This window comes from Manacus candei, unplaced genomic scaffold (genome assembly GCF_025592945.1).
Source record: "Manacus candei isolate 608988 ecotype Guabito, Panama unplaced genomic scaffold, ASM2559294v1 h1tg000014l, whole genome shotgun sequence".
NCBI classification, from domain to species: Eukaryota; Metazoa; Chordata; class Aves; order Passeriformes; family Pipridae; genus Manacus; species Manacus candei.
In genome coordinates this window covers 541889-686067 of record NW_026138062.1, presented here as the reverse complement: position 1 = coordinate 686067, position 144179 = coordinate 541889, and positions in this window count along the sequence as shown.

The following is a 144179-nucleotide window of genomic DNA, read 5'->3' as shown; positions in this document are numbered from 1 at the left end:
GAAATTAAAATAATAATTCCTGATTAAGTTAAAATTTTCATACTTGAATATACCTGTGCTTTACTTTCAATCAAAATTGATCCTGAGTTGGGATTTTTTTGCCTTTTTTTCCCTACTAAAAATGCCACCCTCATAGAATCATTTCCAATATTATCATTTCTTATTACAAGATGTTGAAATACAGTCTTGAAATTGTTTGCGCAGATAATCTTTAAGTAATTATTTTTCTTTCCTGTTCATATTTGCCTTCCTTTTAGAAAGTAATGGTAGCAATTAGGAATAAAGATATTAAAACTAATAAAATTAAAGTGTTTTTGATGTTGCCCAGACTTGGCCTCCTCCAGATTTTTGTCAGTCTATGTGAGATTTATCTTACTGACTTTAAGTTATTCTATCTACTATCCCTCTGGCTGCTGAGGGAATTTAACCTTTATGTAACTAACATTAGCTGAGATTTCTTTCTTCTTTCATCTCTTTGTGTCTCCTAAGGAAGTTTGGGTGGCATGATGCCCCTGACTCACATTTTTAGAAGGTTCACTGTTAGAAATTCACAGTTGAGGGATACATCTTTCCCTTCTTCTGGTTTTTGAGCTCCACTTATGTGAATTGCCTCCTTTATTCCTGAATAGCCACTCAAGGCGAAGAATACAGAGCTCTTCAGTCACCATGTTCTTCGGCCCTAGTCGTGACCTGAATCCATTACTTCCTCACCAACAGCACAAAACAAGACAGAGAAATGAAGTTATTAACAATTGTCTTAAGACCAGCAGAATATCTTCACATTCTTCAGATTTATCCCTGGTTGTATCAGAGCTGAGTCATTTATCTTTTTTGTCATCTAGTACTGGTGGGTCCCTTTCAGCATTATCTCCTCAGTTTTAATGTTGATATCTCTGAGGATTTGTGTTTTGAATTTCCAGAACTATATATGTTTCTAATAAGTCAAAGAGGCACTCTAGCTCTTCTCTCCTTAAATATTTTGTTCTAAGCTAACATTCTGTAAACTGTTAAAATCCATTTGAATCTATTCTTATTGAAGAAAATTTTAATTCATTTTCAGATTAAAGATTTCACAGACTTGTAATACTTCATAAGAAAAATGTTGTCCAAGTAGGAACCTCTAAACAACTGAGAGGCTTTTCTGTAATCTGTTCTCCTAACTTTACATCTGGATTTCCCTGGCATAAAAATTATCTCTTCTTGGAAGTTTGCCTGGTTGGAATTTGAGGATGAAGTAATTTTCTTGAGTACCTCACACCTGGAAATCCAGCTTCCTCTACTCTGTATATGCTGCTGAATAACTGGAATTCACAGGCACTTCAGCTGAACTCTGTCACTCATACAAAATCTCTGTTTTTTTCTCAGGCCTCCTGTGAGTGTGCCATACAGTGAATCCCATGTCTTCAGAAGGTTATGGCCACACCATGCAAAGCATCTGCAAAATCCTGGTAAGGATGGCCTCCTGTAGGCTTAGGCAGGAGAAAAACCCCAGGGAAAGGCTTTGACTGGCAGCTGAACAGACTCCTGCCTCAGGCGCTCTTTGACACTGAGCAGGGGCATGTGTGATTTGAAAACTTGTATATTTCTTTCAACAATATGACTAGCTACCTAAAATTTTTCTCTCAGACAACCACAAGTGCATTTGCACTGCCACAAGCAAGTATCATATTATATCTTAAAAACTTTTTGGGGTGTTTCTTTCACCCCAACACAGTTAATTCTGTTATTAGGGGTCTTACCACAGCTTTGTTCAAGCTTTTGCTCATTGCCTTGCCTTGCCTTGCTTGCCTTGCCTTGCCTTGCCTTCCCTTCCCTGCCCTTTCCTTCCCATGGGTTTTCCCTAATGCTTTTTTCCAGGCTTATATTTACTTCTAATATAATTTGCCCTGGACCCGGGTTTGTTTCCTGGTCAGGGAACTCCTCTGGGCAGATGGAGCTCGTCAGCCCTGTAAGGCCATCCATCTAAGAGAAGGTCACTCTAAACAAACCTGTGTCCTGAGGACCTCGCTGCCACTGTCTGAGCTCGCTTGGCCCAGGCAGATGAACCTCAGGATTAAAGGGTGGACTCAGTTCAGCACACACTGTGTCTTGCCTAAAAAATCCACTGCGCAGGCTCGAAGGGTAAAGACCTTTCCCAAATCTTTGTTTGCAAAGACTGTCCCCCCCCAATTTGCCCTGGAACACATATAATGTAACATGATATGATAAAATAATAATAAAAGTGAATATTCTAATGTATACCTAACAATATTTTTTAAAAACCATAGTATATCTGCATACCTGTTGGAGACTGCTGCTAACATGTTGTATTCTCCCACAAAAGTCTGACCTTCATGTGGAGGCTGAAGCCTTTTCTGGGCAACAGTTGTCTCTCCTGGGCAGCACATAGCCCAAGGGGTCTGGCATTTCTAAGAACTCTCAAAGGGAAATTACTTACTATTACTAACAAAGGATCTGGCTGGGGCTTCCAGAATCTGTTTCTTATGGAAGAAGAGAAGATGCATTTCTGTGAGAATCCTGTGCAATACTGTCTTCTCAAAATACTGCTTATGAGAAGCTGGAAGCCTGTGTCAAGGTAATGATCATATATTGCCCTATTGTATGCATCTCCTTGTCTGATTCAGGTCACTGGTCTGTAGACAGACCTTGTCTCAGACATGGTATGCTGTCTCTTTAGGCCACTGAGCTTGAAGTATTGGCAGCTTTTAAATGCTCTTCTCACCCCTGTCCTGAAGATGGGTGCTACTGGCTGCAGTCTCCAGAAAAGCTCATGTAAAGACCTCAGTTAATCCTTGCACCTGAGTGATAATGTCCAATCAACCTTGCCCCTGCCTGAAAAAGCAGCTTAGTAAAATATTATTATTTGGATTTTAGCTTTGATCCCCTGCAGTAGATAATTCTGTAATTCTATGCAAATGGCAATCAAGCTATTTGAGCAGCACCATTAAAAGCTGACACTTTATAGCATGCAATATATTTGCTGGCCTTTTATTTTAGCTTTTCTCAGTATTTATTCTTTTGCTGTGTTACAGAATGCCTTGGTAGGTTATTTTAAATACAGCTTTTCAAAATTCTTATCTCATACTTCTGGTTAGCATTCAGCACTTTTATAGAGAATGTGAATTACACACTATGTGAGCCAATAAAGATTTCATTCAAAACCTTAAGAAGAGCATTTTTAGAATCACTGGGGGATAATACAATAAAATCCAGAATAAATACAAAATAGTGTTCCAGTGAGAATTGCTTATTACCAACCAGAAGATTTTGCTGACTAACCCATGGGTATAACGGCTGACAAACTTTTCTTGAAATCTGTCAGTCCTACCATTTTCTGCATGGCTGCAGAGTAAATCATAGACAATAAGCAGAGCACCTCGTTCAGTAAATCAACACAGCACTTCCCAAGCACTGCAGTAAATGGACAAGAGACAAGTTTGTGGCATGTTGCTTTACATCCAGTGTTTGGATAACAGTCAATTAGATTTTACAGCATGGAGTTACACTGAAGTTTTACTGCTCTGTTGGTACCAAATAGGGTACCAAACGGAGAAGGTGGTTGTTTTAACTGCTAGGCAATAAAAGAAAAATACTATTATTACAGATTTTTCTCCCCATTTTTTTTAGAGCTCGGTTGCATTATGATTTCATTTCAGTTTTGAGATAATACATGTCAACACTGTCAGACAAGGTACACACCACCTGCAAGGCAGACCTGTTGGCTGGGCAGGTATGCTCATTATCAATGCCATGATGGTCCTTGTCTGCTCTTGCCTGTTTCTGACTGTCACATTGTTTTACATTTTATTTTAATTTTTATATTTATTCATTTTCAGAAATAGTTTAAAAGTGTAATCCTGTGGTCTGTGCAAACTGGAAAGTAAATTTAGCTCACAGAGTATATTTTGATATTTTTGGTAATGAAATCCGATAATATAGTTCAGAGGTTTGAGTTTGTGAGAGAGATGCAAAATGGCTGCAATATTTCTTAGGAGGACAGACCCCAGGTTTGCTGGGCATGTGGCAGTGTTTATGAAACAGCAGTAGGGAGAATAATGACTCATGTTCTGAGAAGGAATGTGAGCTTCTTCCCTAGAAATAAGGGAAAAAACATGATCATTGATTAAGAAAAGAGGTAGAAAGAGCAGGGGAGCAGATTCCATTAGAAGCTCATGTACAGAAGGACAGATGCCCATGGATGTCCTAGATATGTCCTAGTAACAGGCCAATAAATACACTACAGCACAACACATATTTCTGGGGAAACACAGTCTATCCAGGTTTTCTGACAGATTCTCTCTCTCTCTCTCTTTTTGAGCAGGGTCTTATTTGGGGTTTTGCTGATCCTTCAGGAAGCTTTTCATATGTGAATATAATTTTTATGCTTATCCTTATCCCTGGGTGTATGGGTCCTTCCAGGCTGTTGGGTAGCAAGGAGCACATTATTTTAAGCAAGCTGTAGAATATCAGGGAGATTCTATCTACACTTTTCTAGGGAAGGCATATTAAGAGAGGTCTTGAGACAGAATATAGGTACCATTTTCATTACTTTTTAAAGGTGGGACAGTTCAAAATACATTGGATTGCCTTTGTGGGACATGACTGAAGGTAAACCCACCTACGGTATCTCTGCTTTCTGCGGTTTTTGGTCTTGTCCCTGCTACTCTAGGAAAGTGGTTCCGCACACACTCTGGAGAAAGCAGCATGGTCATGGCTTCTGCCTCCCCCTCTCTGCTAGTGTCTGACCATGGAGTGAAGTACATACTGAACTGCCTAAACTGTGAGCCCCATGCTATCTGGGCTTAACCTCTCCTGCTACACTGCCGGTGACGGGTCTCCAGTGTGAGAAAGCCCAGACTCTCCAGCACAGAGGATACTCTGTCAGGCTCCATGGAATTCCATGATTTAGAAGCCTAGGGGGTCAGAACTTCCCTTGGATGGTCTTAATTGGGCTGCTAACAGACTGTAAGTCTCAAGAACTGCTATTTTTCTGCCCTGAGTGGAAAGTGCCTGTAGAACTTAATAAGAGCTAAATTGCAGGGTTCTATAAAAATGAAACATGATCCTGTACACATTATCCTTTGAAGGTATACAAAAATAGCTATTTGTATGCTGATGCTTTTATAAGAAAGAAGTCTTGTACACAGCAGACTTTAACTTCTCTCCTTGAAATGGCAGAAGCGTAATACTGGTAGTAATTCTTGGTTAAAACAAAATTATGGTAAAATTTACTGAAAAGCTTTTAATTTTCATTAGAGTATTCACAATTTATTGTGAAGGATTGTTAAACTTAATGGATTGTTTTAAAATAATACCTGTAAAAGATAATAAGAAAAAATATCTTGTCAGAAATATTACAGTTGATTTTATTATTATTATTTTTATTATTATTATCACCTTTTTCTTAATACTATCTGGTTTAGTGACCTGCTTTGGTCTCTGTGTAGTACACTGAAGTCATCTAGTTGTCGCAGAAGCCAAAGGCACACTTACATGGTTAGAAATCGGGACTAGGTATTGTACTAGTAAAAAAGGTAATAACGTTTTACTAAACCAGCTATAAAAAATATTAATTCAAACTTGTTTAGAAACATTTTTATATGTATTTTATTCTGTCATAATATGTATTTGCAGCAAGTGGCCAGCAAACTTTCTCTTTTTTTAACTGAATGGTGTTTAGAAGAAACAGTTCAGGTGGTGCTTGTTTTACAGAGTGCTAAAAGCTGTTCAGCGGTTTACTCTGATGTGGGGGGAAAGATTTTAGCCTGTGAACAGTGCAAGACTCACCAAGCTTATCAGCACCTAGAGCCTTTAGATAAAATCAGTGAGAAACACCATTTCTAACTGGATTTGAACTGCCCTGTGTGCTCTGCCTTTTCCTGCTGTGGAGTTCCTCTCTGGCTGACATAACTGAGTTACTTTTCTCCTTTTCTCCCACTGGTTTGTTAACTTCTTTTTTGACCTGAGAAATAATAGCTTATTTTTGTGATTTGTGGAGTCTTTTTTCTTCTTTACAGAGTCTTCTTTTTCCTTCACTCAGACCTTTTCCTGACTAAGAAGTCAGTGTGACCTTCTTACCCTCCTTGATGCACTTTAGAAGTAGAATTTTATACCTAGCATTCTTAAAGAAGATAAAAAGGTTAAGTACATGGATGCAAATGGTTGTGTGAATGCATGCTTGTTTACAGAAACAGTGCTGCACTCTGCTTTTTATATCAATTCTTAATTCTTCTGATTTCACTAAGGTGTGATGGTCTTGATTATATTAGTGTCAAACAAGAATTTCTCCAAGGAAGTTCCTTTAACAGAATTAATCTGGACCTACACTATCTATTAGAGTTCAGGAGATTCCTATTTTGTGTCTTTACAGATGAAAGCAGTAAGAAATCAATAATATTTTTCAAGGGAAATATTCTTGCAAAGAAAGAAATTCTTACCTGCTATTTATAGTTCTGTTTTTTTTAGGCATTAAACTATGACAGAAATAATGAAAAAGAATGAGGAATATTTGAAATTTTAATTAGATCAAGTGTTACCAGAAATCAGTATATTTTTCAGTTTAGGCTATCAGCCTTTCATAGGTCTATAGAGCAATGGGATCAAATACTTTCTGTAACTACACTTCATAATTCTGGTATAGTATTAGCTAAACCTCATAACAGTTTATAACACTACAGAAAGATAATAGGAAAGCTACTTTTAAAAATGCTACTCTTCTGTTGCTTAAAACAGAGGTTTTTCATAAACGGGGAAGCTAGTTACATTAACTTAAGGCTTATTTCAATTAAGCACTTTACACAAAAAGATTTACCAATGAATCCAGAAATAGAAACAGAGCTCTGTAGTACCTTTTTTGCCTCCTAAAAAGGAGGACAAGCTGTGTCAGTGAGAAATCCTGGCTGGCAGACTACAACTACTCCATCACTCAGGTTCAGTTCAAACATACTCTGCTGAAGTGAACTCCCCCAGCTGCCCCCATTTAAGATGTTTTGGTTTCATTTGTAGTGACATTTAAATAAATGTTAGCAGTATCCTTTCTGGAGAGGCTACACTGAAAGTTGCCACCCCATTGTGTGCCAAATGAACTCCAAGCCTTCATGAGGACAGAGTGTCTGACTTGATGGCTGGTCTCCCAGAGAGTTTCATGCTATGTGTGTGCTGAGCTGCTCATCCCAAGTAACTGGGTTACATCTGTTGTAAAGTTATGCTCTTGAGCTCTTACCCAGTGAAGATATAGTGTCCTTGGCACCACTTGATTCTATAAACTGCTTCTTCTGTATTGTTTGATATTACTTGCTTAATATAGACATAGCTTTAATTTCATACTATTAGTTTGCCAATACATTTTGAAAGCATTTAATTAGGTCCAAAGAGGAAACCTCAGCCTTGTTGACTTTCAGTAGGATCCAGTGCTCTTCATACATTTATCGTCCTTCCAAAGCAATTAAGAAATTTACATACCTTTATTAAGCCTCTGAGTAGGGAAACTGTGGCAGAAGAAATATGTAAACAGACTTCCACTGGCATTAACATGCAGTCCCATAAGATAAATCTCAGTAGCTGCTTAGAAGCAACCAGTCTGAAGCAATATGCAATGTAAAGTGAAAGGAGAATCTAAAAAACCATTTCACTTCAATGGAAAATTAGTCTGGTCATAAGAATTAATGCTGAAGTTAATGATACTAATCTTAGAAGAAATGCCACAGAAATTTCAATAACCATAACAGCATTCTGGGTTTCTGTCTCACCCAGGACAGATACTAGTGCTGCAAAAATAACCCGGTGATCTTGAGGAGGTCCAACTGAGGGATCCAATTTTCCTTGCCTAAATCTAGCTCACTTGAGCTGTGAAAGCTCAGAGAACACCAGGACAGGTGGCTTGGGTAAAAGGATGGGTGTATTTACATGTACATTGTGTGTGTTCTTCCAGACAAGAGGCAAAATTACAGGATGAGTTATGCATTTCAGATATATTCAGGGAAGAACAATAGGCAGACTGGTAGCAACCTGAACTTACTGGGGAAAAAAGGCAGAAATCCTTCTGACTTAACTGAAACCAGGATTTAAATAAACTTCATAGTGATTTCCACTCATATTTAGAAAACCCTTATTTTCCCTCTTAAACGCTGACTTATTAAACAAAGCTCCCTTTGACTTCTTTGCATCATGGTTTGGCCATACAGTTTTGCTAATTTGGGTGATTCCTATTTTAACTCTCTGAGTTATTCCTTTGAACTTCACCTGTCTATCTTTATTAGACATAATTGGCAAGTGTACAATAAACAGGATGCATAAAAGCTGATACTTTAATTCAGCAGTCCATAATTAAATTAAGCTACATCCTACTTTGAAAAAAATTGATTATGCAGCAGATGGCAATTTCTGTGTGGGCTATACTATTACATAAGATGCAATAGCATCTGAGCATGTAAAGTCTGCCACCTGTAGCTGATTGGGAAGTGTTTTCCCTTTTCTTTTTCTTTCCCCCTTTTTCCTTTTTTTTTTTTTGATTTCTCTGTTTTTCTTTCCTTTACCTTTTCTTTCCTCTTCAAGCCATATTATTATAATGACAGATTGACAAAAAGCAGACATAATTGCATATTGCAGTTATGAAAAATAAAACATTTTGATGGTACATTGTGATGCTATTCTAATATGCTAAAGTATACCTCTTATTTAAGCAAAATTTAAAGAAGATAGGCTGAGTACATTTTAAAATCTAATATTTATTATTGAAACTCTAAAGAAAAACCATTGAAGCTGCAAAGTTAAGTAAATTTTTATACCTAGAAAGAATAATGAGCCTATTTCTCATTTTGATCCTGCTTCTTGAACAGAGACTGTAGAATTTAGAAGCAGAGGCTAAAGTGAGGAGAGGGAGTTAAAAAGGGGGACTAAAGGGGGAGGAACAAGAGATTGAGCCTTTATGTTCATAACACAATAAGTTTGTGGATCTGCAGTATTTTTATGGTTCCTGCTAAATTTTTAGTCATATCTGGCAAATACATAAAAATTCCCCCCCTTTTTTTTTGTCCTTACATCAACACCCTCTAAATTTTGCTGATCCTTCTTAGGTATGTTTCTCAGCTTTGGGTTTTCTTATTAGTTTCCAATACTAAACCATATCACAAGGCTCTGATCGCCTCCCATCTCAATTGCTGCAGCCTCCCCTTCCCTTGACAAAAGTGGTCTTGCCACAGCACTATATCAAAGATCTCTCTCTGAGTCTGTTGACCATGCAGCCCCTCTCTTTGATTCCGTCACCATACTTTCTCTTCTGTATATCAAATGTAAGCTGCTTGTCTTCACTTCCAAGGATTTTTATGATCTATTCCCACTGTCATCTTATTGTGACACACTGAACAACCACATAGGTGGAAAATCTGCCAAGCATCTGCCTCCAATTAGCCACCTATCTTTTTAAGAGCTGGTGGGAGCAAGGGGGAATCTAAGTGCCGTATAATCAGACCCACCTCTTTCTGAGAAGCCCTCCTGTGGTGAAGGGTAGATGTTGAAGGTGTATCAAAGACAAAACAGTACAGGGAAAGGAAGAAGGATGAAAAGTAAGGTCTCAGTGAAGAAATAAAAAAAAAGAAAGAACTGGAGCTGAAAGTAATTGGGGACCCAGCAATTCTACAACAGAGTGCAATACAATGCAGCAATGAGACCCAGGTGGAAGTCCTTGAGAGCCATTTACCACAGCTCTCCTCCCATGGCATGGCTGAGCCTGTGTTCTAATGGTCTTAGTCTGTCCTAAGAGCTGGGTGTGACGTTGCTGGGGAGAGCACTGCACATGCCTGATTGGCATGAGGAAAGCAGCCTTAGAGAATGTGGTACCGGTTACACACTCTTTTGGTCAGGTAAACCCAGAACCGAAAGGCATCTTTCAGGAGTTGGCTTCATGATTAAAAACTCTATTGTTTCTAAACTCGAAAATCTGCTGACAGGTCATTCTGACCGCATTATCTCTCTACGCCTTCCACTACACAACAAGCAACACGCTGTCCTCTTTAGTACATATGCCCCAACTCTCCAAGCTGAGCCTGCTGAAAAAGATAAATTTTACACTGACCTGCGCCGCCTTACCCAAAAGGTGCCTGCAGATGATAAGATCATTATCCTTGGTGATTTCAACGCCAGAGTAGCTAAGAATTTTGAAGCATGGAAAGGAATATTAGGCAAGCATTGTGTTGGAAAGTGCAATGATAATGGTCGTCTTCTGATAGAGTTTTGTGCGGAGCAACAGCTCACCATCACCAACACTATCTTTCAGCAGAAAAATAGATTGAAGATAACCTGGATGCATCCTAGATCCAAGTATTGGCACCTCATTGATTATGTCTTGGTGCGACAGAGAGATGTTCGTGATGTTCACCATACCCATGTGATGCCTAGTGCAGAATGCCAAACAGACCATCACCTTGTGCACTGTAAACTTAACTTCAACCTTAAGTTCAAACCTAAAAGGAGCTGTATTCCAAGGAGGAGACTCCAAGTTAATGATCTTCAATCAGCTAAAGTGAGAGACAGCTTTCAGGCAAACCTTCAAACTAGGCTTGAGGATCACTCCATAGATCCCTCTCCTGAATCCTGAATCACTTTGGCAACATATTAAAAATAACATCCTGCAGTCCTCTGAAGAATCCTTAGGATTCTCCCTCAAGAAGAACAAGGACTGGTTTGATGAAAACAATCAAGAGATCCAGAATTGTTGAGGAAAAAGAGAACTGCCCACCAAGCACACCTTGCTCAGCCATTTTGTCATGTAAGAAAAGCAGCCTTTTGTCTCGCATGCAGCAAGCTCCAACAGAAACTCCATGACATCCAGAACAAGTGGTGGATCAATCTAGCAGGAAAAATTCAGTTATGTGCAGATACAGGTGATCACAGAGGATTCTATGAGGCCCTGAAAAGAGCATAAGGGTTTACATACCAGGTCCAAAGCCCTCTACTCAGCGCTGATGGTCAAACGCTTCTGACAGATAAAACCTCCATTCTGAATTGATGGTCTGAACACTTTCAGACTCCTTTCAGTACCAACTGTGTAGTTCAAGACTCAGCTATTCAGTACATTAAACAACAACCGCTGAAGAATGAATTGGATACTGCCCCTACTACAGGAGAAACTCTTAAGGCCATACAGCAGGTGAAAACTGGAAAGGCAGCTGGAGCTGATAGAATTCCACCCGAAGTCTGGAAGCACGGGGGCCAAGCACTCCATGCTGAATTTCATGAGTTTGTGGTGTGCTGTTGGGAACTAGATGAACTACCATCAGACCTTCGTGTTGCAGTCATCATCACCCTGTATAAGAAGAAGGGAGATAAATCAGACTGCTCAAACTACCAGAGTATTACTCTGCTCTCCATTGCTGGCAAAATCCTGGCAAGAATACTCTTGAACAGACTAATACCCACTATAGCAGAAGAACTTCTTCCTGAAAGCTGATGTGGTTTCAGAGCCGACAGGAGTACCACAGACATGATATTTTTTCTCAGACAACTGCAAGAGAAGTGTAGGGAACAGAACAAAGGTCTCTATGTAACCTTTTTTGGTCTCAAAAAGGCTTTCGATAGTGTGAGCAGAAAAAGTCTATGGCAGATTTTGGAACGCTTAGATTGTCCCCCCAAGTTCCTTAAAATGATCGTCTCACTCCATGAGGATCAGCACGGCCAAGTCAGATATGGCAATGCACTTTCTGAGCCCTTTCTGATAACTAATGGTGTGAAACAAGGCTGAGTTCTTTCACCAACCCTATTCACAATCTTTTTCAGCATGATGCTCCAAAGGGCCACGGCAGACCTCGATGATCAGGATGGTATCTACATTCAATACCGTACTGATGGAAGCCTTTTCAACCTAAGGCGACTGAAGGCCCACACTAAGACCTTAAATCATCTTGTCTGGGAGCTGCTTTACGCTGGTGACAACGCCCTTGTCGCCCACACAGAAGCAGCTCTGCAGCATTTAACATCCTGCCTTGCTGAGGTTGTTGAGCTTTTTGGGCTGGAAGCCAGCTTCAAGAAGACAGAAGTTTTCTATCAGCCTTCACCTCAGAAAGTCTTCCATCATCCCCATATCACCATTGGCCAATCAGAGCTCAAATCAGTCCAGTAGTTTAATTAGGTAGCTGTAACAGTTTGCTACCTAGGTAGCAAACATTCACAGGAATGTTTGCTAAAGAGGATGAGTTATGAGATAGACCAAACTTCTCTCTCTCAGTAATTGTAAATTCAAAATTAAGGGGCTTTAATCGAGGAAGTGTGGAAAAACAGAGGAAATAACAACCCTTCATTAAAAGATATATGTATGTTGGCAAAAACAGTAACAGAACACAAAAAACCTAGACCGTAGTCCTAGAAAAACAAACAAACAAAAGTCTGAATGAATACTTCTCTGTCCTTTAGCGCAGTCCTAATGGTGGCCTGCAGGGGGCGCTGTTGGATCGCTGGAGGTGTGGGGCCTGCAGTACTCTGTGTTGGCCTGCAGGGGGCGCTGTTGGGCTCTGGCAGTCACCATGCAGGAAGGGGGGTCTGGGGGGGGCTCTCAGATCGCGGGAGAAGCTGAAAAGAAAATGGGGGACCCTTCCCCCAGTGGAAGAAAAGGGGAAGGGAAGCAGTTCACTCCCACGGGACTCACTGTTGTCTCAGATGACGGTGTCTCAAAGCTCCTCCCTTCTCTCCCCGTGGGCACGCAACTCTCCAATGAAAACACAACAGATCTGGGCTGGAGACAAGAGACAGCTCACAGGCAAGTTGAGGCCAGTAGTCAGAGCTGACCAGGACGAGAAGCCAGAAAGGCAGGCTTCCAGGCCCCCTCTCCAAATGCACGCACGCAGACCCCTTCTCCGTCCCAGAGCAAGAACTCCGCGGTCTGCCCTGTCCTCTGTCTAGGTGGCCAGCTACCCCAATCTCAAAAACCTTCCCCCCCTTACTCCAGCATTCGATGGGCCATTAGCTAGGAATCCAGCTCGCCTGGCTATACCTTTTGTAAAGCTAATAACTTCCCTTTCCCCCTTCCCATTCCAACTTCATTTTTCTTACAATGAAGCAGGGAAAGAAAAATTCCTCTCTCAGATTTATTACCTGTAACAGTAGCATCATCTCCTCGGATGGTAAGATTGATGGAGAGATAGACAACAGCTTAGCAAAAGCATATAGAGCTTTTGGAAGATTCCATGAAAGAGTCTGGTGAAATAAACACTTGAAGAAAAGTACAAAGATCAGTGTTTACAGAGCCATAATGCTGTCTACTCTCTTATATGGGTCTGAATTAAGGGTCATGTACCACCACCACCTGCGACTCCTAGAACGCTTCCATCAACGCTGCCTCCGTACAATTCTAAACATCCACTGGTCAGATTATGTGACTGATACATCTGTTCTAGAACAGGCAGCACTTACGAGTATTGAGTCCATGTTGCTGAGAACACAGTTGTGTTGGGCAGGACACGTCTCCAGGATGGAGGACCACCCTCTCCCTAAAATCGTACTCTATGGTGAACTTGCCACTGGCTGCCACAAGAGAGGAGCCCCGAAGAGGAGATACAAGGACTCCCTGAAACAACATCTCAGCCTTGGCCATATTGATCAACATCACTGGTCTACTCTGGCCTCCAATCAGGAGGTCTGGAGACGCGCAATTCATAATGCTGCTGCTTCCTTTGAGAACGCACACAGGATCACAGTCAAAGAGAAAAGACAATGCAGAAAGAATCGTGTCTTGCTGATACCATCCAAGGAATCTTTCTGCTGTGCCTTTTAAAACCGATCTTGTCTATCTCACATTGGCCTCTTTAGCCACCAGCATGCTTGTAGCAAATGTGGGTAGAGCCCTTCCTAAATCTTTGTTTGCAAAGCCTAGCCATGATGATGATGATGATAGTGAATGGGTACCTCTTGGGACATAAAGTATAAACAAAGCCTTGCCCAAGGATCACAAAGACTGAACAGCTGGTCTGAGTGTACACTTACCTTCCGCAGCAACCCATGCAGGATGAAATCTACTGTGCTGAGGAGTACTTGCCTTCAGATATCAAATTCTTTTTCTCTCATCATTACAAACTCCGTAAAGAAATTGCAAGTGTGCTTACAGACAATCCTTGATTAGACCATTTACCCTTACAAAGGCCACAAAACCTTAGTTTAGTCAAACTATGTTATCAAGGTTTTTTTAGTAGAATATATTAATAATTTGGGATTTATGGCTTAACATCCCACCCTTTCACTCTTGCAAGGATTCTCAAGGATGCCTTTAATCAAAGTTCTCACTCTGTAAGTCCTTGTAATAAATCTTCCGTCTCACTTGGTAGATGTTTCATTCTCTTGCACCTTGTGTTCAGTATTTAATTATCTTTTGTTGTTAAAGGACGTGAATAAAGACAAAAGCAGAAAGCAGGTCTCACTGAATCCTTCCATCGTGAAAGTCTTTTCATACCAAGTTGTCTGAAGTAATTCAAACTCTTCTACAATTTCTTGTATATTATTAGTACAGGGTGACACTAACTATTGTTATTTTGCTTTTGGACAAGGGGAAGGAAGAGCGTTCACATAAAAGCTCCTTTTCTAGGCTGGATTTAAAATTTTAGCAAATTAATCTGCATTGCTACAAGGGTGAATTTTTCCACTGATCTTGGCACTTGCACATCCCTCAGCCAGCCACTTTGAAACCTTCAAACACTGCTGGGTTTCTGGGTCTCTCAGCCCCTCTTCTGTACTACCAAATATGAAATAAACTTTTATGATGTTCATTTTAGAAGCTGGAGGACAAATTTTGCTTTACAAAGAAGATGAAAACTCTCTTTTTATGGGGAGTCACATGGAAAAGATGAAGGATAATGAATACAAGATATCCCAGGGAGATTCCAAATGGACACAAGGGGAAAATTTTTCACAATGAGAACAAATAAGCCATTGGAAAATTCTCCCCAGTGAACTGGTGGATTCCCCAACATTGGGTACATTTAAAATGCAGCTACTCAGCCACCTTGTCTAGACTGCTTTTGGCAAGAAAAGTTGGACCAGATGGTTATTGAGTTCTCTTCCAACTTAGTGTTCTATGCTTCTGTGATTCTATGATTTTAACTTTCATATTTAGGGAGGAGTTTCCTTCCTTTCTTCTTTCCTTCCTTCCTTCCTTTCAAGTAGTATATAAAATGTTCTTAAAAATACTCTCTTTTTCTTAGTGAAGGACTTTAACCTTCAGTCTCATTTTTAAAATGTCATGTGTATTTCATGTAGGAAACTAACAATAACCAGTATTATAAAAGTCAAGTGGCTTCATTTTAAAAGATTACTATGAAAAGAAATGCCATATGTAAAAAATATAAGGCTGTTCATCTATCACTATCCCTGATATACTATCAAGGATGTCTCTTTAACCTTAATTGTTCTTCACTGAACCATTCAATTTCTTGTTCTCTGTTCCTGCAGTTCTTTTGTCTTTGCTCAAAAACTGAAGTTCTTTTTAACATCAAAATTACAGGACATGCAGTTGTGAAAGAGATGATTGTAAAGTTTTCAAATGTGGATGGAAAGTCAATGTATTTTGCCTGAGAGCAGTGTTCTCTGTTTTTAATTTTTCTGAACAGAAATTTTTAGCAGCTTTATCAAATATTTACGAAGTGCTATATTTTTTATTTATATAATGGCTTTAATAAATGAAATGTAGATCATACTTAATCATGATGTCAAAAAATGACAAGAACTGAAAAACTCCTATATGATGAATTATTTGACCTTTTGTAATTAGAGAAGGAAGCACAGTACAGGTGTCTTCCTGTAGTTAGAAATAATACTTCTGAGAAAGTATCTACATTGCAATAAAATGTGTTTCTACTCAAAAGCAGTTCAAGTACAGTGGAAACACAACTTCACAGCACAGTCCTTATTCAGAGTGTAGTTTGGTGTTTATAATTGCTAACACAACAAGAGATGGGCCCTGTTGTGTTCAGTGCTGGTATAGACAATATAGTTGGCCCTGGTAAGGTTTGGCTAACAAGAGAGAGAAAAACCAAATGCACAGCTTAACTTACCTGTCAGGTTATGGTACTGATGAGTATCTTTGTTAGGATCAAAGTGAAAACCATCAGAAAATGAAGGAGTAGAAATGGCACTGACTGCTTAAAAATGAGCAGCTTTTAGCAATTAGCAGGGTTGGGGTTTTTTTGCCCTTTCTTAGCTCGTTATTTTACTCTTTTTAAATGATCTTTATTTTGGATGGTGCTTACTTCCTGATTCATGCATTATGTCTTAGTTATCAAAACACAACATGTCTTTGGTAAGCAAGATACTTATATGTTTACACTGGTTTTTAAAGTAAAAATAGTATTTTGGATATCTAACTGCATTTTGGCTACAGTTTTTTCGGAGATGTTACATGCCTCTGATCTTACCTTTTCTGCTTGAAAGCATCAACTTTCAGGTTTGAGCTATTGACTGTTTTGGGAAGGAGCTCGGTGCTGGTAGGCCACATCTTGAGTACTGCGTCCAGTTCTGGGCCCCTCAGTTCAGGAAGGATATTGAGGTGCTGGAGCAGGTCCAGAGAAGAGCGACAAAGCTGGTGAAGGGACTCGAGCACAGGCCCTATGAGGAGAGGCTGAAGGAGCTGGGGTTGTTCAGCCTGGAGAAGAGGAGGCTCAGGGGAGATCTCATCACTCTCTACAACTACCCAAAAGGAGGTTGTAGCCAGGTAGGCATCGGACTCTTCTCCTAGGCAACCAGCAGTAGGACAAGAGGGCATGGTCTTAAACTCTGCCAGGGGAAGTTTAGGTTGGATATTAGCAAGAAATTTTTTATGGAGAGAGTAATCAGACGTTGGAATGGGCTGCCCAAGGAGGTGGTGGATTCACCATCCCTAGAGGTTTTTAAGATGAGACTGGATGTGGCACTTAGTGCCATGATCTAGTAACCACGGCAGTTTTGGATCAAGGGTTGGACTTGGTGATCTCATTGGTCTTTTCCAACCTGATTGATCCTATGATTCTGTGAATCTATGATTCTATGATCTCAAAGTGACCAGCTGTAGAAGTTCCCTACATATCAACATTTCGGGAAGAACAGTTCTTCGCCCACCTTATCTGTCCTCATCAGGATTTTGTTAATATTTCCCTTGTCTCTCTTCCAACTCCAACCTGTTTAACCCTTCCACACAAAACATCTGGGTCCATCTCTTCAGCCATTTTAGCTGTACTTCTCTGTGCCCTTTCTAACAAAAGGCTTCCATACAGAATCTTGGTAGTTTAAAATATGGATTTTCTTGAGTGTGACTGGTGTAATATGTTAATGATTAGGTCACTTAAATCTCTGCTTTAAAAACAATAATTTTTATTAAAGGCTGCATTATTCTTCGACTAGCAAGGTGCCCTACAAGTTGAACACAGGGAAACTCAGCATTGTTGCACCTAGGCCTGGCCTGGGAGCCTGGGTCCCAGGCTGCAAACCTGATGCAGATGACTGTGAACCTCTGTAATACTTAAGAAGATGTGGATTCCTGAAAACTGGATTTAAACTAGTCAGCATGCTGACACTTCAATAGCAGCAGGTACAAGTGAAGAAAGGTTCAGTCTCATCAGTATTTAGGACAATATCTCGGTTCAAAAAATGGGAGAGAGATAGCCCTGATGTTTTAGTCTCTATGCTCTGGTCTCACTGGTGGAACAAAGCAGAACAGTGGAGACTTGTAAAAGCAGGGCACCAGATGTTGAGCCTACCTCTGCTGCCAGTCCTCAGAAGGCTTCCATATGAATGCTGCTGGATGCATAGTAGCATGAGAGAAAGGAGGTTATTTTTCCTCTTTTCTTGGTAATAAAATGCGTAAGTAGCATACCAAACATACCCCTACTCCTTCTGGAGTTGCAGAGGCTTTAATAATTCACAAAATCTTCCTGTTCACTTTTTCCCTCCTCCTCTCTCTTAAATGTTTTGAAAGCCTTGTCATGAGCAGTATAGAAAATGAGGCATAGATTAGATTAAATGTTTCCATCTGGAGTGAAAGTATCTGTAAATTAGTGGACTCAAAGAAAGTAGTTAAATGCACATAAAAATAAAGTCCTCCTGAAACACAGCACTGCTAATGACATGACATTTAGTTATGTGTTCACAGACAGACTCTAACCAGTGTCAGTGGTGCAGCATTTGGCTTTGCTGCAAAGTGTGAAGTACCTGCTTACAGAAGACATAGGTTACCAAAGGGCAGCAGTTCTTTTCAATCCGTGTATAATTGTTGTTATTAGTTTCAAAGCTGACATTTTATGGTGGACTTGCATGTGACACATGAATCATCGTGTATTTACGTAACCTGCATGGTTTAAAAAGTGATATTAAGTGCTAGACTCATAACATTGCCCTAAAAAAAAACAAAACCAAAACAAAAAAACCCAACAAAAAAACCCAGAAGAAACTAGTGTGTTTTGCCCTTTTTTCTCTTTAAAAACTATAAAATTATATATACTTTTTTTGCAAAGAAACACATGTACACAAAATGACATGGAAAAGGTTTGCTTGAGCTGGGGACTATGACAAATAACTGAAGACTATCTAATGAATTCATAGGTCATGATTATAACTGGCCAGATACTGTCTGACAAAACATTTTCACTAGGAAACACTACTTTGTAGAACCAAATCAGTCACAGAGGAGACAGGTTTTCACATTTTTAACAGTATAGTCATATTAAAAATGTTAGTGCATTCAACATTTACAAAAGAACCAGTATCAGGATTCCTATAATTAAATTAACTTTCCTTTTGAAAGTAAAAGGAAAGTAAAACTGTAAATACGTACATAGAAAGAAAGAAAAAGACAGGAGAGTGAACAGTGACAATTTAAACAAAATATTAAATTCTAGGAGATTAGTCTATAAAAATGTGAAGATGTTTTTCTCCGTTTGGTGAGGTAAAGGATCAGATGATTTTCTGACCCTGTAGACTGGAAGGTGTGAGAGCAGGAAGGCTTTATTCTGCTAGAAATAAGCTTTTAGGTCTGCTCAGTTATCTGCAGGTGCATCACCCCAGGTGATACCTTCACATGTGTTCTTATTTCCTAAACTTTTGGGTCTGGAAAGCAGAGCTTTGACCCATCGTGTCCAGTGCCACAGGTATTTTTTTGTGCTTGAACAAATGTTACAACTGAGGCCACCTGTGCTTAAAAAAAATTGTACGTAGACTTATGGAGGATATTCAGAGAGGAATTTGCAGTTACATAATGAATGTTGTTAGTAGTCTGCTAACTTCTGGTCTTTTGGTCACTGTTGTCATTTCAGTAAGAAGGCATCTGACTGGTGGTACACTTTCAGGGCACATGGCAGATCTAGCTCCCCTCTGCTGGGAGGAAGCTATCTAGCTCCCCTCCGTCTCCCCCCCTCAACTTGTCCCTGTGTACCTGTGTGTCATTCTGAGCTGGTTCAGGCATCAGGCCCCATCAGAGCAGATTCAACTCAACCACCGGGCAGAAAAAGAACTTGGGTGGTTAAAAAACCCCAAACCGTAGTTTTCCTGTGGTGTTATGATCCAAATTTGAGAGGCAAAGGTGAAGGGGATCCATCTGAAAGTGGGTCTGAGAGAGGAGGCAAGGGAGGAGAGAGTAAGGTCTTTCCTTGTAGCAGGAGGGCAGAATCAGATTGGGTCAACTGCACCTGGAACATTACCTGTTGGGTAATGTAACCTGTGAGGTTGCTAAAGTAGCCTGGTACTTTGATGCCATGGACAGAAATTGTCTCACTCTCTGCCCCCTGCTTTTAATTGGGCCTGGTATACTTTTTACTTTTATCAATTCTGATACTCGCCTTGCCCTTTGAGACTGCTTCATCTTATTTAGCTAGCAGAAAGCTCTTTAATTTCTTTCTACATGCTGGTATATTTTCTGGCTGGTGTAGTGAATTGGATGGGCTCAATGAGGTTTTGGGTGAGTCCTGTAGTCAGCAAAAGAATGAGAAGGGGAGTTGGCTGTCTTCTGATACTTCACCACATAACCTAAAAGCCAGTGATTAGGAATCTATCAGAGCAAGGAGGGAAACAGAAGTACAACTAGCAAATGTGACCAATTTTATGACATGAAGGGTGATTGTCATGGGTGTGTATGATTTTGGAGACATTCACATTTCACATTATGTTATTTCTTAGTGATTACTAATAGCTTTCTCTTTTGTATTTCCTCTCTTAAACAGTAGATAAGGTGTTATTTCTCATTCCTTATTGCACAGCTAAGAGTACATTAATTTTCAACTACTTGATAATAATCATGTAAAATTCTGCAGAGATTTTATGCCTTATTCATTACTTGAGCATGATTTCTCAACTTGTGAAGTAGGAGGTGAGTACTAGTGGGGCTGAGAAATCCTAGGATAACTGCAGAGAACCAAAGAAAATTCAGAAGCAGCCTGTACCAGCCTAAGAATGAGAGTACGTGAAATCAGCTGGCATATTCAGATGCATTTCTATGATATTTATCTCTAGGATAGGAGTCGATTTGCTACGCTGAATTTGGAGGAGGGTGTGTGTGCTAAAGAGGTTCATGGCCACTCCATCTTAGTTTGGCAGAGAGAATGCTCCCTCTGAACCCTCTCTGGATAGGAAGCCAGTCCATATCAAACGAGATGGAGGGGATCTCCCTTTAGATCGCTTTTAAAAGGTTTACCCCACTCTTCTAGAAACTGATGTATTTAGAAAAATTAGTTTACAAGGGTTTAATGTTAGAACTGAAACTTACTGTATTTAAATGTGTCAATTTCTTGTGATGAATTCATATTTATATGACACTCTTCCTCCAGAATTTTTCCCAAATTTTTTTTCTACACTAAACAAAGGAACTAATAAATAATAATTCTTAAGTTTCAGAGACAACAGGCTTTTGGGAAGCTTACATAAGAATCATATCTACACTGAAATAGAGACTTCACGTCTCCACTTACTCTTTGTAAGTGAAATATATGAAATTAAGAAACACCCTTAAATGACTGAAAAAATCACAAGACAACTCTGTAGTTTGGAAAATTCTGCAGTTGATAACCAAACTTGAAGCAAGAATAAACACTGGTGATGACACTTCTCAAATATAATTTCCACTAACAGCCAGGTTCTTAATATAAACATAATCCAAAAGAAAAATCCTCTTCACGTCTGACATTATGTTCTTGTCGAGACTTAGCTTTTGCTGCTTATTTTATTATGAACAAAGGGAAGATTGCTATGATGGTTTTTCTTTGATTTCCAATACAGGTGCAGATTAAGTTCCTGCTTCTTTTGTAGGAACTGGAGGTTATACAAGGAAATGTGTTAAAAGGTACTCAAGGTACTTAAAGACTTACGGTCTACTGACATTTGATGGCTGTGTCTGAGCTTCAGGTGGGTGCACTTAGTGGAGTAAACTGCTGCCTTACCTCCTAGATTGTCTGGTCTTGGTCTATAACTTGGTTCTTCTCCCAGGAAATACAGGGATTCGGAATAGAGACAGTGGGCATGAGAGTATAGTTTGTTACCAGGTCTCAGTGCAATGCAGAAATGAGATACAGCTACCATACATATTCAGAAACCATATATACATGGTATTCTTACTTAATGTTTCTGTGTAGATATGCTATTAGTCCTAAAATCCTCTGTTTTCTGATATTAGTTTATACTTTAGGGTGAAGTGAAAGCTGCAATTCTGAGTTCCATCCAGGGTAATGACAGCAAAAGAAAATGTACTGCAACTGTAGAGATTTTTTTGCCATTGTTCACTCTCAGCTATTAACTGATCAGCTCAGAACCATGCCCTTGCACAAAGCAGTGGCACTGACAGCAAGCTATTAGCTCTCAGCACAAGGGGAAGGAGAGAAAAACATAGGAAAACATTTTCAACAGACTAGGAGACAAAAGGCATTCAGGATGGTTATGTGCATACAGATTTTCACTGGAAATTCTCAGCGTTTCACTTGAGTTTTGTAGGGTATGCACAAACATGAAGCAAATCTCCTGAAGGACAGGTATGAAAAGCTGAAAATGGTATATATGACATTTTTGTAGTAAATAATTGAAAGATATCACTTGAAAAAAAACACTTAATTGAGGCTTCACATAATGATTTCTCTGATGGCAAGTCTGGTTTGGGAAGGTTGTAGTTCCTTCCGTTTGCAGCTGCTTTCATCTCCTCTGTCCCTCATAAATCACTGTCTCCTTTGTTATGCCAATGTAACTGTTTATACAGTTTTTTCTCTGAGAAGTGTGAGTCATATTATCTAGAGCTCATACGCCCTTCCATTTTTAATCCTGATTCCTTTTACACTGAGCTGGTTTAAACCCTGACGACAAATTGAATCCCATGATGAGGGATCAGGTTGCTTGTTACTGTTCAGCCTGACTAAACCTACAACTGAACTAATGAATTTGTTGCTTTGCCTCTACCTTAACACTTGTGAAATCCAAATGACTGGTTCTGGGAGCTAAACCAGCAAGAAAAACAACACTTCAAAAAAACAGGTCAAAGCACGTCCTTCCCTGTTGGCTGGCATCCTTAGCTGGCTCATGACAGGGTCAGCATAGGTGTGAGGGTAGAAGTGGGGGCCAGCAGGTGGGCTGAGAAGAGAGGTGGGTCTCCTTGTGCTTAACCAGCTCAGCTATAAAGTGAAGCAGCTCCCATAGGAAGCAGTCGTGCACAGCAGGTGGGTGAGAATTACCTCAAGATGAATAAATCAAGGAGTGGATGGGCACAGAGTTTACTGCTGGAAAACAGTACTGTGAGGCAAGCCTTTGGTGTAAAGCTCAAATGAATGGTGCCATGAGAATCACATTCCATTCCCATGTTTCTATTGGGTTAAGGTGGCCCCTGGCTACTTCCTTTAAGTGCAGCATCTGAAAGTCACTGGTTGAGGATTGTCATGGTTTGAGATAGCCCCAAAATCCAATCCCTTAGCTCCATTCCCCCTCCCACATCTCAACCTAATGTGAGATGGGTTTTTCCAGACAAAACACACCAGACTCAAAGTGGGGGAAAGGGAATATATTACAATGACTATACAAATAAATACCATATCACATTATACACACGATCACAAACTATCTCTACCATGACATATGTATTTACAGTGGATCAGATCTCTTCTCCCCTCCAAATAAAAGTCCAGGAGGGAAAGAAGGACAGATCCCTTCCAGTCTCTGAACAGCAGCATCTTCTGAGGCAGCAGTCTGTCTTCTTCACATTGATGCAGCAGCTTTGGCTGGCTTTCTGCCAGCACTCACGAGGGAGGTATTCAAGCCTCTCTCTCGGCCCCATCGCCTCCAACCGAGGGGTCTTCCGTGGGCTTCGTAACCCCAGACAAGGTCGTATCACCACGTCTTATCACGAAGACACAGGGGGGTCTTCGTGACGGTCTGGTATCTCCAGGAGACTCAGCTCCTTACAGGGCCTCTGTGCCCTGCCTTCAGGCTGCCACCGTGGCAGCAGTGCAAGGGGGGGGAAGAGCCAAGGTCAACTCCCCCCGCATTCCTCTGGCCGTCCCGGTCCAGGTCCGGGACGCTCTGAGCTTCTCAGCTCCTCTCTCTCTCTCCGCTGCTGCATGTCTAAAACTCTTCTCCTTAATAGGAGTCCATCTCCCTCTTTTCTCAGAGGGGTCTCAAAGGAGTTTTGGGGGGCTGGTACAGTCTTACCCCCAGAACTCTGTCTCTCAGGCTGCTGGCTCTCTTTCTCCTCGGCTCTCCTTCCAGGAGTCCCTTCTCTGGTGCTGCATGTTGTTTCTGCTGCTCCTTCAGTTCAGGTCCTTATCTCCTGGCTCTCTGCCACCGTTTCTCTGGTCAGTGCCGGTTGCTGCTCTGCGCCCATGGAGAAAACATCTCCCGGCATAACTACAGACACCTAGCCCAGCTTTATGCTGTTCCAGATCCCTGCAGCCCCTCAGCCAGGGGCTGGGAGGGCCCAGAGGGCCCGAGGGGCTCAGAGCCCCTTCCTCGTGGCTCACAACATGGCCACCTCTCCTCAAACAACCAAACTACAGCTCTTCTTTTCCGGTGAGCTTGTGGGATGTTGACATTTTTGCAGAAGCGCCCATTGGACAGAACTCCAAAACTTCCAGGGGTTTCCACCCCTTGGGGTCTACCACTTTTCTAGCCTCTGGGGGAAAACAAGATTCAAACCATGACAAGGATTCAGGAAGATATTTCTTCATTGGATATTTATTTCTGTCTTTATTTAGAAGGAACTTTTTTTTTCCCTTTCATCATGTCAAAAACTGTATTAACAGCAATCCATGTTATATTGCTTCCCGAGAGCCTGATTTTGCTACCATAATTTACACAAATAATTTTAACTCATTTAACAAGTCCCAGTGGGAGTATCTTCTTAGAAACTACACGGCCAGATAAGTAGCACATTCAGGGATTAAGTTTTAAACCTACTGCTAAACTATCCCTTTTTGGGCACTTTCCTTCTTATAAGGTCGCGGTGCACATTTTCCTGTCATGTATTCCTTACTACAAATCTCTGATTGACTTGACTTTTCTGATTTAGTTCAATGGAAAATATTTTTGTATTAAAAATATCACAAGTTGTTGTGAATGTTGCCAAATTTTTTCCTTTTTCCTTTTTTCTTTTTTCCTTTTTTTCTTTTTTCCCCCTTTTTCCTTTCCCTATTGTAAAGAAAAAATAATTAATGCTTTATAAAAACACAGGTTCATATGGCTTTGCTATCTGACATATGATGTAGAGACAATATCTATTCTAAGTAGATGAAAGAGATAGAAAGAGGTGTATTGATTTATATGCTCATAAACTCTATCTGTTGTAAAGAAGTAGGGACAGTTGAAACCCGAGTAGTTTTACTTTCAATGGTTTACCCTGGAAGATTTTTAGTTGCTTGGATTAGGACTGCAAAGCTAATTGACTCATCCTGTCATGTTACTGTCAAGAGTATTTATTCTTAATTTTGTAAAATAAAGATAAGGATATTTGTTTGACTTTTATGATTTTGGAATGCACCCTGCCAAACAGAGCCTTGTTCTGAAGGTTACTGCATGAATTCAAGTGTCCTTGCCAGGGAAATAGAGACTCTGCTCAGTTATTGTTCCCATATTTCCACTAATTAAAAGTGGGCTCGGTTTGTCTTCCTGCATGTGTGATCAGCTGAGCTCTGTCTCACAGGTGTTACTAAAAATCTTAGACAAACAGCATTAATAATATGCATATATCAATTAGTTTTCTTTGCTTTCCTTAATATTTTGATGAGTATGGAGTAGACAACACTTCATGCTGCCTTCCAGCTCTTCTTCCTGTTGTACCAGCATTTGGGAATAGAGCTCTGTTGCCCAACGGCCTGGCTGTGGTTAACTCTCTCACTTCTTCTAAGCAATGCCTGGTATGAACTGTGGAAGGTATTTTTTCAAAAAAGGTGTATACTTTTTGTGGCTTTGAGAGAAGTTACGTAAAAACAGAGTCTAGTTCTGAAAACAAGTCAGGTGTCCTTAGTCCTTCTCATGACCTGTGTCATTCTGAAAATACCTTAGATTTGTTAACCATCAGTGTGTCACCTCTCTCTTCCCTCATGATAGAACTTAAACAGTGGGTTTCTAATGGAACTATTCATTCAGCATAGCAACAAATTTAAAAAGTGACTTATCTTTCTTCTCTCCTGTATATAATGCACTGTTAAAATAGAGATGTGATCCAAATTAGACTCCTTGATTTTTGTACACAAAGGAACCTGACTTATTACACTGCATCACAAATTACATTCTCTAGAATTTGATTTTGCTGTTCTCAAGAACTCAATTTTGTTTTGTGATAATAATGTTGTAAAGGACAGATGGCTTTGAATAAAGAGAATTATTTCATGTCAAACGCCACACTGAATAGTTTAAATTTTCTGATATTTTCAACCAGGTTCTTTTTACTTCCCAGCTACCCAGATTTCTGAACATGCCTTTTACTTTCTCTATATTTATAAATCAAATGAGGGTTTCAGTTTAAGCGTCATACACTGTAGTTTTTCTTCTCACTCTATCAGAGGTATTACTTTTATTTATTTTTAGAATGCATAAAAACATTTTGCCAATCTCTTAAAAATCCTTTAAGATGTGGTTAATCTAGGTAAACTGACATTTAATCAATTTCTTTATTTACATTCTGACCTTAACTGTAGTGCTTGGAATCAGCTTACAAAGAAAAAACTAGTGAATGTATTTAACTACAAAGCAATGGAGTAAATATAAAGCCTCATCAATGAGATAACAAATTTGTTTATTCAGATAAATAACAAATGAGTCAAGAGATTTCTGCTATTGTGGAACTGAATGAGAACTGAGAAGAGGAATATATGAAATGACTGAAAACGAAAGAAGTCTCCTTAAAGAGGGTTCACATCCTAGCTGATGGAGGACGCAAACATATGTTGTATGTTAAATGACCTAGTATGACTGTACTAGTGTTAAAATCCTAAAATCCTCAGTATCTTTTTTTCCCCTAAGGTTTGTGCTTTTATTTTTGAGGAATTTTCAAAAATAGTGATACCAGAAAAGATTTGTTCTTTCCTAGAGATGAACTTTGCTGTAAAAATTATGCATGGGAGGCTTAAGTGTCAGAGCTGCTGCTGTATTCCCATATTCCTGTATTTCCTTTTTGTAAGAAGTAGTAGGCCTTTTTTTTATTTTTTTAAATTTTTTTTTTTTAATCAACAATTCAAAGTTGAACCAGCTTTTGGTGGAGGCTTCTTTAGCGGGACTAGGATACTGATATTCCTAAACAGCTACTAGAAAACGTCTTCCATAACTTCTCTGAGAGCCTTTTTGTGGACACTATTTTTCCATGAGTCATCACATGGTACTTGAAGATAAAGCCTAAAGTGTGGAATAATTAAAGAATGTAAGACCATAGTCATACAATGTACTGAAAGATTATTTTTTTCTTCTATACTGGGCCATTAATAGATGGCCCATACCAGATGCTTTTTTTATAAATGTGTTAAAATATATAATAAATTATATCCTTGTTATATCCCTTTTTTTGTCAATGCCTAACTCTTAAATGTTTTTCACAAAACTGCCCTTTACTGCTGCTCTGCAGAGCATATATAGGTAGATTCTTCCAGACTAGAGTATTGTGTGGTAAATAGCACCAGAAAGGGTATTCTAATAAACAAATAACTTAAGTGAAAAAATTGCCATGACCCCTAAGGTTTCTATTGCACCATGAATTATGAATACACACACAGTAGTGTATAGGGATGTGTATATAATGCCTGTTTATTCTCCAAGATGTCCTGGCTAAAACTCTCTGAATACACTGTGTTTTTCATCTGCTGTGCTGAGTGCCTGCAGGCACATCAATGCTCTGCTGCTTCTGCTGTCACAAGCAGCCACCAGTGACCCGCAGCCCTTCTGCAGTGTTACGAGTCTACAGACACAGCTTCAGTTGGACCATTTCAGGCAGGCACCATTTCAGGCAGACACTGTATGGAGAAGATATTATTTGGCCAGGTACCAAATCATCAGTGGACTTCAGCTCCTAGGGTTCAAGAAGGACTCTTTGGTAAGCCAATGGCTGTAATAAATTTATGGGACATCAGGCATTTGATAACCCTAACCACACTTATTCTTTTACTATTTGGAAAACAAGGTCCATCTGAGATTTATCATGCTGCTCATTATCAAGAAATAGAAATCCTCAGCTGCCTGTGGCATTCTCATAGCTTCAAAATCTACAGATGGTTGATTTTTGAAATGATTTCTGAATAGATTCATATGCTTTGGGTAACAATGTGGTTTCACTGAAGTTTAAAACCCCCTTTACAGTTCAATGCCAACTAAAGTATTTACAGCCTGCCAAGGTTTTCCCTGGCCTGTATGTACTAGATGGATTATTACTCCTAGACCTGTAAAGGCTTTATGTTTAAATATGACTTTTATCAATTTACTGTATAACGTAATGCAGTTATTAGTGATTTTTATTGATCCTGTGGGAAAACAAAATCTCTGAAGTGAGCTCTGTGGACCTTGCTGGACAGTTATCACTGTTCCTCATCCCATGGTTGTTCTGTCTAGGGTGAAAGTGCTCTGAATATCTGTTAGATGTTTCCCAGGATGAATCAGTGTGAATTCTACAGCTGAGTTGCATCATTTGTATCACATTACCTGGGAAATTTCAAAGATTTTGGGTAGTCAATCCCTTAGTCTTTTGGGACTGGTGAATTGAAAGACTGTCAAGACCACATATACTGTGTCCTTATGTTGCTTGGCTGTTATAGGGAGTTTACCCTTGGACCAGCAGGACATATTTTCCCAGACAACATTCTGTCACTAACAACAAAGCCCATTGTATTCCCATGAGCATTAGCAATAACTGATGATGAAGTTTGACTTTCATCACCTGCGTAGGGTGTGAGCTGGCTCTGTTTGTGTTTTGCAGCTTCATAAATCTGTTTGGGTTGTCCTTGGTCATAAGACAGAGTGTGACAAAAAAAAGCAATAGGTTGCTTTTTTTTTTTTTTTTTAATGATCATGTAAATATGGATAATAAAGAAACCTAGGCATCTCCAATCTGTGAAATACCATGCAACCTACAGCAAAGATCTTAAACACATAAGCATTTTTCTTACTGTATGCAATATGCAGATGTGAATAAGATATTATTGTTCATTTCAAGATTGGCAGCTTCTGCTTTCATTGGTCAAACCATTCTGTCATTTATGGGGACTGTCTTCAAGTTTACTGTGGGTGCTTTTTTTATTTTTATGAATTATGATCTACCAACTGTGATTTTTTAAATGATCTGTCACGATCATTAGATGATTCGGCATTAGATAATTTCTGTTGCTGGTTAGATAAATGAAAATATTCGTCTGATAACCCTTTTCTCATTTCAGGTACAAGAGACAATTGGGGATGTCAATAACGATGTTATTAAGAGTAGGAAACCCTGTGACAAAATACTCTTGAATTTTTGTTGTTGCCTGTCAGCAATTTACAACTGTCACTGTCAGCTGATGGATATACTGACTCATTAGTGAAATCATCTGGAGAAAAAAAATTCAGGAATTTTCAACTGTCATCTGAACATAAATTTAAGCTATATATTGCTCCTTTTTATGATATTGGGAAGTCAAATTTTTTAGTGATTATACCATACTTTTCCAGGTTTTGTCTCATGATCTGACTGTTTTAAAAGTTGAAAATTTGAAATGGTGGAATTTCTGAGGCTTTTTTTGAAAATACATATTCTTAAAAAAAATAAAGTAGCAGTTATTACTTATAGGAAATAAGAGTTAGGAAAAAATACACTTCCTTAAGTGCCTCCAGGGGAGATATTTAGTTTCTTGCTTATTTGTCACTTTGAAAACTGTCAGGGTAAAAATTGCATTGATATGTAGATGAGGAGCTTCATTCTAACCCTGCATGAAAGCTTAGGTGGAGGTAAAATGAACATCTTGGTAATAAGGGCGGAACAATCTTTGCTCCTTAGCTTGGACAATTTGAAACTACTACAGGTCTCATCTTTTTCAGAGAACATACTTGTTGACTGAACAGCAGAGAACCAAGCTTGTAGTTTTGCATATTGTTGTACAGTTGTATTCAACAAGTCTTGTCATTAACAAGAAGAAAAAATATGGCTTGTTCCCTAGGAGAGGAACTAGTTTTTTTAAATGATGTCTGCTTTCTCTGAACACAATGAATATAGCTCCATCTTCAAAAATGGTTTGATGTGTTTGAGAGGATCATATAACTCTTTTTACCTTTTATACATTTTTTTTATACTGAGTATGAAAGTTTGCTTGTGAATTAAGTAGACATGGATTAGTAAGGACCATTTATGATTTTGGTCCCTTTTCAAGAACTTAAAAAGTCCCTGGGAATACAAACACCATGACAGATTGCCTGAAAGTTTGCAGTAAACACTGGTTTGAAAAGCTTGTAACAACCTCCATCTGTTCACTGCACACTTGAAAAGGCTTACAGAGCTTATGCAGTAGTACAAAGATTCCTGTGAGGGCAGGTCTTTTCTTGGGAGGATTTTTTAATTTCACTGGTGCTGTTTAGGGACATGAAACTTCCTAAATACTTATTAGAAGGTTTTTTGTTTTGGTTTTTTTTCAGTGAAGACAGTCATTCAAGTGGTTTTCATTCCAGCATATTTTTTTTATACTGTTACGCATTGTAACTTGTTTCTTCTCAAAAGTTCTGCGACAGGTAAATGAGGAATCCTCAAGCATTAAGTGCATCAGCTTTTTGAACTAGTTTTTGACAGAAGTAATTCTCATAAGGCTGTTAATACACAGCCCTGTGATACTGATTCTCATGATGCTGTGAATACAGGCATACCAGCCTTCAGTCTCAGTGCTCTGTACAGAGGAGTGCTTGCAAATTTAACTTCTGTGAGCATCAGGACCTTATGTACTAAATTGAAATAATAGTCAACACAAATAAAAAGGTTTTTCAAACAATTACTGGGATCTACTTTATATTTAACGAGAATTTCTACTGATCTGATTAGTTATTGTTAACCTGGATGATGTTTACCTTGTACAATTTCCCTCCTCTTGTGTTTAGTAGTAAGTTCTTAGAGGGACTGACCTTACAAAACTTGTCTCATGACTTATCTGTTTCCCCTACTGGATAAACAACAAAAAATGAGAATGATGTCATGGTTCTTTGTAATGTTGCTTTCTGTCATAACTAATTTTGCAAAGTTTTCTGTGGAATATATTCAGACATATATTCACATAAATTAAACTACTTAGGAATAATTTTAAATCAATTACAATTCTTTGTACAATTAAGGAAATGTTAGAGACATTAGAAATTACCTCTGCATTAGCATTACAGTTTCCTATTTTGTCACATTAAAGCATGCAGATGGCATATGTTGTAACAACACAATCAGTAGCTTTCTTCTATTTGGCTTTTCTGATAGCCAAAATATGTTCTATTTGACATCAAGAAAAAAAATTTCCTTTTTTCTATTACCCTTCACTTGCTGCCCTGCAGTAAAAATGCCTAGCTTTCAGTAGAGAAAAACTTCAATTGATGCTAAAATGCAACAGGTTATTCAGTTTACAAATGATAAACAGTGGACCATGCAACAGCAGTTTGATTTTAGTGTGACAATAACTATATTCTATCATTTCACAGAAGGGAAAACCCTACAAAAAAAAATCTATAAAATTTACATGAGGAAATTTCTCATTCTTCTTCACAGTACATGTACCCACCTAAAAGCTGAGGGGTTTGTATGTAGGGGGATTATGAGATTAGGTACAGACAGAATTGAGCGCTGAATGGACTTGTTGACTTTATCATGTGTTACAGGATATATCCATCATCCTCTGATGATTAAGCCCCTGCCATGAGTTTTAGGGCCTGCCTGACTCAAAAAATGTGAATCCTGGAACTGCTCTCAACTGTACTACTAAGAAGATGTTGGTCAGCTGCAGGCACAGGTTCTAACTTATCTATTCAGTTACTTAATGGCTTCTGCTATCCTTTTAGGCATCTAGATATGGATTTAAATGTGAAAAAATCATGGTAGGCTTTCTGTGTAGTACTTGGAGACAAGTAGTTCAAATGAACCACTCTGAGGAGGGATCTTAGCTGGCTGATTCAGAATGAGACGGATTTTCTTTGTTACCAAATGAGGTATGTGTTGATTCAGTCTTTAGAAAGAGCTGAAGTGACCAGGTTGGATTTAGCTTTATAATGAATCTTACCTGAATTTACTCACATTGGATAGATGGTTGCAGTAACGTGTACTATAGAAAAAGTATTGTCATTTCTGGAAAATTAATTTGTAAATTTTTAGTTACTCAGCAGTTAAATATATGGAAACACCTGTTTCAGCATTTCTTTACATATCATGGCCAGTCTTTGTGAACGAAGATTTGGGAAAGGTCTTTACCCACATTTGTTACAAGTGCGCTGGTGATACAGGGCTTTGCAAATGCGGGTAAGGCCTTCGAGCCTGCTCAATGGATTTTTTAGGTGACACAGTGTGCGCTGAACTGAGCCCACCCTTTAATCCTAAGGTTCATCTGCCGGGCCCGAGCGAGCTTGGACGGTGGCAGCGAGGTCCTCAGGACGTAGGTTTGTTTAGAGTGACCTTCTCTTAGATGGATGGCCTCACAGGGCTGACGAGCTCCATCTGCCTGGGTTTAGAGTTGTCCTTCTCTTCTGTGTGTTCTGGGGCTCCCCTCTCAACTTCCACGATGGCACTGTCCGCACAGGCGAAGCTCCCATTCTCTCTCTCCCTTCCGCGCCCGGGCACTGGGGCTGGGCGGGCTGGTGGGACCGGGCCCCAGCGCCCAGGGCTGGCCGGGCCTGTGCCGCTGCAACGCACCTCTTTACATATATCATTATTACATTTTAATGAAGAGTGGATTGAATAATGTTTTTCTGATATAGGTGTTAAGGACTAATTTTAAGAATTACTCTATCTCGTGTAGTTCCCACTGTCACACTTTAAAAATACAATTTTTCAGAGGGGAAATCCTGCTTGTCCAATAAGGTAATAGGTAGCTGCTTCTTGTAGAATTGGTTACAATAACACTTAAGAAGTGTATAATTCCAGCAAAGGCAGAAGATCTACTGCTTCAAAATATTTTGCTCACCTCACCACATCTTGTCTTTGAACCTTAATCTGCATTTAAGTGATTCTTCCTTAAGTTTATCCAAACATCTCTGCAAAGCAGCTTTGTGGCAGCTGTTTGACAGCAAAGGGAAAGATTTCCTTTCCTGTAGAGTGAATAGTTTGGTGCTGTCTCAGAAATTCAGACCAAAGTTTCATTCTGAATGGTAACAATAAAATTACCATCTCCTGGTTTTAGAGCTTTATAATTAGGAAAGATGAAAAGAAATTGTTGTAACAATTTAAGACATTTCTTTGGGATGGCTTTTGCAAACATCTTCCACAAATGAGACAGACACAACTAATTCTACATTTTTGTATCCAAAAGAATTAGCTGATTTTTTTAAATTGCTGCTTCGTCTTATGAGTCAAGTTTCTATTGGCATTAATGTAGGCTGCTGCTGAAACAGCCATAACTCAGTGTTTTCATCATGACTACTTGAGTCCCTCAGAGGTATTTGAATTTATTATTTCTTATATAAAACTCCTGAAGTTCTAACTGTGTTATTTTTACTCCTTATAGGCTTCTGAGATAACCCAAAAACCTGTGGGGTTGGGAGCTTTGGTTGGTTTTCTTTAACCTTTGGCAGGTAAAGTATCATAGGCACAGACAGAGGGTCCATGTGTGGTCTCCAGGCAGAAGCCAGGTTTGTTCCATTTCAGTTTATCTCTTTCTTAACATTGCCTGAAGTAGCTGTAAAACAAAATATGGGTGACACTGGAATTTAGTAGGTTGATAGATGCATTAAATGAAGCTTAAGTCTTCACTCTGTGGGCACTGAGGAATTAATAGGATTGAAAATATGGCATTTAAAAATGGTATAAGTACATAAACTTCAGAAGCAGGGAAGGAATGTGGAAATGTATTATTTTGTTAAAATAGTTAGGTGTATAATGTGAACACTATTCTTTAACACAGCTTTTCTTAGAAGTATTTGCTCTTTATTTGTGATCTCACAATTCCCTTTCAAAAACAAAAATACTTGTAACATGCATGTTAAGAAATGTCTGAAATCATTAAGAATACGTAGAGGAAACACTTGTTAAAATCAACTCATAATATTTCAGAGATCCTTAGGTGTTAAAAAATATGAAGTTTGGATCCATTCATGTACAGAAACTATACCACAAATGTAGAATGGGAAACATTAGTCTCTTGCTACAGTCCACATCTTTACAGATGATCCATAACCTTTAACAGCAGCACACGATGTAAGACAAATATTTGTCAGTGAGAATGAAAGATTGCAGAAGTCAATGAAGTATTTTAGCTCAGTTTTGATTTTTTTTTTCTCTATTAGTGAGGGAAGAAAAACTATTCCAGACAAGCAGCTCTTGAATGATATTTGATATTGCTGCAACATCAGCCAGATACACTAATGCAATACTCTGTAACAACTCAAGCCTTATTTTCCTACAGATGATTGTCTGGAATGGTTTATTTAAACTTGAAACCTGAAGAGACTTCTGGCTCCATAGACATTATTGGCATCTTTGTACCCTACATGCACCACATAGTCAGAGATTGCTAAGAGATTATTTAGCTCCTAATTCATCCCCTGGCGTAGAGTAATTAATTTGTCTTCTAAAATGTGTTAACCCAGAATCTTAAAGTATATATTCACCTGTTTACGTATTCCTAGTGGCCACATGTGTTGAATTCTTGCTCTGTATAAAACTAAGTTCCTCTGACTGCATTGTTTTGAGTGACTAAAACTATTTTTATCTCTTTTTTTCACCCAGCATGTGTGTCTCCTAATTTATGTCCATTCTCCTGATAAAATAAAAAAAAATAAAAAAGGAAAACAAAACAAAGCTGTTGGTGTCTTCTTGAGTGAAAAAGTAATTTTTTATTTTTTTTTTTCCTAGATTAAGACTACTGCAAGCAACCTGCTTTGATTGGAAATATAAAGTTGCTCAATAAAAATACAAAATATGGGACCCCTGCTAATCCATATTTACATTACAAGTGTATTCTACCTCCCATATTTTATAGATATTCAGCATTTTGCCAACAGTGTAATGGGTCCGTATTTTCTTCTATAGAACAGAAGGCATTTTATTTTTTATTACCAGAGACACAGAGATGCTTATTTTGGACCTGACTTTTTTTTTTTTTTAAATTCTTTAAGCTCCACCCTCCCAAATCACTTAAACATTTACCCAAGAGATTCTTTTCTGGTAAATAAAACTGCAGTTTTCATTTTTTTTTAATTGTATAGATATTTTTATTCTATTTAAAATCCCAGTAAGAATTGACTCAGTCAAATAAATACATCTGCATTTCCCTTATATTAACTTGGTCCAAAAAAATGATTGAAGTGTTCCATTACTACACAATTACTTCTTAAGCTGCTTGAGTTAAACATATATTTTTTTTTCCCCAGTAGACTTTTATTATTTTTAACTTCTGAACTGGTGAAAATGGAGAAAAAATAAATAGTATGGTGAAAATTTAAATGACTCAAGAGCAGTTGACCAAACCCAGTAATTACTTATATCATGTATGTCTTGAAAAGAAATCAGAAGGAGACCCCCCATAAGACTTCCAACTAATTACTGTTATAGAAATCCAGACAGTCCCCATAAATCTGAATGTCATAACATTGCAATAGAGACTTTGCAGACATGACTTTGAAATAGAGACTTGCAGACATGACTTTGAAATCTATTTCTTTACTGGTACAGCTAGGAGAGAATTTCCAAATAGGCAGTAATGCTTCCTACCACAGTAGCGTCACTGTGAAAAATAAAACTGACCATGATCTAACACGACCATGTCACTCAGAAAAGAGAGTGAACAGCTGTTGTGTTCAGTGAGTTTATTACAAAAACATTCTTTATTTTCCCATGAGATTGACAGGGAAAATATAGTAGGTGAAACAAACGACGTTTGATCTTAGGCTTAACCTTATATACCACTGAAAATCCTAGAAGAGAGAAAGAAGTATCTTGTTATAAGCAGAAGCCACTTAAGCACCAGCAGTATGCTCACTGTTCAGTTGATATCAGAGCTTTTTAACCAAAAAAGATTGCAGCTTCCAAGTCCTTGTGGTACATTCAGGCTTCCAATTCTCTCAGGTGTGTTTAATTCTTGCTCAAGGACTGTATGCCCAAACCTTTATTTTTAGTATAGCCCACGTAATTGTAACCTCACAGTCTCTCCTAGCCCATGCATCCAGCAACTGGCAAACTGCTTAATAACTTGCAGTCTTGAGCAATAGGTCTATGAAGAATAATTTGAGTTTTTTCCCATTAATGATAAGAAAGAATTGTAGACCTTTTGACATTCAAGTAGCTATACCACTTCAGCTCCAATCTCTCTAACCTGCTATAGAAGGACGATTGGAATGATAATGTGAATTTTTTTTGGCATGATTCCAATTTGATGAGCTTTCATTATCTGATCTTCGTAAGAGTAATGAAAGTATTGTATAGTTTATCATAGCATAAGGTGTATTTATCATGGTATATACACTATACATAGGTGTTGTATAGCTACCCTCAAAGTCCAAATTTACCCAACCATTTGGGGTGTGATTTGCAAAGCAATATGAACATGGTTATGAGATTTCAGAGAGCACATGGTTCTGCCCATATATTTAATGTTGGAATAAGGAGGTCCAGACTTCTTTGGACTGTTTGAAAATGCAGAGTTAACAAGGATATTCCTACTGTTGCCAGTATCAGTATCTGGGTCTTTAAGGTAGCGTTAATATGTGGGTTTATTTAAAATATAATTAGCTATGGTGTATGCAGTGAAGATGTCTAAATACTGTTATACACAATATTGGTTGTACTGTGGTTTTTTATAATAAGACTGAGCCCAAAAGATAATGTACAATTTTCATGTTAATTTTTAATTTTCAATACTATTTATATTCAAATAAGACGGAACAAGAACAGGAGAAGACTGAAAGAAAACAAATAAATTGGAAAACTCTTGTGGAGACTAACATTCATGTTAATCCTGACTCAAAAGACTGGTATACCACTTTTGAACAGCAATTTCTGGTAGATTCACCTTTTTTTTCTGATCTTTATAAACAGCACATTGGGTATTCAAATCTCACTTTGGATCTTAGGCAAAACTTCTTAGAAGAGAAAGGCTTCAATGTGTCAGCTGAAACAAGGGCATGAGTAACCAAATCACTCTGTAATAAAATTTGCCTCATTGCTTTTAAGAACTAGCAGATGGTTTCAACTTTATCTCCCATTGGAGACAAGCTGATTGAATTCAGTTTTTGCTTAATGGCTACTTGTCCTAGTTAGGACAGCAGAGATCAGTTCATTATGGTGGGTGTAACCCAAAACTGTATTCTATAGCCTTCCATGTCATTTCCCAGAAACTAGGCTATTGTTGTCAATAGACTATTCGCACCCTCTGCCCATAGAGCATGGTGGGTGTAACCCAAAACTGTATTCTATAGCCTTCCATGTCATTTCCCAGAAACTAGACTATTGTTGTCAATAGACTATTCGCACCTTCTGCCCATAGAGCCTGACTCCTCAGGCTATAAACTAGGTGTTAAGAGGCCTGTGAGATAGGAGGATGTTTCTGTCCTCACACCCTTTGTGAACTCCCCGCCCTGAGGAGAGTACCAAGCATTCCTGCCTGAACTGGAGGATATATAATCTTGGAGTTTTGGAACATTTTTGAACCCACTCGTGGGATCCAGAGGACGGCTGCATCTCATCGCTCTCAACCAGACTTAGACCACCACTGGACTGCGATCACCAGTTCTGGCCAGACTGCAGCAGCTCTCCCACCAGCAGGTTCTTCCCCTCTCCCTTTACTTTGGACTCAAACAGGGCCCAAGGAACACCACTTTGTTCAGGCCCCAGGGTACTGGGTTACACATTTGGGTTTTTGTGGGTTGAGACCAATTGTTTGTTTGTATTATTGTACTTACTGTATTATTTTAATAAATTGTTATTCTGACTTATAATCTCTCCTTTGAGTTGGGTTCATTCCCCCTGCTGGTTAACTTTTAAACCAGCACACTACTATTTGTGGAAATGAAGATAAAGGAACTAAGCTAAAGATTGGTTGTTCCTGTACAGCCAAGTAACAGAAAGGGTGCTGCTTGTGTGACCAAAAGTCTTATTTGCAAAAGCTGCTTTTTTCATATATTTGATGACTGGCAGTGACACCTTCTCACAATGTGCAAGTAAGAGAGTAGAGTGGTTTCCTGTCTCACTCTTTACAGTCAGATTCAGCTATAGATAGATAGATGATAAAAAGAAAATATTTAACAACAGATTCACCAAGCTCTCGATCCCTAGCTCTAACACAGGCATTTAAGAGGCTGCTAAAATAAATTATTCAAACAGAAATTAGACTTAGACTCTGACACAATCGTATGGATATGAACCTTACTTCAGAAACTGAATTTCCTGCGGCTAAAGTGTGCATCAGGGTTGTCTAAACTGTCTATGTACCAATGGGAAAACACACGGAAACTACCCAATGTGGACTGCACTCTCTTACTTGAGATACAGAGAGACAAGGTTTGAAAACTTTGAAAATAATGGAGTATTTGTGCTGGGAAACAGTTGCTGCAGGTTTCTTCTTTTCTCACTGTGGTCAACAGCCTATTCACAGCATACAGACACAATTGGTTGAACCTATGTATAGTCTCATCAAGTACAAGATTTTTGTTTGAGGCTAAGTCAAGACCCTTTTGTGGTTCAAAAGTGCAGAATCATCACTAAAACCATTTTGCTGGGAGATTGCAGCTTGCTTGGAAAGCAGCAGTCCTGCTTCTACCCTGCTCAACCAGCACAGTGGGTAGACAGCAAGTGGCTGGAATTTTTGGGTTCTCTCTGACTGCTGGACAGCCCTCCCAGGTCATGATCCTGGAATTAGTCCTGAACCCTGTTTTTATGAGAATTTTACAACTTTTAATTTTTGTTTTGAATTAGAATGAAATGTCAGAGTGTCTGAGTGTAACCGGATTCTGGCACAGGCCTGGGGAGATCAATGAAAGTTTGTGGGGACCTCAGCTCTTCTTGCAGACAGTAGTCCCATCAACGTGACAATAAGAATCTCCAGGGAGATTCTAGACTTTATTCTGGGACTTGCCCACAACATATTTCTCCTAGTACAGCAGAGACAAGGCACAAGGTCACAACAGCATTATAATTCAGGTATAATAGCAGATAATTGACACACAGAGAAACATTTTTATTTGTACCACTGATCACATAGGAGCACACAGGCAGTATGTTGGTAGAAAGGACAAAGAGAGAGAAGACTGTTTTAATTACTTAATTTTATAAATGTGTATGTATGTGCTTCCATGCATAAAAGCAATTAGCTCTCCTAAGTAAACCCAATTCAGATAGACAACAGCATGGCCAAACAAAATAAGAGCATATTTTTAGTTTTGATTTGTATAGTTCTTTCACTGTGTGAAGTACTGTGTGGCACAACACCTTTCATTTGAGTACCTTCAAGACCTGCAGAAAATCTGGATGATGGAAATGCCTAAAATGGATAGAATTAAGAGTATGAACCACACATAAACATTGGTAAGGTGAAACAGCTTTGTCAGAGGTCTGAGCTTGATCCAAACATTTTGCAATTTAGATCAGATGTCCACAGAAGAGCACAGACTGGACCATTGGAGGTTCTAGTTGCCCAAGACACACACACTACATACATGGTGAAGGCTACGTATCTAAAGGAAGAAAGAATAACAGCTGTCTGCATTCAAGTAGGCTTGTAGTGTATGCATAGTATATCTGTGGTTACGTCTGTAGCCTGTGTCTACTTATTTTGCTGAAATTATGTCTCTGAGTGTCTGTTTCAGCCAGAAGTTGGGGTCATTCAGTGTGTGTCTGTGTACACAAGTGTTAGCTCTGCCCTTCCTTCCAGGAAAAGAGAATATTATTCAGGTTATGAGATTGTGCTCTCACAGCAGTAAGACTGATGGGCTGGAGCTGGGTCCCATATCTTCAGTCTCCAGGAGAACAGTCCAGAGAAATTTGCACCTCTTCTGTACATTTGGTATTCTTAATGAGGAAGTCTCTTTGTAGTCAATAAAATTGTTGTGTCCTTTGTAAGAAAAAGTGGTGTTACTTTTTCTCTTAAATTGCTAGTACCCTAGCACACCATTATGAAAATGAGTTCTTACAAGTATACATGCATGAATAGGCAAATAGAAACTATGTAGGAAGAAGTCAGGAATATGCAAAAATAGAATATTCTCAGGAGAACTCTTTTAAAATATGTTGGTGGTTTTGTTGTTTTATTTTTTTACAGAAAGGGAATTGTCACTTGGGTGGTTATTTAATCCTTTACCCTCAAGTAGAAGTGAATATGAGACACACCATCCAGAATGCCTTCAGGTGCTTTCAAAGCTTTGTTGTTCTTTAAAGGGGTAAAAAAGGGGGAGGGACAGAGTGAGACACAAAGCCGATCAGAGGTGGAATAATGAAGGAAGAAATGTTTGAAAAACGTGTTATAAAATGTTCACAAGCTGCAAAGAGGTTGAACAACCACAAAACTGATCCAAGAAAAGGCATCTAATCCTCTTTATCTTTTGCTTCATCAGGGGAAAATACTGGACAAGAGCAAATGTTTTCTGTGTAGTTGAATGTGGTAAGCAGTTCAGCTAAAGATATGCTCCAGGCTACGTGCTGAATGGTGACCCACTGAAGTTATTTAGGCTAAAAACCATGGCAAGAATTTCACTCTTTGTCTGTCTAGGAAAGCAGCTTTATCACATACATGATCTAAAATATGCTGAAGTATTTATTTTTGTATATGGTCTTGGTTTTTTTTCAAGATTTATACTTTTTCCTAGCACATGTTACCTTTGGGAATGTGAATCAGTGTTTACACTCTTGAAGGAAATATCCCTATTCTTACCTGTTTGTATTTCTCCTTTGAAGAAATTATGTGACAAAATCATTCGCATTATGTTTTTGTAATGTTGGCAGATATGGTTGTAACTTTTAACTACTTTGATACTAGGCTAATGAATCTGAGTAGATGTTCAGAAAAGTGATACATAGTGTATCAATATAGATAGTGCAGCGCTGCTTCTGTTAAGGAGGAAGGAATTTACAGTTTTGCACTGCTATCCTTTAAAGATGTTGTAGGGTTTCTAACACACACAACAGGATTGTTTCCATGTGGACTGAAGATTTAATGTTAAAAAATTTGAGCATGCCTTAAAAGCACAATGCCTCACTGGATAAGGATGCAAAAGCAGAGGTAGCTCAGCAGCCACCAGCAAAACCCTGTGACTGGCAATGACTGGGCAAGTCTGACCAGTTCAGAAGAAGATTGGGAAACAGAAGATGATGGATGACTAGAAAGTTTATGCATGTTATGTATTTTTTTCAGCACTAATTTAGTAATTTTGTAATTTAGTAATGTTTTCCTCCCTTTGGGAGGAAAAACATAGAAGGCATTACAAAGATGTCTATAAGCAGTTCTGTTTCTCTCAAGCCAATAAACACAAAACTTACACATGTTAGGCATTATGCTTGATTGCCTAGAACGCAAGGCCACAGTGGAATTTCATGATAAAGATTTAACCTATAAAATTCAATAGGAATATAGTAGTTAACTGTAGAAATTCAAAATTGTTTAGACTTCAATAGTGAATTGTCTCTTCTGTATGCATTCTTAAGAGGTCTGTAGCACCCTATAGCAAGCACGACATTTTCATTAAATTGAACAACTCCAAATTTGATAGAAATGGTGTAGTTTATATTTTTTTCCTGAAGAACTTCATATATGGAAATAGTGAGTTACTATGGCAAGCTGCTACACTGTTCTTGATCTCAGATCTTGAATAGCCATTCAGAATAGTGTTGTTTGCAGAAATAGAGAATGTTTAATGCCCCTTGAGAAAAGGACTTGTTTTAAGAAAGCAGGGAGGTCATCACCTAAATTGGAGTGGACTATGATGAACATAGCATGGGATGGAGGAAGGATGTTGGGACCATTGTACACTCTAGTGAGACGAATATCAATGAAATAGGGAGTTAATCTAGCATTTTTAGGTGGGGGAACTTGAACAGAAAGTACACTGAAATAGGTAACTCAGAAGGAGAAAGACCAAATGCAGTCAGAATCTTAAATTACAAATGGCTCTGATAAACTGAAAGATGATTATTTTAGGAATGAGGACAAAGTGGCTATAGGGTATATCTGCAAATTTTAGTTTGGATCGGATTAGTCTGCTTCTGAAGTGGATTTCCCAGTCATTCCCACAATCTGTGCTGTATTTCACATGTTAAAAAAGGTTCTGTATGACTATTTTCTGTATGAAATTAAATCAAAAGATAGTCTCTAGGATCTCTCCTTAATGTATTCCAAATGTGAGTGGTTGTCAGTTAACAGGTCCAGAGCAGAGCTTGGAATAAAGGGCCCCAAAACATACAGAACTAATATTTTGCTCTACAGCTCAGTTGATACTGTGATGCGCTTGTTAACAAAGATGTAGCCCAAGAGTAGTTTAAAGCGAGAAAGAAGAACTGTAGAGCTCCTTCTACTTGCTAAAGAAAGTATTTTATGCTAGAAGGATACATTTTGCATATGGAAAGGAGAAAAAAACCTATGGAAAAGTGTTTGTTAAGTACTAAAGAAAAATGTATAGATCTGCTTGCATGAAGAAATTCTCACAAGTCTGTGCTGCTGTATATAGCTTTGGCACACACTTTACTATTGTAGTGTAAAAATAATGGATGAAGCCAATTTACAATTTTCAGAATCTCATTTGATAATCAGTAGCCTTGCAGACTACAATTTAGCATTGTGATTTTGTATGTACTTTTCCTCCATCCAGAATGACTTGTTTACTAAAGTTTGTAAATGGATTCTATTGCAACATTTATTTTGATAAATCTGTGTTTTGAAAGGTGTGAGTGTTAAACATAGGTTAATCTAGCAATCTTTTACTGTGAAAATGTATTCCACGGGGCATTGAAGTGTCGTTGTAGAAAGCTATCTGATAAAATAAGCAATCAAATTGGAATTCAGGCTTAAACTACTTTTTCAATAAATAAGTTATCCTAAGGGTCATGTTTGAACCAGCTGCTATTATTTATTATGTGTAGAAGTCATTTCCTCATTGAAAGTCTAAATTTATTTAAGCTACAGTTGGGTGTAGAATTTCTTGGTACAGTTACAGGTACCATTAAAAAAAAAAGATTCATTGTTATTACTTGAATTTTAAAATTTGGTTCTTCATAGACAGCAAGTAAAAGAGAATATTGCATTGCATTCCATTTTGAATAATATTGAATGTCTTAGCTCTGTGTAGCTCTGCTTAAAAATGAAATTAAAATAGTTTATTTTATAATCTAATCCTGTCCTAGACATTCATTTTAATTTTAAACAAAGGTTTGAAATATCTCTTTTTGATAATTAAAGCATTGCCTTTCACATAGCTGAATGCTACTATTCTACATTTCTTTATTATTTCACTTGAAAAACTTCCATCTAAGCAGGTACAGATACAGCTATAGCGTAGATACAACTGCCTGAGATAGGAAATGCCCACTGATGATGTAACAGTAAAAAGCTTCTGTGATAACATTCTTCCTGCACATTGTATCATGGAAGTCTGTTCATTGTATGAGGTTCAAAGTTTTATTCTCTTTGAGGATAAACAGGGGAGAAGCAAAGGAAAAGAAAACTTGAATTAAGACTGCAGTGAAATAGTGCTAACTTCCCTCCTGGGCTGCTTTGAGAGATATTTTTCTATATGAAAGTACATGCATGTCCATTTCATGCATTTGGTATGGGAATGTGTACAGTAAGAGGAAATATCTGTAATTCTAGTGTGGTCTATATCTTTAACTGCATACACATTTTTTAAAAAAGATCTGAAAGTATCACCTTAACCTTTTGCCTGTACATGTCCTAAATTTAAAGCTTGTGTGCCCACAATCTGATGTAAAATTTTATCTGTATGATACTCGAAGGAATTAGAAGCAGAGACATCAGAGAAAGGAACATGGGAAACAGACAGGAGTGAATAGGTTAGACTGTTCCCTCATATACTCTTGGAATTTCACCTTTACAGGGGAGATGCCAAAAAAAAAAAAAGTACATTTTCCATAATTAGCAACCTTCTTCTGTCATATATTGCCTAAAACATGCCTTCATATCGAGTTTATGGCTTCTTTTACTGTAGATTCCTCATATCTGGCATCTTACAGAAGAAAGAATGGCTAAAATGTAGCTAAAGAAAACAAAGTGAGAGATTATTTACTTTTTAACTAGTGGTTAAATAATAAAGATGCTAGAAACAAATAAGGTGTTATAAGCTTTACTATGTTTCACTTACTGTTCTTTTTGTGTAATATTTGGTTCATAGTTTACCAGATTGTCCAGTGCCAGATGTTCCAGAAAAAAATGTAAGAAAAGAAGAAGTGGAGTACCATTAAATATGACTGCAGAGGGAGTTTCTTATTTTCCAGGCATCTAGTTAGTTACTGTTTTACTGTGAAAGCATAAAGATTTGGGGCCCCTATAGATTTTTATTTTTTTTTAATATACAGATAAATTTAAAAAACTGGGAATTAAAACACTGGATTCCAGTTTTATTCTGGAGGATAATTTTATGTTGCCATTTAAAACGCATTCATGAAAAATTACAGCAAACAGGTAGTTATGCTGTGTACATTTGCTCTCATTAGCTGGGGAAAGGAACAGAGCTTTTAAAAAATTACATTGGCTACTGTATGAGATTCTAAGAAATGTCTTTCTGTGAAATGGGAAAGATGAGAAGTAGGATGTATATGGTAGTCCACAGACAGGAAAATAATTTTATAAGAAGATTCTACTCTATTACAGGCAAAACATGGAGACACTAATAAGGCTTGCATTGGTGTGACAACTTTTTTTTCATTGGTTTGCTATTTTCCAGTCAGTAATATTTCAGGGAAGTGTAAAGAATCATTGTTTTACGCAGCACAGTGTTTACAAATTGTTTTCAGAATCACTTACATTTCTTGTTAATATTTGCTATTTAACTCAGATCTACGAATCATCAGCTTAGGGTTACTTCTTTCCTGGAGTCTGTCCTCCGTTGCATCTTTTCTTTCTACTCTGAATCTCTTTCTGTGTACCATTCAACACCACTTTCAAAAGCAGAATGCAACTACTTAACTGCTAAAATACAGAATATAGTGTAGAATGGCTCTGGTATGAAATCAAAGCCTATAAATTCAGTAGACAAGATAAGTTTTTTTTCTTTTTTTTTTTTTTAATCCTTTGGTAAGATGCTGATGGTTTTCATCTTTACCCAGATACTGAAATTTCCATTCCTGGTAAGCTTTCTCGTTTCAGAACTTATTCTCCAACTAATAAAATAGTCAATAAATAATGTGTGTAATATGTTACTTGTATTTATATCACCTACTAACCCTTTGACCCTCACCTGCCCTGTTGTACATGGGGCTTTCCTGCAAACACTGAAAACTGGATTAATTTCAAATACAGGATTAGTGCAATTGAAGGATAATTTTGCATATTCCTTATGAATTGCAATATCAAAGGCCTAAATCCTTTACTGACTAATCTTGTGATTCAGTTCATAAGATGTTACAATCTTACATGAAGGTCCATTGATTTGTTGCTAGAGAGTGATGATCCATTGGTGCTGGTGAATACGATGAGGGAAGAGCTACCCAGCCATTTTCATGCAGAAAATTTGGATGTTTTAACTGACTAAAGTTTATCTCTGTGTGCAACTTTTCATCAGTAAATAAGGGTCAGCCATCTGGCAGTGATAAATTTGGCTGGAATGGATTCCATCTGCTAAAATATGATGTAAAAATATTCTGTTCTTCCATGGCACTGGAAAGATATGACATCTGGGATTAGACAAAATAAAGAAGCTTGAAATTGGAAGGCACTGACAAAATGATTTGCCTTCTGAGGAATTGGAAAGGTGCCGTTGAAGAGCGGGATTAACGACAGGCCTGTAAATAGGGTTTATTGTTCGCAGATAAGTTTTTCTAGAAGTTAATGTTAACTCAGAAGTTAAAACACTGAGTTCACTATTCCTATTCAAGCTCACTCCATCATCGACTGAAATTTTTAACTAGATTCATGGCCAAGAGAATCACCTATCCGAGTACATAAAGATGTAGGTTTCTCATGAGGACATGGAATTCTGTGCTCCCTGGCATCTAGCTGTCTACAACTGTGCAGCTTGTGGTTTACCAGAGGAGTTGAAAAAATAGAAAAGACTTTGCACTGCTTTATTTACAAGCTGAAGCGTAGCTTCTATTTTCATGGATCATTGTAAATATATCACAATAGAGCTTCTGGGGATCTTAATTTTCAAGGCACTGAATTTGCCTGAAGAATGAATAGGTATGCTCTAGAGCTGATGATAAAACTTTGTTCTTTGCCTTTTAGGTATACTGAGACATGACATTTTATTATCAAAATCCAGGATCTTCTACATAGATAAGGTCTGTTCATATTGGCTGATTTGTTTTTTTGGTCTTTGACTGGCTGATGCTGTCAAAAGATAGTAAAGACATAACTCATCTATGACTATCAATTCCCCAACAGCAAGATAAACTATTATTCTATTTAGTGTTTTAGTATATTTTTCCTTTGTATTGTGCCAGTTTTGAAAAGTGAAAGTTTTACATGCATTCAGGTGACAGAGCAAATCTAAGGGATTTGGAGAAAAACTACAGGTCTTCTGTGTGGGAGCAGTTTCTCCAGGGAGCCCACATCCTTGTAGATGCTGTTTTCAAAATACACTTTTTGGTTTTATTTGAGGGCTTCTTTTAAAATTTAGAAAACATTTGTAAGGAGTGACATGTGGAAAACTCCAATCATGATTTTTTTTCCCCTGGAGCAAAGCAAGCTGCTTTCTAATTTATCATGTCCCAGAGAGGAAAGATGGGAAAATAAGGTTCTGTGTTTAACCCTGTCCTGAAGACTGGAATGGTAATGCATCCTACAGAATCATTAATCGGAAACCATGTTAATGTGATGTTCTTTCTGTAAGTCTAAGCAGTGGTATGCTGTCATATATTCCTCAATGGCTACTGTAATGTGAACCTGTGGGCATTTACTTTTAGTGTACTATGTACAAGTCAATTTTTAAAAAATCAAACCTCAGTAATTGGTTTAATAGTTAATAATAACTGACTACTATGGTGCAGTAGGGAAACTATTACGTCTATTGGAATGTCTGTAAGTGTGAAAATTGTTCTTTTGTGACCAGAGCCAAGAGAAAGATTTTAACACCTTTTTTACTTTCCTTTAGCAGAAGGCAATTAAGCAAGAAGTTTGTGGAGGTTGGAATTTTTTATTAGACACACCCTCTCCACTCTTCTTTTTTGTTGTTGTAGGCAGTGATACAGTTGCTTTGTGTGTAGTCAAATCTCACATAAATGCATTAATTGCTGTTCAGCAAGAAATGCTGAGCTTAAGAAACATTGGGAAATAATGTAGGATTCAAGTAAATACAGAGACTTTGACCAGTTGTCCACTTTTGTGCCTGTAATGACATAGTAAAAAATCTGCATAATTTTAGAATAATCAAAAGTAAACAAAATAAGTAGAACTTTAAGACTGTGTTTCTGAGAAAGGGATTTAGCTTAAATTTTCTTACATTTCAATAAGGAGTACATGGGCTTAAATTAGGCAATTGCTTACTTGTTTTGCTGACTCAGGGCCTCAGTAAAAATACTACTGTGCAAAGTTTTGAAAAGCACTTTTTAAAGGGATGTAGCTTTTTTTCACAGATTTTGTCCTTTTGAGTTTAAATGCCACAAATTTTCACTGATGACAAAGAAAATCCTACTTCCCTCCAGCACTTAAAATTTTATATGCATTTATCTAAATACCATACTTGATTTCTTCTTCTGATTTATGGGTGACTTCTCTTACTATTCCCGAGGCTTCCTTTCAATTTATAACTCCTTAGTGTTGAAATCGTGACATGTAAAAATCAATATCAACTTATATTTAAGCACTTGTAAAATACTGATTCCTTCACTAAATCCCCAAATTACTTGTACAAAAGTACATTTATTTGAATAGAAGAAGACTCATAAAAAAAAAGGAGACAGAAAATTTTAAAAGTTTGATTACTGTTAGAACAAATATGTCATATAATACTCTTTTCTCTTATTTTGCTTTAAAGAAAATGCTAAGAATGTGTTTCAACAATTACTGAATTGGATTGAATATACTTAGTTGTATAGAATCTTCATCTAGTTTGTGATCTGAAAAAAACAAATATGATTAATACAGAAGACATCAACACTCTAGTGCAAGATGTTGATGCTCAGAAAGTAATGTTCATTTCAGAATTTAACAGTAAGGCATATTATAACCCATTTGTTTATCTTATTTTTTCTCTTCTTTGCTGTAACATTCCAGTTTGTGGGGTATAATCTGATATGAATATATGACTACATAGATGTAAAGGCATTACTAGATCTAGACCTAGTAAATTGAAAACAAAACTAGTACCTCCACTCTCTTCACAACTATTGCTTTATTTCAAATAGCTGCAATATTAGTAGAATAAAAAACACATCAAATATTACTTCATCCTTGCCTGTCAGCAACTTAAATTCAATTTTTTTTTTTTTTTGGTATTAGTAGATTGCCTTTACAGGGAGCTTTCATGTTTGTTATTTGTCTCCACTTGCTGAAGTAGCTGAATGTGGTCCAAATGGAAAAATAAATCACAGAAAAAGCTTATTAGGAAATGTTTATATTGTTGAATTAGAAAGCAGTAGGCAGCATTTGTTAGGCCAGATAAACTCTATATTGCTGTCTTTTGGGGAAACTAAAACCTGAATAAAATCTTTACCTTGGACACTCAAGTTTTTCTCCAAAGGTTAAGCTGATGTAGCAGTTACTTCTTTAATTATTTATGGATGAGACATGTGAAATGCCTGCCAAAGTTAGCAGAGAGAAAATAATGGCTAGTATTAAACATTTGACCTTGAAAGCAGTTCTGATTGAAAATAATTACCCAAGTTTTAAAACCTTTATTTCCTGTTCTGGTGGCAATGTCCTTCTTAAGCTGTAATAAATTACCCAATCATTTTAGCATCAGATTAACTTGACTCAAGTGTTTATTTCACATTAAGCTTCAACATTACTGATGCACTATGTAAAAGTGATATTAATTATCTTTAAGGTTCTTTTTTTTTTTTTAATCCAGACTTCTTTAGTGGTATAAATTTTCATTGATTTCACCCTCAATGTTCCACCAAGGCCAGATGTCATTTCAACTTATCAAAATCCTAAAATTAACTCTGAATTTTCTATTGACCTCTGTGATGTTTTGGTATTGAGCAGGTGCAAATGAATTCTCTTAGACTCCTTTGTTATGTCTATCTACATTGTCAATCTAGTTTACATTAACATCTGGAAAATGGATATGGGAAAATTATTAGTCTTTTTAATTATAATTAGCTGTCATTCTTCTCAATGAGAGGTATTTTGGTCACTAAGTGAATAATATTGTCTCATGAATATTTCTTCATATAATAAATGCTTAAAAATAAATTATAAAATTTCTGCTTGCAAGCATAACAATGCCACCATAACCACTGTGCATCGATTTATGTGGGTTTTGTGTTTTGGCAAACATTTTGCCTCAAGGATACCAGGTGTAGCTTTGTAGGGTCCTTTGATTAATGTCTGTCTAGTAACATCACTGGTTGCTTTGGGCAAACTGTTCTATAAAAGGAAACCTTGCTGCCCCGGAAAAGAAAATTGCAAATCTGCTGTGCACAAGATTTTAATTACAATAAACAAAAATTAAACAGATTATTATAGCAGCACAATTATTACTCTTATGTTGACATTGTGTCAGCACCTTATTTTCATTTCTTTTGTAATCAGTCTGTAGAATTTGCCTTGAGCTAAAATAGAAACTCTTTTTAAAGTCAACAACACCATGACTTAAGACAATTTATTTTTGTAATTTATTTTAATCACTGGAAAGATTTTCAGAGGTTTTTTTTCTGTTTCTTACTTTCTTGGTCACAAAGCCATCAAAAAAATATTTTTCATCCATCTGGTTCATAGCAAGCCAAATTCTGTTGTCCTTATGCAGTAAGCTTCCTTCTGACTGTGAATTAATTGTGCACTACCAGTCTGCTGTAATGTGTGCTCCAAATGCCTCATATTGTGCTTCAGTGCCTTGTAAGAAAACTAGTGGAAAATGTTTTTTGAAGCTTTTTAAATGGTCTAAGTGTTCAATTATATATATCCAAAGAAAACTAATGAAACTAATGACGACTGAAATTCTCACTTTGAAGAAAGTACATCTATTCCACGGCCTATATTTATCTTTGAATAACAGTAACAATGGCAAGAGGATTTTCTGGGGATTGGAGTGAAGATATGGTTGCTTAATGTGATCAGCAAGTTGCGTTTTTGTACTTTTTTTCTTCTGCCTATCCATTTCTTGCTTTATAAAGGTAGAACTAGCAATGTAGTTGATGGAGAAGTGATAGCATTTCTAAACGAAAAATAGAACTTTGGTAGGATTGGAACTAAATGCCTTTGAACACAGACACATTTTCCTCTCCTATATGGCACTTCGTGGTAATTGAGCAAATTTTATAGGGCCAAAATTAGTCACAAGAGAACTCTATATTTCTCTCTGAAAGCAGTGGAATCACAGTGAGAGTTTTGAGAAAAAAAAAGAAAAAAATTAATTAAGGAAAGGAAGTGTCTGGGGAGTAGTTTAGCTTTGATATGCTTCAGCTTTTGGTCTTACCGACATGATGACTGTAGTGAGAGTAAACCTGCAGACTGGCTTCAAATGTTGGCAGCCCAGCTGGGATCAGCCTTTGGCAAAAAGGTAAGGAAAAATAAAGGGTCTACAAAGCTCCAACTGCAAACTATGTTAGCTGCTGACAGTGAAACTACACAAGAGATGGGGAGAGCCTGCAGGTTTCCACAGCTTTTTCAGAAAACTATTTGAAGAACACATGAGGTACTCATCTGGAACCAATCCTTCTCACCAATGGAGGTAAACCAAGCTGAAAGCTGCTCCTCTCTCACGCTTAGAAGGGGGTCCATAGACCTTGCCAAAACTGAGTTTCTTTAATTTTATCACTTTCAGTGAATGGACCCAGAAGAATTCAGAACAATAACATGGAAAGTCACCTAAGTCTGTCCCTCAATACACTTAGAGTGCCAGTTGCCTAACAACTGAGATAAAGAAGAGCAAAAGGCTTTTCAGTGCTTTGACTGTGTTTTTCATCTGAAAGAAAACTATTTAAACTGGACCTCGTATACATGATGGAACAGCAGCTGCTGTAATGGCAGACAAAAGCAGATGTAAACATATATTCATATTTCCAATAGTGACCTAATTCTCTGTGAAACAACCACCTCCAGGGTATCATTCAGCACCATGGTGCTTTGCTTGCTTTTTTGGTATTCTGATATTACACTAGTGGATTGAAATGCTCTGCTAATTGGGATGTGCACAAATGTCTGGTTGACAAAAGAGAAAACGTACTTAGAGTAACAGGAGTTCTTTCAGGTACACTGGCTTTATTTACATAGTATAGCTATGCCAGTATCTATCCCTGTCTTGTGGCCCTGCACAGCTCTTTGTCTGGGGTCAATGGGAGCCCCTGTAAACCTTTCCCTCCAAATACAAAGATTTGGCATGCATGTGCACAGAAAGAGTACTACTAACCTTAATCCTTTAAGCTGTCTCCCATGAGGTACACCTGTGTTAGCAGAAGAATGTGTTTAGGAACAATAAATCTTAAAAAACTCCGATTAGTGCAAAGTAAGTAATTTTTTGATAAGTAATTATGTAGCTAGGTTGGGTATTACATAGCTATAAACGTTTCCTTCCTGAGGTGTTTCCTTCTGTACATATAGCTACAGACACTTAAGGATCTAGAACTTCATGTACATCATGAATTTATTTGAGGTGTAATAGATATTTGCAAAACTTAATATTTTTTCTTTTTATGAACTTCATGGAACCTATGTAGAACCATGGTCAGCAATCTGTCTCTGTATTTCATGGGTTTTGCGTATTTTAATTTGAGTCATCATAATGAATGTTTGGTATGATAAAATTGTTGTTCTCCAAAAGTTACCTTTTCCATGCCAAGAGTGGTGTCTAAAATTGGAATAATTAAATACAGAAATGTTAAATCTAATTTAAGTTTTATTACTTTACTGGATAACTAAGAGATCATTATTATTCTGGGTTTTGCTGTAGAAATATAGCTGGTTGAAATTTTTGCTTGGAAGTGGTAAATTTATTAAGTGTTTTCTGCCTGCATTATCGATTTTTTTAAAAAATATGGTTGAACAGCACTCCACAGTCCACTTCTACACACACAGGTTGTCTGCATACACTGTCATCATTCTTTCATATCTCTTATTTTTTCACTCATAATGGAGAAAGTGATATTTTAATTTCCACATCATTTCATTGTAGAACTATTAAAGTTACTGAAAGAATCTCAGCAACTCATTTAATTTAATCAAAAATGAGAAAAAACAATTAAGGTTGTGTAGTAAGTCATAATTTTCTTTTCTGAGATGTTATTTAATGTGCAGAGGTCACTTTTCTATTTTTCTATGTACTAACCAGTACTAGCATGCTGACCTTTGGTACCAATTTCAGAATTTTTATATTAATGCTGGAAGGAGAAGTTGCAACTATAAATCCTTCCAAAGAACATATGGCTTTTTTTTCTTTCTTAACCAGTGTACCATACTTTTTCTGCTCATGAAATACTTCTGAATTATTTACAGAATCACAGAATACGCCTAGTTGGAAAGAACCCACAAGGATCATAGAGTCCAACCTTTAGTCCTGTGCAGTACCATCCCCAAGAGTCATACCATGTGCCTGAAAGTATCATCCAGATGCTTCTTGAACTCTGGCAGACTTGGTGCTGGGGAGCCTGTTCCAGTGCCCAACCACCCTCTGGGTGAAGAACCTCTTTTTAATATCCAGCCTAAACCTCCCCTGACATACCTTCAGGCCTTTCCGTTGTGTCCTGTCACTGGTCACCAGACAGAAGAGATCAGTGCCTGCCCCTTCTCTTCTGCTCACAAGGAAGTTGTAACTGCAATGAGGTCTCCCCTCAGTCTCCTCTTCTCCAGGTTGAACTGACAAAGTGACCTCAGCTGCTCCTTACACCGGTTCCCCTCAAGGCTCTTCACCATTTTCATTGCCCTCCTTTGGATGGTCTCTAAGAGCTTAATATCTTCTTACATTGTGGTGCCCAGAACTGCACACAATATTCAAGGTGAGGCCACTCCAGTGCAGAGCAGAGCAGGACAATCCCCTCCCTCGACCGGCTGGTGATGCTTTGTCTGATGCCCCCCAGGACACGGTTGGCCCTCCTGGCTGCCAGGGCACTGCTGACTCGTATTCAGCTTGCCAGTGACCAGGACCCCCAGGTCCATTTCCACAGCAGTGCTTTCCAGCGTCTCATTCCCCAGCTCTTTTCCTTATGGCAGGAATAGGAATTATTACAGAGATTTGACTCTCCATTATCCCTGTCCATTGTTTTGAGAGACTTCAATCTGTATCTTCTTACTGTTAAAGCTTGTCTCTAATTTAATTTTCTAGGTTTCATTCCTGAAACTTAAGGACATACTTGTCTAATGACGATGTTGCTTCTCTGCAGCATTTCTATTGTGCGTGGAGGTTTTATGCCTGTGAGATGTGTGCATAACAATTGATTCTTTATTGTTAGTTTTTAGTTAAAAGCATTTTAATCTCAGAAAGCAAGGAGAAAAAATGGTTTTGCCTATGTTTAAAAGAAAAAAAATAGTTATGTTTTCTAATCTGCAGGGTACTCAGTGTTTCTGATATGATTTGACATATACAGTCTTTGCATTCTAAGGTCCTTGAGATTTTTGCGGTAAGTGTTGAAATTATGACAGTGAAGAGTGTAATTTCTAGAAATCATGATAGCAGTCTTTTCCAAATATCAGTGCCTAATTACACTTGAGAACAACAGGATTGATTTGTTATTGTTTGGTTCCCATTGCCAGTGCTGACATGTCTGAAAGAAAAGAAAACAAGCAAACTGCCCAACATCAATCATGTAATCATATTATCAGATTTATGTATGAGGGATATTCTCTCTTTCCGCCATTCATTTTCTATAATGATCATTACTTCATGTTTCACTGTGTCTTGATTGCCTGCCTGCTACCTGTCCAAGAGCTGATCCAAGCATCTGGGTTGTGCTGGCTTGCAAGCCAGCAATGATTAACTTCAAAGGCCATTTAAGTCAGTGACCAAAACCATCTATCCTGCCTCTAATCCAGCTTCCATTGAAAGACAGGCAGCAAAAATCAACCTCTCAGCTTGTTACCCTTCTGTGAATTCACCCATGTTCTGTCCTAGAGGAACAGAGCAAAGTATTTTGCTCTCTAGAATGTCTCCTGAAGGGTTTCCATCTTTTGAAATGTGCATAATGAGCTCATTGTGCAGGACAGGGTCACAGGTGGAGGCAGGACAGGGGTATTGCATTTCCTGCTTCATGCAGGAAAGTAATAGTTGTTTTACTAGTAATACATTATATTAAAAGAAAAAAAAACATTTCAAGTAGTCTTTTTTTTCTTTTGCTGATTGAGTCCCATATCTGTGTACAGTATGTGTGTGGGATTATTTTCTGAGAAAGCTTTTATACATAACATTCTCTGTCAAAAGATAAGCTTGAACTAACAAGGAAACATGCCAGCATTTTGTGGATTTATAGGCATTTGAACTTTAAAACTTTTTGAGCACACAGGGGATGCTGACAGAAAACACTGAAACAGCATCTAGAATTAGTTTTATAAATTACCATATATGTAGCTTCAGATGTAAACATACTGGATCAGGAAAAACAAGAAAAATTGATGAAAGATTTTCCCAAGTACAATAACCTCCATAAATAAATAAATGACTACAAAAATTATGAGAGTTTTCAGCTGGATTTCGTCTTCAACCATTCAAATTAATCAAGTGTGTGAACTTTAGTCACTTAATGGTGGTCTAGCAAAATTTAACTACAGTTACTCAAGGCTTCTAGACAAAGCAAAGAGACAGAAGATAAGAAAAAAATATATATTAATGTGTGGGGAAGTTTGGTGTTTAATGTCCACTGGTTTTCCAAAGTATATCTTTATTCAAAGAGCATAATGTTATATCATGGTGGTGTTTGGCTATCTCATCATTCATTACCACCCTATGGAAAAAAAATACATTGTCATGTCATATAAACGTTGCTTAACATAAACAGCAAACTAAACATTGACTGATGTCCAAATTATGAGTTGTCTCACAGTTAGCTTAAACACTCAAGCTTTCAGAGAACCTAAATTTCTGAAGTAAGAAGGGAACTGTGAGTTAAAGATGAGAAGGTAAAAAAAAAAGGTCTTTGCATATTGACATTGCAATCAAATGTTAGGATATTGAAACACAATTGATTATGTAAGTGATAGAAAGCTTCAGTATACAAGGTTATACTGTTTTACTCTTACAAGCAAACATTCTAAATGCAATAACAGCAACAAATCCGCAGCTAAATCTGCTAATCAGGTGTTAATGTATGAATTTTCCTCAAGGTTTTTTATCATCATTATGCTAAAAAAAGTTATAGAAAGTTAATCTAAATGGATATTAACATTTTCAATTTTTTGCTTCAGGGTCACTCTATGAACACAGAAGCTTTTTTCTACCATCCCCTCATGACATTGCATCTCACTAAAATCAACATTTATGAAGCAGATTGATACGACTTCTGACCTTTATACTTGGAGCTGTGTCTGACTCCTGGCTGCATCAGGCAAGGGAATTAATGAGCGTACCACTCTGCCTTGCTGTAAGATCTGTTCCTATAATGATAATTATAATGGCACTGTTATGCTATTATGGTTGAGGTGCTGTCACCAATCCCATTATTGAATCAGGGATTTTAAGGTGTTGATAATTCAGCTATAAAAACAATATTTATGTCGCAGTAGTGTAATAAAGGGTGAATACAAGAAAGTGAAGAATAACTGTTTCTACCAAACACTGCTGGGAGAGGATCCAGTCTACCTAATGTAGCAATCTCATTCCTTGGCTCCTTATGAAGCCTTCCATGAGGAGAAGTACATGTTTCCATGAACAGTGCCACAATGGGATTCTGCAGGCCTTTGGAGGGCCTTTGTGTCTCCGTATATTTTCCTGTCTAGAACAAATCTCTTGAGACCTTCCATGGCACCTATGCTTTCCATCTTACTACACGAGTAATGTATAAAGCATGCTCGGGAGCACAGCTACCTGTGAACATTTTCGTTAGTTAGGTATTATGTATTTACTGCTTAGAGCACTTTCATTTGGAAAAATGCAACTATTTAGTCTTGTGTCGTGGACCTCTTGTTTTTGGGAGTAGTACTTACCTTCTCCAGTTTCAGCTGTCTGCAAGTTAGTTGTTAAATCTAAGCTAGTCACTTAAACTCCTGTCATCAGTGGAAGTCCATTGGTTTTTCTCATCTTAGATACGTATTTTCAGATGGCAATGAATGTTCTCCAGAGGTGTCTTTTTCCCTCAAGTAATGATAATTAAAAAGAAGTGTCTGTGATTATGCTGAGTTTATACATCTAACCCATAGCCCCTTACATTAAGGCAAATGATTCATCCCTTGTGTTATGGAGACTGAGTTAAAGGACACAGAGTCATGAGTTTGGAGGTTTTAGTTTGCACTGCTAAAGAACATTACAACATTTTCATATATATGTGCAGAAGTTAAAAAATTCTTATACCAGGCAAAAACCAGGATGATGCCAGCCCATGTGCAGTAACATCTCTACACTGAGATAGATTTCTCTTAAATGAGTGAGGTATACATGTACCAGTGCAGCAGCACAGGCATGTGCCTACCTGAATATGTAAAAGGAAGCTTGGACTGCATTTTTTCCCTCAAAATAATAAAGCTCTAACTCCACTTTCATAAGAGTCAGTGCTCTGATATTTCAGAACATCCAAAGATAAAATTATTCAGGTCACATCTGAATTTGTGATACTCCATAATCTATTGTTATTCTTCTTCATAAATATTTATTTTTATGTTATTATTAATTCATTATTTACTTTGCTCCTTATTTAATGTTACTGGTGGTTGTTGGTTATTATTATTTGATTACAATCATTAAAGGAACTCTATTAGATATAAGGGCTGTGTGATGCTGAGCACATTGTGCAAATGGTGAACAAAACATACAAAGGCACTACTCTTATGGAAAGTAGGAGGCAACATAGTCCCCACATCTCTGTGGGGAAATTCTGTAGAGTGGACTAAGATCCTGTGTTGGATCCTGTCAAAATAATGGTTTCTGTTAGTGACATACTTCTTGAATCACTGTTGTCTCACATATCCAGGACACACTGTGAAGTATTTCTTAGCAAATGCAAGTAGTATTTTACTTGAATAAGAGTTCAAAATTTAGCAAATCAACTCAAGGAAAGTGCCGTAAAAACTCAATTATTATTCTATGCTTTTAACCAAATTGCAAAGATGAAGGTAGGCATAAACTACCTTTTTTTTCATTTGTTCTGATTATCTGTTAATATAGCAAAGTGCAAATCAATTTGTAAGAGTACATTAAAACTCAGTGTAATTTTTTTGTTGTTGTTGCAGGAAGACTTCTAAAGAGATATAATATTTTAGAATAGTTTTAATGCAACAAAGAGAATCTCCGTTTCACGGCTGATGTGAAATTAATGGATTACTCAGAATGAAAAATAATATTCTGGACAGACTATTTGGAGATATAAATGCAATTTTGAAATATTTTAGTGAGCATACTGAATATATGCTTTCATTTGCCCTTGATTGCTAACTCTTGGTGACAATTCTTTATGAAAGCACTTTTTGTAGAGTAAGTTATTTTGTGTAAACTAATGGTGTAATAAATATTTTTCAATACTATGCAAGCTTCTTTTAGCTATTAAAAAATCCAACCAGCACTCAGAATTATTCTCCATTTTCTTCTGGTACCTCTTTTTTGATAGATACAGAGGTTTTTTTGATCTTGATTTTCCTTATTTCTCAGGAGAAAACACTGTAAAATTCTCTACAGATAGAAAAAACTATTCTTAATTTATTACAGAAAAATTTAATAACAAAAATATTTATTTCAGAATTGGAGTTACCTGACTATCTTCCAGAACTTAACCTTAGTCTTTAGTAAGGTGGTTGCCCTCTTTTCCCACTATGGTGAGGAGAGAGAAACAAAAAGTTTCAATAGGCAATTCAGTTGTAGGTGTGCCAACTCTACCCTTGAAATAAGCATCTTTGTACTACTCACATAGGTCTTGATTTGTAATGTATCTACTACTGATAATTTTGTGAAATTTTTGCTGCTGGACCACAGAAATTTTGATGGTACCCAGGAAGTAAATTATCTTCCTGTTTCCAGATGGAAAATTGCATTTAAAGACAATTACATACATTATATAGGTAGTCTTCTACCTAATCTAATTTTAGACAGTCTCTTGAGCTAATAAAGCAAATGAACAGGTTCAAAGACTTAACTTTTCCAGTGATGCAGAATTCATACCGGAGGAATGTTTGGAAACCACTGCTCCTTATAATCCTCTATAGGGAAAGACTGTCAAAGTTGGCTGCTTTGGCAATGTTCCTGATGAAATTGTAAACACATGAAATTGTTAACTACCAAGTTGGAGTTAAAATCTACAGCGCACGGATTACATTTGGGAACTTCAGGTACTTTGAAATATCCTTCAAAATAAAGTTTTAAAAAATCAGATCTGTACAGATGGAATGAGTTTTTAAGAAAGGTAGTTCTTTTGTACAAGTAATTCCTAAAATTTGATTGTTCCCAACTGCAACCTATTTTATTCTCTCATTAGGCATGTGATTTCACCTTCTGTTGGATGTATTTTGCTCAGTTTTAGCCATGTGGCATTCAGAGGTCTAAGTCCAAGTGTGACATTTGAATTATTTTCTTTAATAATTTCAGAGGGTAGCTTTCTTATCTTATTAAAAAAAATTAACCATTTGTTCCCTCCCACTTATTTTAGTTTGCCTACTATCGGAGTAAAAGATCTGAGAAATATTTTACAGACCTAGTAATTTGCATTGTGCCAAAGTCCTTGCTAACTTTTCTCCTGGTATGGTCTTTAATGTGAAATGATTTTTAATGCAGTAAACACAGTCAGCATTGTGGAAATAAATTGGAAGGGATCATGGGACAGTTTATTAAGGTTGACAAGTCTTTTTATTCTTCAGATAAATGTTGTACATGTTGAAGGGCAGATTATATGTAATTTATGGTCAATAGAAATTTTGTGAAAGTTAAGTCTGGGTATTAATTTGAAGCATCTCTTCTTTCCTTTAACCTTGTTCTCTCATTGATCTTGACTGCCGGAGATTACTCAGTACTCCAGAATTACATAGACCTGGGTTTGCTGTGAATCAGTTATCTCATGGCTGGTTTTGAACTTCATGGTCATAGAAAAAGAAGCAATATCAAAATGAAGAATCTGGTATTGGTTTGTATTATGGGAAGCATTATTTCTAGATTTTCTTTTTTATTTCCCAATAGTTGTTGCTGTTATTGTTTGGTTATAATTTGTGAAGAGCATGTGACAACACCAGAAAAGACTGTTGAAAAACTTATGGTTTAGACAGTTTGATGATAGAGAATGTTTTAAGCTATAAAACACAGTTCCAGCTTTTTTATTTTCAGCTTTTTTTTCTGGATCTGTTTTTTTTCCATAACAAGTTGGGCATATGTATGCAAGTATCTCTCTTATTCTTTTCTAAAGACTGATCAAAAAATTACTTGCTTTTCATTTAGTGTCAATATCTTCTGGATGTAACTTTTGGAAACTAATTTCTGATAACCTTAATTCAAAGTGCATTATTTATTTTTCCAAATTGTGTTGACTTCTGCAAGGGAGACTGATAATAACTGCCATGAAAGATGTTATCAGAATATAGCTGCCAGTATATGTAACATGTTTTCACAATCTTTCTACATCAATGAAACTAATAAGTTTTCCAGGATAAGTTACTCAAAGAGCTTTGGGTTTCTAAAAACATTCCTTTTTCAAATTTTATATATGACTATCCTGGATATATTTAGTTGAGAATACACTGCTTAATACATACTCTATGTATAAAGTTGCAATTGCACTGTCCTGTTTTAGTCTGTTGTTTTCTTTTTTCCTTTAAAAAATTTGTAGCAAATCTAGGGTTCATTAGTGATAACAAATATATATTTATTTCTTGACATTTATTTTTGTAGATTTGTTTTAAACATTAGTAGCCACTTTTCAGGTGCTATAATTTTCTATTTAATTTTTTAATGATCATGTGATTTTTTTCTAATTATCATGATTTTTTAAAGATCATTTGTTTTAGGATCAAAACAAACACTGGTGACATTGGGACCACTCTTCAGTCTTTTTGCAGTTATTGTTCTGTATGATGATTTATAAATGACAGTTAAACGTTCCTTATAGGGGTTTTTTCCCACCAGGCTAAGGATTTTTAATATGGAAAACTCTTTGTATTTCATAAATGGAATAATTGAGAGCTGGACTGCTTTGATCTTTGCACTGCTGCATCATTTGGCTCTGACTATTTAAAGCTGTTTACAGATCACAGCCTGTTTGTAAAACAGCAGGCAGGGACAGAGCGTTCAGTCATCAGAATAAAGAGAGCCGCAAGGTTAAAAAACCCTAGTCCTTCTACTTTTCCTCAGATATATTTATTGTAAATATTTTAATTGTTAATTATTACAATTTATATGGTATTGCTAATATTCATGCATTTAACAATTCTAGTCAACAGAATTTATTTTAAACATGAAAAATTAAAGAACATATTCAGACAATGAGACTCATAGCAAATGTTTTACATTTACGTTTGATATGTTTATTATAACTGCATTCAGATTGGGTTTATTAATACTCATGTTCTTGGTTATCATCATTTTGGTTTACATGCTTCATGCATAATTATGTCAATCATATAATATGCATGTATATCAAAAAGAACCAGAATATGCAGACCAAAATGGCACATTTGAAATTTTTTTCTCCACATATAGCAAAATCAAGCAGAAATTTTTACAGCCTGTTGTCTTGTGAAAAGTCTGCCTAGCTAACTAGTAGATTACATATATGTTATGGACAGGGCTTCTGGTGGTGTTTTCCCAAGCTTATACTACTGTCTCTGAATTTGAGCATCCTAAAATTTCAATTTTTTATGTCTAAACACCCAAATGACTTTTTCTTAGACAAATTGTGATAGGTATTTTGAGGAGGTAAGAGCCTGGTATTCTGAGGATGTAAGAACCTAGTATTTTGTGCACAAATTCAAAGTACTCTTTCAAACAAGAAAGGCATTTTGTCCCTAGTTGAATACATAATCATGATTAGCCCTTACTTTGTTCAGATCCTCTTCAAGTTTCAAAAAATTTAGTTGTGGGTAAAACTCAAACCTAAGCTGTACTTTAAAGTGCATTTTGAGCTGGCATTCCTACAATGTGAGGCCACTGCACCCCTTCTCCAATGTTCCTGCCTTTGACTGTACTTGCTTTCAAAAAAATAACCTCTAACTTTTACAGCCTAACGTTGCTTAATGTTTCTTTAGGAGATACCAGATTGCTTGTATGAGTGAGACCCTTCAGAGAACTATCTAAACTCCCTGTGTCAGGGTGCCCTTGGACTAGGCAGGCTTATGGAACACATTTGTGTATTTGCAATAAATTCTGAGGAGATATAAGAATTTTTCTACGAGAATTTTTCCTCAAAGAAAATTGCTTTTTCTTCTTAGCTTGACATCATTCTCCATTTAACAAGAACAGACTGAGCATACAATATAGACTTAAACTGGTTACCAGCTCTAGAAACTTCTTTCACCCACATGGCTAATATTTTGGGCATACTTCCATTCAGATCATGTTGTGTGAGAAAGATAACAAATCTCATTCTGCATAGTTTTCCCAGATGTTTTTTTGCCAAAGGGAACAGCTGCCATTGTCACAGTTTTAAGCTCTGCATTTGACAGCACCTTATGTCAGACCTTGCAATGAAATTTTGTGGAGTTTGTTATTTTTGCTTCATGGCAAAGTGGTGCTCTGACTCTAAGAAGCAGAGCATCACAATATCATTTGGCTGACAAAAGCAATCCCTATGAGAAATTATGGCAATATATCAATATACCATGCATCATTTCAGATTTTGCTTTAGATTTTAATTTCAGACTTCAATTTCAGACTTCTTACAAGTCTGCTCATGTGAATCATTCCTTTTTTGCATCTTAGGGAAATGCAGGGCAGGTTATAGGTTTTCCTAGTCCTCCTAAGTAGACAGATGTAGTGTAATACACTATGAATTAAGACATGGATAGATTGGCTTCAAAACCAGTGCAATCTGAGAATTGAATTTTAATTTCTGGGACTTGTCTTTTCCTTCTTAAATAGTTCATGCTGAAAGAAACAAAACACTTTGAGCACGGTACTGATATTCCCTTATGAAATGCTATCTTGCAATCTCCTCTAGATATTACTCAGTATGCATTATGATATGAAAACAGTTGTCTGACTTGATATCACATAAAATATTTCTTGTCTATTAGTGCCTAACAAGGTTTATTTAAGATGAGGTTGTGAAGCTTCAGATTAGAAAGCTATTTTAAATTTTACAACATGCATAATGGAGATTTAGGATAAAATGACAGCATATAAATTTGCAAATCTTCTTGTAGCAGCCAAAGAAGTCAATGTATACATAATAATATTATTTGTGAATATTATAAAATATGTATTTTTTTAATATGATGTACCTGGGAGAACTGGAGAAAGGAGAACAAACTATACTATATGTGACAAAAGTTAGCCATATTACTTACCATATGACTAGAATGACAATGCAATTTACAGTGATACTCATGATGTTAGTTACAGAGCTCATAGAGAATAGAATTGCAATAGAGAAGAACAAAGTGGTGAAAGAGAAAATGTTTTGATATTTCCCCCTAAATCAGTAGTGTGTCTACTGCAAGTGTGTTATATACATGCACATAATATTCAGTAACTTCTGAGTAATTATGGGATGAAGCAGAGAAAGGGAGGGACAAGGCACATGGCCAGAATATACCACCTCCAAAGTCAAAGACAGGAAAACATGACTTGTACATATAAGGAATTGTTGGTACCTCAAGGTTTGTTCTCCCGTGAGCCAAGATCAGGAGTGGAGACAGGGCAAAACCACCAGGAAGGAGACATTGCAACCTGACACCAGAGTGCATATACAGATTCAGTAGTTGGCTTTCTTTCCCCAAATGATCTTTTCCCTTTTCTTCATCTGTATCTTCTACCTGTGGCTTGAATAAAAGTCTGATTTTACTTTGCTTTGGCAAATGCATTTGATACCATTTTCAGGACTGGGAAAAGTTTTTCTTTTCACTTCCAGGCTGATAGAGTTGGGGAAGTGGAAGAAAGAGACATGAAGGAAAATGGAGTCATGAGCTGAATAGCAAGGTCATGTTTTTGGTTTTGTGTGCAAGTGTTTTTTCCAAGTGCCTTCATAGTCTGTGATACAACCAGAAAAAGTCTTATAGAAAGGTACTCATTATTGTCTTGCAGTACAGATTCTGGTGATGGGCTCACACCTCCCCACAATGACTCAAGCTGAGGTGCTTATGTGCAGTCACCCTTGGTGCCCTCAACAGTAGAAAGAAAAAAGGCACTTCCAGTTCTCCTAAGAGATGACTTAGCAGGGAGAGTTTCTCTCTGTTGACCAGAGCCTAGGGTCTGGGATGGAGCCCAGACACCTGAAGAAGTTACCTCTGGTAAAGTCTTATGGTCAATGTTGGTCTAGGCCCTGAGGATTGTCATGGTAAGGAGGGCAAAAGCAGTCACAACAGAGGACAAGGCACTAAGTTTAAAGCAGGGCTGGTGGGAGAGAAACATGAGGGATTAACAGCAGTCATTCCCAGAGAGGTGGATAAAGAGGAGATAATAACCTCTGTTATATGAAGAAAGAACTGATAATTGCTAGATGAGTTTAATTCATAAAGTTTTGACCGTGTTAGGCCATCTCTTCACATCTCATTGCTCCTCATATCTGTCTGGGACAAAAGGCCAATAATATTTCTCTAGTTTGATCCCTGATGCAATATAGATCAAAGTACCTTATCTTGATTTGTGCATTATACCTATAATTTTGGTTTGAACTGCAACATGTCTTGGTTATAGATAGAATAGTCGCTAATGGACCATCAGAAAGTAATGAAAAATCACAGCCTATGGTCTCCACTCATCTAGGCAAGAAAAACACTTTTCTAGTGCCAAGAATGCTCTGATTTATATTTCTGGAACTTCTTCAGTGTAAATTGACTATATCTAGGTGATTTATTGGAAATATTAACATCACAGTCTTAATAAAGTCTCTCTTAAAATTCTATTTCAATAACAAAGAAAAGTCTGAAATAGGACTAAGTAATCTTGTATTACTACATGTTCAATGTGTGTATTACTGTATTTTTCTCTTGAATGTGGACTAAAATACATTTTTTATTGAGTCAGTCTAGAGCATAAAGTTAGGAGCAAACCAGAGCATTATTTCATTATAACTTTATTATTACCTGTACATGATGATTTTACAATAGCTGAACTGTGTCAAACATTTCGAACAGTGCTTCAGAGGACTTGTACCCTAAAGGCAAAACAGGCTCAATACAGCACCACAAATCAACCACTGACAGTAGCACAGTGCAGTCTATAGCAAACTTTCCAAAGTGCCTTATATATATAAAAAGTGAAGTGCAAAGTAAAGAAGAATGTTTGCCTTTAAGCTACTTATCTGCAGTTTGTAAATATAATCTCACAGGTTTCTTCATAAAACGGTTTCTTTTGTTGTTCTGTTCATTTTCCATTAGCAATGCAAAGGACTTCATCTGTCTAAAGAGAGGCTTCTCTTTATCTTCTGAGAAACAAAATAGTGAGACCCCTCATCAGTAATGAAATCTTCGTTCCTGTTTGAGACTCTCACTTTATCTCAATGTCTTCTTCCAAGCAAAGGAAGGCACACATACATAAAACAGGTATAGAGGCAAATGCTACTAATTTACAGCTCAGTTTTAAGAATCCATTCTCTTTCTTTCCTCTCGATCCAGATCCTCTTGATCTCCAGTTGTTTAGAGTGCAAAGAGTCAGTTCAAATGAAGACACAGTGAAACTGGATAATTTATTTGACTGTGTACAAGCATTTAGGAGAACAATATACACTATATACTTCTGAATCCTTATCTTTCCTATGGTTCTTTTACTTAGAACTATATATAAGTGCTATAATGTATCAAGCAGATAATTGTTTGACATTGCTGGGTGCATTTATACTCTAAGTTTGCATGTAAACTGTTGAATTTGAGATGTGGGAGGACTGGTTTCATAGTTAAACAAGGGAAAAAAATCTTATATTTTTCCTAAACACATATTCAGTTTGGAAGCAATCTAGGGTAAGAATGTAATCTCTCAAACATACCATGATTAACTAAATCAAAAGTCTTTCCGGTCTTTAAAATACTGAGGCCAATCACCTGGTTATTATCCATCGCCGTTACAAATTTAGAAAACTGAAAAATAACTGATGGTAGATTTAGAAGAATAAGTAGTCTTTCATTTATAAAACATGCATCTCAATAAATGTCATTAACAGCTTCCGGAACACCATTCCAGAAACATGTTTATCATGTGCTGAATAAGGAATTAGCTAATGTCTGCAGTCTGTCAAGAACTTCAGTTTAATTTATGGAGGTATTGTACTAGGCAGAAAGTGAAAGCAGAAGCAAAAACAGATAAAGACAGAAAAAAAGAAACTAATTTAGGTGTGTCAGTTTAAAGGTAAAGAAAAAATCTACCACCACTATAACTTTTAGAAGGTCTTTCTTTTTTTCTGGCATTATATCTTTCATGTCTGTTTTGCAATGAAGAAAATATAGTTCTTCGGGTGAAAGAAATGTTAAAATCTACAGAATTAAAGGACAAACAATTTAAAACCTGATATAAACCTGTTCGTCAAGCTTCCAATAGGCAATGCTCATCAATAACTATCATCCTGGAAACAGCATTCATGTTAATGGAACCATGAGAAGCAGTTGTGTATTATGAACTATGACTTCTCCTCATGGAGATTCCTTTGCCTGTGACCAACACAGGTATTCAAATTGCTGCTTAAGTACTTAATGACATCTAAACATCCTGTTTCCTTCATAGCAACATATAAGAAGTCAGTTTGCTCCATGGCAACTGCTCTGTCTGAAGTGTCACAGTAGCTTTCACCAGGACCAATCCTTACTAGACACAATGTCCTGGTATTTATTATCTTTTCCTAGTTCAGTCTGCAGGGTGAGATGTAGATACTGGGTATATATCACTTTCACTCACCTACTCTTCCCCTGATTCACACACTGCTGTCTTCTCTGCTGTAAGCAAATCCCTGAAACAGAAAGAAATATTTATATGATTTGGAGGAAAGGGTTGCTGCTGCTGTTTCAGCTTCTTTTCTAAATTGGAATAATCAGCAAGAAAGATTAATACTATTACAAATTTAGAAGCTTGTTTTTCCATATTTTACTCTCTAAATATGCATTTGGTTTACTGTAAAGAGAGTCTAGTGAGAACAAATGCTTTATTAAAATTAAGTAACATGTCTGATTTTTATGAATCTATATCATCAACACTCATAAGTAATTATGTCACTCCACTCAGTTTGTACTCATTTTCTCAGGCCAACAGATCAGTACAATGTAAATAAAGAAAAATATGTTGAAAATTAATCCTCCACTAGCTTCCATTTAATTTTGAATTTAAACTCTTGGATAAGTAAAGTAAGAAACATTGTAGGAAAAATAGTCTTCCTTTTCATTTAATTACACTGTGTATCCAGATATATGGATTGATGGTTTTTCACTCATTAAAAACACATCTTAAAATATGATATTCCATAGTAGAACCTGGCCAAAATGTGGTCAAACTGTGACCATACCTTCAAAAATATTTCAAATAGAAGCACAAAAAGCTCCTGTTTTTCAGCTCCAATTCAACACCAAGTATTAACATTTGTCTAAATATCCTGACATAGAGGTCCTTCAATTTGATTATAATTTTAGAAGATCTTACAGACATCATAAATTTAAAATTGCCTACCCCTTGAATATTAGAGTGGAAGAAGGGCTGGCTTCACAGGGCAAGAGAACTGACCTGTTACAGTCTGTTCATGCTAATGGTCCTGCTGTTACCACTTCTGCTCTTCTAAAAAAAGCTGCATCAAGACCTACTTGTCTTGATGCCAGGACAGACTTGGAGGTCAAAGACTATGTTCTGAGCATTTGTTTATATTTGTAAAGAACATTTTTTCAGTTGGCTGTCCTGGGCTTTGGGAACTATTGACAGTCATTAAAGGAAAAAAAAAAGAAAAAAAAAGAAAACAAAAACCAAACAAAAAAATCACCCAGCATGTAAATAAATATTGCAGTCCTTACTCCACTATGCCAACTGCACACAAATCAAGTAATGTTGTCCATTGGAGCCAACAACAGATATAGAAAGTATTAACCATCATGACCAGGGAAGAGCAAATGCTGATCCTAACTAAAAAGCATTTAATAAGAACTTAGACTGCATAGGTAATGCAAATTATATGGAGCAGCTGTTTTAAATTGTCAGGCAGTATTAATTAATGATAAGGTTGTTCATTTCTATAGGAATAGATTTTGCATTCAGAAAAGAATAAGAATGAAATATACAATAATTTTTTAAGTAGGAATGAGTTCCTAGGTGTAATGTTAACTTTTATTTCCACAGCTGAAATTTATTTTTAAAAAAATAGTCTTATGGTCTAAAAAGTTTAATGGTAATGATAAACTAAATGGGTTGAATAGTTATCCTTTTGGAATACTATGAATCTTTAGAAGTTACATATTCCAACAAAGACATTCACTGGTCAATTGGGTCCCAGTTGTCTCAGTCCAGGATTTAACTCACTCAGAGTTTTAAGCTGAGAGCAGTGCTACGCAACATTTTCTAAGTAAATAAAAATAAGATTTTTAATATATTTATTTCTATTGTAAAGTGATCAGTTTCATATGTGCATTTGAAAGTTAGGGTAAATTGGGATATTATCTATTAAAGTTACCTTTTTTTTCTTTGAAGAGAGTATTGTGCTAGGTATTTCCAGATGTAATTAGATACTTAAAATGCATAGTTCTTTCTGTTAACATCTGCCTGCTCTTTCTCCTCAGAACTGAAGGAAATGTCCTCTTTAGCTCTTGTTAGTTTTGTAAGCAGAAATTACTCCCATTTATCTTTAATTTCAGCAACTTAATGCAAATAAAGCATTGTATGATTTCCTCAAGTGAATCTCTGTTTAGAAAACTTAAATGCAAAAGAATTTGCATGGATTATTTTTTAGATCCTTTCAGCACATAAGAATAAATCCCTAAAGTGTTCAAATTATTCACCTATTATTCAAAATCTGTGATGCTACCTATATTATGGGTACTACCACAATAATTTCATAATCATTTTTTTTCTGATTACCTAAAAATGATTGTGACTAGTTTGAAAGATGAGGGAAGGAAAGAAAATCTAGGTTTGATGTAATAAATCTATCCATGTCACCTCTCAATAATAAAAGAAACAATTTCTATTATTTTTTTTTTAAAGGTGGTTTTCACTTGAAAGGTCTGAAACAGTGGTCTCAGATATTGATTGAACTGGACCCGGCCTTTTCCCACAAATAGAGTATGACTGGTTGGTTACTTGCTAATGAATGTACTTGTGGTAACTAAGTAATAAATTAATAATACTGTTGAACTGCAAATCATTTGTTATTTCGTTATTATTAAAAAAAATCTTTGGGTGAAAACAGCATATTGTAAAAATGATAATGCATTCACTTCATTTATGGGATAATTGTGCTAGATTATTCCCAAGTACAACATAATATTGTCAGTGGGGAAGTATTTCCAATCTGTAATAAATATTGTTTTGCGTGAAACCCCACTAAGATAATGTCTGTCAATTACAATATATTTTAGTGATTAGTAAAACATCTAAACACAAAATTAAGCCATCATATTGGTTAATAATAGATTTGCACAAACTTGTTCACAGCCTTCCTTCTTCAATTAAGTTTAAATATTTAACTGTTGAAATATTGTCATGGAGACATGAGTCTTTAATGTCAGCAAAATGTTAAATAACTCTCATTACTTAAAGAAAGGAAATTCTATCTTTTCAGTAGCTGATCTTGAAGGATCAGTATTTTCAGTTCTACTGCATGTATGTTTGCATGGACTCTGAAATGTTCATAAGGAAATGAAATGTTACTCTAAATACGGAGAATATACTTAGCTCTCCGGGAATTTTCACTTTATGTTTGTGTATTGCTTTTATGGCACCAATGCTGGCTATGATCTAGATTGACATGATTTAAAGGCCTAAAAGGTTAGTAAGTTTCTTACCTATCAAGTGAAAAATTCTTTGCTGTGAAACCATTTGTCTTCTGTTTACACTAATACAATGCATCCCTTGACAACTAACAAAAAAGTTAGCAAAAAAGAAACAGAAAATGTATAAATATTTGACTTGTATATTTTTCCAACATTAGGCACTGATAATGCATAATTGTATAAGGCATTGTGTGAACCACTATTAACAAGGGTTACCTTTACCTTCTAAGAAAATACAGTTCTTATCCAACAAACTATGTATTTTCTATTCTCTGTTTCCTTATATTTACAAAGTATGTAGGCATTAAAGAAAAATCTGTATAGATTTCCATGGTATAAAGGCTAATATATACAATTATAAATATCTGTATAATAGGTAAAGCAGCTTTTTAAGTCCCCAGAGCAGTTGATACTTAATTATGTCAACTGTAATTCTGAATTAGGTTAGTTAATTACACTGAAATGTTCAGCAATGTACAACGTTTTTGCCCTATGTAAAAATAAGACAACTCTACTGATTTTCTAGTGCTATAGTTGCTTAAGAGTTTTGTATTTCTTAACTGGAATTTCAATGTGAAAGGCAGATGAAAGAGAAACCACACAATATTGCCTCCTTCATATGTTCAGTATATGTCTTCAGGGTATTCAGTTTCTGTTAATAAGTTCTGCAAAGAGTACACTGCATCTTGGTCACTCATAAAGAAGGAAATATTATTCTTTGAATTCAGAAATATTCCCCCTTCTTTGAAGAAGACATTGGTGGCAGCAGTAAAAACTCATTTTGTCGAACCATGAGAATGAAATATTCACTCCTAGTCAGGTTATGAAAGAGACATGTTCTCCTACTTTCCTATTCACTATTGCGCAACTATTTGTGGGCTGAATCAAAACTCACAAACTTATGTTCATGAAGATAAAATATCAGAAATTACAAATTCATTAGATAGCTTGTGGCCAACCACACCGGTAAATATCTTTATATAAAGTATTCATCAAAATTTTTGTGTGCTGGACATATCTGTTAAAATCTAATCATGTGCAAAGAGCAGAGAATCAGTGAAGTAAATTTTATGCTGTGAATCATTTGTCCAACTACAGAAAAGAGGAAAAAACAGATTAAGTCATAACTAGAATCATTCTTTACAGGTGTCAGATAAGCATACACCTGGAAAAGGAAATGCATTTCTTGTTTTGGTCTCGGCATGTTAGCATACACACAACATTACTAAACATTGATTGATAAGGACATAATAGGCATGATCAATTCCTGCTATCTGTAAGTCAGACAGTATGTTTATGCAGTATGTTTATTACTCCACTCTCTTGAGATGCCCACCTGGAGTACTGCATCCAAGTCTGGGATTAGCAGTACAGGAAATACATGGACGTCTTAGAGTGAGTCCAGAGAAGGGCCATGAAAATCATCAGAAAACAGACTGAGAGAGGACGTTCAGTCTGGAGAATAGGAGTGTCCAGGGAGACCTTATTGTGGCATTTCAATATACAAAGAGGTCTTTCAAGAAACCTGAAGAGAGACTTTTTTACCAAGACTGGTAGTGACAGGACAGGGGACAGTGGTTTTAAACTGAATTGGGGCAGATTTAGGTTGGAAATAAGGAAGACATTTTTTAAGATAGAAGTAATGAGACACAGATTGCCCAGGGAAATTTTGGATACCCCATCACTGGAAGTGTTCAAGGCCAGATTGGGTGGGGCTTTGACCCCTTTGATTTAGTGGACAATGTACCTACCCATGGCAGGGGATTTGGACAAGATGATCTTTAAAAGTCCCTTCCAATCCAAACCTTCCCATGATTCTATGATTCCATGCTGAGTAGCTGTAGCTGGTTGTTATGCTGCAGTCTATCATGCAAGGAGTACTAGTTAAACTGCAAGGACTACTAGTAGCTTCCTTGTGAGAAATGCAGAGAAAAATGCTATTCAGTGTGTGTCACTGAACAGGGCTCTCTGAAGATAAGAATCTAGGGATATTAATAAAAAAATGGTAAGTATCTAAAATGCATCAGCAAAAGAAAGAAGAAAGCAAAGACATGTACAAACTAAAAGTGCTCAGCAATATTACAAATCTTATTTAGAAGTCTAAATTTACCTTGCCTTTTTTTGACCATCCATTTTTCTTCCTATTTTCAAGACCAAGAGGGAAAGAGGTGATATCACAAGGAAGCTGCCCAGACTGAAGAAAAAAAATCTGGCTAGAATTTGCTATAATCAGCTAATTGTGTTATACCATGGAGAAACTGTAGTCACGGACTGGGACTATTTCTGTTAATTTCCATGCTAAGAACAACAGTAAAATGGACCTTGAGGATCTCACTTCCTCCAACTGGCTGCCAGAGCAAGACAGAGTTGGAACAGAAGGGACACTTCTTTAGAAGGAGTTTGTGTTCCTGGCAGCCTCTGTGTGAACATATCTTTTTCTTACAGATAAGTCAAATGTAATTTCTGGTATTTTTAAAGGGAAACAAGGAATGACTGAATCAAAAATTTTGTGGCTGGTCTGATACACCTTGGGGCAAGGAGCAGTGTCAGACATAAGCTGCCATCAGTGTTTCAGAAAGGTGAGGATTGCATTTTCCAGTGTAATTCCTGAGTGCTTGTTGAAGTGTTGTAGAATCACAGTACTAAACACAGATCAGGTCACTGAGTGAAGATGGAGGGCAAAAAACTACCTGTAATAGGCAACTGCTCAGAAAGGGACAATTCAGTCTTTTAGAAAAACTACAGAGCATCTGTGAGGTTGGATGTTTTTATTTCTTTAAATGCAAACTGAAGCGGAGGTGGGCAGACATAGTTTCTGAAATTCTAGGAAATAAAGTCAAAGCCTTCCTCACATGATACCTTTGATTATAGAACAGTCTATTATAAAATCAGGAAAGTTGCGTCAATTTGCTAACCAAGATGTTCCTGGGGGAAGGAAAGTATGGAGGAAAAAAACCCCCACACCTTGGAATCATCAAATCTAATCAGCAAATCTGGAAATAATACATAGGCTTAAGAAACTGAAAGGAAAATCCTTTTTCCTGTGCTTGGAGGCACAGTGTTTTGAGTACTTCATTTGCTGATAGTGTAAAATCATCACGAACATTGAATCTTTTGGCACTGTGCAGTAGCTAGCTAACTTGGTGTCATTCCTACTTTGCAACTTATTGTATCTTTTAGTCACTGATGTACATTCTTTTAGCAACTTTCCCTCAAGGCAGACAGAAGGCTGCATCTGTAACCAGATTATGAGCAGCGTACACTGTCTCCGCTTTGTGGTTGTTGGCGAGAAGGATGTGGCTGATGGTGTAGGAGTAGTTGTGCTTTCAGAAGAATTTGTAACGGGCAAGCTAGAAACTCGTTTCCACTTAAGAAGACTGCAAAGTGCCTTCTCAAGAGGGATAGATGTTTTTTTTCCCCTTCTGCAGTCCAGAAGGGGTTGCAAAGAGCTGTGTTATCTCTCTCTCTGCTATGCCAGAGAGAGATACCCTAATAGACATGTGAAGAGGGCTTGGGAAGGCCGGGGAGAAACAGAGAGGATAAAGAGGTCCTGGACAGGGCAGGAACTTGCCTTTTCTCCCTGGGGCCCAGTGCTTCAATAAGCACTGTGAGGTATTTGTAAGTTTCTCCTGTTCTGGCCTTCTAAATAAACTTTTTAATTTCTGGGGATACCTGCGCATCTTACTTTACAATGGCTCTGCTTTGTTGTTATTGCTGTGTACTCATCTACTTGCTGATATGTGGTTTGCTCTGTGGGTACAAGGGACCAATTCTGAGAAGTGCAAACATCAAGCAACCTGGAAAGTGGGCAGTAAGTTCAGGCTCCTCTGCTTGCAAAGTCATTCTAAACCCACTCACCTGTAAATTTTGCCTTGGTGAAGCAAGGTTTCCAGTCTCATTGGCAGACTTTTGGGAGTTATTGTGGACATAAGAGGTTTAGCAAGTTGAAAATCTTATAAAAATGATTCTTGGGAAAGAGGGATATAGGAAGAAGGAGGGAAGTATTACCCACACTGACTGTGGCCATCAGATTTTACAGTAAGATGCTGATCTCAGTCTCAGGAGAGACAGATGCACTTGCAGATTGTTGCATTATTAACCTTGCCTGTGTTATGTTTTATTTTTCTTGTTGAGATTAATGGTGGCTTTGTTTCGACTAAGACACAGTCACATGTCTTTAGCTGGAGTCCCTGAATGCACATACTGGTCTAAAATCCAAAAGGGAAGAGCTGCAGGGGCTCAGCCAACCTAGTCCTACTGCAGTCATGGCAAATACGTGGGATGTTGCACTCTGACTGGTCTAAGGCTATAGTCATGCACTGTAGGGGGAAAAGATTTAATGCCACAGAGATCATAGTGTGTATCATAGATGCTGCTGTGTCTTGAAGACAGGAAATAAAGCAACAATGAAATGTGGAAGGGCAGAAGAATATGATATAACCATGATCGAAGAATACAAGACTGCACTGTCTCCTGAGTGACTGATTGAGGTAATGATAACTGATTGCAGGACCACTGCAGAGGCAAATCACCAGTAAATAATCTAAACCCTTCATGGTTTGAGTGGTCAGACAGCAGGAGTGTCACTGAAGGCTTTCACTAGCCTGCCATTTGACACAATAAATTTAAAATGTCATTGTCTTGTTTTGGCTTATATGAGAATGCATTCATTAGTCTGAAAATATTTCAACATTCTAATGGACATTTCCAAAATAACTTTCCATATTCAGGCTTTAGACTTTGTTTTCTTACTCGGGAAAGGGCAGAAGACCAAGTTGTGTCTGTTGGTCCTTCCTACCCTATCCCTGATTAGTCTATTGGTGTTTCTTCTGTGCTAGTACTGGAGTCATAGCCAGAATGAACCAATAGATAAGCAGCATCTTTTGTTTCTTTCAATTCTTCTTCAGAAATAGCTTTCAGCTTTTGAATCCTATGACTGATTTGTGATGGATCTTTTTTAAGTGACTGACGTGATGGGTGCTAGGTGACAGGCACACTGTTTACAATTGAAAACGTATTATTTCCAACAGTTATTAAACAGTATTACCCGTGTCACCAAATAAATGTTGAAAACTGTACCTGACACAGCTGTGGGTAGTGGTAGGACATGGTTATTAGGAGTATGAGAGGTTAACTATGGATGACTTTGCTCTTTGCAAAAATGGTTGTTCAGGTGTTAAAAGAAGTTTTTTCAAAGTTAGATGGATTAACGTTTCAGTCATTGCTACTCTAATCTCCTGCTGTGGATGTCTATCATTTTTAAGAGATGAAAGAATGTTAAGTCTGCTGCAGAGATGCTTTTTCTTTCTGACATGACTGTGAAAGATACATGGCATTTATTATCAGTAGGCTAAAGAGAAAGATCTTTGAAAGTGCAGATAAAGTTGGATGATAATTCTAAATAATCTCTTTGAATGACTTTCAGACCAAGTTACAAGTTATTTTTGTCTCCATTATGACATAAATGTAAGGCAAGATTGCTTCTGAGATGGTTACAGTGATTTCTAGCAAAATAGATGAAGATAGCTCTGGACTTCTTAAATTTTTCAGATATGTGATTGTCATAAGATGCCCCTCATATTCTATTTAAAACTCTGAAACTTTTTTTTTAAAAGTTAGGAGAAAATAATTGCTTTGTTTATGTTGAGCTATCTTTATCAAAATGGTCTGGCCTTCAGCAGATGGATAAATAGTAGAAAGGTTTTAAAGTCCCTGTAAAGTTTCCACAGCACTGCTCACTGTCATCTCTGATGGTGATAAGTGTTCCATCAAAACAAGAAAAAAGTATTGCCATTACATACTGAATTATTTTGTTTTCTTTCTATCAGCTTTTTTTTTTTTTTTTTTTTTTTACTTCCTGCTGCAAGCAAGTTCCTTAGTTCCCTAAAGCTTGTTGTGAGAAATCTTTTTCAGGAAAAAGTCCTTCTATAAGACTGTCTATGTTTATTCAGACTAATGAATTTGCCTGCTCCCGGAAAGACTAACTGATTTTGTGTTTTCATGTACTTGCCCAAATCTTCCATACACAGATACATACAAGCCATGTCTTGAAAAATAGACCTATTGGATGAGTGATTTTTTCATAATAATCTGGTTTAAACTCTCTGTTGCTTATCATCTGTCTCTTAGGCTGTTCTCATACAAAGTAATATGCAGACATTCTCAAGTTGTCTTTGGATTAGGGAGTGGAAGAGTATTGGTAATACTCTGCTAAGGAAATGGCTAATCAGCTATGGGCAGAGCATATTGATAAGCACACCACTGCTTCTTTAAGCTTAGCTGCTATTTCTACATGTCACCAAGTAGTGTCATACAGACACATGGATGTGTCAGGTCTACATGATATATCAAATGACTTGGACCAAACTTGGGCATCTTAACATCTATACATTGAATCATAGAGTACCCTTCTCCTATCCAGCTGGCATCATCTTCATCCCTTCACATGGAAGCCATGTCAAATGTTTTGCTAAATTGAACAGTATAAAATAAATCTCCTGAATTTTGCTTACTGATATGGATATTTATGCCCCTAGAAACACCTTTAGCATCAGATATGCAACCTGTCTAAGTCTGTCTGAATTCATGCCCACTATCTACAGTTGGTGTGCTTATTCTGGTGTTCCCCCAACAGCTATCTCAGAATAATTTTCCATCTTTGTTTGCAGTTCTGTGATTTGTCTTATTTTGATAACAAACAAACAGAAAAAAAACTACTAAATTTTACACTCTTCGTTCACCAGAAACTTCCTGAAAACTTTGTAATCTTTTAGCTAATGTGGTTTTTTAAATAATAATAATAATAAAAAAGTAAGATTCACTGATTTTCTAAGTACTTTTCTTAAAATTCCTGGATGTAAGAAAAAAAGTTAAACCTTCACTATTTCTTCAAATGCTGACTTTTTCATATTTCAGTTATTGTTGAAATCATCACTTCTGAGACATGGGTCATTTCTGGATTGTGTTACAGCTGGGGTATTTTTTTAATACAAAGATTAAAGTGTGAGCTAAAGCCAACTACTTTCCAGGCAGAACTGAATACTGATTGGAGTAGGGAGAGATGTGTGAATATATTTATGCATAGGTGCCCCAAGTTTTTTGTCAGCACAAGCTGCCAAGATTTATAATAAATCCCAGGAAAAACCTATTAAAAAGATGAGGTCTTTTTCTACTCTAGTTTTATTCTCCAGTTTAGCTATGTATTTCCCATATATGTTTATGAAAATTTTTCAAGTCAGTGTGCTTTGGGTCAGTATGTTTCTGAGGTAATTCTAATGTGGACCAAAACCAAAACTGAAACATTTTGCTTTTCAATGATTCAATTCACTTATAGTATATTTTTATTATACCTATTGTCCAAGTCTACTTTATCAGTTCCTTTCATTCAAAGTTAAAAACACAAGCCCAAATATGGTGAAAGTAAAAAAAGAAATGGTGAAAAGAAAAAAGAATGCTTCACTGATGTTTGAGAAATTTCTTTTCAACAGTTTTCTTGTGAGTGGACGATAAAAATTTGCGAATTTTAGGAGGATCAGTAGGGACTTGATGAAGGGACTCTGAGACTGAAAGTATGCCTGCTTTTTCAACCATATCAGCCGGTTTAATAAAAGATATTACTTCTTCCTACCAACCATACCTCCCTAGAGTTAAAACTATATATTTTTGGGTGTTCCTCTGGGCTTGCTTTCACTGAAAGTCATGTCAATTGCTACACTCAGTGTACCCTAGGCAGCCTCACTTGGCTGGCATTAAAACACTCCCTCTGCAGTAGGAAGCTCTAGCCATGCTGTATGTGAGTGCATACATGCTCATTCAGTGCTCATGCTTATCTGGAAACTCACTGCAGCTGTGAGTTCGTCAGCCTCCTGAAAGCATATGTTTTTGTTTTCATAAAAAAAAAAAAAAAAAAAAAGAGAGAGAGAGAGAAAGCTTCTCCTTTTCCCTTTCTGTCCCTCCTAAACTGCTATGCTTTTATGCTTTTATGCCTTTTGTATGTGAGTTGTTGGCTTAGCAGCTTTCTGTAAAACCTTGCTTTTACTTTGTCTGAAGCCTAAGCTTGGAAGAAGTACAAGATTTACCTATGAATACTAATGTCTGAAATGCTGGCATTGATGTATCTGTCATTTTGGACACAGGCGATATCCGCTGTGGATAAGAGATGTTTTATAAAGAAATGCCTTTTTTTCTTACCTGACTGTTGCTAGTAAAGGCTGCTGCATGACAGAACCTAAAAAGGATGAATACTGGAATTCATGGATTCATGTCCATGAAATAGAAGCTGACTTTGAATACGGGTGCTTGAAGATGAAAAAGGAACAGCATATGAGACGATAGAGAAAAAAAAATCAAGATGAAAAATGTCATTGCTGAATCTAACATAATTTGCAAATTGAATCCTGAAGACATGTGGCTTTATTAGCTCCTATGAAATCTATCAGACCAGTATGAATATCAGAGTATGTAGACATCGTTGTCAACATTGATGCAGAATTTGCTGTCTTGCCTGGCTAGTCTAGGCTCTTTTTGAATAGATCACAGGAAAAATAAGCAGCCTATACGTTCCTGTGTTAACCATAACAACAAAGGTGTTTTTGACTTTTAGTCTGCAGTAAAATTTACATTTTCCAGGCTCACAGACACTTGTAGAAACCACTAAAGTTAGTATTAGTGTATCTTTTGAGTCTGGATAAATGTCTTTATTTCCTTAATTTTATTACAGTTAAAAGTTTTATTAAATTGCAGGTAACAGAAGTATTTAACTATTGTATTATACCACATTAACTGTAGTGCATCCACAGATTAAAAGTACACATGGTGCTTCTGGAGAAGGTGGCTTCAGAACAGTCTCATCCAGGGCATTTACACTTCTAAGGGCTGGGGAGCCTCAACAGTGGTCAGGGATTGCGCCCTCATCTCCACAGAAGGGTGATTTGTAATCTTGATAATCCTAACTTAGATTTACACTCTCCTGCCTCTGAGTGTTAATTTACTGAGGTGAGAGTTGGAAATTGTAGGGACATAAAAGTTTTAAAGCTCTAACTGTTAAGCAAGGATACCAGATATTCAGGGACTGGCTTCCCTTCTGTAAAGTACCCCAGGCTGAGTTCAGACAATACATTTGTCGTGGGTTGAGGTGGCTGGGTTTTTGGTAGCGGGGGGAGCTACACAGGGTGGCTTCAGTTAGAAGGTGCTAGAAGTTTACCCCCCAATGAAGCCAATGATAGCTAACTACAGCAGGGACTTCCTGCTGCTGGCCAAGGGAGAGCCAATAATTACGCCTCTGTGATAACATATTTAAGAACAAGTTTGTTGTGAGAAGAAATTCCAGCCAGTGGAGAGCTGACCGAAGCTCCCAGGTGGCCTGGCCACCTCCCCCGCTGGGGGGGGGACACAATGGCAGCCTGGCCCCTGCCTCTCAGCACCCAGCTCAAAGCAGGCAATGGTGCCCCAGCCAAGCTACTCATGCTGCTCTTGGCAGTGCCAGCCGAGCCGAGCGGCGGCCCCTGCAAAGGGGTAGTCGGGGCCGGAGTGGCCCACTGTGGTGCAGCCGAGTCCATGCTGGAGCAGATGGATGCATGCAAGAAGGCTGTTACCCCCATGGAAAGCCCAGGATGAAACAGAGTCCTTCAAGAGACTTGTGGCTTGTGGAGAGAAAAATCCACGCCGGAGCAGGTTATTCCTGGGAAGGACTCATGGTCCTGTGGGGGATCCACATTGGTACAGCTCACCTTGTGAAGGACTGCATTCTATGAAGGACGATCGGGGTGCAGAGACCCCCCTCCTGCACCCCATGGAGAAGTGACCCTCAAGACAGTAGATATGGAAGAACTACTGCCTGAGGGGTGAACCCACGTTGGAGAGGTCCATCAAGGACTGTTACCTGTGGTAGGGACCCCATGGAGCAGGGGAAGGACTCAGAGCTGTGGCCCCTCCTGTAACCCGTGATGAGGACCATGGTGAAGCAGGCTGTCCCCCTGAAGACCATGGAAGAGTGACCTATGGGACAGCAGATTTGGAAGACCTGTTGCCCGAGGCGTGGACTTGTCCCCCTGCGCTGCTGCAGGGGGAGGAGGGAGACCAGGAAAGGAAGGAGGGGTGGGTGGAAAGTGTGTTTAAAACTTGTATTTCTCAGTCTTTAGGTCTTATTCTGTTAGTAATAAATTTTAGTATTAACACCACATTGAGTCTGTTTTGCCTGTGTGACGTCTCCCAGCTCAGAGCGACTTTAGTAGGTGCCTACCCACAACAACATTGCAGTCTCACCTTAGCAGCAAATGTCATATTCAGAGAGCGAAGAATGAAAATATTCATTAGCTACTTCTGTCACTCAGTGAAGGATATAAGATGATGTTTCCATAACTGAATTTCAAGTTTAATAAATAGAAAGATTTTATTTTTCTATTTTGAAGTATTTCAGATGAACCAAAAATCCTGACATTGGGTCAGTTTTGTCCATTTTTTTTTCCTTTTTGGTGTAAACTCTTCTTTATTTTTATCCTTTGATGAAAAAGAAAAAAAACAACAAAATTATTCTCTCTCACATTCAGTCATTAAAAATAGCCTTCACATTGAAGCTTGTGTTAAAACTGTTGTAAAAATTTTAAGTACATAGATACATCCTATGATTTTAAACTACTGTAGTTGGTCAAAATTGATTTGAAATAGAAGTGGTTTGTTTTGCAAAGGTTTCACACAATCCAGCAAAGGAAAGTGACAATTTTAAAAAATATCTCCCAGCTTTTGAATCAGAAGTTTTCTTTTGGAAAGAATCACTTTGTATGAAGGGTTTCCTCAGCTTATAAATGTTTTTTATCCATCGACTAGTTGCTTGCTCTTGCTCTTCCTTATTATTTATACTGATGTGTTAAGATATTTAAGTCATATATTGCAATACATTGTTCAAGCTTAACACATAAATAAGCTCTGTTGTGAACATTGCAGTACTATGGCCAGGAGATCTCAAGTTGACTGTTCTTATTATTTTCTTTATTATCATTAAAATTCTTAAATTTTTTTTAAAAAATCTAATGAAAAATAATAAATAGTATAAAACAAAAAAAATCTGATAACAAATATTTGTTGGCATATTCTGCTCATACAAAATTAGAAACAGATTTTATTTACTGTGTCATCTCTGAATTTCTTCCATGAAAAACTGTGCTGTTGACTGAAAAAAACCCCCACACTCAGAATTCTAAAAAACAAAAGTGACTGACTTAGTTTTTCTTTAACTATGGTGAAAAACAAATTCAACCATCTTCACCCTTTCTTCTAGTTTCCAACACTTAATGGCAACTTAATTTTCCTTTCGTACCTTGATCCTGGAGCCTTTTTTCTAAAGCAGTGCTCAGGGTACTGGAAATCCAAGAAATTAACTGCTTTGTAGATATTCCCCTTCCTTTGCGGTGTCAGCAGATGAAGGGTGGAACCATGAGGGAACCTTTCAGTGACTGTACTTTGAGGCTTCCTCAGACTTTATAGAACAGTGAATGTTTGTGTTTCCTGTGCAAGCGGAGGAGCTGTAGCAACAAGGACTGAGGAAGCCATGACCAAAATATTGTGTATTAAATGCATGTATTTTTGTCTCTGGGCACCCAATGAACCAGATAAATGAAAAGTTCCCCCATCAGGACTTCCTTTATAGCTACTCTTTTTCTCAAAGCTGGAGGTCTTGGGAACAGCCATATCTTACAAATTAACAGCCTCTCTCTTCTTTGTGGCACTTTAAGCACACACCATTATCCTGTTCTTAATTCTTTGTAATGCAATTTAAAAGTCCTATAAAATATTGGAAGAAAGGATATGAAAAAAAATCATTAAATAAATGTGACACATAGATCTTACAGGGCATGATCTGCATTAATTTATAGAATATACACCTTATGGAAATTACTTACCTTTTTGGATCTTTTACAGTCATTACAACTTCCTAAGAGGAAATTTGTGTTTTATGGTATGAATTTAGAGGAGGTTTGGGGGTGGGATTTCTGTTATTTGAGGTTCTACCTTGTAATTTAATTTGTATATATCTGCATATTTAATATGACTTATTTCAAAGAGCAGTAGTGACAGCATTTTTTTTATATTGTTCTTGTAATGAATAAATACTCTGGTTACCAAATATTAAGAAAACACAGCCTAGGGAATGCAAATCCTCAGTGCAGTATAGGAGATAATTTCTCCTAGAGTATGGGACTGAAAATTGTGTTGCTGAGAGCTTGGTAAGAGGATCAACAGCTCTTCATGGTCACCCTTTCCAATTTAACCCCAAATCAAAAGTAACTGAAAATTGTTTCCATCTGATATGGTTGTTCGTTCCTTGATGGTCTCATAACAAAGCTGGACAGATTGACTGCATTATAAATTTTCCACAATAAGTACATTAACGACCATCCTTGTTTTCAGTATCAGCCAAAATCTCACTGGCAAATTGAGTAGGTGGTCTTCAGAGTAAAGTGACCTTTTATAGAAAGACATACTCTGAATAAAACTGAAGCACACTAGGAAAAGAGGACCATTATGGGATTACACTGAGTAACTTATGTCACACAGATTCCATTAATAAGTAAAGGCATTCAGGTTCCAAGTCTTAAATTGCAGTATTTTTCAATTTAGGGTACAATTCAATGAAAAAAACCGACCACATAATTCCATAATTGAAACTCATGCAATTTTATTAGCAGATTATTTCTGACTGTTCTTATTACATGATCGACATAGTAATGTAAAGGCTGTACTGAAACTGTACTGTTCAGCGTCCACAGTATTTTCACACTGTAAAACATGGTACATAATAAATCTGAATAAAACCTACTGCACTATATGGAGAGCAATAATTTCAAAAAAATGCATTTTTCCCTAAATAATTTAAAGTAATATGGGAAAATCAATATTTAATTTTTCCAGTACTATTGTACACTGGGGGAAAAGTTGAATATATAGTTCAGGATGATAGAATGTTAGAACAAATATACACACAGTAGTTTGCTAAAGGGTCTTGAATAGTTGCATGTGAATTACAGTTAAATGAGGAAGTAGCCCTTATGGTGGAAAGCCAGGGGGTTTAGGACGATTTTTCAGGAGAGTAGGGTATTCTGGTTGCAGCACAAAGAGGATGCCATTCATTTGGGAACAGATAAACCATATTGTGAAGAGTATATCAAGCTACATCAATGACTTTCTTAAGAAGTTCAGAGTGCAATTAAGAGCCAGACTTTCAGGCAACTTAAATCAAATCAAAATCAAATCTGTTGGCTTTCTCTGAGCTATATAGTTTGCCCAAGCTGATTATTTGTCCAGATGTAAAGTTGGATGTCTATGGAGAACACAGCAAGGGTGGAGACCATGAACTACTGTAATGCTTGTAAACATTCTGAGAGGGTTAGCTGTGGATGTAGGATGGTTAAAAAACACACTAAAGAATAAATCTATAGCTCTTAGATTAGTTTTTTGAATCTGTCAGGTCATAAGAAGTCTGAACATGTAATTAGTTTTTATAAAGATGCCTGCCAAAGTTTCCAGCCAAATGTTAATTTAAAAAGTAAAGTCATGAAGTTTCATCAAGGTGATTCCCAAGACTGTGGTTAACAGGTCTTCACAATAGCAGCCCACAGAGCAGCTGTTAATTGCTGCATTATTTGGAGTTGTGAGGATAAAGTTACCACGACTGCACTGGAAGCAGTCAGATGCTATGACTGACCCCATCCCATGTCTTTCTCTAATGGGATTTCTCTAGTAAACTGTGTTGTCTGAATGTTCACAAGTGCTTCTGAAAAAGGCATGTGAGAATTAGGAGTTTCATTAATGAAGCGCTCTTATTTTACAATTTAAAGAAACACAGTAATTATATATAAAAATGAAGCAGAACTGTGAATGCCCTGCTGTCATTTCAATCAGTCCATTGACAGAAATATCTTGCAGAGCTGATGCTAGTAAATTAAGATTCACAGTGCTTAATAATTTTTATCCATGATGGCATTTTTTAGCATGCCGGATAGAATGAAACTGAAATATATTTGATATTATTTGGTACACAAAAATAGTAAAGTGAAATACCAATATGTGTACTGTTTCCATTGATTGGTACAGAGATACCTTTGCCTTCCAGTAATGTCAGGTTGCATGAAAACACACTAGTACCCATGGCAGAATATCTTGGGTGAATATTAACTCTTACCTGAAAAGTTAGAGCCACTCAGGCTTGTTTGTATGGAGTCTTCTAATGTTAATGGAGTCGTCTTCTGCTTTGTCACAAGCACGTCTAGTATCCTGTCAGAGTAAATAGACACAACCCAAGGTAAATCCTTTCATCTAGCAAAGGAATCACAGTAGATGGGCTGGGACAAGAAGGCACATCAGTGTCCTTGTAGCCTTCATGCCCCTTTGGTCTCACATTTGACGGTGCATTATGCTTTCAACCTGTGATGGAGGACTGGTCATACAACAGCAGAGCATTTTAATCCATTAGTGAGGCAGAAACTTTCCTGGAGCTGGAATACTTGTTCACCTATATAAAATGTGAGTGCAACTAATTAGGACTGAATGAATATCTGTTTCGTGCTGCTTCTTAAAAGTCTGTGAAACATTTTTAAATAGAAACCAGTAAACTTCAGAAGACTACTTTCAGACAGGATATTTTGGAAACTTTTATACACACACTCCCAGAAGAAAAAATGGGTTCTGAATATTGTTGTGGAAAAACAAAACAAAACACCCTCACTTTGCTAATTATTTTACATAGTTTCACTAGTCTGAGTGCAGAACTCCCTATAAGAATGATAATTGGTATCATATAAGGATCTGCAAATTTTTTCTGAAGACTTTTTGTGTACCTTTCCAATTGGCCCCAACCTACAATGACACTGGCAGAGGGTAGAACTACCAAACATTGTATAGATTCTACTTGTAACTGCTATGACTGTAGGTCTAGCAGAGACTCCCATAGACTATTGTCTATGCTAATTTTAGAGAACAGACTCATTGCTTCTAGTATACCTTTTATTTTGTGTTTCATGCAGAGCATACCAGTGCTGATGAAATTTCTTTCTTTAACTGAGGTGCTAGTTTGTAAAGTTCAAGTGAAAAAAGCACTGAAGTGCTGAGGTTTGTAGGTAATTTTATAACTTGAAATAACTATAATAATCTTGGATCATACCTCCAAGATTACACATTGTTATTTTACTCTAAATGAGCTTTTCTCACATTTTTAATTTCTAGGGATGTTGTGTGATATTCTGATCCTTTAAGAAGGACATTTTAGAAAACCAGTACTTTTGTAACAAAGAAGGCAGGATTGAGTCACCACTGACTTTATCTTAACTTTGCAGTTCCATCTACCCAATGACAGCATATCTGTGCATAGTTAATTCATGTAACCAGGCAAGACATTTATAACTTGTTGTGATTTGTTATAATGCAGACATAAGTAATAGTCTGCAAGTGGAAAACAGTGGTAAGCTTTCTTACCATGCTGAACTTACCAGCAGAAACACATTCCACAGCATTAGCTCTGCCTTCATCTGCACTCATCTGCACTGTTGGCATGTCCACTCTATATCTCGTTTTTTGTGGAAATACTATATGGTAGTGATGGCTAAATGGATTTCACTCAGAAATATGGCTGGGGCTTACAACAATAATAAAGAGTCAGGAAGTGCTTCCATAGCTTAGTTGTAACCCATTTTTTTGACTGAGGGAAAAAGAGAAAATATTCAGTGTCAGGAGAGGTTGAAGGAATAATTATATCTTTTGGATCTCTTCACAAACAGATGGTTACAGTTAACGGGAATATCTGTCTACAGAGTGCTTTAAAACATAATGTTTTCAAATGGCTACTCCATGGAGAGGGTATTACCTTCACCTACTCTACCAGTTTTCTCAGGACAGTATGGAAAGAACAGTCCTTGGCTTTTCCTGAGAGAAGGATTTGCTTTGTTAGTTCTCACTAAATTTGGAAAGCAAGAACTTTCTCTCCTCTGCACCTATCCTCATAAATAAAACCCCTGCAGTACTTAGATCTAAGTGTATGTTCTATGTATATCTATGCAATAACTAAAGGACAAATGATCTTCCATTTTTATTTCTGCAACTTTAATGAAAGGAATAGGATTGTATTACACAGCAGCAAGTGAGGAAGGAGTGCTGTCACTGCCAAGCCACAGAATTGCATCTAGGAAGCATTTATCTTATAATGTGGCACTTGACTCCAGGATAGTTTGAATCATCCTGCGTATATGCAGTAGTGACAAAGATATCACTCTTGATCTTTTTTTTCCTAAACCTGGTCTGCTCATCAGTTGAAAAAAATATAACTCCTCTCTCTTCTTTCCTCAGTCATAACTTTATATCCAGGAATGACCTTTAATATGCTATCTTGAAAGACATTGAAAATAATAGGTGTGTGATGTAAAACAATAAAATGTTCTGTAGGTTATGAGCAAGGGACTGTATAGAATCAAACTTCCAAATGCTTTTTTTTCACTAATTCTAACCTAACCAACCTTAACACGTAGCTAATACAACTCATCATATTTTAAATAAAGTCCTAGAATTTCAGGATTATCTTACTGTAAAAATTTACAATATTAAGATGTTAAGTATATAGCATAATATGTGTAAAATACTCTGAATTCTATTTGAAAATAAGATTACAGGGAGTCATAATGCACTGTTTACATAAATAAGCAAATGTCTTTAAGAAAATATAAGCACCTATCAGAATACACATCAGTGCAGGAGGCAAACAGTCATCAGCAGTGTATCAGTTTACCTTCCATGGGTAGAGAGCCATGTCTGTATTTCATACTAAAACACACACTGTTACTGGCTGATGCAGCCTGGATGCATGCTGGATGTACTGTGAGACCATCACAGGGGATGCAGGCAGAATTAGTCTCATTTTTGTTCACAAAGCTGAGAAGATTCAGCTGAGATGCAGATGAAATTAAAGCAGATCTGTGGGTGACTTATGGGCAAATGTAATGTCTGAAGGTATGCCAGGCCCCGCTCGGCACATGCACTCACTCTGCAACATTCAATTTTCAATAGCATCATGTAGGACATGCTGAAACAGCTAGCTTTTTTCCTTTTGTACTTGTACCATAGTATTGAATGCCACAGGTTCATATAAACCTGTCAAAATATTGAATCAGTGCTATGTGATATTTTACCAAGAGTTCGTTACCAATATGGGTAGGTTCAAACACAGATGGGAAGGCAAGCACCTGTCCTATTTCAACACTTGATAGTAGAAAGGGCAAGAAGGCATCTTATTTGTCTTCTGCTGGTCATCTTACACAGTTTGGTGCAAACCTCAGAGCAGGACAGGCCTGGAAAGTTAAAACCAGCAGCAAATACACTATGTGATTAGTATGACATTCTGTAATCTAGGGTAAGAAACCTTGCCTCAGTCTTAGGATAGGTGTGCAATGTCGATTAACATCCTGCCAAAGGTTCAAAGGGACATGAATTAGACCCTGTAAAATAGAGAATGTGTCCCAACCAGGAACTGTAGTCAGAGGTATATGTATAAATACCCCACCTCATTTTTAAAACAAAGTTTAGTAGACTTGTGTCTGTTACAACTTGTATGTTGTAACTCAGTATAGTCCCATGAAAGTCACCTTGGTGTTATATTGTAATACACTGAGGTACATATTCTGTCATCTTGAGTTACAAAAGCTATGCTTAAAGCACAGATTAAATGACACCAGGAAATATTTCCAGGTACTGGAAGCCTTTCATACGTTATTGCATTGTTAGAATATCCTCTGTTACACTTTTGCTTTGTGTTACTAAAGCCATCAAGAGTAATTCTCAGTCATATTTTTAGAGTTATCCTAATGGCTCACTTGGAATAAACACCTGCTTTTGTGGTCACCTGTTTTGAAGACTAAGAGAGCTTGATGGTACGGATGAAGCCAAACCACAGACTGGTCTCAGGGCCAGAGTATGCAGGTGGTACATCATTGGCTAAAACCAGAAAGATTTGGGTAAATGCAGGACAGCTGCTGAATAAGAAAGGAACACATATCTCACCAAACTCATAGCCTTCCATGATGCGATGAGTGGCTCGGTGGATGAGAGAGAAAAGTGAATCTTGCCTTGACTTTAACAAAGTTTTTGAGACTGTCTGCTATAAGCTCCTCATAGACAAGTTTATGAAGTATGGCCTAGAAAAATGGGTAGTAAAGTGATTTACAAATCGGCTGAATTTTTGGGCTCAAAAGTTATTATCAGTGGAATGGAGTCCGTCTGGATGCCAGGCAGGAGTAGTGTACCACAGAGGTTGATACTGGTGCCAGTATTCTTTAATACCTTCTTTATTGACCTGGACAGTAGGGTAGAGAGCACCCTCAGGAAGTTTTCAGACAAAACAAAAGTGGAAGCCATTTTTCCATGAGTTGGGCAAAGGTGGTCAAAACACAAACAGCAGAAGTGAGCTGCAACAGAAACATAAAAACAAATTCAGTGGTCACATAACTTAATTCTTTCTTTCTTAAAAGTGGAAAGACACGAAAGGTCTCCTCCACCTCAACAGAGCTCTTTGACTTCAGAGTGTCCTATGTATTATGCTAATCATGTACTTGATGCAGAGAGCAGCTCCAGAGGAAATCAACTCCCAAGAAAGATCAACTTTTAAAAGTTGTAGAGATTCTTTTGTATCTAGTAATATAAAGGGTAACCCAAGTTCTGGCAAAGTAAGACAAAAGTCTAGGAAATAAGTACCTGATTAGTAACATCAGAAGATAATAACCTAAAGAAGTTTCATGCCAATAATGTGTCTCCCTAGAGATGAATAAGGCAGATGTCCATATCCAGTGATAGTTGAAGCTTTAATCAGAACCTCTTACAGTGAAAACATTTTCCTAGAATATCACAGTGGGTGTATGTGCAGTCCCAGTTATTGACACTGTAGAGAAACAGATGCAAAATCTATAATTCATCAGCCAGCTGAGAAATCACTGTCAATTTTTCCTCTTACAGTAAGAGCCTGGGAAAGCTTTAGATGTAGAAAGTGGTCCTTGATGTAGCACCTAATTCTATACTTCAGTTTTATTTTAAACCTATGACAACTTTCTTCTAGAGTTAAAATAGACAAAAAACATATTATTCACTGGGTTTGCTAACATTTTGTGGATTCTCAGTACTACTTCTGTGTAATGTTCAAGGTATCAAGTTCATGATTTAAAAGGTAACTGAACTTTTCTAGATAAATAATACAACTGCATCTCCTTGTTTACTGTTTTTATTTTCCAGTTTTGTTATTGTAGATATTTCCACAGACATTATTTGTCTATGGTGTTTCTGAACACCCTAACACTGAGTGTTGCATGATTTGAGGGCCTGTATAAGTGGGTTTTAGCGCAAACCAGCCTCAAAACGCAAATCCTTTAGAGAGAAGAAGTGCATGCTTTGTGTTTCATAAGCATGAATACAGAAAATACTGAGAAATGGCATGTGTGGGAAGTGATAAGGTCATAGGCAGTCTTTTGGATGTGACATATTGAGAAAAGTTGAATTTCCATTTGCAGGTTCTGCCTCCCGTGCTGGAGAGGATAGCTGGAGGATATGGTGATGTCCTGAACAGGACCAAGATTTTGAGTGGCAAAACCTTTTCACCTTTCGGGGAAAGACAGATCTCATACTTTAATGATACTGAATTTTCAACATGTTAAACAGAGTGGAAAGATAGAGAGCCATGATGTTCTACAGCTGGGAAATGAGCATTAAAATTGTGCATAAGGTCTGATAAATTATTAAAGAGAAGGAGAGGGGGTGAAAAGAAACAGAGAATAAACATTTGCTACAACTAATGATGTGGAAATCTTGAGCAACAAGCTGGCAAACAGGTTACAGTAGAATCTTTGGACAAGGGCAAGCTTTAAGTGGTATAGTAAAAGAAAGATAAAAAAGCAAAAAAGCAGGGGTTTTAAAAAATTTAGGATATAGTAGTTTAACATTATCTGAAGCCATTCAATCTGCATAAAGCTTTTGCAGTTTTTGCAACGGTAGGGTCATCTTGCTGCTTTGAACAAATAGGTCAGAAGGACGAATTTCTGTCCCATGGCAAGGTTCTGAAGTTGTGGGTATGTCTGTTAGAAAACAGTTTTGAAATACACCTGATTTCAGAATGAGAACACCCTTCCTCCTGAAGGGTGTTGAATGCAAACGTACCTGGAATTCACTGTAGATTTATTTGTCCCTTCAGATCTGCCTTCAATTCCACAAAACCCTCTTGAACCAAAGTTTATTTTTTGTTGAATAGTTTGTGCTCATTGACCACATTTTCCAAGAAAATATCATGTGGTAGAATTCTTTGACCAACTCTGTTTGGGGAAATAATAGTGAAGTAATCAAAAAGAGTGATCAAAATTAAATTATTTTCCCCAAGTCGAGTCTATTTTGTCTGATGGGGACATAGCCAGGATTGACAGAGATAAGGTGTGGGAGGGGAGAACTATAGTGACCACCCTAATAGCAGAAGGAGATTAAAGAGGGAATATCTCAAGCAAACACAAGCAGCCGAAGATATTACCATAAGACAGGACTATAGGGACTTCTCACCCCCACTGGGATACTGACACTATCAAATACTTCTCTAAAGTACCTGTACGCCATGGCATGCCATATGGGGAACAAAAAGGGGAAACTAGAGATTTGTGCACAGTCACAGACCTTTGATGTCATTGCAATTACAGAGACATAGTGGGATAGCTTGTATGACTGAATGTTTTCATAAAGGGCTACATACTGCTTAGGAGAGACAGACCAGGAGGGTTTGATGGTGGAGTTGCTCTCTGTGTAAGAACACTTTGAATGTATGGATCTTGTCTTGGGGTGGATGACGAGTGAGTTGAGAACTTATGGTTTAGGATTAAAGGGCAAACTAGTGACAGTGACACTGTTGTGGATGCTTGCTACAGGTCGCTTGGTTAGGAGGAAGTGGATGAGGCCTTCTACAGACTGGAAGTAGCCTCACAGTCCTGGTTCTTGTGGAGGACTTTAACCACCCTGACATCTGCTATAGAAGCAATGCAGTGAAGCACAAGCAGTGCAGGAGGTTCCTGGAAAGCACTGATGACAACATCCTGACATGGATAATGAAGGAACCGAAAAGGAATAGTGTGCTGCTTGACCTTATACTAACTAACAGGGAAGGCCTTGCTGGAGGTATGAAGGTTGGGGGCAGACGACGACAGTGACCATAAGATTCTGGAGTTCAGTATCTGGTGAAGAGGAAGCAGGGCAGCAATTAAGATCCCAGCCAAGGGCTTCAGGTCTTTATCCTCTTCAGGGATCTTCTTGGAAGAATCCAATGATCTGATGGAACAGAACCTGCAGGGAAGAGGGGTCCTAGAAAGTTTGTTGATATTCAAGGATCATTTCCTCCAGGTTCAAGAATGATGCATCCTGATGAGTAAGAAATCAGGCAAAGGGGGCAAAAGACCTGTGTGGATGAATAAAGAACTCCTGTCATTCCTCAAAAATAAGCAGGAAATGCACAGGAGATGGAAGCAGGTCAAGCCACCTGAATGAATATAGAGAGGTTGCCAGAGTAAGTAGAAATGAGACAGGGAAGGCCAAGGCCCATCTGGAATTCAAGCTGGCTCTTGGTCCAGACTGCCAGTTCTGGACTCCTCAGTACAAGAGACATGGAGCTCCTGGAGCAGGTCCAGTGGAGGGCTATGAATATGATTAGGGGACTGGAGCATCTCTCTTACAAAGAAAGGCTGAGAGTTGGGTCTGTTCAGCTTCAAGAAGAGATGACTCAGAGGGAACCTCATCAGTGTCTGTAAGCATCTGAAGGGAGTGTGTCAAATGGATGGAGTCAGGCTCCTTTTGGTGATGCTGAGCAATAGGACAAGAGGCAATGGGCATAAACTGATTCATAGGAAGTTCCATCTGAATATGAGTATAAACTGATGCACAGGAAGTTCCACCTGAATACGAGGAAGAACTTCCTTACTGTGCGGGTGACCAAGCGCTGGAACAGATTGCCCAGAGAGGTTATGGAGTCTTTCTCACTGCAGATATTCAAGAACTGTCTGGACAAAATCCCCTGTCATGTGCTCTGAGATGACCCTGCTCAGGCAGGGATATTGGGCCAGATGATCCACCATGGTCTCTTCCAACCTTACCCATTCTGTGATTCTGTCATTCTGTTGTTCTGTGATGCTAATTGGTGAATGATCTCTCCCTGTCCTTTTCTCAGCCCAGGGCCCTTTTGCTACATTTTCTCTTCCCTGTCCAGCTAAGGAGGGAAAGTGACAGAGCAGCAGTCAGGGTCAATCGACCATGGAATTTTATAGAGGAAAATTGGATAAAAATTGGGAAAATTTCTCCTAAGACTATATATGTTCCATGAGTCTGTCTCAGTCTAACAGAAGCCTATAGGCTATTGATTCCTCACTGCATTACTGGTAGTTCCTTAACTGCTTTCTTAGTCATACAGTTACAGTTAGAAAGAGAAAAGATTGTTTAATCGAAGAAGAAATAGATTAGGAACTTTATGCTTCCCAGTTGGAAAGTAGAGATGGGCTAAAAAGAGTATATTGGCCTTTCCACATTTCCTTTGGGGAATACATATTGTAATTAGTTGTTTGAGTAATTGCATATCTGGCTTAGAGATATGGAACATGTGGAATTCAGGAGAAATTTAAAAGCAAATGAAGGCTAAAACTACATTTACAAAACCCTTGGTGACAAAAGGTTGGACAGATCCTTTATAACCCTTTTTATTTGAGGGGTATAAAGGAAGGAGAATGTGGAGGGACACACTAGGGCTATGCTACCATAGTTAGGGCACGCCAGTAGGGACACTGCTGTCGTGTAGAGGGTAGCTCAGAAAAGCTACAAGTAAGCTCTTACAGGAATGAATCATTCTTCCTGTTCAGCAACAGGTTTTTGGGCTTTTTAAAGGAACTCCAGGTTCTGAAACTTTGCAAACGAGAAACAGGACTTGCTTGAGAGACCAGAAGAAAAGATGGATGTTTGTATAGGTTTTCTATCAGTGAGAAAGGGAACTGCCTCTGGAGCTGGGAGGATGGTTGAAGAATTTTATCAGACACTCATTGATCCCTTTTCTGTGGTGGTTTCCGAAGGCTTTCAAAGATGTCTTGAGTGAAAGAACATTATGATCTTCACCATATAAAGGCCTTTTGCACTGATTTCTTTCTTTGGTAAAAAATAATATTTAGAGAATACTAGAGATCAGATATTTATTGCCTATTTGAAATAGATGACAAAATTTTGATTCTATTTTAGCTAAGAGACTGGGAAAGAAAATAACAAGACAATTATTACATCTCAGCCACTCTAGTACCCTTAAAGTGTAATGAAATTACCTTCTGCCTGTCAAACTACCCCTACAAGACTCTTGACTTCTGTAATATTTGCTATTTACATTTGCTTGACATTTAACAGTTGTTGCTGCCTAGAAGGACACAGAGAGGATTTTTGCCAGAAATTAACTTCAATAACAGTATCTGAAGCAGTTGCATTCGTTGTTAATATCCTGACGGAATAAGGTCATCTGTGTTGGAAGAAAAACAAAGGAAGAAAACTGTAGTACTGGGCTGCATTTCTACAGTTCAGAATTAAGCAGTGTCATGTCCTTGGCCACTGAACCATAAACCTGTAGGTCTCTAGTGGATGAAGAGTGCAGGTGCACTGTCAATCACAAGCCTGTCTCACTATTGTCTAGCTTTACATGCAAACACTATCTTTTAATGAGATCTTAGCTGTTAGAAATGCTTCCAGGTTGTGGTAGGATTCCAGTTCTTCAGGCATTCAACTTTTTTGATTACTCTAGCTTCTATCAGCATGATGGATTTTTAGTGCTGCATGGGAGAGCAGGGCAAAGACAGGGAAAAAGGTGTGGCCAGGGCACTGCAGTCAGCCCTGTGTCTCATCCATTTCTTACTATGTGAACCAAGAAAGGGGAGCTTTCTACTGCTTTCAGGCAGTCTGGACATTATGATGTTAAATTTATTGCATCCCAAAATATTATTTGACCTATAATTTAAAGCTATATTAAAGTAGCACAAAGAATCCTTAGTGATACCCTGGTATATGAGTGCCATACATCCAACAACCTCTCTGCTCAGACAGCTTGCTCTTGAATAGACAAGACAGTTTCCTTGTGCCTCTGTTAAGTGCTTTTCTTACACTTCTTCTACTGGTTTGCTCAGGTCCGTCAGGGCTTCTGTAAGAAGAGCTAAATATCTAACCCAGATTTGCTGAGTTTTCATTTGGTATCTTAATCACAGTGCTATTTTTTTTTCCTTTCACAGACGATATATTTGCTTTCCATTTTTCATAAGTGGCTTTAAAGACAGGCTAAATTATTAACTGAAGGCACCAGTTATTGGAAAACAAAAAGCCCAAGGACACACATACAGTAGCTCTCAAGCTGCAGTGGTGTGAGGATGTTTTTCAATTGATACTGTAAGTGCAGAATTAGCATAATCAACAGTCATTCCTCCAGAGTCACTGGATTCTATGATACTCTTGCTGTGAGTAGAATGTGCTCCAGCATGCTATGCTCCACTCACTGAGAAAATGAAAGATTTGTAGAGACCACGAATTAATGATCTCCAGCCGACCAGCTTCACTTGGGTATGTAGCAGCAGGTAAGTTGAAGCTGAGGAAAAGTTCCAGTTCACATATTTGAATTTTAAAGGCAGTGTCTGTCCTTTGACTGTATGCTAGCATAATTCCCTCTGCAGTGTAGCAGAGTACTATTAATTAAATCAGAGCTGGCTTTTTATGTTTTACTGCTGTTGACATTTTTGCAGCTGTTAGAGAAATTACTCAAGGCCTACAAGTTCTGGGTCATTTTTCATTTATCAGATATTTTCTCCTCCACATACTCAATTCTGACTTTTATTTTTATTAATTCCTTATTGTACCTGAGGATCACTGTGATATTTCATAGGAATTTTATAACTTGCACAGAGGTAGGGATATTATCTGAAACCACCTTTACTAACCTGATATCTACTTAGACAGGGCCAAAATCTGACATTCTGCAGTGTGAAGACCCTCTTTAATTCAAGTTGCTTGAGGTATTTTGCATGATATCTCAAGTTTAAAATTTTAAAGTTTAAAATTTTTGTTTGCTTGAATTTATACGACAAATCTAGAGTTTACAGTGTTTACTAACAGACTGAGTAACAGTAAACAGTAACAAATGGGACACATAATCAACTGCAAATAGTGGCATTTTGGATTTGCTTTTTTGGGTTTTCACCTTCACAATGTTAACCGATCATTAAATACAGGGTTTGTACTTCAAAATCTTCTTGAGCTATAGTAGAAACATCTGTTCTTGAATAGTGTTGATGTAATTAAGGTGATGCTTAAATATACACAGAAGAATATATTTAATAACCTTTAAATAACCTCAATATCTCTGTCTTTGAAAAAATGTAATACCATGACTTAATCCTAATCAATCACAAATTCATTTTTGTTGATTCAGCTTCCTCAGTGACTTGGCAAGATTCTTAAAATTGGCAGTGCTAAGAGATTACAGTCTAGTTTGAAATGAACAGTAGTTTGATATTGCCTGACCATTTTTGCCCTATCCAAATGGTATATTCTACCTTTCAGTAGTAATTATCATATAATTCCACACATGTCAGCTTAGAATAGTTAATAGAACTAAATGGCTCATTTCCCTCTTTCCTTCATTTAATCTCCAAGGTTTATTATCCCCAGTAGAGAGACAGAGAGGGATGTCCATTGCAAAAAATTCTCCACAGTGTTTTCAAATGAGATTGCATGGAGGTGTATAGATTTCTGTGTAATTACTCATCTACATTTTTCCTGCTAAACTTGATTAGTCATATTGCCTTTGATCTCACTAACAACATTGTTTTAAAGGGTGAAAGACACTCTAAAATGTTTACTTTCTGAATCAATGCACACAGGCCTGACCAAATGAAAAACTAGTATTTTTGCCATCGGTGCATTCTCTAAATCAATGCAGGCTTGGTTCTGGCTATGATGGTGCTACTAAAATCTCTTCTCAGAGATTGATTTTGTTAGCTCCCAGGCCAGGTGGTGCAAGATAAGTCACTTCCCAGTGCACACTCCTCTCCAGAGGGCTGGACACATCAATGTTACGTATCACCTGGTCCAGCTCTGCTCTGTGACCCTGTGGCCCATCAGGGTTTTAATGACATTTTGTTTTGAAATGTCATCTCCATAAAGATGGAGATGTCAGAGTCTACTTATAAGGTTTTTATGGAGAGTAGGTAACAGCATATGCCTCATGTCTCAAAATGCAGTATGAGGGCACATAGATGTGTTTGAGGCTAGAAAGGTGCCTGGAATTGTTCTAGAGGGTGTGAAACAAGGCAAAATTTTAATTACTTTATTACAACAAGCTACCGTCCTGTAGACTAGAGCAAACTATCCCTCAACCATACCTAGTTTTGTCTCAAAGGAAGCTCTGAGTGCAAAGAGAACAGTGAGTGACAGTCAGGCTAAACCACCAGTCTGAGAGCATACTCAATTATTCTACATGCTACATTGTAGTGTCTTAAAAAAGAATGGTCTCATAATGGTTATTCAGATCCTAAGATGCTTCCTATCTTGAGCTTGGAGAGCAGAAATAACACCTATTATTGTGGGTAAAGTTTGGTGTATAATATTTTCATTATGAGCCTATTATAACTTCCCCAAACACCAATAATTTTGGCATAAGTTTTTCCACATTTTGAGTAGCTATTTTATTTTAATGCTTCAGTAAAAATGGTTTAGTCATTTAAAATGCAAAAAAAAATTAAAAGAAGAAAAATATATTTTTTTAAAAAAATAATATTATAATTTGCTTTTTTGAAGTGTTTTCTAATGCCTTTGGGCTTAGGAACAGGAGAACTACATTCATCAGAGTGCTTTTCTTCTATGCTTAGTTTGGAACAAATTATTAGACTCTGAAAAGCCACAGGTTCATATACAGTTAAGTGGTACATGATGATGAAATGTGCTATCAAGAAGCCTGCTGTTGAATTTTCTGCATGTTCAGGTACAGAGCAAGTTCACAAGTCTCATAGACCTTGATCCATGGCTGAAGTACAGCAGCTGAAACCAGACTTTGGTACTGAGGCAGTAGGGCTGGGCAGTTGTAGGTGTTTCAGATCATTCTTGTGATTTGCTGGTAATTCTGAATTCTTCACTGTAAGACATCACGTATCTGCTTCAGATGGGGATGACTGAGCAACTTCATAGACAGTTGGCCTCTCCTTTTCTCTACCTCATATTTCCTGGTAGCTCATCCACACAAAAAATAACTTACCTTCATCAGCTATGCTTTCCATCAGAAGCTCTTGGTCCAGACTCACTGTTTAAAAGACTTAAAATGAAACCTATTGATTTTCAAATTCAGAATTATTTCCTTATTTAAAAGTAGTTTTTCTTTCTTTAAGCACCCTTTTCCATTATCTTCTTTTATTTTAAGAGATATTTTATTACTCCACAGCTGAGATTTCAGCCTTTGTATTTCTATCATGCTGATAATATATTAATTACTCTCATTTTGTTTTCATATCTCCTTTATGCATTGCACAGCCTGGATGCTGCATGGAAAAGAAAGTAGTAATAAAAGGAAATATGATTTGAAGTTGAAATGAAAGTTAAGTAGACTTTCTGGATTTGTCACCATTTTCTACATAATTTTAGTTAAGAACTTATTATAAGTGCAAAGATGATGAACTGAAGCTGCAAATGGAGCTTGATTCTGTCGTTTCCTATTTTCTGTGTACTTGCCTTTGTGGTTGTGGTGAACCATTTAATAATTACTTTAAAAGGAAATTAATTGTATGAAGCTACACAGTGCCACACACTCATAAATTCATTTAAGTGCCAAAATTGCTAAATCTCCCAGGAAGAACTTTACCATTGTAATTTTCACACTTCAACAACAATTGAAGTATCAGACTCTGAAACCGAATGTTATTTCTTTTCCAATGTTTAGATCAGTTTATATCTGATAACTGCATTGCTCATCAACACTTTTATTTTTACTTTCACTATTCAATGAGACCTGTGATGCCCTACTGCCAAAAAAGTAGACTTCTGAATAGGCTATCTGGCTAATGCAGGGATCTCTCGGTGGAAATCCAGTTGCTGATGTGGCCTTCTGATGTGTTCTCAAGTCACTTCATATTTTTAAAATATACTCAGACACATCATATTTTTAAAATATGCTGATCTTTCCATATTTGGAAGTGAAGACAATATTTTACATGATTAGTAATATCTACTATAAGCTGCTAAACAGCATATCCTTATAATATGACAAGTAAGTATACTATTAGCTAACATGAACAACGCAATCTCATTCTGGGAGTTAAATGATGAGATGAAATGATCTGTGAATTGGAAATGTGGCTTACAGTTCCTTAGGTATAGACTATATCGTTAATGAAGCAATTTGTTCTGTGTCCATTCACATTTCATTTGCTGCCATCAACAATTAAGAAATGTCATAGTAAGGTCATTCCAGATTAACACCTTGTCTTTGCAGAAATCTCATTAAAATAAAGTTCCAATTTCTATCAAGATAATGTTAATTCAATGGGAGAATAAATATTGTGCAGGACATTCGTGCAAAAGAAATTACTCTTAGAGTCATTGTTCTCTTTTTACTAGAAGAAGTAATTCTTACACAGAAAGACATCCTATTGAAAATAGTAGCAAGGAATATTACTGTAGGAATTGGTTGAGTACCCTGGCCTGGTTAAGGAAGTGTGTCTTGTTGTCTGAGCTTTGCACAGGTGTGCAGACCCTTAAATAAATTGAACAGAAAATAGGATTTCTCCCTTTGCTGGCTGCCTGTATTACAGCTAAACTACAAAGAAAGTAATTTCTCCAACCATCATGCATTTACTTCCCAATCATCCTCAGAAACTTGTAACATTGAAGAGCGTTGTAATTGACATTTCATTCTAATGTATTGACTGCATTGTCTGAATTCTGACTGGCTGATAAAGCTCACGGAAATCCGGAGTCTCATCATGCCCTGAACGATTTCAGTCTAGCCCTCTGGCAATCTAAGTGCTTAACCAGTGAAATAGGAAAGACAATATTTGGGAATTCTACTTTTCAAAATGCACAGGAACACAGTAACTGAAATAATCAAGTAGTCCCTGTATAAGGCAGTTATTTTTAAACTTGCAAAGCAGAATGAAGGAAAGATTTAAAAGAATATACATGTCAATTAAAATAAGTAAATGCACAGACATGAGTTCATCCCAACTATAACTTCACTGAAGTTATATTTCAGATAAATTTCATCATAATATCACATTTTTTATTGGAAAAAAAAAATCAACCATCTTGTCTACAGATTTTCCATTACATCCCAGTTACTTGAAAGAAAATGTGATGCACATCAACTCATTCTTCAGGTCATACTTTCTAAATAGATGTGGATAATATTACACAGACTAAGTTATTGATCTCCCAGGTCCTCCACAAATGAAGTGTCATGTCATGTAACTTGTTCTTTACTATATCATCATGTTTTCATTCACATGGGCTTCTCTTCTTGAGAATGCATTTACTTATATAATGAGCTTTACTTCTTCCTAGGTCTCTGAAAAATGCTCTTGTTTTCAACCTGCCTTTTAGTGTGTATGTATATGCCCCTTGTATAAGAAGTTCAAAGAGAAGCTAAGTAATTTTACAAATGTAAATATTTCTGATGTCTTTGACTTTTTATGTATTTGGGTTGTATAAATGCTGTGGGGTTTAGATTTGTTTCCTCTTTCTCTCTTTATCTTCCTTTTTTTTTTTTTCAGTGTTGCAGCATATCAAAATCCATGCTAACCTTGTCAATAATGAAATGATGACTAGTCAGCTGTTTATCAGTCTACAAAATACCTTATTTGTGTTTGGTTCCTAATTGCAGAATTTTTACATATTTGTTTCTTATTTTTGAACAAATAAAGAGAGATCATAAAATCGATTCATTCCTAAAAGAAGGAGCTCCTCGATCCAGGTTAACTCCCCAGGTCTTGCTAGAAAACATCCTGAATGTCAGGCAGATTATTGTGCAGCCAGGACTTCTCATAGGCTCCATGGGATTTGCCCCAGAGCCAAGAATCCCAAAACTCCTGTGCCAGCACCTCCTGTTCACGGGCACAGCTCAGGAAAATGGGGTGAATAGAAAGGTGACTTTGCCTTGTCATTGCTCTTTTAGACCTCTGAGAATAAATGCTTGCTAATAAACTAAAGATGCTCTGTGCTGTTCTCCAGCACCGAGGGCAAAACAGACTTAAAACTGCCTGTAATATAATATTCAGCTCCAGCAGGTCTGTTAAAAGTCTCTTATCCACCCTAACCCTGAACTGCACCCAGGAACTCTTTGGAAGCACACTAATTCATCAAGACCACAGCAAGGATGGGTGGTTCTGGGTAGCATAGACAGCCAAAATTCCCCACCTGGGAAAAGTGTCCTTCAGTTTTTTATAATCTGGGTGCATATGCTTAGCCCCAAAGCTTTAGACTTTGATTCCCATATGAAGTCACACTTAGAAATTCGTGCAGCAAAATTATTTTGGTTATTCTGAAATGATATTTCTATTATTTTCCTCTTCTGCATAATTTAAAAAATTGAAAGTTCATTTTATTCTAAAAAAGGAAGATCTGTTATAGACACTCTTAATTACTTGTGAGAACATCATGCTATCTACAAGTCTTGTAATTTATGTGTCACCTTGAGCTCTCATTTCCTTGAGGGACATATAATATCTACATTTTGTTAAAAACTTACTGCATGACAAACAATTCCGGGGGAATACACTGCTGCTCTGCTACATTTGAGCTGCTCAAAGGTAATGGTCCATATGTATGACTTATCTTGTTGAACTCTGTTGAGAATCAGAAGTTATTCTGGTGAGCGCAGTCTTGTGTAAAACACAGGTAAATATCTCATATTTATCTTTGAGTTTGGAGGGGAAGAAAATGCATACAGACAGTACCATGGATACTTGGTAAAATATTTCCCTGTGGTAATTTTGTTCATGTGTTTGATCCCTGCGAAGTAGCTCTCCATATCCACTTGTATTAACTTGTCTGGAATCTATTCTCCCTCCTACTTTCTTCTTAAGTATCCTACTTTTTTTTCAGAATTAATTTCCTCTTCTTTCAAGACTCTCCCTAGCCTTTCTCAGTACTATCTACAAGCTATCCAATACTGTTGACCTGTTAACTCATGTGTCTAATTGGTTGGCTGTGGTGAAATTCATAACTTTTCATAAATATTTTTTAAGGACCTTCTTATAAATATTAACAGTTTAAAATTTTTTTAAAATTTTTGGTTTTGTCTGCTTTAAGTTTTTCAATAGCAAAATACAAAACCTTCTTGGAAAAGTCTCCATAGTGTCCACGAAACACTTGACATCAGTCAAGGATCTTTTTGAAATGAGATATCTTTTTTGTCATGATAGTCATATCTTTCCCTTGTGTCTACCCTTCCAGCTAAATAGAACATAATTATCTAGCCATATATGTCAAACTAGACTGCAAATATTACTGAATGGAAACAGCATTTTTTTTCCTGTTTTCATACAATATGTGAAACAGTAGGTGTGTCACTGAGTCATGACTTCTTTTCTTATATGTAAAAGAAAAAAACAGAGTTCTGCAACAGAACAGAAAGCATACATGGTAATTCTTACTTTCAGAGTCCCAGGACAAGGTGTTAATGAACTAAACAGATTCTCTGCTACTCATAAGATCCTGCAGAACCTAAAATACCTGTCTACAAATCCTCAGTGTTGCTTTGTACAATTAGATATTCTTCTAGACAGTAAAAAGGGGAGCTTACAAAACTGTGTAGAGGAGCTTTATTGAACTATTTTTCCAGAACTTTGTGTCCTAAGCTCACTGTAGTCTAGAAACCAAGACCAATAATGGATTTTGAAGATAAATCTGGTATGGTACTTACTATCACTGTAATTGATTTACATGGAAATATCTGTATACATATGCATATATATATAGATAATATTTATGTGCGAGCGTATGTATGTGAATTGCACACATAAGTCTATGGGGCCAGATGGGATCCACCCAAGGGTGCTGAGGGAGCTGGCTGAGCTGCTCACTGAGCCACTTTCCATCATTTACCAGCAGTCCTGACCAACTGGGGAGGTCCCAGTTGACTCAAGGCTTGCCAACGTGATGCCCATACAGAAGAAGGGCAGAAAGGAGTATAGGGGAACTACAGACCTGTCAGCCCAACCTCAGTGCCAGGGAAGGTCATGGAGCAGATAATCTTGAGTGCCATCACCCAACACATACAGATCAACCAGTGGCTCAGGCCCAGACAACAGTGGCTTATGAAAGGCAGGTCCTGCTTGACCAACCTGATCCCCTTCTGTGACAGGGTGACCCGCTTAGTGGATGAGGGAATGGCTGTGGATGTTGTCTGCCTGGACTTTGGTAAAGCCCTTGACACTGTTTCTGACAGCATTCTCCTGGAGAAACTGGATGCTCATGGTTTGGACAAGTGCACTGTTCACTGGGTAAAAAATTGACTGGATGGCCAGGCCCAAAGAGTGATGGTGGAATCCTGGATTTACATACATCTGGCAGCTGCTCACAAGTGGCGTTCCCCAGGGCTCAGTACTGGGGACAGTCCTGTTTAATAATATCTTTATCAATGATCTGGACAAGGGGATTGAGAGCATTCTCAGTCAGTTTGCAGAAAACACCAAGTTGAGCGGGAGTATTGATCTGCAAGAGAGTAGGAAGGCTCTGCAGATGGATCTGGACGGGCTGGATCAATAGGCTAAGGCCAACTGCATGAGGTTCAACAAGGCAAAATGCACTTGGGTCACAATAACCCCATGCAGCCCTGCAGGCTGTGGGAAGAGTTGCCTGGTGGAAAAAGACCAGATGGTGCTGGTCTACAGCCGCTCAATATGAGCCAGCATTGTGCCCAGGCGGCCAAGAAGGCCAGTGGCATCCTGACTTATATCAAAAATAGTGTGACCTGCAGAACTAGGGCAGTGATGTTTCTTCAGAAAAGAGTTTTCAAGCATTAGAAGAGGTGGCCCAGGAAAGCAGCTGAGTCACTATCCCTGGAGGTATTTAAAAGACATTTAGATGTGGCATGAAACATGGTTTAGAGGTTGATTTGGATGATTGGATTCAATGATCTTAATAGTCTCTTCTGATGTAAATGACTCTGATTCTATGGTTCTGTTATTCTGTATCTTTTATGATGTGATCTTTCATTTCTATACTCTGGGCTACCGAAGAATACAAATGTTTTGCAAAAATTATCAAGTCTAGCAAAAATAGATCAGTTTCAAACCAACTGCTTTCCCTCCCAAGGGAAAAAAGCTGACAAAATTCAGTATAAAAATCAGTAGTATTCTCCTGATTTTAAAATTGTTATATTTTAGATATTACTATTTCTTATGCTTAGATTTAGCTTTTTCATGTTCACAAAGTTTCATTCTGGAAGTTTCTTTCCATATAATGCAATAATAAGAATTAATAATGAATAATAATATTAATAATATTGCATCAGATGGAAAGATATGTAAACCCTTATATATAGTCCTGAAAGTGAAGCAGTATCAAAGAAAATAATTTGCTGCTACAGTAGGAAACTGTCAACTTTCACACAAAAAGTCATTAAGTTTTTTCTCTTTTGAATTATAATTTTGTCACTTGCATATAACACCAAGGTAATAGATTTTCATTATATTCAGAGTGCAAAAACATTGGCTGTGGAAAAAGCAACAGGGCTCAGATTAATAGGAGCCGACAAGCTGACCAAAGAGGAAGTGGCAGCATGGCTGGCACCATGGCTCAGTGGTTGTGACAGGCAATTAGTGAACAGAGCAGAACAGATGTAACAGGAGGCAGCAACAATTTACTGAAGTATTAGCTTGCTCACTGTAGTACAAGGAACTGATACTATTTGCTGATAAAAATAAATACTAATATGATCTTGAGAGGGGAAAAGAGACAATGTACACAGTCACATACAGGATTGAAATAACCTACAAAACAACAACAATAGAATCCCAACAAAACAAACTGAGGTAGACCAAAGGGAAAACAAAACCAAATGATCTTTGGGGATTTTGAAGACGAGATTAAGAGTCTTGCCTCATTACTGGGTTGTAACAAACTTTGAAAAAATAGCACACTGTAGAGAACTTGTAATAGCATGTTCGTATTTCACAGCACTCAGAGAGGATGTACAATGTTCATTTTCTTTCTCCCCTGTTGTTCTGGGATAGACTTGTGTTACTGCAGCTCCTGGAAGTTGCTGCTGATTGGTGTGCTGACGTGCAGAGGACACAGCTACATCCTTACCTAGATGGTCAGAGGAGAGAATTGCAATCACATGGGAGGGTACAAGCATTGCTTTTTATTTTTTAAAACCCAGACACAACATTTGTATCTTGCTTTTTAAGATTTTTTCTTAAAAATACAGATCTTGCAGGTAAAATTAAATTATTTTACCTCAGAGAACTTAGGACATCTCAATATAAGAAAGATACCAAGCTGTTAGAGAGTGTCCAAAGGAGGGTAACTTTGGTGAAGGACCTTGAGGGGAAGCCCTGTGAGGAGCAGCTGAGGTCATTTGGTCTGCTCGGAATGGAGAAGGGGAGACTGAGGGGAGACCTCACTGCAGTTACAACTTCCTTGTGAGGGGAAGAGGAGGGGCAGGCACTGATCTCTTCTGCCTGGAGACCAGTGACAGGACTAGAGGCAATGGCTTGAAGTTGTGTCAGGGGAGGTTTAGGTCAAATATTAGAAAAAGATTCTTTCCCCAGAGGGTGGTTGGGCACTGGAACAGGCTGCTCAGGGAGGTGGTCACAGCACCAACCCTGAGACAGTTCAAGAAGCATTTGGACAATACTCTCAGGTACATGGTGTGACTCTTGGGGATGGTCCTGTGCAGGGCCAGGATTTGGACTCTATGATCCTTGTGGGTCCCTTCCAACTTGGCATATTCTGTGATTCTGTGAACACAGAAATTTACTCTATTCCCACAAAGGTAGGGCATGTACTTACAAAGTATTACAAATTAGACCAGCTGAACATAGGAGAAGGCTTACCTTCTGCGCAGAGTAAGGAAATGACCTTAAGAGATGGTTTCCTACCAGCAGATGGACCTTGAAAATAATTTTTATGGTGCTGGATCAAAAATAATAATATTTTTGTTCTTCCCTGACTGCAGGATCATGTTTTACAGTAATGAAGATGTGATTTGGTGCCATTCACCATGGTTATGCCACTTTTGCACTGCAAGGACTTGTGCAGTGGAAAGTTGCTACAAAAGCCAAGGGATCTCCTCTGCCTGCCTGTGACTCCAGCGGGCTGTAGTGGAGGTAGAGATGATTTCTGGTAACTGCTTGCTGTTTCTGGATTAGCTTTCATGGAGAAAAGCCTTTCCTGTACTCTTTTTAGCTCTCTCCTTTAAATACAGGTGGGTGTGTGTAAATAAAGCAAAATACGTTTAGCATGCATCTTGTTTATTCTACTTGTTTCTCTTAAATGTGCTGTCTCTAAAGAGGACAAAAGGTTAGGTCAGAACCAGACAATACTGTTTAACTCAGTGGAAACAACCATATATGAACACTTCAGAAATATATGATTTTAACATTGTTTTATTAAAGAAGACACAAATTCACTTATATAAAGTAACCAGAAACTTCTCAACTAAACTGGAACAGGACTCAGCTCTGAAGGTTTTCTTAAAAATTGAAAGAATCATATTAATTCATGTCAAGGTCTTATTTTTTTACCAAAATATGTGTGCAAATATGTAAGACACGAAAAAAGAAAGATGGGATTTGTGAGAATGAAATCTTCTCTGCTTAGTGAATAGGTAATTCATTTCACAATTACAAGCTGAGAAAAGAATAGGGAAGTGAGGGAAATCCTAGCAAATGGTTCAATGAGAGACTGGCAACACCAACACTACAGAAAACAATTTAAAGAAATGGGAAAAAATAGAATACAGAGACAGTTTTTAAAAGGAGACTGGATGACTATCTGGTTGTAAGCCCTATATTTAGGTTGCACAAAAGTCTTCATTGCAAAGAATTTACCTATTATTTCGAGGAGCTGAGATTTCTTCAATGTATGCAACAGACCTCTTGATATTCATCAAAGAGGACTTCAGCTAAGTGCCCTTTTCTTGTCCCTCAAAATTTGGTTCATGCTTTCACTCAGAGCTAATCTAAGGGATGGTCATTTTTGGTGCAGGAGATAACTGGAGAAGAAAGCAGAATTATGGCTGTAAGAGAAGACCTGAGTCTTTCAAACATGGTAAGTTTATAACTTTAGATAGAAGCTACTAGAATCTACTTCTCTACCAAACTGTAGGGTTTTGTATAGTTAGTTTAATTCTTGTAGCTGTTACAGTGGTATTTACTTGTTGGGTGAGGTAGGGGGTAACAATATTCTGTCTACAATTCAAAGTTCAAGTCAGTATTTAAGGTCGAAGGGCTTTAGAAGGAGAAATAAATGAGGATATTGTTTTTCTCTTTCATGAAAGCCAATTCTTTGCAAAGAGTGGTTGGTCACAGCCCTATTTTTCCTGCCTAACTGCAGTTCTTATGTTTACCATTTTCAAATCTGTTCTTCCAATCAATTTTGTTCTGTTGAGTTTTGTCTCATTTTATTCCTTGGGCCACATTTCTCTGTCTTCTGAATGTTCTGCCTAGCTACATGCCCAGTGCTTTGAGGCCTATCATCATGAGTGTTTCCTTCTTTCTCTTACCAGCTACTTTCTTGAAAAACTCTGGTTTTCTCCTGATAAAGAAACTTGGTCTTGTGACATTTTTCTGCCTGTGACTGACTATAGCAGTCACAAACAACTTATGGCACAACAGCACTTGATGACTTGAATTGTACTGTAAAAACAAGAGCAGCAACCTGGCACTTGAAATAGCAGGAATAGCCAATCAGAGTCACAGAAGTGAATAATGAAACAAGGGAACTGTGTAGGGAAATGCATTTTTGGTGGATAGTCATCATATAAAATGAGGATAGAAAAGGATTCTCAACTCCTTGAGTCTGTAGGACAGAATAGTAAGTGACAGGATCAATTCTGAAATATTGTGCTGCTGTCCAAAGGAGTTGAGTAACTTGAATAAAATTCTTATGCCAGAAAACTCAAGACAGTTTGGTTCAGGAGACTGGACCTTTACTCCTCCTCTTTTCTTCTCATCCTCTCTTTTTCATCCTAAAGCTTTAGATAATTTTGTGCCTTGCTCTTCTATTTCATCAGTGCAGAGGCTGACCAAGCATCCAACTTCCCTTGGATACATGCCTTTCATGGACTGATACACAGCTCTGGCACATGCATTGCTACAAACATGTCTCATAGCATTTGGTAGATAGATCAGACTGTTTCTCTTGCTCTACTTTCTTCCTATATACATGCCCAGGACCAGTTGCATTTGCAGGCTTTTGGAATTTCTAATTTAATTCTGGTCTCCTGAGTTACAGCTTATTTTTCTAGAGACCAAAAATATGCATGAAAATGTCATGTCTATTTTTGGAAATAACCTGTTCTTTAACGTGATGTATCAGAAGTGTTAAAAAAATCAGTACTTGTGGCCTGTGGTATTTCTCCAAGGTTAGACCAGGAGTCCTTTTATCTGTGCCAGACTTCTGAAATTAGTATTTTCAGAGGTTGTAGACCTCACAGACTCATCTAGAATTGCTGAGCAGGAAGACTTTCTGCTATCTATGAAAGACATTGAATTTATCATTTAGGATGCAGCTTGATAATGCAGCAAGAATATGATTTGTATTTGTGAAAGTACTCTCAGAGTTGCTACCTGGTAGATTTTTTTTCCCAAAATGATTTTATAGTTTATGATTATGGAAAGATCACTTGACACAAATTAAAAAGAACACTGAATAACTAACAATGCTGTGGGAGAGAAGAACAAAATGCATTTGGTGGTGCTTGGTGGGAAGCTGCTCAGTCCAACCCTAGGGTAACTCAAGCCTTATCCTTAGATTTCCATTCTCTGTAAATCTGGCATTAAGATGTTGTTCAGTGGCTGCAGATGCAGCACAGGTGTCCCAGTTTGTGTTTTACCTGCCATATCTACATATGTAATTTTCCTTCTCAGTGACTTCAGGGGTATTAAGGGGCCACTGTCAGACAGAGGAGATCACTGGAGATCCCTTCTTAGAAACCTGGAACATGATATGTGCCTCCTGCAAAGAACTTTAATTCTGGTTAAAACAATTTTGCCCAGAAAAGCACTTAGTCAGCACTTAGGGTGCTTTCATATTGGGGAGTTTATATATTTCAGTCTGAGCTATGTAAACTTATTAAATCACCTTAGCCCACTAGATACTTGCTATTGCTAAAGTATTCACAAGATCATTTTAAGAATAAATTCTCTAGGTCTGGTCTCATCTCCATCTTAGCTCGATTCCATCTACTTACTGCTTTAACAACCCTCTGACGTATGTTTCATAGATGTCAATCGTTTTGAAATTCTGCTTATATGACAAAGCCTATATTTAGTTCACAGCAATCAGTACAGGTCTTCAAAAACTCTTTCCTAGGAGCTTTTCTGCATTCTTATGGAAGGCTATTTTGTTTTATCTGATCTACAGATTTTGTGTGTGTGTGTGTGTCTCAAGGACTGTTTGGGGCAAGCTTGTCTGACAGGCTGCAGAGACAGATTCTCATGAGTATCACCCAAATGGAAAAAGTGTTACAAATTAAATTGTCATTTATTTGTCCTCAATTTAGCTGTCAGAAAAAAATTATTTTAATTTGACAACCATGCTAAATAGACATGCAGTTCTGGGACTGGTAAGAGCACTAGACTTACCCTATTGAGTCTGAAGTTCTGAAATACAAAACTGTTACAGTCCACCATATGTTACTTTTCAAGTCATGCTGTATCCAGCTAACTATTGCTTTCACTTTAGTTTGTCCAACAAAGAAAAAGTACCTCACCACACAAAAAAGCAGTCTCACAGAAATAGTAACATACACTAACATGCTAATCTTTACATAGTGCCTCTTATATTGAAAAAGAGCATCCCTGAACAGGAATGAACATGCATACACTTTTTTGTGAATTAGGTCCAATGCAGTTTTGACTGAGACCAGATTAAAATTCAGACAAAAATTAGATTTCTGTAGATAGAGGGAAGAGAAGGAGAAAGGGACAATCCTGCACAACCCTTGGCCTGTCTGTCCTAAATATCTGCATATAGGCTCTTCTGAGTCAGTTCTCTTTTCCAGTTGATTATAGAGGAAGTCTAGGCAACCAGCTTTAAGCCAAATGCCTAACTTTCAAATAACCGAACTTAGATAAGATGAATTCCACACCTAACTTTTTTTTAATTTCTTCCTAAAAACATACACCTCAGAAAGTCAGAATGGCTTTACTGGTGTCCCAACAATGGCCAGTGGTAAATGCTGAGAATTACAGAATGGTTTAGGTTGAAAGGAACCTTTGAAAGTCATCTGGTCCAACTCCTCTGCAATGAGCAGGGATATTTTCAAGTATATCAGGTTGCTCAGAACCCCATCCAGTCTGATCTTGAATGTTTCCAGGGATGAGACATCCACCACCACTCTTGGCAACCTGTACCAGTGTTTTACCATTCTCATTGTAAAAAATCTTTTCTTCTCTATAATCTAAATTTACCCTCTTTCATTTTAAAGCTATTACCCCTTGTCCTGTAACTACATGCCCTTGAAAAAAGTCCCTCTCTAACTTTCTTGTAGTCACCTTCATGTGTAGGAAGGCTCTTCTAAGGTCTCTTCGAATCCTTCTCTTCTCCAGTCTGAACAACCCCAATTCTCTCAGCCTGTCTTCATAGGAGAGGTTGGGATCTGTGGGTTACTACCACATTCTGGTTTCAGATACGAAAGCATGAGTGATCTAATGTGGTTGTTGTCCGACAAAAAAAGATCGAGCATTCAAGGTACCAGTTTTCTTTATGGCTGTTGAAGATGCAAGGGCAGCTCATGTTAATGAAAAACAGAGCTTAAGAAACTGTTTACTGCAAAAATAAGAGTGTTTTTAGATCAAGGAAGCTAAATCAAGATTGTAATCTCCATGTAAAATCTGAACAGAGACAAACTAGGGCTAACAGACCACTATCTGAGATAAACCTCAAGAAGGACACACAAAGCTGACCTTCACTGGTCACATCAAGGCATGGATATAGATGACTATCTCATTGTTTGAGATATCCTTTCATTTGTTTTAGTCAAAACAATAAATTTCTGTCCTTGATTTGCCCTTACTTCAGTGGTACAGTATGGCTACTTTTCCATTTCAGAGGTGACAGATTTTCTGTGCAAAAAAGAATTGGATTATATTTTTCTGCTATGATCTGTATAGAAAAACAGTGTCATCTTGGAAAGTCTGCTGTTATGGAGCTGATGTGCTAAGCTTATATTAAAAAATACTGTACCTTTCAAGTTAGTAATATCTCTTCCACAAGCTTCATTTCATGCTAATTTGTTCACACGTTAACCAGCACATTTTAAAGCTTACTGTTTCCTGATAGAAAGCAGTGCTGTGGTTGCCAGGTACAAAGGTGCTTTGAAAGTTATATTGCCTCATTTCAGTGATTGAATAACGGGGTCAGAGTTACCTGAGGGAATGTTTTGCCTCCTTTTCTAGAGGTTACATTCCCCAATTATAAGAGCTCTGTCCTTCATTTAGAGAGACAACGGTGGAATGAGATACTCTGCAGGATATTTATAACTGTCTATTCTCAGGCTGCTGCATTGTGGCTAGTTAGAAGAGTAACATATGGCACTGTAGAGAAAATAATTATTATTCTTTGATAACTTACTTAGGAGCAGTTATTCTAGATGACTATCATGACAGACTCTGAAAAACTGTAAAGTTATTGATACAATAATGCAGTAAAGGCATATATTTTCTCACAGTTTTCAGCACAATTAATACTCTTTAATGTGTTTTTAAACTTCCAAACATTTATCTATCTTTGCAAAAATCTCAAAGGAAGTCACTTTAATCTGTATTCAGATTAGTTGCTATTTAGGCTAATTTACTGTGGGCCAAAGTTCAAGAGAACTTTGACTGTTTCAGACTATCATCTACCTAGGGCTATGAATCTGAGATTCCAGTCCAGTCATTCAAGAGAAGTGGTCATATAAACTAAGTTAGAGAGCATCAGTGAAAATATTACCCCTTTGTGGCATAGTTTTATTAGAAAAAGAAATCCAGTCTTAGATCAAAACCAACTCTCTTTCCAGTTTATTTAATAAATCCTATCTAGAACATTTCAGATTTGGTTTTATTGGAACATTATCCCTACTTTTATAACATGTTATATTTATTTAGAAAATTTGTATTTGATGACAAGCTGTAGTACATATTTTACCATGCTATTTCACAACCAGTCTTGGGTTCATAAGGAGAAAGGGAGGAAGTTTTTTTCAGCTTTGCAGACAAAAAAAAAAAGAAAAGGAAAACTTCTTAAGTGCCATGGAAGAGACTGTAATAGCTCCTTAGGCTATAGATTTAGGTTGTGATAGCACAGGGACTGTAGTGTTGCTCTGGGACTTGCTGTTAAACTTGGATCTGAAATTCATGCTATGCTTTTTCAAGCATAATTACCTGGTCTTTAAGTAACTACAGTGAATTTTGCCCCTGAGGAGGATCATTATCCTGAATGACTCTATTTGACTTTTGATCCATGCTCAAACTAAGAAACAACACATAAGAAAAAGAAGTTCATTTCCTTGCAATCATAAATTATGTTTCTTATACTTGTGACTGGTTTATTAGAAATACAGCAAGATAGAGTGGCATACAATGTTTTCCTTTTCACAAACATATGAAAGTCAAGAACCTAAGCATCGCACTTCAGGAGGAAAGAGCTACACATCTTCCAGTTAGCCAAAGGTGGAGATAATTTAGAGTTAGAAGAGTACCTATTGGCCTCCTGAATACAAGGAATCAGGTTGTTTTTCATTTACTTATCACCACAATCAGACAATGGGTCTTTAGTGATGTGCCCAAAATATTGTTCAAAGGTAAAGAAACAGTATATTTTATTGCCTTGATTCTGGCCAGGAGTGGGTTAATTTTTGCAGTAGCCAGGAAGGGGGCATGGCCAGGACATGGAGGTTATTCTATACCACCTCATGTCATTGCTGAGGGCTGCAGGAGGAAGTCTCTTCCAGGGAGAAATGTTCACTTCCCAGTTGGTGTAGCGTGGCAGAGGGAGTGGTCAGTTCATGTTGATAGTTTTCTTTGTCATCAGTCTAGGCTCCACGTGGGATTGGACTTTTTACTGTTGTTTTAACATTTTGCTAATTTTTTTTACATTTTTCTTTTTCATTGTTTTGAAGACTTATATTTGAAAATTACATCTGAGTTTTCTCTATGTGTTGTCTTTTGTGCACGATAGACGGCATTTCTTTGCTTGCATTATTAGCTCTAAAAGCAGTTTTGTTCACCACCAGGTCTGCATTTCTTTAGCTGATCATTGGTGAGTGGTTTATATATGTGAGGTTTCCCATGGCAAGCCTGTGCCTGTTCTTCCCTATACCACATTTCTGTCTCCCTTTCTCAAGACTTCTGTTGCTGTGCTAGACTTGTCTTTCTCCACATAATACTGTGATAGAGCTGTAAGTACCTCATTCTACATAGAATAATTTCTGAGTATTTCTATATGTATAAAATTATGAGTTTTAAACCACACCAAGTTAGAAAAAAGTAAATTAACTGTAGACACCCAGTTGATTAAAGAAATTTCTGTCAGCTAAATCAAGTCAGACAGAATAGCAGGCAGGTCAAGAAAATTTCAGACGTAGAATACCTGACAAACATCACTCTTGAGGCCTCACAAACTCAGTAGAAAGCTTACAGTCTGTTATTAGCAGTGGCAGTACCATTACAGAAGGCTCATCAGTTTTGCTGGTCGCAGTCACACAGCTGAAACCCTGCACTGGGGTTCCTGCCTGTCCAAGACCTAAGCACGAGCAGCCCCACCTCAGTGCCTTTAGTTCCCGGTCAACCTCCCTGCAGGAACACCACTGAGCAGATGGCAGACTGTGCTTCAGACATTTCTGTAATAATTCTCTGGATAACCTCCTCTGGCCTTGTTTCCTTGGGAACAAGCTACCTGAAATGGTGGTCCCACAGCTCTATTAACACCTCATTTACAATGGTGGGAAGATGGATTGTATGCAGTATGAATTAAAAAAGTGCATTTCAATAAATCCAAGTCGTAAGTCACTGAAGACAGTTAATAGCCACCCATGGAATAGGAAGGCAAAAGCTACGTATGAGATAAAAATACTAGAAGATTATTTAAGCTTTTTTTCTTCTAAACTATTTTACATAATTGCATGCAAAATAGTATACTTAGTGACTATTAAGTTTTCATATATAAGCATTTAAATTCCAGAAAATGTCACAAAGAAGACTGCTCCAAAACTCTGTAAATGTTCCAAAATCTTTTATGCCCCCTCATGATACATGCTATATTCAGCAGAAGGCTACTTCTATTAAGGAGATTTTGATAGAAATTAAATAAATTGATGTGCAGGTAGTGAAACATCTGGGCAACATTTGCCCAATCTTATTCTGAAAAATAGCACAGCTCTTCTCTTGAAATTCTCTTTCTCATAATATTGGTAATAATAATGGTAGAAATTCTGATAATAATGATGCATTCAGTACAAGGTTATATTTTGGTAAAGATATATGAAATTGAATGGAAAATTGGGTTTTAAAAAAAAAAATCATCAGGCAGTATTAACTCTAGAACTTGCTACATTCTCTGTCTGTAATAGGTATTGCAATGTTTTTCATTCTAATATATCTTTTTTAAGATATAAAATAAATGTGCTAATAAATATATATAAAATAAATATCCTAATAAATATATATAAAATAAAATCTTTTTTATGTCCTTTTAACAAGGAAAGACCATGAAGAGAAAAAATAATTAAATAATTAAGAAAATAGAATATAAATTTAAAATAAAATGTAATCTGTAATCTAGTTGTTCCAAAGAAAACTCCATCTACCATAGAATATTTTAGAACTTGCTCCCCTGGAGCACATAATTCTTCCCGTCTTAGGTTGTCCAGTTACACTTTAGAAAACTCAGCAGTTGGTATGATGATTTCTTTTAGACTTTAGGCTATGAAAAATCATTTCTGATTAAACAGACTTGAGAAAAGAATTGCAGTTGATTATTTTATAAAGATACATCAAAATGGACACATTTTCAACTCTTGTGTGTCCATGTACTTTCTGGATTGTTAAGGTATCCCCATACTACTGTCTCTTAAATAGTTTTAGCTTTTTACTGTTGTACTTAACGTATAAGTATTTTGAGATATTATGATAATTGTTATCATTCTATGTCTTTATTCTTTGACTCCTGTCCAATTTGCATTCATAAATCTAATTATTTTTAATATGATTGGTAATATGTGATGGCAAACAATTTTTTTTTAAATTAATGTAAAAAGGAAGGAGAGCTGTACCTTAGAATTCTTGGGTTTTTTATAGCATGAAGCTGTAGGTGCTCCACAAAATATCATTCAATCAATGAGAAGAAAGAAAGTGGAACTGAAAGGTTAATCAGTTAGCAATGATAGAATTTTCTTGCAATGCATTAGACTTTCTCTTTCGAACAGCAGCAATCCTAACTGGTATATTATTCATATATGTATTCATAGGTTGCATTGCACTGCTATACTCAAATATAAGGGTCCTACTGGGCAAGTTGCTATAAAAAATACTACATCTGGAGACAGCTTTAATACGGGTACAATCTTGCTTAATTTTGTCCAATTATATAAGAAAGCTGTATATTTAAATTTACCAGAAATTTAAAACTAAATTAGATACAAAACAAAGGAATTATCTAAAGAATGGGCCTGAACAGTCCTAATAATTGCTGTCATGCCTTAGAACAATATTAAAAGTAATTTGTCTATTCTTCCTCCATCATTGCACTATTTCATGCCAGAGCAATATGTTGTACCAAGTTTGTTATACTTTTACTTCATGTTGAGTATCAGATTAAAAAAATCAACTTTTTTTATATCATTTCTCATGTCTTGCTGTGTGCATTCACATAGTATTATCATTCACATAGGAAACTCCTTGTAATTACCAAAGGATATGAGGGTCCCTGTGTACCATGAAGAGTGACTTTCAGATATTGTAGTCTGGTGAAATTGGTCTAGTTTTGCTTCATATAGTACTTCAGAGTCTTGTTCTTATTTACTATTTTCTTACTTATTTCTAAGGTTTGGAAATTATTTCTGAGTTTGCAAATCTCAGCATCTAGTCTTGCCAGGAAAACCATACAAAAGTCAAAACACATATAGTGTGTAGGAAATTTAATATGAAACACTTCAAGATTAAAAGAAATAGAAAGAAACCAGAAAACAAAGGGGGTTGTGTTTTTAAAAGTGCATAGCTTTGAATTTAACTTTTGCTATTCATACATATCCTGCTTATGAGTTTAAAATTCTTAGAAATACTGTAGTTCCTCATCAGACAGAGCATTTCAAAGGTATCCATAATATCTGTGAAATTCTCACAGTGAAACTCTGTTTTAATGGGTACATATCTTACCTGAAAATATATCAATTTACATGGTTGACAGCTACATATGTCCTTTTTGCATAGGCAAAGCTGCTTTTTGTGCCCATCCTTGCTCATAAAGAGTCAAAGATGGAGTTATGGATGTCCATTTCTTAGGTGAACGGTAAGTTCACCTTAACTGGGGAATAGTTCAGTTTCTCTCTGAGAGTTTCCAAATATAATTGTTAGTATATCTTCCACAAATCGTAAGGATAGGGAGGAGAAAATTATACTTGTGGCAGATCTGTATATGTTTTGCCATAGACTATCATTGCTGGAATTGCATAAAATATTTTCTGTGTCTAACCTCCTGACAGTATCTGACGAATGCTGTTTCTCCATGCGGCTGAATGAGGGGTTTCTCCCTTTGTGTCACCACATTGTGTGGGTCTGATTTCCTTCAGATCTTCTGGTTGTTCGTGTTGCTTTTTCAATGCACATAGTTCACGCCAGTGGCAACACAAGCATTTCAACAACTGTACCCCCAAATAAACTTGTGGTTGTGTTCATTATTACTGGTGCTGGCAGACTGAACTCTGTCTGCAGGTAAACATAGGCCAGCTCTAAATATGTTTTTAAAACTACAGGCATGTACCATGATACTGAAGCTGCAGGTATCACACTAAATTCCCATTTGCTTTGTCATTATTGAAACATATTATTTTAACTTATCTATATATTTTTATGGGTCACAAAGATACAATCTTATCTGTTAATTTTTATGCATCATATTCTTGTTGTTGTTTTCCTCTAAAGAAGAAAAGATGCAATAGCAGTAGTACCAACAGGTAGAATTCTGAAAATATTGAATATTAAGACAATCAGTCTCTCCCTGGAGGAAACGATAGCAGGGGTTTGCTACCAAACATAAGTCAGGTCTCTGGAAAGAGGATAGCAGGATTTTACTACCAAACATAAGTCAGGCCTCTTGCTAATCCTGAGATAGTGTGATCCTTTAGAAGTCTTTTGAATATTTAGCAATTAAAAAAAAAAAAAAGGGAAGGTCTTTTTCTAAAACCTTCATCCTGTACAACCCTTTTATAAAAACCTCAATTCCAGTAAACTAAGTGTTAGCTTCTTTATCACACCTCCTGCTATATTGCCTGCTTATGACAAAACCCAAACTAGTAACTAAACCAGATCTTTCTGACATACTGATTTTAGTCCTAAAGGGACAATCTTGACAGGAGTTCTCTTACAGCCATATTCCCTGTATCCCAAACCAGGCAACGATTCTGTATATACCAGGTGCTGGCTCTGCCCTTTCCAACAGAAGAGAGACATTTTCTATCTCATAAATTGTCTTCAAAGGCAAGCTTAATATGTTTGTAATACTCTTTACGGAGAGAATGCAATATTTTATATTGACCAGATGTGCTCAAGGGCAAGGGCTGATTATAGCCAAACAGTTAAGAGCAAGACACTCAAACTGTGCAGGGCTTCTTGCCTATCCACGGATTGTGTGATAACGATGGCTCCGTGCTCAGCAGCTGCTTTGAACACACTGTTTAGGCTGCTGTGCTGAAATATGGATTTTCCAAAACCCTACTTCTCAGGCAATGACTCCTTCACCTGCGTAATAAGATTAGCAGAGCTGTCTTGAAGGACAGAAAAGCCTTGCCAGTCAAGTGGAGATAACATCTTTTACACTGGTTTTCTGAAAGATGAACAAGACACACACAACGCTAGAACCAGGACAACTTTTTAGTATCCGTAAGTGCTTGATTTTCACTGGGCCTAGTCAGTTAACAAGAAGTGTTGTTCACAAAAACTGGTTGAACTATAGCAAATAGTGGATAGTTACTATTTAAACTTAGCTGAACTTGAAAATTTAAGCCAAGTGAAACTACTGCAAAATGTCTCAGTTATAAGGCAAGATAGAAAACTCTACTCTCCTAAACAATTTCTACCATAAGCCTACAAGACAAAATTCACAAAACCACAAAGCATGCTTTCCCTGTACTGGAAAATGAAATAGATTGGCAGATTACAGATAAAATAAAGGTTCAATAGGTACAATCATCAATAAACAATAAAGCAATTTCACTGCAACACTAGATGACATTAACTGCACTTGTTTTATGAATAGCAGAATACACTTTATGTCAGTATCAAGAGTAACAAAACCCATAAGAGAGCAGAAGTATGTTGCTTTTATGAATGTATCTTGAGGAAATTTGCTCTTATTATGTCAGCGTGAGTTTACTGATATGAACTGGAACATCAAGAGATTTTAAAAACAGGGAAAATACAGTGAGTTATGGTCATAAGTTCTATAGTGAATTCAGGGGCTTCTGGTCATTCACTAGTTTTTCCACTTAAGACTCATACTAAGTACAGAGAAACAAAACTCACAGTACACTGTGAGCTTTCTCTGTCAAGTTCTCCTAGTTCAGGTCAGTAGTGACCTGCGATGAACTTTCTCTGACCAGAGTTTCTCCTGAGCAAAGCTTGCCAATCACACAAAATTACTTAGTGGTTTTGGGATCTGGACACATATATGGACAAGGGAATTAATGGATACTACTACCAAACTAATTTAATGTGTACTATAAATCAGAAGTGAAAGTTAGTTTCCCGAGGGGGAAAAAAGGACCTAGTGTATTAAACCACTTTGACACCTTTGATCTTCAATGTTCACAACATGAAGTATTTTCTAAACACCTTTAAACTGAAATTGAAAGATACATTGCTGAAACTGACCCCGGTCTTTCTACCCGGTTTTTCTGAGTAAATGTGAACTTCAATGCTGTCCTAGACACAGATATGATTTTTTTACAGTGTTCAAAAATCCTTAACTGAAATCTGTTTTTATGCCTAATGTGTGCAGTGTTATTATTTGCTTTAAATAGTTCTCTTCTGTGTACAAGAAGACTATTGTAGTCCCAGTTAGACTGGTAATAGTTTTCAATTTTCCTTTAATTGATACTATGAGAGGTAAGAAAAGACTGCATCTACCTTTGCCCTTCAGCAGACTGTGTGCCCATGTAAGTTTGAGATCTGCTGAGGTTAATGGAATTGTCAGTCTAATATTACCATTCCAAGTTCTGTGATTTCTGTTTGCAATTAACTACATATGGCATTTATTATAAAATATCTAACTTATTAATAACAATTACATTTAATACAGCAATACAATCACACTTATATACATATTTAACCTTCAAATTGCATTGATCTTTTATTTTAATTGACTCATTGTTACAGGGTGTTTTTTTTAAAATAATGACTGGCTATGTTTCAAACAGCTTCCATGTTTATGAACTTTGGCCTATCTAAATAGTCTTTGTTTCCATACTGATTTATTTGAATTTGATTTTGTGATTTTATCAGGATAAATTTCTTGTCATATTGAAGATACGACTTGAATACAAGAAAAAATAAATAATCCTCTGTAGCTTTCTCAGTTTACAGTCTCTCTGAAGTGATGAGGCTAAAGAAAGCACCGTTCTTAATCCATTCTTCATTCTTCCATACATTCTGAAGAATGCATTACTAACAGAGTAATAGTCAAGAAGGTTTTCGCATTTTGTTTTGGTTTTGTTTTTTTTCCAGTTACCCCACATTGGGAAACCTCACTAAGCATTTTAGATGTTGATAGAATGAATAATGGCCAAAATTTATGCTTCATGAAAGGATAAAGTAAAGCCAACAATGCTGAATATACATACATATATATATATGAAAAAATCGACCACTACCGAGCTTACAAGAACAGTGAGTTTTTGTAAGTGCCTACAGTGCCTACATGAGCACCCTGAGCAGTCACAGTGAATCCAAACAGCTAGGCATGCCTGTGTCTGTGGAGTGTACTGCAGTCCTAGGGTCATAGGTACCACTATCTGGCTGAATCTTCCTCTCAGATGTCCTTTGTCTAGAAGGTACAAATCTATCAGAGACTTAAATAGATGTGATGAAGCATCTCATTTCCTCTGCTCCCACTTCCTTGGTGATACCATCAAAGCCACGGCCGCTACGAGAAAGCGAATAAATGCCACCTACACAAGATTACTCAGACTATTCGATATATTTGCCATGACTTCAAGTACTTAAAAGCTGAATATTTAATTTTAAGAGTTTTTTAATCTCTATAGACAGTGATGTACAGGGTGATTCAGAGTATGACTCAGAATGCCTGTACTGAAGCAGTTAAGCACCTAATTTTAGGTACAATCCAGCTGGCCTCAGTCTAGGCTAGTTACACCCCTCCTTAAGATAAATGTTTCAGATGGTTTTAGATGCAACACTTCAGATTTTCCTCCCTACCAACTGATATAGTGGCTGATTTACACTGATAGCTTTTAAATGACTCTAAATGCCACAGATGAGCTGGTGTCCTTAGACACCTAAGTTAGATGCCCAAAGTTAAGATATATGACTGTCATTTTAGCTGTGTCCTTTTAGACACACAAAAAACCCTCTCTGAGCATCACTTAAGAAAAAGAGGAGACTTTCTGTAGGAAAGCTCTGTAGAGGCCAAACTTCTCCCAAGGCAAATGCAACAGTAATTGACTCTTTCACTTAAAATGAAAACACTAGGGATCACCAACAAGATATTTTCCCACTTAATTCTCCCAAAGTATCTAACATTTTAAAAGTGCTCAGAACACTGTGTAAAACGGGAATTGAGTCAGGGAATTTCGATGACACTTTTTTTTACAGACTTTTGATAGCCCTTTCATTGACTCAGACTCAAAAGTGTCAAAGTAAATGAGGACAAGGTTATAAAAAATGCAGCTTCTTAAACAGTTTTTTTTTTTCAGTTTAAATTGGAGGAATTTAAATAAAATTCTTCATTTCAGGCTGTTTCTTAGGGAGCAATAGTGAATGTTAGACCTCTCACTTTTTTGTGGGAGGAGATGAAGAGGATGTTTGTGGTTGCCTCCACTGATGAACTGGAGACATTTCACTGTAGATATATCTGAGAAAATTTAGGTTAATTTGTTGGGATGAATTATGAGCATATTGCCCATGGAAATGTAACCCTGGCCAACAAAATTTTCCTAAGAAGGACATCATTCAGTAGAATTATAGAATTGGTTTGGAAGGGGCATTAAAGATGTCCCTTAAAGATAAAGTTCCAAACTCACTGCCATGGGGGCAATAGGCAAGATAGCTGAGAAACAACTCCAAGCAGGTGTTATAGCAGTTCTGGAGGAGAAAACTTCTTAACAAATTGGAACAAAACATTTTGAAATTTCCAAATTAAGACTTCTGGAAAATTATTTTAGCAGTGGAAAAAAAATATCTAATTTTGAGTTCTTATAGAGTACAGCTATTACTTTTGCCAATAATTTATTGCTGTTGATTATAGTTTCTTGACTGACTTTTAACATTTTGCAAGTGGAAGGGAGGCATTGTTGTTGCCACTGCACTGGCAGACAAATTGAAACCTGATTTGAAGTGAATTACCTAAAGTCAAACAAGGTTATTGTAATGACCACTGGGGAAATTAAAAAACCTTGCAAAAGTTTAGAGATATTTTTGTTAGGGCATCTGTGTCTTGAAATACTCTATGTCTCTTAGTTAAAATAAAATTGTGTGATCACTCCTAAGTGATTTCAGGAGTTAGTAAGTGACTGATTTTCTGTTCCCTTGGTAAGCAATAATTCTTGCTAACAGATTGACTGAGGTTTTACTGTGCTACCGAAGTGGGGGGGAACCAGTGAAATATTGTTTGAGACTTTTTACAAGTGAAAATGACAGCATATAGGGAAAAAATTTTATGAAAGGTGGATAGTACTCAAAATAGAATAAAATTCAGAAACCTAGACTTATTTTTTTAAAGCAAATTATATTAAAGAAACCGAAAAGAAAAAAGCCTATTTGTTTCTTATATGTGGAAAGAAAATAGGCATTAATATCCTAAATATACCTAGATCAGCAAATTTTTGAATAAATGTATGAACAGAAAATACCTGACATCAGTGCCATTTATAATTATAGGATGGTTCACAAGGAGCTGAAAAAAATGAAGCAGATTAAAAGTTTTAGCAGTTGCAAGAAAAGTTTTGTCAGTTTATGCTGGTTTTAAAGGCTATTTTTCTGGAACAGATTTGTTCCATTGTGTTTAGCTTCAGTTCTTATGAAATACAGATATCATCACTTGCTTAAACAAACCTTACCTTTTAAAGTAGCATTGACATTGCTGTCAGCAAAAAGCAACTAAAAAAATAAAAAGGAAGGCCCTAATTAAGGACATAAAATGAAACTATCTTGTATGCTTTAGTTCTAATGTGGTAAACCAACATATGGTGTTATGCACGTTATATATATATATATATACATATATATATTTACTCCTCTGTATCACAATGGTCAGAAGAATGAATTGTGTAATTGTTTATGCAGCAGCAAATTACAGGAAAAATTAGTTCCACGTGATAGGAAGTGAGAATCTAGTAAACCTGTTTCAGAAGTGTACTTGTCTGGTCTAACTTTAAACACCTATAATATAGAAGTCCACATCTGAGCTAATCACTTTAAGCACATTTAACATTCTCCTGACCCACATTGAATGGTTTCTTTAGGATGAGATGAAGTCTGAATATAAACCCAAAAGGGCACTTGAAGATGGAAGTAAAAGCACACACTTGTGATTGGAGAATTGCATCTCTGGGAAAGACAAAATTTCCCCCTCTGCCTATAAAATTACTAAAAAAAGTATAGGAAATTAACATTGAAAAAATGCACATGCCAGTATGAAATTTTTTCAGTTATTCTGATGTTTAAAAATAATTATAATCAGTTATTTCCCCTTATATTGGTATAAAGATTAAAGATTGGCACAATAAACATTTCCTAGTTTCTCAACAGCAGTTGACATTCTGCAAAGCTTTCCACGAGGAGTTTTCCCAGAAGATTTAATAGCACATTTAAGATATAATATACTACTTGAAAATGTAGAGGGTGCTGTGAAATATTTAAATATCAGTGGACTAAGATGAAAAATACCTAATGACTTTTCTTGGAGAATAGTATCTTGAATATTTTGGATTATTTTAAATCTTAAGGGATCCATCTAGCCACTTAATTGCTGGAAAAAAGCTGCAATAGTTACATATGTACCAAAATTCCTTTAACCAGGTCTTGAATTAAAAACTACTTGTATTTTTACTGCAGAATATGAATTCCAATATATCTGCAATGGTAAAATCTCCTGAAAAGCTATTAACCAGAAGGATTACTTGGCTGAGCAAACCAACCTACTAAGCAATTTTGTGAAAATTAAAATTCATTTCCTACACAGTATAGTAGCTGGTTCACTATAGCCCCAGTAAACAGTTTTTCTGTTGATGTTTACCCTTTTTAAACTGGGAGAAGCAGTCATCCTATTTCTTTCAGTTCAAGAGCCTTAATACCTGCTGAGAAAAAGTGCTGAGGATTTGTGTGAGATGTCTAGTTTTTTATTTTATAAGTATCTACCTGGTAAAACCAAATCAAGCTAAAATGACAGAACTCACTTTTTTTAGCCTTTATTCCTAATTCAGTGAAAAAAAAAAGACTGATTTTTGCCTAAAGACCTCACAGATGGACAAGTCAGTTATTATTTGAGTAGTGTTCTTTTGCTTAAGATGATAGTGCTGCTGCAGCTTTTTAGTCTGTCTTGAAGATTGCCTCAATATTTTGTGAAAAGATTATTCTGCATACCACAAGTAACCAGCTTCTGCTACAGAGCTGTATATTACAAATCGACAGATCACCTGTGTCATTCCAAACAAGTCTTCTGGATCTCGCAAATACAGGCATTATTTCCAGTCTACAAGAACCGGATGTCAAAATAAGCATCAGCTGTTCAGTAGCTTCATATTTTTCTAATACATATGAAGTTAGTGTGGATAAATCAGTGCAGTTTAATCATTTCAGAAAGGATCTAGAAATTCCCAAAGCACAGCTATATACATGACTAGTATGACAGGAGGAGACACAATAGAATTAAAGAATGCTGAAAATCTTTTGAGTTTGCAAAACCAATTGTTTGTTTTCATTATGCTTTTGAAAAGTCATAACATTCATGAAGTGAATTCTACTCCTTTCCAGCTGAAGGCAGAAACTGATCTAGATGTTCAGAAGGTATCTTAGTACCCCAATGAAGAGATTTAGGAAATAGCTCAATGAAAAGGATTCAGATTGCCTTGAAAATTATGTGCATTAATGTTCTAAAGCATTACTCTTAGTTTTTTCAATTACTAAAAATTCAGAGATAAATTGTCTCCATTGAAAGTCAGTCCACAGCATTCTTCTGTTAAAGTTTGCAATGCCTTTGACTCCTAAGATAAATTTAAATTTCTTTTTTCTTGTTGCATCCAGCAGCTTTTATGCAGTGTATTACAAAATGCCATGAAAAAAAAAAAGACATTTAGTGAAGCCATTAAGGAAATAAAAGTGTTTTTCAACTAAAATGTCTACAATTCAAACAATAGTACAGCTTTTGGCAGATAATTAGTCAATGATTGTCCTTTGAACTCTGAAAATTAATGACAGCTTTAACTGTTTGGTGGTTGTGGTGGGGTTGTTAGGGGTTTTTTTGTTGCCTTTTTTTTTTTTCTTTTTAAGACTTTTAATGATTTTTTTTCAAAGGCATTTTTCTAACCAAGTACCCATAATTATGTACACATGAAGAGGCCGTGAGGAAACCATACAGGTCTATTCAACCACATGCTAAAAAGATTTTAATTTTACAGATTCTTATTATTTTAGTTCCACTAAATGCTTTTAGCTAAGGTTGACCAAAACTTTTACCGTTGAGACCCTGTTTTGAATCACTTATAATTGCCATATTTAAACTGTTCAGACTGACATCCCCCATGCCAGATGTCTACTCTAGGATGAATCATTTTGGAAAATTCCAGCATAAATAGCTCAGTAGTTTTGCAATATTAAAGAAAGAAGTTTTTTATTTGTCCTTATTAATGTGTTATTTTGAAGCAATTAACTTGAATATTCTTGTTGTTTTTTTAATAAATCTGTCTCCATTTTACAATGGTGTCTTTGCAGAAATGGGTCCAAATGAAGCTTCAGATAAACTTTTAGCAACAAACAATTTTAACAACAAAACAATCACACACACACACACACACCCCTCCCATTGATTTTATTGGGGGTGAAATTATGATATTTGGAGGAGTTAACAATTTTATAATAACTTCTAATATAAATTCAATATTGTTTAAATACTCTCTTTTGTTTCTGCTTTCTTTGCTTCTCCTCTTTTGTCACTTTCCTCCAGGCCCTTGCATATGACGTTTTATCCAGCAGATACAGAAATCTGTGATCTACAGGAGCTAGTGTATAGGTGGTTTAGCCTGATGCCTCAGTATATTGTCAGGAATGGAGACACCACAAAATCGTAGTCACAGGAAGTCCTACCTGAATGAGTCATTTCCTCTCACAGGTGCTACTTTAGAAGAAAGAAAGAGAGAGAGAAAGAAAGAAAGAGAGAGAGGAAGAAATAAAGAAAGTGAGGAAGAAAGAAAGAAAAGAAAGAAAGAACAATTAGAAGGGTGGAATACTTAAAACAGTATTTTGTCTCTAAGAACTATTTAAAAAAACCTCCTAGGTATCAATGCTTGAAAGTTTTATTATTCCTTTACAGCAGCTCACAATATGTTAGGCTCTATCTCTACCAACAGAAAGAAAACTGTGATCTCCATGCAAAATTTGCCCTAGGGCAAAAATTGGAAAAGATTTTAATGGTTCTACAGGTTTTGACAGCCTCGTGTTCATAAACTAAACCTCTGATTCACTTCAGTTCACACTGAAAATGTATGTGCTTAACTATGTTCACACAAACAGTTATAGGCTGAGTCCACCCTCAGCTGCTGGGTGCCCTCATGTCCACGGCACATGGGAAGAATGCACAGTGACCGTGCAGGTTTTCTTCCTGTCCCACCACTCCATATGTGCATCCATGGACATGCACATGCATGTGCATGTTTGTGCGTGGAGAAGACAATGCTCCCGTATGGAGCTTGGGTAGGGCTGTATTGTACATTTACATGAGGGAACTTGGGAATGTTTCTCAATTTAGCAAAATAAACATAGTTTTAGAGCTTAGCCTTTGAGTGATTATGTAAACCATGTAAGTATTTGCAGGATCAAAAGACGGCTAAAGTAGAGAAAAGTAGATGGAAAATAAAAATACCTGTTAGTTTGCCAGGTTAGGCTGTATAATGTGCTAGTAGCACATTTTTGTCATATTAGAGGTATATAATTTGTTTTCATGTACTAACACTTCAGCCATAGTCTTTCAGAAGGGTTTCCATTTACCACTGATTTTAAATCGTAAAGTGACAAAAGACTTTCATTTAACACATTAGATGATCTTGATAAGCGTTTTCTTTAAAAAAAGAACCAATCAGTGTGTTGAAATGAATGGCAATCTACTATATCTCATAATATTCAATCACCATTTAGCTGATAAATAATGAAGATTAAAGTTTCTTCATTTTCACTATACATCACCCCTTGGTCAGGTTTGCTGCTTCAGCAGCTCTCTGAGAAAAATATATCTTGCAGCATGCCCTCAAGGGCATTAGATTTGGACTATTTCAGATTAAGGAGATTTCACTGAGAATGCACTGCCAAGAATACTTTCTCTTTTACATCTAGAAGGATCCAGCTTGAGTGACATTTTACATGCGTTGTGGTTGAAGAGGACCTGTAAGAGATATATGCCTGAGAAGACTTTAATGGCTTTACAGATCATTTCAGAAAGTACATTCCTTGACTTTTAGCCTTCATAGTCTCATCTGGATGTTCATCAGCTAAGAAAAGCAATTAAAATTGTATTTACTGCTCTTTGATTTCATGCACCAGATAAGGTGCATATCTCTCCAGTCTCTTCAAACTCTTTGCATCACTCTGTTTCTTTTCTCCACTGACTCCTAGTCAATTCTTTTCCCCAGAAAAGACACTTGGCACCCACAGTAATTAAGAATAGTCTTACTGCCTTATTAAAAGGAAGCTGCAGCGGTGTCCTTTGCAATTACACAACGCACCAGAAGGCATCATACCTAAAGGTCAAACACTAATTGAATTTACAGGTGGGATTAGCTTGATCAAATATAGATACCTAAACAATAAATATCTACAACTGCAGAAGACACTCACCAGAGAGAAGAAACAGACATTTTTAGGCTTTAGTTTGTCTGACCTGTTTCAGTCATCTACTTTAGGTGGTTAATCACATCCTGAAGATTCTTCAATTCTTTCTATTGACAATAAAGAGAGACTACAGTATCTTACTCACATGTAGGTATGGGCATATCTAAAGGCGGGTGAGGTAAAACCTGTGCTGATGAGTATGTGGATCAGAGCAGGCTGTAAAGTCAGATGGAACTTCTGTGTCTCTGCGTGTGATTGGACTGCATGCCTTCACCCAGAAAAGGTAGAAAGAACTGTCTTAGAAACAACGAAGTTAGTGGTACTTGTGTCTTTGAAATTTGAAATTGACTTTCACAAAACACCCTTTTAAATTATGTGAACTTTAAATTAAACAAACTTTAATTTTAAAATTAAATGAACTGTGTTGGTGTTTCTACAGGCACGGGGTTTCTGAAATATCCATATAGATTATCTTTTCAAAACTTCAAAGCTTCTGCGTTGCTTCATTAGCACTTATACATAGAGGTCATCTTTATATTCAGAAAAGGAAAAATATAACCCAAAACATTCAAATTAGAATGTCTTAGAGCATTGAAACAAAATTTAACGGAATTCAACAATGAGTGCTTATGAAGTCCTTCACTGTTTTAGGCATCCAAGTTTGAAAAAGGAACCTGGTTTGCTATTTGGTTTATGTAAGTATATTTCATTGGAATAATTTATGTGTCAGTTATACAGTTGTGCAGATCTTGGTTGTCTGAAACTTAAATGGTCTGAAACTTAAACTTCACAGGAAATACCTTATATCTTACCACAAAATCTCCAGCAGAACTCTGAATCAACAAGTGTATGGTAATTCTGCATATATGGATATGCAGCATGACTTAAATGTGCAATTTCTGGTTTGTGGTATATTAGGAACATGGAACAATGTATAAATAACTTGAATTAAACTCCCATAGATGTCTGGGGTCAAGGAAAACGGGAATTTTCATCAGGCTTGGACTGGTTCTCTAAAGGAATGTAAATCTTACTTAGCTAGTCTTTACAGGAAGAAAATGAACTTCACCGCCCATTTGCAGAACTGGATATTATAGTCAGTGATTTCAGGAGTAAACATATTCAAACAATTGACAACATAAAAGATCTGAGTAAAACTGATTAGTATTTTATACTACTTTGATATCTGGGATAATATCTGTAAATAGTGCTAGTTTCTAACATCATATATATATGTTTGTGTGTATATATATATATATATGTGGGACATTAACTTACCAGGCTGAGTTATTTTCATAATTTGAAAACTACTATTTGAGATACTAGTATGCAATGTGAAAAAGGTTTATTTGAATGTGGACCTGTAAATAGATCTAAATTGCATTCAATGGTTATGGTTCTTCAACTACATACTTAGAGTGGACCTTCTCTGAGATCAGTAAGGTTTCAGATGAGCACACCTATGAGAACAGTGGTTGTTAGTAGAATTTCACTCTTCCCAATGTACTAGCATCCAGCAAAGGACCAATATACTGGCAATATACTGGACTAAACAAACCCAACTCCCTCAACTACTCCTCACAGGACTTGTGCTTCACACCCTTCACCAGCTTCATTGTCCTTCTCTGGACTCACTTCAGCATCTCAATGTCTTTCCTGATTTGATGGATCCAGTACTTGAGATGTGGCCTCACCAGTGCTGAGAATTATGCAAGGTAGATAAAATAATGCAGAGGAAGTAATATTAAAGGAAAAAATCCTACCTATATAGCAATCAAAAGCAAGGAAAATAACTATGAAACTGTGCCTATTGAGTGAATCCACATTGTTTTCTTCTTGATTGCTTTAGGCAACCTAAATAATTTTGTATACAACAAAAATAGAGGTTAATAGAGATAACTGTGAGCTTGGAATTACAAAATAAACCAAAATTTGATACCTGAAGGAGGGAAAAGGAAAGAAATTATTCAAAACGTAGTGTATGTTAGTATTTTCTAAGGAGACCACTGTTGACTAGATAGAAAACTACACAGAGTAATTTAAAATAACATTTTCTTAAGATCAGCTCATTACTCTAAGATCAAATATACTAATATAAAGGCAATCCAAATTTTGTAAGTTTGGTTTATGTCATGTTAGAGCTTAGGACTAATTAACTTTTAATTTATGAAGTTTTAACAATCCTATCACTTACAAAAAAAACTATTTAGAAAGCTTGCTAGTCAAATCAATTTAGTTTGGTATATCATATTTTTGAAACAGTACAGAAAATTCGAAAAAATAAGAATTTAGTTGAATTGACCACAAATTGGGGAAAAGATGTATTACAAAAGGCACATTAGTAACTTCTGTGACAAGTACCCCTACCTTCATTAACAGGGGTAGTATAAGTTGTTTTGCAGAATTGATCTTAATTTGGTTTAAACAGAGAAAATATCATTATAGGTAGAAGGAGTGGTTTCAACTCATCTTTTGAAGTTTTTCTCTGTTTGATTCTCTGACCCGTGTGTAAATTAGAAAAGTCTAGAGACCACTCTCAGAATAAAGAGATCTTTCTTCTCACTTGTTGCCTTTAAGTGGTAGAAGCTGGAGTACTAATGTTAAATCTGTCACTTCATTTTGTCTTTAAGGAAAAACATAAAATATTCCTTTATCTCAGAAAGTGAGACCTTAAAAATTTTTCTGGCTCACTATATAAAATTTACATTTTAAAAAAAAGTAAAAGCCTTGACATATGCATCAGTTGATATTGTTAGAGGCAATGTCTTTCACACACATTCATTTCCAAGACAGTGATATCGGAAGCAGCAATTCTTACCAGTTTGTCTTTGCACAAAAATAGATTTACTGTGAGAGTTTGAGTGGGCTGAAGCCCACAGTATCCTTACACAATGAAGCATAGTTAGACCAGGTTGTGCATTACCATGCAGCATCACATATGTGTGTCTTACAAACCTGACTTGTGTGTCTGCTTGCAGAGGAAGACAGCTCAACAGTAATTTGAGTTCTGTCCTGAAATAGTTTTCTAGAGACAACTCAATAAAAGAATAGAACTAGTTTGTAAATATATGATGTGGACACTTCTGCTGCACCATGTTACCTAAAGGCATCAGCGCACTCTATGTAAGTCAACCTATGCCTTCTGTAAAGGAACAGATCATAGGTCGTGATGATGGTGAGATGTCGTCAGAACAGCACTTATCTCTGTAAACTTAGGGTAAAAACTCACAACGAAAGCAGTCATTTTAAAGTGTTGCACCTCGAAGGATCTTCAAAATAAGTGAATGCAGAAATAAATGTGAGTTTCCATCTTGCCTCAAGATGAGGATGATGGGATATCATTTACAGTAGGATCTATTTCTCAGTATTATTTCCAAAGAGGCGTGCTGCGCGGTGGCCCCGGCCTGGCCGGCCCTGGGCGTGTGCATGGAGCTGGGGCCCGGCCCTGGGCGCTGGGGCACCCGGCCTGGCCCCGGGCTTGGAAAGGAATGAGAGAATGGGAGCTTTGCCTGTGCGGACAGTGCCATTGTGGGAGTTGAGAGGGGAGCCCTGGAACACACAGAAGAGAAGGACAACTCTAAACCCGGGCAGATGGAGCTCATTCAGCCCTGTAAGGCCATCCATCTAAGAGAAGGTCACTCTAAACAAACCTAGGTCCTGAGGACCTCGTTGCCACCGTCCAAGCTCGCTCGGCCCCAGCAGATGAACCTTAGGATTAAAGTTCAGTGCATGCTGTACCTCACCTAAAAAATCCATTGCGCAGGCTTGAAGGCCTTACCCGCATTTGCAAAGCCCTGTATCACCAGCATGCTTGTGACAAATGTGGGTAGAGACCTTTCCTAAATCTTCGTTCGCTAAGACTGGTCATGATTTCCAAAGAAAAAAGAAGTTTCACTTCTTTGTACACTGTTCAGTACATGAAGCAAAGAATGGATATCTGTAGCTTGTTATCAGCAGAAAACTACAAGGTTTTCTTAAATTCTACAATAAAAAATCTTTTTCAGACTGCTTGTAGTTAGTCTAATGTCTCTGTCTCTAATGACTTGTTCTAAAGCTTTAGTTGATGGTATTGTAAGCTCTTGAGTAATATGGTATCAGATTTATTTTTGTTGATGTATCAGAATGAGAAAAATCAATTTTCTGTCAAGAAGAAAGAACTAGTACTGTAGAGGAAAAATCTCTAAATATATACATTGGCTTTGTGACAGCAGAAAGTTAAATAGGGATTAAAACACAGTGATATGCATACTGTATGCCTCACTACACAGATGCCACATCAGAAAGAGTTTAGTTTCAGTGTCTACCAAAGTAAACAAAGTAGCATAACAAAGACAAGTATACATCAATGTGATGATCAACAGGACCATGTCTAATATCTCAATGAGAATGCAATTAAAAAAACCCTTTCACTTAGTAAAAAAAATCCTCCACAATAATGACATTTGCAAGTGATAATTTCCTTTGTGATCTAATTATTGTCAACTATTGAGGAATTCATCCTGTTTGAATTTCAGCTTCTGCAGTTTTCCCTGACTTGCATACTGGAGGAAACTATTGGTACCACAGCAGGTGGCACTATTTCCTTCACATTTTTTCTGAATTTGTTTCTTCAGACACAGAACACAAAAAATAATTGAAAGTATCTTATTTCATGAGATCTGTGAAATAGTGTTTGTGTTGGCTGAAGATCAACTTACTTGAGGGTCTTTGAGTCTTCTTACTGTTCCAGTACCTTCCCTGGATGCTGCTAAAGAGGTTTTCAGATGCCTTGTAGGGAGCTATAGAAGTCACCTGTACGATGTCTTTGATGCAAACAACACTAGATGGTATCAAAAAAGTGCCTTGGTAGAAAGAGAGTCTTTGCACCGGGTATTTGGAGAGCTGTCATCTCGTAATTTGCTGTCTAAAGCTAGAGTTTACGGCAAAGCCCAATTTTTCCTCAGTGCACCAGTGATGGCTTTAATTTCTGTCTTCCACCTGGATGTTTGTGCTCCATGTCTAAAAAGAGTAATGCCTAACTATTCTATACCCTAAAATACTGAAGCCTTGATCCTGTAATGCATGGTATGGAGTTTGTTGGGTGATTGACACAAACTTTTTACCCTGTTATGGCAAATTCAGCTCACCTCAGGGATAGGAGTAATTCCTATCATACCATGCCAAGATAAGTACAATCCACAGTAAGTAGGATAAATGTCTTTTCAGAACTCAAAGCTTCTGTTCTGTTTGATATGTGCAAGTATTTTGTTATTTAATCACATGAAATTTTTTTTTTTTCTCCTAAAGATCTGTCTATGAGTTAGGAGATTAAAAATTTAGTGGTTACCTAAGAAGAGATTGTTACACAAGGGTGAAGCATTTGCATCATTACCATCCACATCATGTTTGTAGAATTTAATTATTTCATTTAACAGTTTTCCATACTTATCTTTATTGAGTAAGAGAAGTACAGAATGGATTACACAAAATTATTTAAATTAAGTATAAAAAAATAAGATTATGTATGCCCAGAATCAAGTAGCAGATCAAACAACTAGGTTAAGAACTGTTCCAAGGCTTTACTTTTCCTACCAAGGCTTCTGCATTCTCTCTGTCTTCTACATGAATTAACAAATTTAGCTGCATTTTCTTTCTCCAACTTGATAAATATATTTCTCTAGAAAAGGGAGAGAAAATGAGCTAAATTTACAGTTATAAACCTATTCTAGGATAATGATACTGAGTTGTTATTAAGTGAGGTGAGGCCTTGAGCTAGTGTACTCTGAAGTTCCTTTTTGTGTAAGCTTTTTTTTGTTTATCGAAAAGAACTTGGTGATTTTGTTTGCTTTGAAAAGGACTAATTTATTAGAATCATAATGTCTATTATATCACAGAGTTTCTACTGTCAAAATCTGCACTCCTTTGGCACAAATATTTTGCAGCGCATAAAGGTAATCTGAAAGCATGTAAAAAGTAATATTGGAAAAATTATGTTACTAATCAACAGGTTGACTTTGCAAGCAGACACTGAATTAATTATCTTAACAATACATTCGAACAGAAAGTTGTTTGTGATGGAGACTTGAAATTAATTTTGTCTGTAAATCTAGTTGCATGCAGAATCGCCAATCATACTAAGAAGGAAAGTTTTAAAACCAGAGGAATTTGCCTTCTATGTATGATGTACTGTGACATGTACCGTAAAACAAAAATAATGCCATTTGGCCAAATGCTGTACAAATGATGATTCTTGTTCCATGAGCAAGATTATTATTAAGAATTATTAACTCTCATGAAACTAAAAACTTGTGTATCAGTGGATTTGGGGTTCCAAAATCCAAGTCAATCAGCTTGAGCAGCTACGAGGATGAGAGTTTGCTTTGGAGAGCTTCCCTCTGAACAAGGGGGTTGAGGTGGCACCAGTGCTCACTACAATATGTGAAATCCTGAGGAGCTGCTCGTGGGTTTTGTTGTTTGATTTTGGGGTTTTTTTTTGAAATCTAGTTGAATGGGTGATCTTCATGTGGTTTATTACACCATGGTGACTGAAGTGGATTGACTCTTTTGCCTGTCCTTTTAGTGGGAATTAACCATACGGCCTCAGTTTAGAAGCATGCTTAATTCACAAAATGTCATATTGGGTTCTTCCCTTGTCACAGTGGATACAGCAACTGTGACAGATGACATAGATTTGTTGTCAGTTGCTCCTTGTGGTGGGTTCACCTTGGCTGAATGCCAGGTACCCACCCAGCTGCTCTATCCCTCCCCTTCCTAGTCAGACAGGGGAGAGGGTAAGGTGGGAAAAGAAAACAACACAAATCGTGGGTTGCAATAATGCAGTTTATATTTATGCAAAAAAAGAAAGCAAAAGCAGCATGAACACACAGGAAGCAGAAGCCAGCAGTTAATCTCTACTTCCCATAAGTAACGATGGTCGGCCACTTCTCTGAGAAGCAGGGTTCCGGCACACGTAATGGTTGTCAGCAGGCACCATCACAGACAATGAGTGCCTCCAGTCCTGCTCCCTGCCTCAGCTTTCTTATCCGGGTTGATGTTATATGGTATGGAACCATAGGCCATCCCCTTGGTCAGTGTGGGTCAGCTGGCCTACTTGTGTCCCCTCCCAGGATCTCGCTCTCGATTGAATGTTACAGGGCTGTGCCCAACAGTAGCCAAAATATGGGTGTGTTATCAACACTCCTCTAGCTACCAATGCAGAGCTACTATGAGGAAATAAATTCCGGCTCGGCCAGACCCACCACACTTCTTGAGGCAGATGGAGCTACAGGAGCACAGTGATAAGGGTCAAAATCTGCTCAGAAGTTCTTTTGTTTTGCTTGTCACACTTATGTACTCCCTAAGGCTGGGCTAAAAAAATGGGAATGACTCAGTGACTGAGTGATTAGGGCTGTTAAATGAGGCAGTGTGCACCACCTCCTACAATTTATAGTAGTGTCTTCAGTGCAAAATGGAGCACTTAAGCTGAGTGATTTTGGAAAGGTGAGAAGAAAACCCTCCTAATTAGATACACTGATCAGTGCACTGCTGAGCAACACTGGAGACTTTCACTCCTTTCCCTACCATACCCTTGCTGGTTTTTAAAATGGTGCCTTTCCTAGATCTCTTTCTCCTGTATAATCAATGAAGGGGGTGGATGGCCCTGAAATGTGATTTATATCAACTTTCAACTTGCCTCCTTCCATTGGTGACAGGGGGAGTTAGGTGACTTAATTAGATTGGACATCTAAACTGCGGCTGGCAAAGTTAGTAGAGATGGTTCTCACTCTAAATTACAGCAATCTAGAGAAAACATCAATTTTATCTTAAAAGTAGATGGGTATAATTCAAGATTTCTGAATTGATCTTCCTAAGGTTAAAAATTACATGAATGAAAAGGAGGCAAAGGTTCCTCAAAAATATGGAGCATACTGCACTGTGATATGGAGAATATTAGGAGAATTGGCCAAGCAAATAATTAAAGCATGGAATGAGATTAATCAAGTCATATGCAATCTTGCAGGAGAAAAAACTTAAAATGCAATAATATTAGAAGAGATAAAATGCTTGTGCTTTTTATGTGGATGATTGTATTTAAAAAATAGCAGAAGCTGTAATGAGCAGTAATTTCAATCAGAGCTTCAAAAGCAGTACTTGAGTTGCTGAATAGCAGTTCTAAATATGGTAAACAGCAAAAAAGCTATCTCTACTGTAAAATTAAAAAGGTTCATTGAAGTTAAAGATGCTATGATGACTTACATCAGCTGAAGAGCTGCCCCATGAAGTTTATCAGTTCCATATTGAAATATAAATTGGAAGGCGTTTATAATAATGACTTCAGCTGCTTCCTGTCAGACAACATTTAAACCTGCACGCTGTATCTAAAGTCTGCCTTATCCAAAAGGGTCTGAGAAGGAAGCCAGAGAGGGAGGAGAGGCACATCAGGAAAAAAAACCAGAGTTTGTGTACTTTAAATGTACAAAGAAAGACAAACTACTCGTTATTCTGCACAACACAGGTTTAGCAGAACACTGCAGCATGCACCTTGATTTTACCTTAGCACATCTAGGTTAATCTTCAGACAAATAGTAGTAAAAGCAAAGGATGCAGGCATTAGCATCAGATTTGCCTAAGCCACTTAATCATGTTACAGCACTCTGAGCAAGCTGCAAGCTTCAGAGCAGGGAGTGACAATAATCAGGCATTATTGTCACAGAGGCAGATGCCAGTCTGGAAAGTTACCACAGAATGAATCAGATTAAGCCTTTGCAACTTGGCTAATGGAAAAGGATATTGGAGGACGTACTGGTGGCTTTTGGCTACAGCAAATGACAACATTAGTTACTTTTTGCATTACTTCATGAGGATTTTCCTCCTTCAGGGAAAAAAGACTGTTCATGATAACATCTTCCCCTATGATGAGGAGACATTGACTTCTACTTCCTCAGTTCTTAACATCCATATCTCATCTTTTTTGTCTTCAGTCCTACCCTTTACATTTGCTTACAATTTGTGGCCTTATATACATATCTGTATGCACACATATATACACAAATATGTATATGAGAAATATATATCAGTTTCTCTACCTATCTTGCAGGGATCCAGTCTTTACAGAAAACAGTTCTGACGTGGGCTTCTCAAATTCCTCAAAGACATAATGATAAGGAAATGAATAAAAAATAATAACCCCCCTACCTGATTAAGATAATGGCTTTAGTTTATGAGAGCCATAAAAATTGAATGAAAATGGTTGGTGACATGTATCCTTTATATAATTAGTTCCTCACTAATCATGGATAGTATTTTACCCATTTGGCTTACAATTTTCTTTTTTTTCTGGTCACAAATTAATTATATAATATATACCAGCAACAAAATCCACCACTACAATGAAAAGAGCACCTGTTCAGATCCTGTACCAATTAAAATAACAGAAAGCTTTTAAAAAATACTTCAGGTAAAGACTTAAATAAAGTGTGTAATGTCTTTTATATTGCTAAGATGCTTTTACATCTATTCTCCTTAAATCCACCTGTGTTTTCAGAGTGCAATGAGACAGTAATATGAACAGATTTCTTGAGAACATTCTTCATGGAGACAGATTTACTGGTATGAACCGAGGAGATATACTACTGTAAATCTGTGGCACCACGGGGGCACAGTCCTATCTTACAGTGGAAGTAGATCCATCAAATCTGATTTCAAGATCTGAAATGGGACTAGTGTCTCTTTTGAATGATATCGCCTTAATGTTGCCATTTTGTGAAAAACATGGAAGAGAAATGTTGTATTGATTCCTGCCCATCCAATAAGAAAAAGACCTTCAGGATCTGGGAGAAAATCCTGGAGATGAGCAGTTTAGACACGTGTCATTGTGCCATTAAGAATGTCCTTTTTTTATTTTTTTCCCCACTACATATCTCAGCTGAAGGTACTGCTCTCTTCCCTACCAGCATACTCACATAATCATTAATTTTTGCATCAGTTTAGAGTAGAAGTGTTTACAGTGCAGTAATATATGGATATGCTGCACAATGTGGGTGTTCCAGAACAGGGAATATGCCAAATAAATATGGCTCTGAGTTTTTAAAGGTGAACTAACTAACTCATTCTAGGGATAGTAAAGGATGTTCCTATTAACAAATGTAAGAGTCTGGCTTTATTTCAGTACATATTCATATTGATCTAATGGAAAACAGATGGCCTATTTATGGAAGTTGACTATTAAAGGACATTTTCACCCTTATGATGTTCCCCCTAATGGGGAAAATGAACCACTTATATCATCTTAGAGAACTGTCAGCTGTATTAGATACTAGGTATGCTTGATTAACTCTCACCCTTATAATGTAATATGGCTTCAAATGAAACACAGTAAGATGGCATTGTGCTGGAACTAACATTATCTTTTTTGCTCTTTTGCAACAGAGTAAATCTAGAGACTAATTGCTTTTTTAAATCTGTAAAATCCCTATTTTCTTTAGTCATATCAGTTAATAAAGTTGTATTTAAACACATATTTTTAAGGCAAAATACATGTCACCATTATCCCTACAGATAATATGGCTAATGAAACAGCACTTTGAGTGTAGTAAGTGCTATACTGCCCATAAAGCAATGCAAAATGCTTTGTGAAAGAACTGAGATCTCATTTCCAAGTTAAGATATTCTGAACAATTGCCTTTAAAAAAAAGTGGTGTGAATGCATTTTTTATTTATTTCTTTTGCAGATACGAAGTGTGTTGCAGAATTTTTATAATAACTATAGTGATCTAGCATTTTTTTTCTTCTTTTATTAAGTAATTACTTAAGCAAAATTCAAAATAAAAATATTTTGTTGGGTTTTAAAAGCAGTGGTCACTATTGGTCTTTTAGAAAACATAACTATTGGGCATTTTTATATTTCTTCCTTCTGCTTCTTTCACTTGTAGTCTTAAGGTCTTAACTTGGTGCGGTGTAAATAGTTCCACTTATCAATTGAACTAATGTTTTAAAGTTAAACATGGATGTGATATTTTGGAAGATTTAGAGTATAGTAGTCTTCCAGAGAAAAACAAAATAAACCCCCCTATCACTCAGAGACATGTGTCTTTAAATCTTTTTTAATTCATTATCTTTTCTGATTTTATTTCTGTCAAAAATCTTCTGTTTTACTTACATGGTTAACACCTTTCTGAACTACATATATACATGTCTCTATGCATTTTTCAAAAATTTTAATTCTAGTCAGGGCATTTTTGTGGTTTTTTGTTTGGTTGGTTGGTTTTTTTTCCTGTATTGCAGTTTAGCTAGGTAATGAATTTGTCTTGGAATCATAAAGAAAAATGGAAGTTTAACTGAGGCTGATATTCAAAACATGAAAATATTCTTCTATAGCAGGGTTGAAGTTTATTTCCTTGATTATATATTCTGGTATTTTCTGTGTTAATTTTACTTTGCTAGTTTCTATGAGATAGAAGATGGATAAAAATGCTTAGGAATTTATCTAATCTACCTTTGTACTTGAAGTCTTTTGATTGTCTTAAAAGCTCTTGGTGACCTTTTGCACCTAGTGCATCTACCCAATTTTAGTTCACTGGTTTCCATGGCTTCCAAACGTTATTCATTTTGTTTAATAAATAGCATTACTGACACTCATCTTTCCAGCAGCTAGAGTAATTTTATCCAAGTGAATCCCACAATAGTTTCTGCAGTCTGACTTAATGTGATCCTGAAAATTAATTTCCCATGCAACTTCTCCCATTAGGAGTGAAGTGGTTACATGCTGAACTGATTTTCCTCTGAGTTCTGAACCCCAGCGCTGGCCTCACTTCTGGTCAACATAATTGTAGCCAGGCAGCAATAAAATACGCTTGAAGTGAAGAGCCTTTAAATGTTACAAGATCAATTATATTGGTTGGTCTTTTCTAGGAGCCAGCACTGACATAATCAGACTTGTGAGCTACCATTATTAGCTGCTGAGAAATGCTTCCTTTTCTGTTCAAAATGAATGCACCCTCTCGCAAATTGCAGAACTTTAATGAAAACAGGGTTTATTGCTGTCTTTTACGTCTTTCATATTGCAGCTGCAGAAATATCTACTGAAATGTATCTTGAGATGAAGACAAAAAGGCAGTGTCAGGTGGGAAATACATGTCTATGGGATAGAATTCAAATTTTGCTGAATAGATTTGTGACTTTGATAAAAACTTCTTTTTTCCCAGATACCATATACTGTCACCAATTTATAAATAATAAATCTGGTTTAGAAGTATGCAAAGGAAAAGACTCAGTCCATCCATAGCATGAAAGACAAATTACGTAAAAAAGACAACTCAATGTCGGTAAATTGCCATAGTCATGTGATTGGGTAATATTTGAGTTACAGGAATGCTGAGTATCAGCAGCATAGTTGTCAAGTCTAGGGATTTCTGTACTTCCAAAGACAAGACAAAGAGAGTATTTATGTAATTTGTGTGTTTGAGTTTAGTAGAATGTTTCTCTGTTTTGATACATAGAAAGTATTCAAAGGATACTGAAATTTAATTTCAGTTGGTATTTTATGTACTACAAAGAAACTGGAAAAAAGCTAAGTATTCCTTTCTTTTCTTTTTGTAGGTTTAACTTGCATTTATTTTTCAGAAGGGTAGTTATTTGCAAGACTGATATTCCAAAGAAAATAGGATGGTTTGATTTGACTGCTTGGTGGCACATTTCAGGGTAAAAAACCTAATGAAATGTTGTTTCAAGAAGATTAAAAAGAGAGAGACAAATGAACCATGTACAGTAAATAATTGTTCTAGGAAAGTCAAGGAGGTCTCTAATAACTCAGTTTTACTAACTAAACTAAACACTGGCAGTTTACTTTGTAAAAGACCAAGTGTTTAAAATTAAGATCTTCATAAAACTACTTTGGTTTTGGGTATCCGTGGCAACGAGCAGCAATATACATGTGTATAAAATAGTAAATGGTTTGCACAAAGTAGACTTTTAAATTAGTGCTTCAGAATTCCTATGGTTATCGTAAAATATTGACTTTCTTGCAGCAATAAATTCACTTTTGGGGTTGCTTACCACTGTCTGAATACCAATGTGATGTAAATGACAAAGTGACACTCAGTGACTGGCAAACTTATGGCTGCCAGCCTTTCAGTTGGTACCAACACACAGAATCCCAATGATTTGTATGCAGTGTTAAATCACTCTATCTACTGCCTAACTGTGCAGCAGATGTATTTGACCGTAACGTCTGATAGCATTCACTAAGCAATTTCATGTTGAACTGTTTACCCAAATGCTTGACTTCTTGGCTCTGCTCACTGACAAATTCCATGGAAATGAACTGTGGGGCAACCCTGGACTCTCTTGTCTCTTTGCTTCTAGTTTTAATCTTCTTCATACTAGCAGTGGTCCATTAATCTTGAAAGAAAATTTATTTGATCTCTTAAGAGAATTTGATTTAGTGCTCTATGCCATTACTTCAGCTATGGACAGACCAACAAAGATAGCTTCTACTCTTTTCAAATCTGCTGTCAATAATCCTGATAAAGAACTCTGCAGCTTGCAAAAGTATGTCTTTGTTTTATATAAGTTCTGGAAACATATAACAGTTTATAAATTAAGATTTATGTTTACACTATGTTAGGATGTTATTTAGGATGCATGGAAGGGAATGTGGTAAAGAGAAATTAATGAAATTGTAGTAATTTAAAATGAGATTGAGATATTCTGCATTGAATGGATAAAAAAACTTTGTATAGACTAAGGAATAATTCAGCTGATTGCTTTTTGATTGTGCATTTTAATTTAGTATTATATTGCAGGATTTAACATCCACAGCAGAGGCCATTACATAACTTCTTATAAATAAAAACAACTCATAACTTCTTACTTTGTTAGCATGGTACAAAGTGAGTGCTATAGGTCTGAACGAAAGTACTAAGTTAATGTTCAAAAGTATGGTACAAAAAGGAACAAGATGGAAAAAATGCTTTGGTATCTTTGCTCTACCATATAGCTGTTAGGTCTGTCTTGGGGAAATATACAGGGAGTTTCTCCAAAGGAGATTAATATGTAGAGCAAAATCCTCCCAACTACATGAGTATGGAGAAGAATAAAACCAAGCATCACTGTTAGAATTTTTCAGCATATCTCATTCCCCTTCTTATTATGACTCTAGGCAGAAAGATCTTACTGTGAACATAAAATGGCCTTTTTTAAAACAGACACTAGCCTCTGAAGTACTTACAAAAGGACTATATGTCAGGAAACTGGAATGGAACAAATACTACAAGAATGCTGAACAGCTTTCCTTGTAACAACAAAGACAATGTTACATTCCAAAATAAAAGAGTTTAACAACCTGCCAAAGTAATAACTATGCTTTCTATCTAATGCCTTTGGCCACATTCATCTCTGAGGATTAATCCTGTGTGAGGCATAAAGGACAGTTAAAGCTAAAGAAAACTTTTGCTGTTTCATGAGGATGATAGAGGTCTTGCCAGAATAGGGAAGGTAGAGAATAACTAAGACAACTTAGGTAAAGTATATTAAATTCCAAAGTGAGACTCTTCTAGTTCATGGTAGCAATATTTTAAATGATTCATTGATAAATGTCATCTCCTCAGCTCTGTTAATCAGTTAGTAATAAACTTGTATATTTGTTTGCAAATTTAATCTGTAAACTGCAACTTTTGTCTGCTCTAGTTCCCTTAATAGTGCTAAAATAGTTAAGATATCTTTCTTTAAAAAATTACTCAGTTTTGTTTTCTGGGCATTCAGACTCTGTATTTTGACAGAAATAGTTTGTATGTTGCTTCACTGTTGGGTTCTGATATCTGCAGAGAGAGATCTGAGTGGTCTCTGCAAAAGGCCATGGGCTACAGAAGCTGAGAAAACCCCTCTTAACAAACCTCATCTCTGTGGATTCTTCCCTCGCTGCCTCACTTCCAAGCTTGCCAGCCCTGGCAGATGAACCTTAGGATTAAAGAGTGGGTCCAGTTCCGCGCATGCTGCGTCTCACCTAAAAAATCCATTGCGCCGGCTCTAAGGACTCTGCCTGCCTCCTTCAGCGGAAAGTAAAGAGACTCCCTACATGATGTTATCGCATACCCTGCCCAAGCCAGAGAGCCACATCCTGATCTCATCAGGCCTCTGCATAAAACCCATTGTGTTCCCTGCTTTGCATATGTATTCTCTGTATCCCTTGCATCCCAGTAGATTCAAATACCTAATCCCCCCTGTAAAATCCCCTAAAATAATATGGGTTTTTCCCATGAGGTAATTCCTAAAACCCCGAGATTGTCAACCTGGGTTTTTCCGTTACCTCTTCCTTGTGAAACCCTCTAATTGTATTAGAATGAACATGCAAACCTCCCGATGAATATGTAAACCCCCTGTTAAATATGTAAACCCTAAACCCTTTAAATGTGAAATTGTAAATCCAATAAAACATTCCAGTTTTCTCGTCTCCCCTGGGATCGTCTTAGCTTCATTGACCTCTGCACTTCACTACCAGTAAATAAAAATCCTGAGGAACGGTGGCCTAAGGTTCTACACTTTAGTTTCACCTTTGCAGCTCAGCCACCTGCACCAAAAGGAAAGGTACTGAGAACAGGAGTGTGGTGTGCTTAGAAAGACATCTAAACACTCAGATGATGATTACTTGTGATTAACAAAAAATGGAAACTATAATAGTCTTTTCACTGTAGATTTAGCTTGCATCCTGCATATCTCTACAGTTTTGTTTGATTTATCTGCAGTATGAAGTTGGGGATTTTTACTTTAAATAGTTCTTTGTATTGTGGACCACTAGCTGTGAAATCTGCATCACGTGAGTGAGTCCTGGAGTAGCACAAGGCTCTGGATGAATTTCCTTTTCTGCAATTGTCCATCCCAACATATTTTAGTCTGAAAACATGAACATGCAAATAATTATATTTAAGAAAGATATCAGCTTTAATTCCATAAAGGAAAAAAGAAAAGGAAAATCAACCAAAATACCCACTCTATTAATAATTATAAATAAATTGATCAAAATGTTTTTCTGCCCATGGATTTTTTGAAATAGCTTTATATTTCTGGCTTTTGAAAAATTATTAGTAAAGAAGAGAATGTTATTCATAAACACTCTGAATTTTCTGGAGTGGGACAAGTGTTCTGAGGTTGTGCTGATTGAGAACAGGCAGCTTTACATTCCATAAAAATAGCCATTTTTTCTGATTATTTTAAATGGCAGTAACTTTGCTAGTTTGATGTAATGGAATGCCAGTTCAACTGTGAAGTTTTCTGATGTGAAGCAGTATGTTTAGGAGAATATTTCACTCTTGACAGTAATAATCCTAAATTAATACATCTCAGCAAGATTCAGAAAATCTGGTTCAAATTTAGTGCTACTTATACAAGTTTTGCAGAACAGTAAGAATTAGAAAATCATGTCATGATTTCAAATTAGTAAAATATATATTTAGGACCTGCTAAAAGACTGAGTTAAAATATGAAAATGCTATGAAAATATTACCTTGTGTGTTCAAGGACACCAAATACTTATTTTACAGAGGTTGAAGACTAGGTGCACATATGTTATTTTTTTTCTGAAATATATTCTGACTTAATTTGTATTATAATAATCATGTTGAATTTTTGATAGACACAGAACAAAAGTTTCCTTGGGCTAAGTTCCATTTCCTGCTGTCCCACTGCTGACCCTGCGATTCTCAATGAAACATACTGAAGGAAATCTCCACATGCGTGAAGGTGGAAGACAGCAATAGGATGGATTAGTGCATAGTTTTCTCTCCTCTTTGCTATTTATATCTTCCTTTCTCAGCTGACAGAAGGTGAAAAACATCTAGCTTTGTAAGATGGAAGAGGGTAGGCTGCAGATTGACACAGCTCCAGATGAATATAGAGGGATGTGAGAGAAAATCATCTTCTTTAGGCTAGCTGGGCAATCTTACTACAGATTTTAAGAACTGACAATACAAAACATTCATTTTGGTACAATAAAATCAGCTAATTTACCCACCTACTGCATAGATCTGATAAGCGTGTTTTGTCTGGCTCTCATCTAGGTTCCTTTTAAGTGATAAAGAATGTAATGTTAGTATAATGTTCCTCTAATTAGGTTAGTCTTGAGTGTTTTTCCTTTGGTTAGTCTCACTATGTGTAGTGAGACCCATGTGCAACTAAGTTTCTCCTTAGCAGCTTTTTTTAGAAGTTTTTTACTATTTTTTTTACCATTTCTTGCTGTTGCAAAGGCAGAAATTCCCTTACTAACATGTCAACAGCAGTTAGGGATTTTGGATAGATTCGATATCTATCCATAAACGTATTCATGGCATAACCAAGGTAGAAGGATATGAGTGGGCACATGTATGTGGACGAAACTAGCACCAATCAACCTGATTTTCAGTTCTGTGGGCATAATGTAGTTAATTGTCATGTATACCACCTCTCAGAGAAATGAGGGTCCTATAAGATTGCTTGAACTCTCTTTTTGTAAAAACATTTTTTTCAAAGACTTTTAAAGTTCTTTCAGAAAGTTGCATGTCATGATTTCAGCTTTCTTAGTAAAAAATGATTGCTTCTGACTAGAATATTAAAGTTCTCTGTGGAAGTATCAAGGTGCACAGTGATTAAACACATCCCCAAAAATGGAGAAAATGAATGACCTGTGCATTGATATGAAATATGCATTGAGTTTCCCTTTAAATTAGGGTAATTTTTGAGATATGCTGCATTGACTTTCTTGTATATCACATTACACTGTATTGTATGTCTCATTACACTGTGTTATCACTTCATGGTATTGTAGTTTGTATGGTGACAGGGAGAGTGTAATGTAATGTGATGATGTGCTGTAGCTGTGAAATACTATTAAATTATGACACTCTAGGGATTCAGTAAAATACTCCATTTCACTAATCTCAGTTTCAGAATCTGTAGGAGAGTGCTGAGGGAAATACTCGCCTTGAAAGGATTTTCTGAGTTTACTTACTTCATTTGTGACTTATATGGCTTATTGCTGAAATTGCCATTTCCACAGGATTCTGCTGTTGGAGTTGATACCTAGACTTTCCTAGTCTACTGCAGTAATGCTCCAGTAATCTGTTAACTGTATGCTGCTAAAGGAGTGGAATCTCTTGTGGAGACAGTCATTTAATTTAGAAGATTATGACTGCCTCGGTGCTTGACCTCATCTATGGCACAAACTGAGAATTTAAGAGACAGATTGACTTGGGAAGGCTATGAACAGTGGCAATTTAAAAGCAACAACAAACCCCCAAACTTTGTACACTTTCCTATGTCTCTATTTTTGTCAAAAACTGTTACAGCAAGTCTGTGTTCACTTTCTCCTGTATTAAGACCACTGGGACAGTACTCTACCAACATGAAATTGTGTACCATTGTCTTGCACTAC